This window comes from Ahaetulla prasina, chromosome 8, assembly GCF_028640845.1.
Source record: "Ahaetulla prasina isolate Xishuangbanna chromosome 8, ASM2864084v1, whole genome shotgun sequence".
In the NCBI taxonomy this organism is placed as follows: domain Eukaryota; kingdom Metazoa; phylum Chordata; class Lepidosauria; order Squamata; family Colubridae; genus Ahaetulla; species Ahaetulla prasina.
Window position 1 is genome coordinate 10062922 of NC_080546.1, and position 144179 is coordinate 10207100.

At 44.8% G+C, this 144179-nt stretch overlaps 1 protein-coding gene across 1 annotated transcript; it reads right to left on the bottom strand.

Annotated features, from left to right (window-relative positions):
* Positions 1–8133: 8133 nt before the first annotated feature.
* On the bottom strand, positions 8134–100607 carry CCDC158 (coiled-coil domain containing 158). Its single transcript, XM_058193471.1, is given in 25 exon segments — positions 8134–8276; positions 9848–9949; positions 20039–20062; positions 20782–20982; positions 24457–24524; positions 25258–25317; positions 27126–27164; positions 32604–32785; positions 36639–36755; positions 38040–38132; positions 43375–43533; positions 47374–47486; positions 49717–49869; positions 55383–55572; positions 58680–59162; positions 67079–67276; positions 74814–74933; positions 81904–82018; positions 84627–84737; positions 87940–88016; positions 90200–90527; positions 92952–93061; positions 96865–97106; positions 99897–100012; positions 100575–100607. Coding segments are annotated over 25 exon segments (3504 nt in total). The 5' UTR covers positions 100601–100607; the 3' UTR covers positions 8134–8199.
* Positions 100608–144179: the final 43572 nt, after the last annotated feature.

Genomic DNA, 144179 nt, shown 5'->3' on the forward strand with positions numbered 1-144179 from the left:
TTTTTACTTTTAAAAGCATGTTTCGGCTGAAGAAAAACTTTTAAAAGTAAAAAAAAAAAACCCTCTGCAGATGGTGCGGCTCAGCAGAGGCAGTGGGGGGGGGGCAGGACCAGGGATTTTTGCTACCGGTCCTCCGAACCAGCAGCTGCCATCGCTACCTAATCGGGCGAGCCGGTGCGACCCGGGAGCATTTCACCCCTGGCCCAGCCTTGTCTCTGTCTCTCTCTCTCTCTGCCAGCTCCATTCCCTTTTCCCCCTTGGAGCTCTCAGGTTGCCTTGATGCGGACCCTGACTCTCATGCCTCCTCCTCTGATTTGGCTGCTTGAGGGGCCGATGGCCAACAGGCCACAACATGAGGACAGTTAACCAAAGGAACAGCTTGCCTTCGGAAATCGTGGGGGCTCCATCCCAGGAGGTTTTTAAGAAGAAACTAGACAGCCACTTATCCGAAATGACCTCCAAGGTCCCTTCCAGCTCTATTCTGTTCTAATTCTAAACGCAGGTAGTCCTTGATTTGCAACCACAATCGATCCCGACATTTCCGTGGCTAAGTGAGACAGTTGCGAGACAGCCGTAAAGTGAGTTTTTCCCCCTTTTATGACCTTTCTTGCCATGGTGGCTAAGTAAATCCCTACGGGTTGTTAAGTGAATCTGGCTTCTCCATTGACTTTGGTTGTCAGAAGGTGACCCGGCAACCATCATAAATATGAACCGGTGTCTAGGCGTCTGAATTTTGATCACGTGACCCCGGGGATGCTGCAACGGTCATAAGTGTGAAAAACGCTCGCAAGGCACTTTTTCCAGCGCTGTTTGTAACTGTTGTGTCTGCGCCCCCCGAGCCGGCCCTGCTGCCAGAAAGTGACTTGGAAAGTGAGGGGGAAGGGCCGTCAGGACTTACCTCAGGAGCACCGGCTTCCCTGGCTCAGCTCCAGGAGCCAGAAGCAGGCCAGGTGGAAGAAATAATGAGGCCTCCATCCCCTGACTCTTTCCCTTCCCAGGCCATGCCTGCAGACCCAGCTGACAGCAATCAGGCTTGGTTGAACCCTAGGTTTCGTAGGCAGGAGAGGAGGGAACAACAGAAGCAGGGGTGGGGCACGCCCAGGAAGTGCTGAGTCATGGAGCCACACCCCACAGGATATAAATGGCAGCGAGAGCTGGTGTGTCTCTTTGTAACACGCAAATCCACTGATTGACTAGAGCTGAAGTTTGTGACTTACCAGCGTCGTGGAAGATAATGAGGGCTCCTGGCAGACGCTGGCTCTTTTGCCGCCAGAGCTGATAGTGCCAGCTAATTAAGCCATCATTCGGACGGAGGCGGCGGAGGACAGAACAGTAACTTCAAATGGTCACTAAATGAATGCTTGTTCATTGAAGACTACTTTTAGGGTTCATTTAGGATTACTTTATGGATAAAATAGACATTTGAAAAACAGAATCTGGAACTGATGGGCAGAAATTCTTTTCATTTGCCTTTCTCTACTAAAATAACCCAGCCCTTGCCATTAAACATCTGTCTGCAACATAGAAAGAATACTTAAATCGCTTAGAGAGATATTATAATCAGATCCATGCTGACGGAGCCTTTCCAATCTGGATGGCCTATTTTCGGCATGAGTCATCGGAAATTTAAATAGCACTGCTTAGTTCGGTTTCATGATGGGAAGCAGGTTACGGGTTTCCCTAGATGGAGGGAGGAATGCACCCATTTTATTTGATCTCATGGTGTTCAATTATTTGGCAGGAGGAACTGGAGTAAAATAGGCCTAAGGCAAACGGTGACTTTCGTTTGGGGCATGCCGTAGCTTGCTTTGAAACATTTGCAGTTGTAAATTGTTATTCATCCTGCTTTCATCTCACCAAGCGATGAACTAATGCTCAGGATAAGTTGGTTCCAATATTGCAAAGGGGAATACTGAACATTTTAAGCAGAAGAACAGAAGAGTTGGGAAGGGACCTTGTAGGTCTTCTAGTCCAGCCCCCTTGTTCAAGCAGGAAACATTACACAGTTTCAGACAAATGGTTATCTAACATCTTCTTAAAAACCTCTACTGATGGAGCACCAGCAACCTCTGGAAGGAAACTGTTCCACTGGTTAATTGTTTTCACCACTAGGAAATTTCTCTTTAGTTCTAGGTTGCTTGTCTCCTTGCTTAATTTCCATCCGTTGCTTCTCATCCCGACTTCGGGTGTTTCAGAAAATAGGTTGATCCCCCTCTTCTTTGTGGCAGCCCCTCAAATATTGGAACACTGCTATTGTGTCACCCCTAATCCTTCTTTCAATTAGACTAGTCACTAGACAAAACCCAATTCCCGCAACTGTTCTTCATATATCTTAGCCTCCTTACGATTTATATTGATGTTGATTGTTTCCTGATTGCTTATTTGTACCCTATGACTATCATTAAGTGATGTACCTTAGAATTCTTGATGAACGTATCTTTTTTTTTATGTACACTGAGAGCTTATGCACCAAAGACAACTTCCTTGTGTGTCCAATCACACTTGGCCAATAGAAAATTCTATTCTATTCTATTCTATTCTATTCTATTCTATTCTATTCTATTCTATTCTATTCTATCTTCCATCTCCCATTCCCATTCTATTCTATTCTATTCTATTTTCCATCTTCCATCTTCTATTCAATTCAATTCAATTCAATTCTATTCTATTCTATTTTCCATCTTCTATTTTCCATCTTCTATTTTCCATCTTCTATTTCTATTCTATTCTATTCTATTCTATTCTATTCTATTTCCCATCTTCTATTTTCCATCTTCTATTCTATTCTATTCTATTCTATTCTATTCTATTCTATTCTATTCTATTCTATTCTATTCTATTCCATCTCCCATCTCCTATTCCCATTCCCAGTCCCATTCTATTCTATTCTATTCTATTCTATTCTATTCTATTCTATTCTATTCTATTCTATTCTATTCTATTCCATCTTCCATTCCCATTCCCATTCTATTCTATTCTATTCTATTCTATTCTATTCTATTCTATTCTATTCTATTCTATTCTATTCTATTCTATTCTACAGTCCCCTAATCGTTTTTGTTGCTCCTTTGTGTCCTCTTTCTCGAGCAGGGGTATCAAACTCGATTTTATTGAGGGCCACATCAGGGTTGTGTTTGTCCTCGGGGTGGGGGACCCTGGCCAGGGTCGTCGTGGCCAGCTTAACATCACTCCTGCCGAGGGCACCTGTGGGGGACCGAGTGCTGTGCCAGCAAAAACGGAACCCCGCATGGGCCTCCCGAGTTCCATTTTCGCTGGCAGAGGCACCGCAGGCCGGTCCTTCGCTGTTTCCAGGGCATCACCCGCGGGGTCGGATCACCCCTGTTCTAGAGTGTCAACATCTTATTTATTTGGTGGCAACCGAAACCGAATGCAATATTTGAACCACACATAAAAAACAGCAGAGACAGATGTCTGCAGGAGAGGCGTGCAGATACTATATCGGACGTGCTAAACATTTTTTGGGACTTATATTTAAACGACTGATGCAAAGTTTCCTCCACTGGTGTTTGAACAGATGGCTGGCCTTTCATTAGTCCGCGTTTGCATGACAAGCCAATCACAAAAATTGTGTGTATGTGTGTGTGTGTGTGGGGGGGGGAAAGGCCTGAATTGAAAACTTATAATATCCCATTGAATACTACTTCAGCGTCAGTCGCAACAATACACGAGCACACAATAGATTTAAACTTAAAGTGAACCGCTCCAATCTTGATTGTAGAAAATATGACTTCAGTAACAGAGTTGTTAATGCCTGGAATGCACTACCTGACTCCGTTGTCTCTTCCCAAAATCCACAAAGCTTTAACCAAAGACTATCTACTATTGACCTCACCCCATTCCTAAGAGGTCTGTAAGGGGTGTGCATAAGAGCACCAGCATGCCTACCGTTCCTGTCCTAATGTTCCCTTTGATTGTATCCAATTCGTATAGTTATTACATACTTATACCTATATATACTGTTATGATAGATAAATAAATAAACAAACAAACAAACAAATAAATAAATATAAATAAAAATAATATAAAACCAGGGGTGGGTTGCTGGGGGTTCGGGAGAACCTCTAGCTAAGATTCTGTGCAGTTTAGAGAACCCCCAAATCCAATTCCTGGCTGGCCCCACCCACCCTGCCCCTCCCGTCCCAAGAGTCCCAACGCAGCCCGTTTTGGTTGCAGGTAAGTGCGGGGCTTGTGTGGAGGCTCGGGAAGGGCGAAAAACAGGCCTACCGGAAGTTCAGGAAGGCCGGAAATGGGCCCGTTTCCAGCCTCCAGAGGGCCTCCAGAGCTTGGGGAGGCTGTTTTTGCCCTCCCGGAGGCTCGAGAAAAGCCTCTGGAGTCTGGGGAGGGCAAAAATGCACCCCCTGCTGTGGTGCAGGAGGCCGACTAGGCCACGCCCACCATGGCCACAGCCACCCAGCAACCAGGCACGGAACCCCTCGCTAACGTTTTTGAAGCCCACCCCTGTATAAAACTATGATTATTGCAAAGGAAACTAGGATGGACGTTGTTCTCCTGGCCTGAAACTGAACTAACAGGTGAGGCTCTGGCCCCTTATCCGCTAAAAAAAGGACACTGTTTACCTTAGGTGAGGTTTATAAAAGCACAGAGAAAACTAACTAAGAGTCCAAAGTCTGAATAAGTACTGAGCTGTGCCTATGTATAGCAAGGAGGTATTTCACAATGGAGAGAATAAAAAAAAAAAACCTAGATCAAATGTAAACTTGAGTGAGTGAAGCAAGAAAGAATATTCCCAATCAGAGGTAAGGAAGCTGCAGCTTAGATCAGGGCTCTCCAACCTTGGCAACTTTAAGACTTGTGGACTTCAACTCCCAGAATTCCTCAGCCAGCTGGGAGTTGAAGTCCACAAGTCTTAAAGTTATTAAAGCAGAACCCATCTGCTCTAGCTGGCTGAGGAATTCTGGGAGTTGAAGTCCACAAGTCTGAAAGTTGTCAAGGCAGACCCATCCGCTCTGGCTGGCTGAGGAATTCTGGGAGTTGAAGTCCACAAGTCTGAAAGTTGCCAAGCTTGGAGATCCCTGACACAGAATCAAAAACAGGATTCGCACTCATGGGACCACCAGATCTGGCTCCTTTCTTGAAATGGGCAATTTTCAAGTTAGTGCTCCACATCTTAACCGCAAGGAAGAGCAGAACTAAGACCCTGAATGTAAAAGCTGCTAATCATTAATCATCCAATGAGCACCGAGAAAATACCAGCAATGAACTTGAAGTAACAGCTGGATGATGCTCCGAAGAAGCTTTCATTTTAATAGAAGTTGCAGATTTTGAAGGTATATCTGAAATTCTCCCTGTGCAACTTTCTCCCTTCAAAATTTGGAAAGAAACAAAATCCTTTGGCATCAAGGAAATGCCTACAAAATTATCCCAAACAGAAGCTGGGGCGGCCGCTAGAAGCAGCTTCTAAACAAAATGTTTCTGGTTCAGGTTCTGACCAGTTCTGGAGAACCGGTAGCGGAAATTTTGAGTAGTTCGGAGAACCGGTAGTAAAAATTCTGACTGGCTGCGCCCCCATCTATTCTCTGCCTCCCGAGTCCCAGCTGATCGGGAGGAAATGGGGATTTTACAGTATCCTTCCCCTGCCACGCCTACCATGCCACGCCCACCAAGCCATGCCACGCCCACCAAGCCACACCCACAGAACCGGTAGTAAAAAAAATTGAAACCCATCACTGGCTTGGACCACCTGTTGCTGAACTCCCCCATCAGATCTAGCTGGTGTGACCAACTATGAGGGACGTTGGGAACTGCAATCCAACAACTATGAACGGGACCCATAAATGGCTATTAATCTTGCTTTCGTCTTACCAAGTGATTAACTAATTCTTAGAAGGTTCCAATATTGCAAAGGGGAATACTGAACATTTTAAGCAGAATAATAGAATTATCAGAGTTGGAAGCAGTGGTGGAATTCAACATTTTTAACAACTGGTTCAGTGAGTGTGTGTTTCGCGCTGAAAAATAGAGCCTTTAGAAGTCAGCAACGGTAAGGAGAACAGCGAGGTGGAGGGGAATCAGCTGTGCCGCTCAGTTGAGATAAGCTAGAAAGCAGGAAATAGAGGACAGGGTAGGGCGGGTGGGCGGGGCCAGCTGATCGTCGGAGCTACTGGTTCGCCCGAACTGGTTCAAACCGGCTGAATACCAGCTCTGGTTGGAAGGGACCTTGGAGATCTTCAAGTCCAGCCCCGCTGCTCAGACAGGAAACCGTATACCATTTCAGGCAAATGGTTGTTCAATCTTTTCTTGAAAACCTCCAGTGTTGGCGCACCCACAACTTCTGAAGGCAAGTTTGTACCACTGATTAATTGTTCTCAGTGTCAGGAATTTTTTCCTTAGTTCTAAGTTGATTCTCACCCATTGACCCATTACTTCTGCCCTCAGGTGCTTTGGAGCAGGGGATCTCCAACCTTGGTCCCTTTAAGACTTGTGGACTTCAACTCCCAGAGTTCCTCAGCCAGCTTTGTTGGCTGAGGGACTCTGGGAATTGAAGTCCACAAGGCTTAAAGGAACCAAGGTTGGAGACCCCTGCTTTGGAGAATAGATCAACCCGTCTTCTCTGTGATAGCCCTCAAATCAGAGGTGGGTTTCAGCAGGTTCTGACCAGTTCTGGAGAACCGGTAGCGGAAATTTTGAGTAGTTCGGAGAACCGGTAGTAAAAATTCTGACTGGCCCGCCCCCATCTATTCTCTGTCTCCCAAATCCCAGCTGATTGGGAGGAAATGGAGATTTTGCAGTATCCTTCCCCTGGATTAGAGAGGGAATGGAGATTTTTACAGTATCCTTCCCCTGCCACGCCCACAAGCCACGCCCACCAATTCATGCCATGCCCACCAAGCCACACCCACAGAACCAGTAGTAAAAAAATTTGAAACCCACCACTGCCTGAAATATTGGAAGACGTCTTTGTTAGACTAGACATTCCTGCAACCGTTCTTCGTATGTTTTAACCTGCAGTCCCCTAATCACCTTTGTTGCTCTTCTCTGCACTCTTTCTTGGGCCCCAACGTCTTTGCCGTATTGTGCAAGCGGTGCTATCCCTTCACGAGATTTTGAAAACATCCCTCTGCTAATGTAACCTAGGACTGCAGAGTTGTATCACACCGGTTGGGTCTATGTAGAGAGTGAGTTGCACCACAGCGAAGTAAAGAGCTGTGCCATTATTTCATTAGCCCTGTAGGAAGTTAGCACCCACCCAGCTCCTAGGAAAATATTTTAGGAAATATTAAAAGGGCAGAATATTTCCCCTAAAGGGGAGGCAGAAACTCAGCAACGCCACCTTTCTCAATGGGTCAAGGCCTGGGCCAGTCTATAACATAACATAACATAACAAAGATCCAACTCCTTCAAGCAGAGCCATAATAGGAATTGCCCAAAGCCCCTTCATTACATCATCACCCAGCAAGAGTCAACCAAGCCTGGGACATAGACAACCTACAAAGTTACCCTTGCATGGTCCCATGGGAGTCGGACAACCAATCAGAACACAAACTCAAATTCAAAGCCCAACAGAAGGTATAAATCTCTCTCTCTCTCTCTCTCTCTCTCTCTCTCTCTCTCTCTCTCCCATGTGTCTTTTTGCCCAGGATCTCAAACCATGCGGTTCTGTCCACCATTAAAGACCATCTTTCCAAACAGCTACCATGTTTCCAATGTCTTTCTTCCCTACTTGGAACTGAACCCAAAATGATATTTCTTCCAACAGCACTGTATCTGGCTCCTCAAAGGCAGTTTGTGGTGCCATTTTGCTTTCCTGAACGGCAGTTGGTGATATTGCAAACCCACAAGGGATAACCCAGAGTATCTGCTCTTCACCGCACGTGGCATTCCGCTAAACCGGATCACTGCACTTAGCTCGAATTTGGCCGCTGATCAGCTCCTGCCTTTCAGAGCTGATTCTTTTGAGCCAAACTGGAAATTCCTAAAAATAATAAAAGTGCATTAATGGCGCAGGATGAATTCTCTCAGGGCCTTTGGGCTGTTTCCAGGTCATGGAGAAGCTAACAGCCTTGGTCTGTTTGTTTGTTTTTTCCCCTAAACCAAAGGACAGATTACAAAACTATGTCAACTTTTATTATTAACAAGAACTGAAGGCTTAAATACATTCTACTCGGCGAGATACAACCTGGATACCTCTTTGAGGGACTGAAAACTGGGCCCGTGTGTTTATTTGGAGAGCTTCTTCTCTTTTTCCTTGGCTTGCTCTATTTTCTTTTCCTGACATCTGATCATGGTGGACATTGCTAGAAGGAAAGAGATGGTTGTTAATACCACATGGGTCAGTTTTGGAAGGCAATTTTCTTTTTTGCTTATTAACTGCCACATATTTTAGCTGGGGAAGTTGGGAGGGGGTTGTTGTTGGAGCGATAGAAAGTTAGTCATAACAACATTCCGTATTCAAGGACATCCTGCGTCTGATGGAGACTGCTTGAAGATTGTATCCAATTGAGTGTGAAGAGTTGATTGGACAATGTGATGAACTTGTGGGTGTGGGGCAGGGCTGTGAATGTCAACTGGGTGTGGAAAACCTGGAAGCTTTCAGTTTCAGGTTTTCCCAGCTGTGTCAACATGACATCTCTAATAAATTGGAACTCTGAGGAACTTCAAGCCTCAGACTTTATTTCGTTGGGGATGTTCCTTGGAACCCTGACATTATGGGTCTGGAAGAAAACAGCATCTCTCTCGTGTCACAGATTCTGTAAAAATGGCTCTTGGGGTGGTTAAGGAACTAGGTTACAAACCAGGAGATTGGGGATTCTAGTCCCGCCTTTGGCATGAAAGCTGGCTGGGTGACTTTGGGCCAATCACCAGGAGACCGTGAGTTCTAGTCTCGCTTTAGGCATGAAAGCCGGCTGGGTGACTTTCGGCCAATCACCAGGAGACGATGAGTTCTAGTTCTAGTGACTTTGAGCCAATTTCCAGAAGATTGTGCGTTCTAGTCTCACCTTAGGTATGAAAGCCAGCTGAGTGACTTTGGCCCAATCACTAGGAGACTGGGGATTCTAGTTCCACCTTAGGCATGAAAGCTGGCTGGGTGACTGTCGGCCAATCACCAGGAGATTGTGAGTTCTAGTGCCACCTTTGGCATGAAAGCTGGCTGGGTGACTTTATGTCAATCCCCAGGTGATGATGAATTCTAGTCCTGCCTTAGGCATGAAAGCCAATTGAGTGACTTTGAGCCAATCACCAGGAGACAATGAGTTCTAGTCTTGCCTTAGGCATGAAAGCCAATTGAGTGACTTTGGGCCAATTTCCAGAAGATTGTGAGTTCTTGTCCCGCCTTAGGCATGAAAGCTAGCTGTGTGACTTTGGGCCAATCACTAGGAGACTGGGAATTCTAGTCCCACCTTCGGCATGAAAGCCGGCTGGATGACTTTGGGCCAGTTTCTTTCTCTTAGCCCTACTCATTTCACAGTTGTTGTTGCAAAAATAGGTGGAAAAAAGAAGTATTATGTATGTTCACCACCTTGAGTTATTTGTAAAAATAAAAATAAAAGGCGAGCGCCCTCTGCCAGAGCAGGGGTCTCCAACCTTGTCAACTTTAAGACTTGTGGACTTCAACTCCCAGAATTCCTCAGCCAGCAAAAAACAAAAACCTCTAATGATCGCGCGGCTTAGCTGGGCATGGGGGGGGGCAGGAATTTTTGCTACTGGTTCTTTCTCCAAACCCCCCGCTGCCATTGCTACCGGATTGGGCAATCCGGTCCGAACCGGGAGCATTTCACCCCTGCCTCAAGGTGATTTCCTGCATCACAATACCAAAAGGACCTTACAACATTGTAAATGTGTGAGGACAAAGCCCAAGTTCCCCTACCTTGGTTTTTTAATTGCATTGTCTCCACGAGGTTTTGTAGATTCTCCATCTTATTCTGTAATTTCCTGCAAGTATTTTCTCTGGATTCCCCCGTCTGAATCGCTAGGGATAAAACAGCTAAGTCATGTAAACTATCAGAGATAAAAAAACGCATACATCCAGAGGCAGGACTGCCAGCGATAAAGGAAAAGGCGCCAATCAGCTCATACAGTTCAGTTCAGGAGCAACACATTATTAACTCTGCTCGATGGTAGTTGTGTTGATCTACAACAGGGGTGTCAAATTGGATTACTTTGAGGGCTGGATCAGCATTGTAGTTCTTTTCCAAGGGCCAGCCAGGGGTGGCAGTGGGCAGTGGTAAAATGTAAAATTTGTTACTACCGCTTCTGGGGGCATGGCTTGGTCGGGGGGTGGGGATAATGTGACTGGGTGGGCGTGACCAACTTTTTTTTCTTTTTACTTTTAAAATAATTTTTTTCTACAACCTCTTTGGGTGAAGAGGTTGTTTTAAAAAATGCTTTTAAAAGGTTCTGACTATCAGGCAACTCAGCTGGGATCCTCAGAACCGGTTAAAAGCATTTTTTACAACCTTTTCAGCCGAAGAGAAAAAATGCTTTTAAAAGGCTCTGACGATCCCAGCTGAGCCGCGCGATCATCAGAGGCTTATTTTTTTTTACTTTTAAAAGCATTTTTTCGGCCGAAGAAAAAATGCTTTTAAAAGTAAAAAACAAAAACAAAAAACTCTGATGATCACACGGCTTAGCTGGGCATGGTGGGTGGGGAGGCAGGGATTTTTGCTACCGGTTCTCTGAACTACCCGCCACCATCGCTACTGGATTGGGCGATCCAGTCTGAACCGGAAGCATTTCACCCCTGCAGTGGTGAGACGGGACAGACACCTCCTGCAGCACCCTGTCAGCCAAAACGGGGCGCGGGGGGGGCTGCGCCCCATTTTCAGCCTCTATGGCCCTCTCAGCATTCTGCTGGCTGAAAACAAGCTAGGGGGATGGGTGGGGTGTACGAGATCCTCCCACAGTCCATTTTCCGCCGGCAGAATGCTTCAGGAGGCTATGGAGGCCAAAAACAGGCTGTGGGGGCTGCATATGGTCCCCCCCCATGCCCCGTTTTGGCCGCCAGAGGCACCATGAACCATTTCTGATTGTTTCAGAGCCAAACTAAATTGCTGGGATTGGCAGAGCTGCTCAGGTTTCTCCCCCATGGAAACAAAGTTCATGGATTTCGGAATTCCCCTACTTATGACCGCAATAGAGATCAGAATTTCCACTGCTAAACAAGGCGGTTGTTAAGTGAGCCACACCTAATTTTTTTTTTTTTTTTTGTTCAAAAAGTTTTTATTAGTCAAAAAAGGTTTATACAAATACATATCAGGTATGGTAAATTTTCATTTTTCTTATCTAAAATAAGAATTTTACTCAAATTTTTTAACACATACAACAGCCATAAGGCAAGCAGGTGACACGAAGTAGCAAAGTTTGCAAATTTTAAATACGTAATAAAGAAGAGTCAAGAATAAACAGAATATCGTACAAAAGAGAATAAGGAAAACCAACACAATCCCAAATATCTTTATCACTTCCTAGTTTTGGATCTCAGAACTCTGGGTTCAGCCTGACCCAACTCCAGGGCGCAACAGCGGCAGCCGCTCAGCCCCATGATCTATAACCTCCCTTCTTCAATTCCTGGGTCATCTGATTCCAGGAAGGCTTTGTGTTCCTCCACATAGGCCGTAGCCTCCGCAATTGTACTGATTTTTTCGTAATGCCCTCCCGGAAAATCATCAATCCTCTGGCATCAGCCATCTGAAGCCCACTCCTTCTGGTACAATTTGCTTGACAAAAAATAATATTTCTTTCTTTTTTCACGTACCTGTCTGGGAATCTGCCTCAGAATGGCTATCTCCCTGCCCCTGTAAATCAGTGCCCCACTCCTATGTTTTCTAAGAATTTCATCTCTCGTCTCTCTTCTCACAAATTTGACATGAACCTCTCTGGGAACTGCATGCGTGCGTGCATATTGCGAATTAACTCTATAAACTCGATCCACATCCCAATTCATGAAATCAACACTTCTCCCAAGAAATTCTCCCAACAATTTAGTCACAACATCTCTCAAGTCTTCTTGGTCCACTTCTTCCAAATTTTGAAACCTAAGGAAATAAGACATTTTATCCATCTGTAGTCCAAGCACAGCATTGCCTGTCGTCTCCTCTCTTTTCTGCACTGCCCGCATTTCACCCTCCAGACCTTCCACTTTCTGCTTGTTTTCTGCTGAGACTTGTTGAGTATCCTTTAAATCCTTTTGGATAGTCACAATTTCTTCTCTTATTTCCGTTTGGCCTCTTTGCAAATCATCCAGTTTCTTGTCCATATTGGATAACTTTTCCAGAATTCTCTCCATCTCTCCAGCAGTTGGTCTCTGACCTTTTGCCATTTGAAAAAAAAAAGAATCAAAATCCTCAGGCAAGCACAGTATCCTTGTAATTTCCTCCGGATCCACCAGGGGGCACTCACAGGAGCAACGAGTCCAGAGTACAGTTAGTAAGCCACACCTAATTTTAAACCACCCCCTTTTTTTTTTTTTGCCAAAGTTGTTGTGAACTGTTAAGCGAATAAGTGTTAAGTGAATCACTGCAGGCGTGAAGTGAATTGCACAGTCCTTAAGCAAATCTGGCTTCCTCCATTGACTTTGCTCGTCAAAAGCCGGCTGGGAAAGTTGCAAATAGAGATCGCGGGACTCCTGGATGCCGCAACCATCATAAATACACGCTGGTTGCCAAGGCACCTGAATTTTGACCCTGGAAGACCAACCCTAAATGATTTTTTTCCCCAGTGCCATTCTAATTTTGAAAGATCTCTAAACGGGTGGTTGTAAACAGGACTATCTATATGCATTGCTCCTTCTGTGAAAAAGAAGTGTGAATATTTCCACTGCCCCTTTAAGGACAGTGGTGGGATTCAGTCGGTTCGGGCCGGTTCGGGCGAACCGGTAGTTAAATTGCTGCCTGGCCCCTCCCCTCCCCTTCCAGGAGTCCCCACATGCCCCATTTTGGCTCCCAGATAAGTGCAGGGAGGCCTACTAGGCCCAAAAACGGGCGCGGGGGATGCGATGCGCCCGCCCATGGCCTGTTTTTGCTCCCAGGAGGCTTCAGGGAGGCCTAGGCCCAAAATGGGGCCCGCTGGGGTGACGCCCCACCCCTGCAACCCGTTTTTGCTCCCGGAGGGGCGGGGGGTAGGAGGCCAAGTGCTGCCTGTCACACCCCCTGGCCACGCCCACCATGGCCACGCCCACCCCACTGGACATTAGGGCAGAGAACCGGTTGTTAAATTATTTCAATCCCACCACTGTTGAAGGACGGAGGCGGCTTCATGTTATCTGCTAAGGGAGAAGAAGGCAACATAAGCTGTGATGTTTGTCTCTGTCCATCTGCCCTTCGTTGTGGATGCTTCATTCCTGGAGGTTTTTAAGAAGCTGGACAGCCACTTGTCTGAAATGGCATAGGGTCTCCTGCTTGAGCAGAGGGTTGGATTAGAAGACCTCCAAGGTCCCTTCCAGCTCTATTCTGGTTCTTTTTCTGTAAACCAGTGTTTCTCAACCTTGGCCGCTTGAAGATGGGTGGACTTCAATTCCCAGAATTCTCAGCATGGCCAGCTGGGGAATTCTGGGAGTTGAAGTCCACCTATCTTCATGCGGCCAAGGTTGAGAGAAACAGTGGTGTAGGCAGAATCTGTATCAATGGTGTAGCTGGAGCTCCCTTATCATGTGTACTTTGGCCTCAAATTTGCATTGGTTGTTTTTTTAATCAAAGAACATAGACAAAACAACTAGGTTTACATGAAGGTACACAAAATAGAGAAAGAGGAGACAATGGACATGTTAAAATTCCTTTCATTAAGTGAATAAATTGCATGACAAAACAACTAGACAGTTTTTCCCCCCATGCTGTCACTAAAGATTTTTTACCCAGGTAGAATAGAATAGAATAGAATTTTTTTATTGGCCAGGTGTTTTTGGACACACAAGGAATTTGTCTTGGTGCATATGCTCTCAGTGTACATAAAAGAAAAGATACGTTCAACAAGAATCATAAGGTACAACACTTAATGATAGTCATAGGGTACAAATAAGCAATCAGGAAACAATATCAATATAAATTGTAAGGACACAAGCAACAAAAGTACAGTCATAAGTGGAAGGAGATGGGTGATGGGAACGATGAGAAGATTAATATTAGTGTAGATTTAGTAAATAGTTTGACAGTGTTGAGGGAATTATTTGTTTAGCAGAGTGATGGCATTCGGGGAAAAACTGTCCTTGTGTCTAGTTGTTCTGGTGTGCAGTGCTCTATAGTGTCGTTTTGAGGGTAGGAGTCTGTTATTAACACAGCTGCTTGCAATTACTGCAAGTTCAAGTCCCACCAGGCCCAAGGTTGACTCAGCCTTCCATCCTTTATAAGGTAGGTAAAATGAGGACCCAGATTGTTGGGGGCAATAAAAGTTGACTTTGTATATAATATACAAATGGATGAGACTATTGCTTAACACAATGTAAGCCGCCCTGAGTCTTCGGAGAAGGGCGGGATATAAATTCAAATGAAAAACAAAAAACAAAAAACAGTTTATGTCCAGGATGTGAGGGGTCTGTAAATATTTTTGCAGTCCTCTGACTCGTAGCCTTCTCATCTTCTCTTTTCTCATCTTTCCTAATACCTTCACCTATTGTTATCTTATGATTTATCACTGGTTGTTTGTATCTTATGATTAAATCTATGATTTATGACCTATCACTTTGTTGCCTGTATGTACACTGAGAGTTTATGCACTGGAGACAAATTCCTTGGGTGTCTAATCACACTTGGCCAATAAAGAATTCTATTCTATTCTATTCTATTCTATTCTATTCTATTCTATTCTATTCTATTCTATTCTATTCTATTCTTAGTCTTCGAGTTATGACCACAACTAATCCCAAAATTTTTGCTGTTGAATGAGATAGTTGTTAACTGAATTTTGCCCTATTTTACCACCTTTCTTGCCACAGTTGTTATGTGAATCACTACAGTTGTTAAGTTAGCAATATGGTTGTTAAGTGATTCGGGCTTCACCATTGACTCAGGAGGTCGCAAAAGTGGATCACACGAGCCCGGAATACCACAACTGTCATAAATACGAGTCAATTGCCAAGCCTCTGAATTTTGACCACGTGACCATGGGGATGCTGCAACGGTCGTAAGTGTGGAAAATGGTCATAAGTCACTTTTTTTAGTGATGTTGCACCTTTGAACGGTTCAACAATGAACTGTTGTAAATCTAGGACTATCCTATCCTATCCTATCCTATCCTATCCTATCCCAAATGAAGGCCACCTTGGACTGACCTTTCCAGCAAGAACAGTGAAATGCAAATAGTCCTTGACTTACGACCAGATTGGGACCAGAATTTCTGTCGGTAAGCAAGGTGGTTGTTAAGTGAGCTGTACTCGTTGTTATGACCTTTTTGCCCCGGTTGTTAAGGGAATCACTGCAGTTGTTAAGTGAATCACACGCAAATCCAGCTTCTCCCCCCACCCATTTGATTTTGACTCCGTCAGCAAAGCTGGCTGGGAAGGTTGCAAATAGCCATTAGGTGATTCCAGCAGACTGCAACTGTTGTAAATGCAAGCCAGCTGCCACATGCTCAAATTTTGTTCATGCGACCGTCTTAAGTGCAAGGACTCACTGTAAGTCACTTTTTTCCATTGTGCTCTTAACTTCGAACGGAGATTAAACAAATGGTTGTAAGCAGTGGTGGGTTTCAAATTTTTTTACTACCAGTTCTGTGGGCGTGGCTTGGTGGGTGTGGCAGGGAAAGGATACTATAAAATCTCCATTCCCTCCCCACTCCAGGGGAAGGATACCGCAAAAATCTCCATTTCCTCCCAATCAGATGGGAATTGGGAGGCAGAGAATAGATGGGGGGTGGGGCCAGTCAGAATTTCCGCTACCGGTTCTCCAGAACTGGTCAGAACCTGCTGAAACCCACCTCTGGTTGTAAGTCCAGGGTAACCAGTTCTTGCCTCAGCCAATGCATTCCATAAAAGTGGCTTTAGTCATCATCCTCTTTTAACGACCCCATAATCCCTTGCTCAGTGGAGTCTGGTCAACTGAATAGAGCTGAGTATTTTAATGGTTAGATGCCCTTCCTGTCGCCAATGCTGAGTTTTGTTCATCCGATATATTCTCGTTGTGCCCAGAGAAATATCTGCCTCTACCTAGGATTGAACTCACAGCCTCCTGATTGTGAGGCGAGAGCTCCACCTCTAGGCCACCACGCCAGATAAAAGTGGCTATAGTCCTGTTTCTAAAATCTGTCTCTCATCATTAAATGAAAAAAATATTTACTCTAGTGACGTCAGGGATCTGTTTAACTGACGATCAAAACCTGATGATCCCCAGATCCATTAAAGCGCTATGAGGCCTGGTCAAGAGGAGAAATTGCTAGAGCGAAATGAATGTTAGAAGTGGAGTGAAACTGGATTTCAACTCACCGGACGGTTTCCCTTCCCTTTCAGCTTTTATCCTAATCCCTAATCTTTAGTAACAGAATAAAGATATCCGCTTATCTGTCAGGGATAATTGAGCCCAAATCCAGGAAATGTTTTATTTGTGGAGGAAAAATAAAAAGATGATGACGTTACCCATAAAGGACCCCTGTCATTGGAGAAGGGGGAATTGAATTTAAGAATGAGTTTACACTTAGTGGCCAGACAAGATATAGATTACAAGTAATCCTCAATTTACAACTATTTGTATAGTGACTGTTTTGAAGTTACAATGACACTGAAAAAAGTGACATGACCATTTTTCACACTTAGTGTTGTGTCTTGCCCACTCTCACAGCAGCCGGGGCCTTCTTATCTGCTCCCGAACACGAAGGAATGTATGCCTCCCGGCCCCAGTCCTGGCTCCATGCCCAGACAAGCTGAAGAGGAGGGGGCACCTCCCGGTCCCAGCCCTGGCTCCATGCCCAAGCAGGCTGCAGAGGAGGGAGCACCCCCCGGCCCCAGCCCTGGCTTCATGCCCAGGCAAACGGAGCAGCTAGACCCCTCCCCCTCCTCCACAGCATGTGAGCCTGAGGAAAGTTTATTTCCAACACCTGCTGATTGGAGTGACCCTCGCATCAGAAGACTGGATAGGCGGAGGCAACAGAAGGAAGGGAGGGGCAGGCCTTAATGAGTGCTGAGTCATGGAGCCACACCCCATGGCCTATATAAAGGATCTGCTTTCTGGCAGTCTCTGAGTCAGGCAAAGTCGAACTTATCTTGCTGAAGTCACTTACTGGTCTCCTGCCTGCTCTGAGGACTTTGCTAGGACTTTGGGCAGAGCTGCAGAGGCAAGCCTGATTCGGATTTCCCTGACCCGGCCGTCAGCGGAGGAGTGGGACACGACACTTATAAACAGTTATAGCAAAATCAAGGCGCTTAAATCCAGCCTGCGGTGCCTTTGGCAAGTAAAATGGGATGCGCGCGCCACCCCCGCGCCTCATTTTCATCCTCCATGGCCTCCTGCAGCACTCTGCCAGCTGAAAATGGGCTGAAAAATGGGCCCGAAAACGGTCAGCAGAATGCTGCAGAAGGCCATGGAGGGTGAAAAGTCACGCAGGGCGGCCGCGTGTGGACCCTCATGCCCAGGGGTGAGATCTAAAAATTTTCCCTACCTGTTCTGTGGGTGTGGCTTAAGTGGTGGGTGTGGCTTGGTGGTCAGGTGACTGGATGGGCATGGTCAATAATTCTCTTTGCTGATGATGTCAAACTTTTTAACACCACTGACAATACATCTACAATTTAAAAAGACCTCGATCATCTAACCGCTTGGTCTAAAATTTGGCAATTACGAATCTCAACCAGCAAATGCTCAGTCCTACATATTGGAAGAAAGAACCCAATCACTAAGTACATGCTTGATGGACATTACCTCACTGATGACCCCCACCCAGTTAAAGACCTTGGAGTTTTTATATCTAACGATCTAAGTGCCAAAGCCCACTGTAACTATATAGCTAAAAAGGCTCTAAAAGTTGTTAACTTAATTCTACGTAGCTTCTTTTCCAAAAACACCACGCTACTGACCAGAGCATATAAAACTTTTGCTAGGCCAATTCTTGATTACTGCTCGCCTGTCTGGAACCCATACCATATATCTGATATCAATACAGTTGAGCGTGTCCAAAGGTATTTTACGAGAAGAGTTCTTCACTCCTCCGAAACCAATAAAATACCTTATTCCACCAGACTTGATATCCTGGGTCTAGAAAACTTGGAACTTCGTCGCCTTCGACAGGACCTGGGTTTAGCTTATAGAATCATCCGTTGTAATGTCCTTCCTGCCAATGACTACTTCAGTTTCAACTATAATAACACAAGAGCTACCAACAGATTTAAACTTAATGTCAACCGCACCAGTTTAGATTGCAGAAAACACGATTTCTGTAACAGAATTATCTATGCTTGGAATGCATTACCTGACTTTGTGGTCTCTTCTCATAACCCCAAAAGTTTTATTAAAAATCTATCCACTGTTGACCTCATCACATTTCTAAGTGGACTCTAAGGGGCGTGCATAAGAGCACAAATGTGCCTACCGTTCCTGTCCTATTGTTTCTTCCCCATATGCTTATACTACTTTGTTTCTCCCCATATATATGTTTATATATTATATAATCTTTTGTGTTATGCTTGTTATCCTTGTGTATATTGTTATGACATATATATATACTGTATACTGCACGAATCAAGAAGAGGGCCGTGAAAATATTTGCAGATCCCTCGCATCCTGGACATAAACTGTTTCAACTCCTACCCTCAAAACGACGCTATAGAGCACTGCACACCAGAACAACTAGACACAAGAACAGTTTTTTCCCGAAGGCCATCACTCTGCTAAACAAATAATTCCTTCAACACTGTCAGACTATTTACTGAATCTGCACTACTATTAATCATTTCATAGTTCCCATCGCCAATCTCTTTCCACTTATGACTGTATGACTATAACTTGTTGCTGGCAATCCTTATGATTTATATTGATATATTGACCATCAATTGTGTTGTAAATGTTGTACCTTGATGAACGTATCTTTTCTTTTATGTACACTGAGAGCATATGCACCAAGACAAATTCCTTGTGTGTCCAATCACACTTGGCCAATAAAATTCTATTCTATTCTATTATGACAAAATTAAATAAATAAATAAATAAATAAAATAAAATAATAATAAATAATAAATAATAAAAATAACAAAGTATACAAAACTTGGGAGGCACCAGTCTACCTTCTTTAAAAATAGAGGCCCCAGTCTACTAGCTGCCTACAGCGCTGATCAGCTGTAGTGCGTCCCTTTGAAGCGCCGTGGTAGTCATTTAAGGCCGTTTGCAGCTATATCACCACCGAGAGCTTCAGGGACAGAGAAGAGGAACAGCGAGGTGTGGGCGGTAGGAGAGGGGGTAGGGATTTTTGCTACCGGTTCTCCGAACTATCTGTCCCCATCGCTACCGGATTGCGCGATCCGGTCCGAACCGGGAGCATTTCACCCCTGCCCATGCCCTGTTTTGGCTGGAGGCATCCATCCCACCCACCACCACCATTCCGCCACCCAGTGGAGGGGAACTACAATGCTGATCCGGCCCTCAAAGAAATCCAGTTTGACACCCCTGAATTACCGCATCCCTGCGATCAGGTGATCAAAATTCAGATGCTTGGCAACTGACTCATATTTATGACGGTTGCAGTGTCCCAGAGTCACGTGACCCTTTTTTGTGACCTTCTGACAAGCAAAGTCAAAAGGGGAAGCCAGATTGACTTAACAACCATGTTACTAACTTAACAGCTGCAGTGATTCAATAACTGTGGGAAGAAAGTATGTAAAACGGGGCAAAGCTCACTCAATAGCTGTCTTGCCTAGTGACAGAAATCGTGAGCTCAGTTGTAGTCGTAAGTCAAGGACTACCTGTATTTTGTTTGACTTTGTTGTGTTGTGCCAACCTAGACTATACAATATTTATTTTCTCATTATTTCTGTGCTTCGGGAAAGGAAAAAAATGCCCATTTTCAATACTGAAAAACTGAGCCAGAAACAGCTTTATCAGTCACCAGAAATGCAATGGGAAGTTGGGGAAAAAAATACAAATATACTTACAAGTAGAAGTGCTGAAAGAAACACCTGTTCGAAAACAAAAAACACGCCATGTGATGTTTCCATTGACAGGGGAAAAAACATATTCACAACACTAAAAACTGCTCCTTCATTCCTCTCGCTATGAATTCTTAAAGGTAAAGGTAAAGGTTCCCCTCACACATATGTGCTAGTCGTTCCTGACTTTAGGGGGTGGTGCTCATCTCCGGCATGACTCGATGCCAAAGGCGCATGGAACGCTGTTCCCTTCCCACCAAAGGTGGTCCCTATTTTTCTACTTGCATTTTTTACCTGCTTTCGAACTGCTAGGTTGGCAGAAGCTGGGACAAGCAGGTAACATGGGACAAGTAGGTAACACATGTGCAAATCAGCGGTGAGTTTCACATTATGTTACTACCAGTTCGCCACGCGGGCACATGTTCGCTTCATGAGCACACGCACCCGGTTCACATGCGCGCCTGCCTTCCGCACATGCGCCCATCCTCAAAACTAAGCCTAAATAGGATGGCATAGAGCCAGGGTGAGGGGGGCGGCGGTCCCACCTGCATTTCCCACTCGCAGTTCAGGCGAACCGGTCCAAAAAGGCTGAATGCCATCTCTGCTGCAAATCTAGACTTCCACAAAAACGTACTGCGGGCCACAATTTTGAACCCACTGCAGCTTCCGGATATTTTTCCTTAGGGTTTGCTTTGTTAGGAAGAGCCGGTTGTGTCCGTAAAGATCCTCGGTGATTACGTTCCACTTACTTCGATTGGTGGTCGTAGTTGTGGGTTCTGGGGGGGAGCAGTTCTTCTTCAGACTGGACCGTCGTTCGAAGGAAGGTGCAGGAGCCGCCTTAAGGTCATCCAAGGGAGCCGTTAGCAAGGAGTGCACAGGAGACCTATCTTTGAATCGGTCCTCAAAGGAGGGTTTTTTTGAACAGGTGTAGCGAGCGGAGAGTTGGGACACTACAGGGAGCAAAGAATATGGATGTTAAAAGTGAGTGTTTCAAGAGACCCCAAGGGGGTTGTTGGGGTTTTTTTGCCTTTTTTTTCCTCTTACAAACGTGAACCATCATTTCCCATGCTGGCGTTTGTACTTCCATAAGACAATGTCTGTGGAGATTCTCAATCATCCAGGTCATGGTTGTCCCAAAGGTGCTTTTTCAGGAGGCAACTGGACTTTTCTTGTTGTTTTTTGGAAGATGTTTCGCTTCTCATCCAAGAAGCTTCTTCAGCTCTGACTGGATGGCGAGGAACGGAAGGATTTATATTCCTTGCAGACAGCTGGGCATTTGCATCCTTTTAGAGGGTCGTTGAAGCACTTGGAGGTTTATCTGTGTCCTCAGGATCACCTGAGTGCTGCTCCTGGCGCTGCTCAGCAGGGATCACCAGGGGAGCTTTTTAAAAACATTTGAACAGCTGAAGGGGTTGTAAAAAATGCTTTTAAAAGCCTCTGATGATCCCAGCTGAGCCGTGCGATCATCAGAGGCTTTTTTTTACTTTTAAAAGCATTTTTTTTGGCCGAAGAAAAAATGCTTTTAAAATTAAAAAACAACAACAACTCTGATGATCGCGTGGCTCAGCTGGGCATGGGCGGGGGTGGGGGGTGGCAGGGATTTTTGCTACCGGTTCTCCGAACCACCCACCACCATCGTTACCAAATCGGCCAATCCGGTCCAAACCGGGAGCATTTCACCCCTGTACTAATTGCCTCTCTTATCAAGGGTTAGTGTCTTCCACTTGGCCGCATAAGATGCTGAGGCTTGGCCCAATATGTATTTGGCTTCTTTCACTAGGACTTTCTCCATCAGAAGCTGTCTTACCTGACGAAGGGAGAGCAGAAATGTTCCTTGGTCAAAAAATTCCCGTTTGATTCTTCAGGCTGATCATTATATGATTACATGATACAGCAGGATGAAAGACGAAAACCTGAATTTGGCATCATTCATTTTCGATGGTAAATCACTGTGTTATTTGGCCACGCCATCTTGAGTGCTGAAGGGAAACCTCTAACAGACATATGGCTGAGCTCGTATAATGCCGTAGTTCATACAGTAGTGGCCAAAATTGTGGAAACCTTTTGGGGAAAGTGTATTTTCTAAAACTAGCTAATAAAACCACTTTTTTTGTAGTAGTGCCATCAAATTATATATCAATGGAAAGATGATTTAATCAAGAATATAATACAATAACATTTATGAAGGATCTGCTATTAGAATAGCAATTACAGTATAAAAAAGAAAAGTGAAACACGTAGAAAAAACGAGATATACAAAAATGACCACCGGGTCAGTTAAATATATAGTTGGGTAACCTTTAGCATGAATTACGGCCTTACGACATCTTCCCATGGAGTGAACCAAGTCTTTGAGTTCTGCAGCTGTTCTAATGTGAAACCAAAATTGAAGGATTGCTTCTCTTAACTGGGTTTTATTGCTGGGTTGCTTCTGACTAACAAGTTTCTTTAGTTGGCTCCATAGATTTTCCATTGGGTTAAGGTCTGGGCTATTCCCAGGCCATTCCAGCAGTGGAATATCTTGAAACTCCCCCCCCAAAAAAGTGGTGTTATTAGTCATCAAACCTCAAAAATACACTTTTCCCAAAAGGTTTCCACAATTTTGGCCACTACTGTATAAAGCCATTGTCAACCAAACTTTCAATTAATCAGTGGACAGACTGGCCTGCAAAAGTTGTCGGTGCTCCAACACTGGAGGTTTTTAAGAAGAGACTGGACAGCCACTTGGCTGAAATGGGGTGGGGTCTCCTACTTGAGCAGGGCATTAGTCTAGAAGACCTCCAAGGCGCCTTCCAATTCGGTTATTCTATTATTTTGAATGAAGCATCTTAGGGGCTTATGTGAGTGGAGCCCTTGCCTCACAATCAGGAGGCTGAAGTCTTAAAGTTGCCAAAGTTGGAGACCCCTGCTCTAGAACAGGTGCTGGCTGGGGAATTCTGGGAGGTGAAGTCCACCAAGTTGCCAAGGTTGGATACCCTTGCTTTAGAATCTCTCCGTTTTTGGCTGTTGGTGGGGAACCACTCAAAGTTTTCCTAAATGAGATCAAACCTGACTGATACCGAAGCTCAAATACTTTCGCCACCCAATGGGAAGAGAGGACTCCTTGGAGAAGACCCTGATGTTGGGAAAGATGGAAGGCAAAAATAAAGAGGATGGCAGAAGATGAGATGGTCAGATAGTGTCATCCATGCAATGAAAAATGAATTTTGGGCAAACTGGGGGAGACAGTGGAGGATGGGGGGCAGGGGGGGGGGGGGGCTGGCGTGCTGTGGTCGATGGGGCAGTGAAAAGTTGAGCACTAATTAGTGACCGAAAAATCAAATAGAAATCGGAATCAGAGGGACGGAAAACAAAACAGCTGATTCCAGAGAAGGATGCTTAAGTTAGCCCAGGGTTGAAGAAGAATAGAAGAATAGAATAGAGCTGGAAGGGACCATGGAGATCTTGTAGTCCAGCCCTCTCTGCTCAAGCAGGAGGTCCTGTACCATTCCAGACAAGTGGCTGTCCAGTCTCTTCTAAAAGCCTCCAGCGATGAAGCACCCACAACTTCTGGTGGCAAGCTGTTCCGCTGGTTGAATGTCCTCAGTGTTAGGAAATTTCTCCTCGTTTCCAGATTGCTGCTCTCCTCGATTACTTTCCACCCATGGTTTCTTATCCTGCCTTCTGGTGCTTTAAACGGTCAAGTAAATGGGAGCTCTGGTTTCAAGGATCCACATTTCTCCTGCCAGATCTGCATTAATATTATCACACGTAAGTTTTATTAAGGGGGTGTTGTGACTCATCCTCCCTCCTCTCCCATCTCCAACCGAGCCTGTTATCAGACTCCAAGTCTGATAATGAAGAGGAACGGCCTGTCCTGCCTCCAGCCCTGGCCCTGGCCCCATGCCCGGAGACGATTCCAGGAGTGAAAGGAGTAGTCCAATAAATCTCATTCATACAGCGTGTGTTCCTTTGGCTCAGCTGTCAGAGCAGGAAGCCAGCCAGGTATTGGAATTGCTCGGGCCTACTCCTTCTGACCCCTCCCTTTCCCAGACAGCAGATCCAGCTGAAGACAATTCAAAGTGGGAGGATTTTTGCTTCCGGAGATCTGAGAGGCGACACCAGCAGAAGGAAGGGAGGGGCAGGCCTGGAGTCATGGAGCCACACCCCACAGCCTATATAAAGGACCTGCTTTTGGCATTCCAACCTTGAGTCAAGCAAAGTCTTATTGAGTTTGCTGATACCGGACCCTATCGCTGAGGTCACAACTTGGACTCCTGCCTGCCCTGATAAACCTCGGAGGACCTTGGCAAGCTGCAGAGGCTTCGTTGCCAAGTTGGTTACGGACTTCCTTGACTCGTTCGTCGGAGTGGGAGTGGGACACGACAGGGGGATTATGTATTACAACAGACGTTCCCTTGCTTAATGTCCAAGAAGAAGCTCACCACTGGATGTATAAGGGAAAGTCGATTCTTGATCTTCAAGATCTGTAGTATGTAAACTTAATGCATCCCTGTGAATAAAGCAGAAAAGGAAACCAAGTTGCCTCACCGTTATTCAAGAGCCACGTGCAAGATGAGGAATATACGGCCCAACATTATAAACAAAAGAAATAATTACAGGTAGTCCTTGACTTACAACCATTTGTTTAGTAACCATTCGAAGTTACAGAGGCACTTAAAAAAAGGTGACTTGTGACCATTTTTCACCCAACCAAGCATCACTTCTCACTGTTGCGGTCGCCAGCAGCCTGCGGAGCTGGCAATGGAGTCGGACAGCGATGAGGCTGAGGTGAGGCCAGGGCCATCGGGAAGTGAGGTGCGGACTCCAGAGCCTCCAGAGACTGATAGTAGTGAGGCAGAGGAACAGGAGGAGCCTGTTCCTAATGCACGCATGAGAAGAGCTGCCAGAAGGCAAGAGCAGCTCAAGCAAAGAGGACAACTCGGGAGTAGGGCTCACATAAGGCTTAAAAGACCAGCAACGGCATTTGAGCTCTCTGCTGGAAAACAACGTTGATACCTTCGTCTTCTTGCATTTATTTTGTATCGTTGTCTTCTGAACTTTTGCCAAGAAAGGCCTTTGGCAGTTTGCCAGGACTGAGGGATTTGTGTTGGGAGGAATTTGCTTTAATTTGAGTTGAACGACGCTGGGAATGAAGTAATTCTCAGCTGTTCGAATAAAGTTTGTTTGCTTTTTCACGGACTGAGTTTCCTACTACCTACTTGGGCCTGGGTCACAACACTCACCTGCTAAATGCTTCTTGCCCCCTGGTCACCTCTGCAGGTAAGTCTCTGACCGCGGCTTCCCTGTATCGAGAGACAGAACTCTGTGAAAGCCATCAAAGGAGGTTGATTATTGATGAAACAAATGTATGACAAACGACGACAAAGCAATCGAAGCAGCTCCTTGGAGAAAAAGGAGGACGTTCATGGAATCCCAGGGCTGCTCCAGTCTCCTGGGTGTAAATATATATATATATATCTGAGGTTTTCGCGGGGGTTTGTATGTAGGTCTTTGGTTATTCGGGTTTTCTCCCACATAAAATTGGAAGTGTCTTGGCGACGTTTCGACGAAGTCTCATTCGTCATCTTCAGGATTCAACTTCGTGCTTCTGGGAGCAATGTGTGAGAAACAGCTGCAATCACACATTGCTCCCAGAAGCACGAAGCTGAAGCCTGAAGATGACGAATGAGACTTCGTCGAAACGTCGCCAAGACACTTCCAATTTTACGCGGGAGAAAACCCGAATAACCAAAGACCTACATACATATATGAACCAAACCAAACCAATTTCTGGAAGAACCTTGCTTAGGATATCCTTAACCAAGGCAGTTTTGATGCCTTAATTATTTCAGGGGTCCAGATGCTAAAAGCCCTGCACAAGAAGATGTTGCTTCCAACCCATCAGTTCCAGTTACTGAAACAAGGATTTCTGAATTTTCCATTTTAGAATACCATGCAAAGGTGCTACTCAGCCGGTTCGCACCGGTTTGCCTGAACCGCTAGTGGAAATCACAGGTGGCCCCGCTTGCCCACCCCGGCTGTATGCCATCCTATTTAGGCATGTGTGGAAAGCTGGGCGCATTCGTGGACGGGCGCTCACATTTGTGAACGGGTAGGGAATACCACCCCTGATACAATAGACTTGGTGGAACATTTTAGAGGTTTTTTTTTTTTTAATGTTCGTCTGGGGAATGATGCTTCCCTAAAATGGAACATTTGGGGGCACATTTCTGGAACAAGCTTTGCTTTCATTGCGGGAGAAGTTCTACTACTTTAGAAAGAATGTAAGGTGTATCTGTAACTGCTAAAAAAGAGCATTTGAAGCTCAAGGTTGAACTGTGGGGTCCTAGGTGCTCTCTGAACTTGGTGGCTTTCTTGCAAGACGTTTCCTTACCCAACTAGGTAACATCATCAGGGCGAGTTGAGTTTGGTAATGAAATGTCTGCAAGAAAACCCACATGCTCAGAGAGCACCAACAACACCACAGTATCTGTAAATGTGACTTTAATGCAGGACAAGTGAAGGCTAAAAAGAATATTTTTTTAATTGTCTCCATAACTGCATTCTGGATAGGCCATTAATGTTCAAAGAGGTTTGATACCCCATAAAAGGTAAAGGTAAATGTTCCCCTCGCACATATGTGCTAGTCATTCCCGACTCTAGGGGGCGGTGCTCATCTCTGTTTCAAAGCCAAAGAGCCAGCGCTGTCCGAAGACGTCTCCGTGGTCATGTGGTCGGCATGACTCAACACCAAAGGCGCACGGAACGCTGTGACCTTCCCACCAAAGGTGGTCCCTATTTTTTCTACTTGCATTTTTTACCTGCTTTCGAACTGCTAGGTTGGCAGAAGCTGGGACAAGTAAGGGGAGCTCACCCCATTTCGCGGCACTAGGGATTCGAACCGCCGAGCTGCCGACCTTTCGATCGACGAGCTCAGTGTCTTAGCCGCCGCGCCGCCGCGTCCCTTGATACCCCATAACAGTACATTAAAAAATACGCAGTGCTAGAAATGCAAAAAAGAAGAAGAAGAAAAAGAAGAAAAGACACATTGTCTTCCATCTGGCTCAATTAGAATATTTTGATCTTCCCGGTCAAAATTTCAGCGCCTCACCTGCAGGGGTCATGTGATCTTCTGCCAATGTTTTCTCTGCTAGGAAAGTTTCTGAATGGGAGGGAGGGGGTAAAAATGCAAACAACCACGTAATACATCATATTATTTACACAGTTTTGGGTAGTCGTTAACTGTCTTTTACAAAATGGGTTCCTGATTGGGAAAAGAGACATAGCTGAGTGGCAGCTTCATTAGAGCAGGGGTGTGCAAACTTGGCTTTTTTAAGACTTGTGGACTTCAACTCCCAGCAAAGCTGGCTGAGGAACTCTGGGAGTTGAAGTCCACAAGTCTTAAAAGAGCCAAGTTTGCACACCCCTGTATTAGAGTGTAGTGTATCGATATGTAGGTTAGGAGAAAACGAAACCAGCATAAACGGTGCTGCCTCAGTGGCCAAGCCGTAATCTGCTCTGAAACAAGGCTGGCTTGTGGTCCTATTCTTATTAGAACTGCAGAAAAAATAATTGCTACCAACTTGCCTTCCATTGAGGACCTGTATACTGCACGAATCAAGAAGAGGGCCGTGAAAATATTTGCAGATCCCACGCATCCTGGACATAAACTGTTTCAACTCCTACCCTCAAAACGACGCTATAGAGCACTGCACACCAGAACAACTAGACACAAGAACAGCTTTTCCCCGAAGGCCATCACTCTGCTAAACAAATAATTCCCTCAACACTGTCAGACTATTTACTGAACTTGCACTACTATTAATCGTTTCATAGTTCCCATCACCAATCTCTTTCCACTTATGACTGTATGACTATAACTTGTTGCTGGCAATCCTTATGATTTATATTGATATATTGACCATCAATTGTGTTGTAAGTGTTGTACCTTGATGAACGTATCTTTTCTTTTATGTACACTGAGAGCATATGCACCAAGACAAATTCCTTGTGTGTCCAATCACACTTGGCCAATAAAATTCTATTCTATTATGGTATTAAAGCGGGAGAAGTGAAGGAAAGCGATTGGTGGACTCCATTGGCTTTGTTTTCCCTTCCCACCAAACCCCAAAGTGGGCGGCTGGGGGGTTCGCAGGGTTCGGGAGAACCTCTAGCTAAGATTCTGTGCAGTTCAGAGAACCCTCAAATCCCACTCCTGGCTGGCCCCGCCCACCCTGCCCCTCCCATCCCCTCCCCGGAGTCTCCAAGCGGCCTGTTTTGGATCCAAATAAGTGCAGGGCACGCACGGAGGCTCGGGGAGGGTGAAAAATGGGCCTACCGAAAGTTCGGGAAGAGGGCCTCCAGAGCCTGGGGAGGCTGTTTTCACTCTCCCGGAGGCCCAAGGAAAGCCTCCGGAGCCCAGGGAGGGCAAAACCGGCCCACTCCCGCCGTGGTGCAGGAGGCCGACTAGGCCACGCCCACCATGGCCACGCCCACCCAGCAACCGGGCAGAGAACTCCTTGCTAAAATTTCTGAAGCCGACCCCTGGACAAAACCCATCAGCCAATTACTGTATTCTCCTTTGCATGGCCTAGAGATGGGCAAGGACAGACACGTGCGTTGAGCAACAGGCTTAGCCGCCTCTCAAATTGTCCAACGAGATAGTGGCAGATGGGGAGGCGATCAATGCCCATCAAGTGACAGCGTTCTTCTTTTTCTAACGTTATGAACCAGTGGAACAGCTTTGCCTTCAGTAATCGTGGGCGCGCCATCACTGGAGGATTTTTAAGAAGAGACTGGACAGTCACTTGTCTGAGATGGTACAAGTTTTCCTGCTTGAGAAGGGAACTGGACTTGAAGACCACCAAGGTCCCTTCCAGCTCATATTCTGTTCTGTTCTGTTCTGTTCTATACTCGAGGTGGGGGGGGGGAAATGAAACTTACCAATTAGATAGGTTTGTCGTTATAGAAATGGCTAATTTATATTATTATGTAAAAGTAAAAAGTTGAGGTTTGCTGTTATTATCATATTCTACTGCACCAAAAAGGGTTGGAAGTCAATGCCTTTTCTTTGTTTTTCCCCTCTTTTCTACATTTTTCCCTTTCCTTTCCCTTCCTCTATTTTTCCCTATTATTTTCATTTGGAATCTTGTATTTTCTATTATAAATTAATAAAAAGATCCTTCCTCAATTATTGCTGCAAGAGAAAAAATAAGTGAATAGCAAGCAACAGTAGCATCTGGAAGTAGGCCACAGACTAAACCAGGGGTCAGCAACCTGAAGCTCCGGAGCCGCATGCAGCTCTTTGGGCCCTCTGCTGTGGCTCCCTGTCAGGTGATCCCGTCATTGGCTGGCCCCGCCCCTCGCCCTCCCCACCCAATCACGCCTTTCCTCACCTGAGAAGGCAAGGGCGACGGTGGGGGTCAGGGCAGAGACAGAGAGATACAGAGAGAGGGGGAGAGAGAGAGAGAGAGAGACATCGAGAGAAAAGGGAGGGGAGAGAGGGAGGGAGGGAGGGGAGAGAGAGATATGTATAAAAGGATTTTGTGGTTCCTGGTGTTTTTTAACAACTGGTTCTCTGCCCTAATAACCAGCTGGGTAGGTGTGGCTAGGACGGTCATGTGACTAATGGAAGTGAGTGACATCAAGTTGGCCACGCCCACCCAGCGTTTGTGGCTCCCGGTGTTTTCTTTTCTCTGGGAAAAGGAGCCAAATGGCTCTTTGAGTATTTAAAGTTGCCGACCCCTGGACTAGACCAAAGGCAAATAATAGGTGAAATGACCTCCCACAGCTATAAAAATAGAAACACAAAACTCCTTGTGAACAGGAGTAGAACACCTGTAATATATGCACAGGTAGCAGAATTGGCCTCTTTTCTCGGTTTAGCTTGACCTTCTGTGTGGTGTAGGTGCTTTGTCTGAATTCAGTGCTATGGCTTCCGGCAAGAGATAATGGAAAATGTAAATTCAACCACGTACCCTATTCTTGGCAGCTTGTGGGCTTCATCCCCTAGAACAGTGTTGGTGAACTGTTTCGACACCGAGTGCCAAAACAGAAGCACACGCGTGTTTACGGGATCTGGCACGCCGGCCAGCTGGTCTTCATGTGTGTGGGAGCACTAAAAACTGGAAGAGCAGCCACCCGGTGCGCATGGGCGCGCCAGGAAGATGATCTTCCGGTTTCCGGCGCATGCATGCGCACTGGCCAGCTGGTCTTTGCATGCGCATGAGCGCCAGAAACTGGAAGACAAGGTGGTTGGTGTGTATGTGCGCGATGGAAACCGGAAAAGCAGCTGCCCAGCGTGTGCATATGCATCGGGCGGCTGCTCTTCCAGTTTTCAGCGCTCCCACGGACAGGAAGATCAGCTGGCTGGCGTGCCGGATCCCATAAGCAGGTGTGTGCTTCTGTTTTGCAACGGGCAACAGCTTGTGTGCCCGGAGAGATGGTTCTGTGTGCCACTTCCGGCCTTAGAATTCCCCATCCAGCATGGAAATTCTGGGAGTTGACATCCACAGGTCTTAAAGTTGCCGAGGTTGGATAATCCTGCCCTATTCCATGGTCTGCTACTATTCATCAGAGAGGTTTAAATAACTGTTCCATGATACCACCCTTATCATCCATATGATAATACGAATTTCTCCTCTATTGGATCACACCATGTCTTCACCTAGCCAAATTTCTGTTCCATGGGAAAATAGAACTCAGTTTTGAGTTTCCCAGCACTGATACCAAAATTCCTTCAAAGGGAGATCTCGGTTGTTATTAAACCTTATGTGTGTGCTTGTGAATATACAGTACCTCCCTCCCTCCCTCCCTCCCTCTCTCTTTCTCCATCCATGCATCCTTCCATGCATCCATCCTTCCATGCATCCATCCATGCATCCATCCATGCATCCATCCATGCATCCATCCATGCATCCTTCCATCCATCCATCCATGCATCCTTCCATGCATCCTTCCATCCATCCATCCATCCATGCATCCATCCATGCATCCATTCATCCATGCATCCATCCATGCATCCATCCATCCATGCATCCATCCATGCATCCATCCATGCATCCATCCATCCATGCATCCATCCATGCATCCATCCATGCATCCATCCATCCATCCATGCATCAATGCATCCTTCCATGCATCCTTCCATGCATCCATGCATCCATCCTTCCATGCATCCATCCATCCTGCCATCCATCCTTCCATGCATCCTTCCATGCATCCATGCATCCATCCTTCCATGCATCCTTCCATGCATCCATGCATCCATGCATCCATGCATCCATCCATGCATCCATCCATGCATCCATCCATGCATCCTTCCATGCATCCATCCTTCCATGCATCCATCCATGCATCCATCCATGCATCCTTCCATGCATCCTTCCATCCATCCATCCTTCCATGCATCCTTCCATCCATGCATCCATGCATCCATCCTTCCATGCATCCATGCATCCATCCATGCATCCATCCATGCATCCATCCATGCACCCATCCTTCCATGCATCCATCCATCCATCCATCCATCCATCCTTCCATCCATGCATCCATGCATCCATCCATGCATCCATCCATCCATCCTTCCATCCATCCATACATCCTGCTAGGATGCAACATCTAGCTATCTTGATAGATCTCAAAAAGTTATGCAAGCTTGGATGGGGTTAATACAGGCAGTCCTCGACTTACGATCACAATGGAGCCCCGAATTTCTCTTGCTAAGTGAGTCATTTGTTAAGTGACTTTTGCCCCATTTTATGACCCTTTTTTGGGTCATATTTGTTAAGAGAATCACTGCAGTTGTTACGTTAATAACACAGCGGTTCAGCAAATCTGGCTTCCCTGTTGACATTGCTTGTCGGAAGGTTGTAAAACGTGATCGCATGGCTCTGGGATCCTGCAACCATCATCAATATGAGTTGCCAAGCCCCTGAATTTTGATCACATGACTGTAGGCATGCTGCAACGGTCATACGTATGAAAAAATGGTTACAAGTCACTTTTTTCAGTGCCGTAACTTCAAATGGTCACTAAAGGAACTGTTGCAAGTCGAGGACTACCTGTCCTTGGCTGAAAGACCCATGAAAAATACCAGGGCATAGCAAAAACATCCCAGGAGAAGACCATGGCAAATCATCTTTCAGCTGTTGCCAAGAAGAACAACAACATGGGTGTGTCCAGAAAGCAAAGACAGACTGAGCTCAATTTGGAAAATTTAATGGATCCACACAAACTCAGCATAGGTAAGACGTCTATTGATGTCTGTGATTATCCTTGGCAAAGTCGCCTTTGCCTATAGATCATTCATTTCCAAAATGAAAATCCTAAAACACAGAAGTTACCAATATTTTTGCATATCCTTACAGCGTACTGCTCAAGTCAAGATCGCTGTCACTTTCTGTTTTGGGGAGAATCGTAGAAGGTATTTCATCAATCGTATTTCGTAATTCTTGAAGGAGTTGCTTTAAGTCTCAATGGATCCACACAAACTCAGCATAGGTAAGACGTCTATTGATGTCTGTGATTATCCTTGGCAAAGTCGCCTTTGCCCATTGTTCATTCATTTCCAAAAAGAAAATCCTAAAACACAGAAGTTACCAATATTTTTGCATATCCTTACAGCGTACTGCTCAAGTCAAGATCGCTGTCACTTTCTGTTTTGGGGAGAATCGTAGAAGGTATTTCATCAATCGTATTTCGTAATTCTTGAAGGAGTTGCTTTAAGTCTCGCAATGGATCCTCCTTGATGTAATTAAGCTTGGAGGGCATCTAAATGGAAAGATGGATTTTGAAAAGAGGATTTGATTAGTGAAACACACACGCACCAAGACCCTCTTCCCTAAAGCAGAGGTCTTCAAACTTGGCAGCTTTAAGACTTGTGGACTTCAACTCCCAGAACTCCAGCTGGCTGGAGAATTCTGGGAGTTGAAGTCCACAAGTCTTAAAGCTGCCAAGTTTGAAGACCTCTGCCCTAAAGCACTATTTCCATTGATCCAGTGGTGGGATTTGAATTAACAACATGTGACTGGGTGGGTGACGTCACCCATCACACCCAGCCCCACCACTCACCTCAAAGGCAGAGGTAGGATTCAGCCGGTTGGGGCTAATCCAGGGGTGAAATCCAAATTTCTTTACTACCGGTTCTGTGGCCGTGGCTTGGTGGGCGTGGTATGGCTTGGTGGGTGTGGCTTGGTGGGTATGGCAGGGGAAGGATACTGCAAAATCCCCATTCCCTCCCCACTCCTGGGGGAAGGATATTGCAAAACCTCCATTCCCACCCCACTCTGGGGCCAGACAGAGGTGGTATTTACCAGTTCTCCGAACCACTCAAAATTTCTGCTACCGGTTCTCCAGAACCTGTCAGAACTAGCTGGATTTCATCCCTGGGCTAATCCCATCACTAGCTGGCCCCGCCCTTGCCCATTTTTCGGCCTCTTTTCAGGCTGTTTTTATGCCACATTTGGCCAAAAAACCAGTGGGGGCAGGGCCAGCCAGTGGTGGGATTTGCCAGTTCGCTGAACCGCACAGAATCTTAATGACCGGTTTGCCTGAACCTGTGTGAACCAGCAGAGCCCGCCTCTGATAGTGACAAGAAACAGTTTAATGCAGGGGTGTCAAACTCAAGGCCCGGGTTCTGGATCTGGCCCACAGGGTACTTAGATCTGGCCCACGGGGCTGCCCTGGAAACAGCGAAGGACCGACCCGCGGTGCCTCTGCCAGCAAAAACGGAGCTCGGGAGGGATGTGAGTGGCCCTCCCGAGCTCCCTTTTCACTGACAAAGGGTTGCAGGAGGTCATCACAGCCGAAAACGGAGCTTGCAATCCCGTTTTCGGTGGCAAAGCACTCGGGCCACCATAGCCCCCCCAAAATGAGTGATGTCAAGCTGGCCACACCCACCCTGGCCACACCCCTCCAGCCCCCCCAAAGTCAAACACAACCCTGATGTGGCCCTCAATGAAATTGAGTTTGACACCCCTGGTTTAGTGTTTCATCATATATTTTGTAAAAGAATCTGGAACTCCGACCAATGGCTAGATATTACTATGTAGTTGCATACTATTCATCCCCCTCAGAACTCCTAGCGAAAACTATAAAATATAGCCAAAATAATAAAAGTTGGGGAATTATAAAGGCTAAAGACAGAAGTAAGGGTATGCAGAAGGTTGAACATCCTTCTCAACCGGTGAAGAAGAACCTGCAGTGACCCAAAGCAGCATGTTGACTTTAGCCCTTTAAGGACCCCCCAGTGAGGAGAGTTCAGTCTTGGTTCGCGGAACCCCGCTCCCTACGACTGTGTCGCAGCGATGCCAAACCGGAAGTCAACTGACATGTACTTATGATGGTTGCAGCGTCCCCGGGATCACATGATCCCCTTTTGCAACTTTCTGACAAGCAAAGTCAATGGGGTGACTCTGGGGAAGCCAGAGTCACTTTTTTTTTTTTTTTTACATTTATACCCCGCCCTTCTCCGAAGACTCAGGGCGGCTTACAGTGTATAAGACAATAGTCTCATTCTATTTGTATATTTTTACAAAGTCAACTTATTGCCCCCCCAACAATCTGGGTCCTCATTTTACCTACCTTATAAAGGATGGAAGGCTGAGTCAACCTTGGGCCGGGCTCGAACCTGCAGTAATTGCAGGCTACTGTGTTCTTAATAACAGGCTTTACCAGCGTGAGCTAAACCGGCCCTTAACCACCATGTTACAGGTAGTCCTCAACTTATAACCACAACTGAGACATTTCGGTTGCTAAAGTGAGAAATTTGTTAAGTGAGTTTTGTCCCATTTTACAGTTAAATTAATAACACGGTTGCTAAGTGAATCCGGGCTTCCCCATTGTCTTTCCTCGTCAGAAGGTCACAAAAGGGATCGCATGACTCCAGGATGGTGTAAACCGTTGTAAATATGAATCAGTTGCCCAACATTGGCCACATGAATTTTGATCACATGACTGTAGGGATGCGGCCATGGTCGTAAGTGTGAAAAACGGTCACAAGCAGGGGTGAAATGCTCCCGGTTCTGACTGGATCTCGTGATCGAGTAGCAATCATGGTGATCCAGTAGCGATAGCCGAACCACCGGCGATACCTGCCGCCCAGGTGTTGTTACTTCCTGGTTTTAACCAGGAAGTCATGTATTTTTTACCTTCTGCGCATGTGCAGAAGGTTTTGTGCATGCGCAGGTCTGCATGTGCATGAGGCATATGCGCACGTGCTCGCTTCACTTGCGCGCATGGCATGTGGACTTCCGAGCCGGTAAGGTAGGTAAGTCGATTTCGCCCCTGGTCACAAGTCACTTTTTTCCGTTCCGTTGTAACTTTGAACGGTCACTACATAAACTGTTGTAAGTCGATGACTACTTGTACTGACTTAACCTCTGCAGTGACTCACTTAACAACTGTAGCAAGAAAGGTAATTAAACGGGGCAAAATTTGCATAGCAAATTCTTCGCTTAATATAATAATATAACAACAGAGTTGGAAGGGACCTTGGAGGCCTTCTAGTCCAACCCCCTGCCCAGGCAGGAAACCCTACACCATCTCAGACAGATCGTTATCCAACATTTTCTTAAAAATTTCCAGTGTTGGAGCATTCACAACTTCTGCAGGCAAGTTGTTCCACTTATTAATTGTTCTAACTGTCAGGAAATTTCTCCTTAGTTCTAAGTTGCTTCTCTCGTTGATCAGTTTCCACCCATTGCTTCTTGTTCTACCCTCAGGTGCTTTGGAGAACAGCCCGACTCCCTCTTCTTTGTGGCAACCCCTGAGATATTGAAACACAGCTATCATGTCTCCCCTAGTCCTTCTTTTTATTAAACTAGATATACCGAGTTCCTGCCACCGTTCTTCATATGTTTTAGCCTCCAGTCCCCTAATCCTCTTTGTTGCTCTTCTCTGCACTCTTTCTAGAGTCTCAACATCTTTTTTACATCGTGGCGACCAAAACTGGATGCAATATTCCAAGTGTGGCCTTACCAAGGCATTATAAAGTGGCACTAACACTTCACGTGATCTTGATTCTATCCTCTGTTTATGCAGCCCAGAACTGCATAACAGAGTATGCATAACTTATCAACAGAAAGGGTAGTTTCCTAAGAAGGAGGGAGCACATTCCAGAAAGAGAAAGGTGGGGGGAGAACAGGGGTGGAATTCAGCCGGTTCGCTAATTTTACATCTGGTTCACCAGACTGGTAGTTGCAAGGACTGGCTGGCCCCTCCCCTCCCCCCTCCCCTCCCAGGAGTCTCTACGCGGCCTATTTTGGATGCCAGGTAAGTGCAGGGCCAGCACGGAAGCTCTGGGAGGGCAAAAATGGGCTTCCCGGAAGTTCCAGAAGTCTGGAAACAGGCCAGTTTTCTCCCTCCCGGAGGCTCAAGAAAAGCCTCCAGAGCTAGGGGAGGGCGAAAACTCCCCGTCATGGTGCAGGAGGCTGAATAGGCCACGCCCACCATGGCCACGCCCACACACAGCAACCGGGCAGAGAACAGGTTGGTAAAATTTTTGAATCCCACCCCTGAGGGAGAGACAAGAGGCAGCCCAGACTAGAGCTGGATAGGAAATGGAGGAATAGAGTTAAGACAGCTGCCATAATGTTTCATGTTCCAGAGCAGACACAGTACTTACATGAGAGATGTGGCCTGCAAACGTTTGACATGACGGTGCGCTGGACGAGTGAGGCAAGCTTGAATAGCGCTGCTTCAGTGAGGAGGAACCCACAGTGTGTCCTGGTCCCTGCAGCTCCTGGGGAAGGAGATATTTATGAATAGCAATAGCACCTAGACCCGTGATGGCGAACCTATGGTACGCGTGCCACAGGTGGCACCATAGCCAGTGGGCACACGAGCTCAGCTCCAGCGCTCATGTGAGTGCCGGCCAGCTGATTTTTCGGCTTTCTGGGCCCACCAGAAGTAGGGGAACAAGCTGTTTCCTGCCTCTGGAGGGTCTGGAGGGTGATGGAAAAGGCCCATTTTTCTCTCTCACCTGGCTCCTGAGCTTTTCTATGAGTCTGGGGAGGGCAAAAATGGCCTTTCCCACCCACCCTGGAGGCTCTCCGGAGGCCAGAAACGGCCCATTTCCCAACTTCTGGTTGGATAGAAAGTGGTTTTTTGCTAGGAGTCCCTGGAGGCTGGGTACAGCAAAAAAGTCACTTCCTGTCCAACCGGAAGTTGGGAAACGAGCCATTTCTGGCCTTTGGAGGGCCTCCGGGGTGGGTGGGAAAGGCCATTTTCGCCCTCCCCAGACTCATAGAGAGGCTCTGGAGCCGGTTCGTACCAGTTCAGGTGAACTGGTAGCGGAGATTGCGGGTAGGCCCACCCACCCCGCCCCGCCACTATGCCCTCCTATTTAGGCATGTTTTTGAGGCCGGGCACGGAAGGCACCACGAGAAAAGCATATGCACAGAAGGCCGGGCGCATGCGTGGAAGGTGCATGTGTGCACGAAGCGAGCGTGTGCGCGGGCGGGCGGCGAATCGGTGGTAACAAAATGTGAACCCCCACTGCTGATGGAAGGCTGAGTCAACCTTGAGCCGGCCAGGATCAAACTCCTGGCAATGGGCAGAGTCAGCCTGCAATACTGCATTCTAACCACTGCGGCACTATGCAATATTGAATAAGTGCAATATTACTACCACATTTGTGTCGGGAGCACCAAAGCACTTCTGGGTTGGAAGGAAGGATTAGCCAGTGACACCACTGTTGCCCAGGGGACGCCCAACCGGATGCTCCTTTCGTCTCCCTGTTAAGTTGCCTTCTGAAGTGGTACTCATCTATCTACTTGCGGTCACCCACTTTTGAATTGCTAGGTTGGCAGGAGCCGGAGTGAGCTGACAAGCATCTGAATTTTGATCACATGATCACGGGGATGCTGCCGGGGGGGGGGCGCATAAGTGTGAAAAACGGTCCTAGGTCGCTTTTTTTCAGTGCTGCTGTAACTCCGAAATGTCACTAAATGAACTGTTGTAAGTCGAGGCCTGCCTGTAATGGTTCTGACATATTTTGAAAGTGTCAGTGAAGCAGAAGACTTACTTTCACGTCTAAAGTGTGCTGGAGCTTGTAGCGCATGACTTCTTGTTCCTGCCGCTGAATGACGCACTGACACTCTGCAAACTGTAGAGACGCCTGGATAAAATCAGGAGTGAGTTATTTACTATTTGGGACGTGACTTATATCCAGTATTATCAGTCGCATTTAAGGCACGGCGAACAGCTTCCGGTTATCTCGAACAGTTTTTGAGAAAACAATAGAATAGAATAATTCTTTATTGGCCAAATGTGATTGGACACACAAGGAATTTGTCTTCGGTGCATAAGCTCTCAGTGTACATAAACAATACATTCATCATGACTCGTAGGATACAACACATAGTCATAGGATATTAAATAAGCAATCAAAATCATGCTAGGAAACTAAGTAAAACAATATGATCGTAAAGATACAAGCAACAAGGTTATAGTCATAAGTAGAAGGAGATAGGAAATAGGAAGGGTGAGAAGAAGAATAGTAATACAGTTAAGTAAATAGTTTGACAGTGTTCTGGGAATTAGTTGTTTTAGCAGAGTGAAGGAAGGAACTCTATTTGGGAGTTCAGCCTTCTATGGTTCCTCTTTCCCTCAAACAAAAGATAAATTCAATCCCATTTATTTAAACATACCAATTCCGCAACATCGCTAGTGGTTTATTTTAATATTAGAATATGGTGCACAACTGAAGATATTTCAGCTCTCTTTTTTCCCTTTATGGATGTCTGCCGCATCCAACCATCCAGTGGTGGGTTTCAAATTTTTTTACTACCGGTTCTGTGGGCATGGCTTGGTGGGCGTGGCAGGGGAAGGATACTGTAAAATCTCCATTCCGTCCCCAATCCAGGGGAAGGTTACTGCAAAATCCCCATTTCCTCCTGATCAGCTGGGACTTGGGAGGCAGAGAATAGATGAGGGGCTAGGCCAGACAGAATTTTTACTACCGGTTCTCCGAACGACTCAAAATTTCTGCTACCGGTTCTCCAGAACTGCTCGGAACCTGCTGAAACCCACCTCTGTAACCATCCCAACTATACCAGATAAAATTGTTAGTGAAGAACTCCAACACCAAACTTGACATGTACCACAATGTTTCTCAACCTTGGCCCATGCTGGCTGGGGAATTCTGGGAGTTGACGCCCGCCTGTCTTCAAGTCGCCAAGGTTTAGAAACAGTAACCTACAATGTTTGATTGATGCTATTAAAATTCTGAGGCCACCCTGCAGGATGGTGAAGATGCAAAAGATTCAACATTATATTCGGAAAAGTGTTTAGCTTGGGAAAAAGCAAGAACTGAAGGATCAGAGTCCATCGGAAAACTCAGGGCTTCCCATTTCTAAATCCTTCTAGAGCCATACGGCACGCCGGCCACAGGAGGCAAGCGAAGTCCTCTTTGCGGACACACAAGCCATCACCCTGGCTCAGCTCCATCGTGCCTGCGCGAACCCCTCCGGCTAGCCAGCTGGTTTTTAGGTTTCTGCCATGCATACATGCGGCGGGGTGCATGAGGGAGATGTGCGCGCATGCACAGGACCCCTGGCCTGCATGGGGGGTCACACGCATGCACGGGGGTTGCATGAGCATGCGTGGGGGGTGGGGAGCGTGGGGGTCATGCACACATGCATGGGGGGCAGGGAAAGTGTGAGGGGGTCATGCACACATGCGCGGGGTGCACGTGCATTGCATTATGAGTGCATGCGTACAGCTTTTGGCATGTGATGACAAAAAGGTTAGCCATCACTGTTCTAGAGAGAAGGAAGCCATACTCAACTTCCACACCATATTAGATTCGATTCTTAATGACCAAGTTTGGGGCATCAGGAGTAGGGTAAACCCCCTGGAAATAGATAGATAGATAGATAGATAGATAGATAGATAGATAGATAGATAGATAGATAGATAGATAGATAGATAGATAGATGATAGATACTGTAGATAGATACATACTGTAGCTAGCTAGCTAGCTAGATGATAGATAGCAGATAGATGAGAGAGAGAGAGAGAGATATGATAGATAGATAGATAGATAGATAGATAGATAGATAGATAGATAGATAGATAGATAGATAGATGATAGATACTGTAGATAGATACATACTGTAGCTAGCTAGCTAGCTAGATGATAGATAGCAGATAGATGAGAGAGAGAGAGAGAGATATGATAGATAGATAGATAGATAGATAGATAGATAGATAGATAGATAGATAGATAGATAGATAGATAGATAGATGATAGATACCGTAGATAGATACATACTGTAGTAGCTAGCTAGCTAGATGATAGATAGATAGATGAGAGAGAGAGAGAGAGAGAGAGATGATAGATAGATAGATAGATAGATAGATAGATAGATAGATAGATAGATAGATAGATAGATAGATGCTAGATGGTAGATAGATAGATAGATGATAGATAGATAGATAGATAGATAGATAGAGAGAGAGAGAGAGAGAGAGAGATGATAGATTGATGATAGATAGATAGATAGATGATAGATAGATAGATAGGTAGATAGATAGATAGATAGATAGATAGAGAGAGAGAGAGATGATAGATTGATGATAGATAGATAGATAGATAGATAGATAGATAGATAGATAGATATAAATAGAGAGAAGATACAGAGAGAGAGAAGATAGATAGATAGATAGATAGATAGATGATAGATAGATAGAGAGAGAGAGAGAGAGAGAGAGAGATGATAGATTGATGATAGATAGATAGATAGATAGAGAGAGAGAGAGAGAGAGAGAGAGATGATAGATTGATGATAGATAGATAGATAGATAGAGAGAGAGATGATAGATTGATGATAGATAGATAGATAGATAGATAGATAGATAGATAGATAGATAGATAGATAGATGATAGATAGATAGATAGAGAGAGAGAGAGAGAGAGAGAGAGAGATGATAGATTGATGATAGATAGATAGATAGATAGGTAATAGATAGAGAGAGAGAGAGAGAGAGAGAGATGATAGATTGATGATAGATAGATAGATGATAGATAGATAGATAGATAGATGATAGATAGATAGATAGGTAGATAGATAGATAGAGAAAGAGAGAGAGAGAGAGATTGATGATAGATAGATAGATAGATAGATAGATAGATAGATAGATAGATAGATAGATAGATAGATGTCAGTGCTCATCCGGACCAGATTTTTATATATCTAAAAACCCCGACAAATGCATTTATTTCTGTCAATCTCAGAGATGTCTGAGGCAGGATGAGGTCCCAAAACTCAAGATGGCGGCCATGACTCTGGGATCAAAGTCCCGCCTTTGATGCGTTGAAAAGGGGCGGGGCTTTGATCACACAGTCGGGCCCTCCATCGTGACTGTTTTTTATTTCATTTGCAGATGCTCCCAGTTCTTCTACGGGAAACTGTTTGGTTTTAAACACCTCACACACACACACACACACACACACACACACACACACACACACACGCACATGCACACACACACACACACACAGACACACACGTGTTAATCCTGACTTCTCTTAGACAAGTCCCGGGATGAAGAATTACATCTAATCCTCGACTTTGTGGCCAAATTCTCTCTTGCTAGGTGAGACAGTCATTAAGTGAGTTTTGTTTTGCCCTGTTTTACGACCGTCTTTGACACAGCTGTTAAACGAATCATGGCCGCTGTTAAGTGAGTAAAAAGGTTGTTAATTGAATTTGGCTTCCCCATTGACTTTGCTTGTCAGAAGGCCGCAAAAGGTGGATCACATGACCCCAGGACACTGCCACCGTCATAAATATGAGTCAGTTGCCAAGCATCTGAATTTTGATCAGGTGACCACGGGGAAGCTGCAATGGTCGTAGGTGTGAAAAATGGCCTTTTAAAATAATTTTTATTTTTATTTAGAAATCTTTTTTTTTTCCACGGCCGTTGTTAACTTCAAACGGTCACTAAATGAATGGTTGTAAGTCGAAAACTATGCGCAGGTGGGTTAAGGAAACTTACTTTATCAAGAGCAGCTTCCATCGTCACCAGTTTGTCTTTCAAACGCTTATCCTGGGACTTCAGGATTTCCAGTTCTCCAGCCAATTTGTTGTTTAAAGAAGCCATGCAGCTCAGCTCTTGACTTAATCGGTTTCTCTCTTCTTTCAAATAATGTTTTTCCTGTATGGGCAAGATAGTAGGGGGGAGGACACACACAAAACCAGGTTGCAAAATGGTGTAGGGTTTCCTGCCTAAGCAGGGGGTTGGACTAGAAGACCTCCAAGATCCCTTCCAACTCTGTTCCAGAGGTCTTCAAACTTGGCAGATTTAAGACTCCAACTATGCTGGCTGGAGAATTCTGGGAGTTGAAGTCCACAAGTCTTAAAGCTGCCAAGTTTGAACACCTCTGTTCTATTCTATTCTATTCTATTCTATTCTATTCTATTCTATTCTATTCTATTCTATTCTATTCTATTCTATTCTATTCTATTCTATCACTTAACTTCTATTCTATTCTATTCTATTCTATTCTATTCTATTTTATTCCATCCATCACTTAACTCCTATTCTATTCTATTCTATTCTATCCATCACTTAACTCCTATTCTATTCTATTCTATTCTATTCTATTCTATTCTATTCTACTCTATTCTATTCTATTCTATTCTATTCTATTCCATCCATCACTTAACTCCTATTCTATTCTATTCTATTCTATTCTATTCTATCCATCACTTAACTCCTATTCTATTCTATTCTATCCTATTCTATTCTATCTATCACTTAACTTCTATTCTATTCTATTCTATTCCATTCTATTCTATTCTGTTCTATTCCATTCTATTCTATCCATCACTTAACCCTATTCTATTCTATCCTATTCTATTCTATCTATCACTTAACTTCTATTCTATTCTATTCTATTCTATTCTATTCTATTCTATTCTATTCTATTCTATTCTATTCTATCCATCACTTAACTCCTATTCTATTCTATCCTATTCTATTCTATCTATCACTTAACTTCTATTCTATTCTATTCTATTCTATTCTATTCTATTCTATTCTATTCTATTCTATTCTATTCCATCCATCACTTAACTCCTATTCTATTCTATTCTATTCTATTCTATTCTATTCTATTCTATTCTATTCTATTCTATTCTATTCTATTCTATTCTACTCTACTCTATTCTATTCTATTCCATCCATCACTTAACTCCTATTCTATTCTATTCTATTCTATTCTATTGTATTCTATTCTATTCTGATGTGTGTGGTGCCAATTTTTTTTTCCACGGCCGTTGTTAACTTCAAACGGTCACTAAATGAATGGTTGTAAGTCGAAAACTATGCGCAGGTGGGTTAAGGAAACTTACTTTATCAAGAGCAGCTTCCATCGTCACCAGTTTGTCTTTCAAACGCTTATCCTGGGACTTCAGGATTTCCAGTTCTCCGGCCAATTTGTTGTTTAAAGAAGCCATGCAGCTCAGCTCTTGACTTAATCGGTTTCTCTCTTCTTTCAAATAATGTTTTTCCTGTATGGGCAAGATTGTAGGGGGGGGGACACACACAAAACCAGGTTGCAAAATGGTGTAGGGTTTCCTGCCTAAGCAGGGGGTTGGACTAGAAGACCTCCAAGATCCCTTCCAACTCTGTTCCAGAGGTCTTCAAACTTGGCAGATTTAAGACTCCAACTATGCTGGCTGGAGAATTCTGGGAGTTGAAGTCCACAAGTCTTAAAGCTGCCAAGTTTGAACACCTCTGTTCTATTCTATTCTATTCTATTCTATTCTATTCTATTCTATTCTATTCTATTCTATTCTATTCTATTCTATTCTATTCTATTCTATCACTTAACTTCTATTCTATTCTATTCTATTCTATTCTATTCTATTTTATTCCATCCATCACTTAACTCCTATTCTATTCTGTTCTATTCTATCTATCACTTAACTCCTATTCTATTCTATTCTATTCTATTCTATTCTATTCTATTCTATTCTACTCTATTCTATTCTATTCTATTCTATTCTATTCCATCCATCACTTAACTCCTATTCTATTCTATTCTATTCTATTCTATTCTATCCATCACTTAACTCCTATTCTATTCTATTCTATCCTATTCTATTCTATCTATCACTTAACTTCTATTCTATTCTATTCTATTCTATTCTATTCTACTCTATTCTATTCTATTCTATTCTATCCATCACTTAACTCCTATTCTATTCTATCCTATTCTATTCTATCTATCACTTAACTTCTATTCTATTCTATTCTATTCTATTCTATTCTATTCTATTCTATTCTATTCTATTCTATCCATCACTTAACTCCTATTCTATTCTATCCTATTCTATTCCATCCATCACTTAACTACTAGTCTATTCTGTTCTATTCTATTCTATTCTATTCTATTCCATTCTATTCTTCTATTCTATTCTATTCCATCCATCACTTAACCCTATTCTATTCTATTCTATTCTATTCTATTCTATTCTATTCTATTCTATTCTATTCTATTCTATTCTATTCTATTCTACTCTACTCTACTCTATTCTATTCTATTCCATCCATCACTTAACTCCTATTCTATTCTATTCTATTCTATTCTATTGTATTCTATTCTATTCTGATGTGTGTGGTGCCAATTTTTTTTTTAACGATACCTTGCAAATATTCCCAATCGTGAACCGTTTAGATTAAGCTGTGATGAAATGGGCACTTGACTTTTGCTATGTGGTAATTCGGAGAAACTGTTTTGTGTTTTGTGTAGACCGTGTCTAGTCCAAAGTCACCCCCACTGGCTTTCATGCCTAAGGCGGGACTAGAACTCACAGTCTCCTGGTGATTGGCCCAAAGTCACCCAGTCAGCTGGCTTTCAAGCCTATGATAGAACTAGAACTAACTCTCTCTCCTGGTGATTGGCCCAAAGTCACCGAGCTGGTTTTTATGCCTAAAGTGGGACTAGAACTCACCATCTCCTGGTGGATTGGCCCAAAATCCCCCAGGAGACTTTCATGCCAAAGACGGGACTAGAACTTACAGTCTCCTGGTGATTGGTTCAAAGTCACCCTGCCAGCTTTCCTGCCTAAAGTAGGACTAGAACTCACAGTCTCCTGGTGATTGATCCAAAGTCATCCAGCCGGCTTTCATGCCTAAGGTGGGACTAGAACTCACAGTATCTTGGTTTCTAGCCTGCTGCCTTAACCACTAGACCAAACCGACTATCTAATATGCTAGATATGATATGCCCAAATTATCTCAGTTTAAGAACCATTGTATTCAGGGATCAAGACTGATTTAGCAAAGGTACAAAAAAAAACCTAAATAAAGGAAAAATATATATATAAGGGAATCTGTTAGATAGAAATATGCCCATTCAACCTACTCCACAAGGCAGTTGTGAAACAGCTTCTCAGTGAAAGTTGCAAGGATAAGTGGTAAAAAATTTGTGCATAGGCACACAACTTTCTCCTTAATTGATGTGGTTCAAAAGCTTTAATTAATGTTTGTGATTCACCCTAGTGTAGCATTACACCTTAATCTTAAACTACATCTTAATTATGGATAGCGAAAATTAATCCACTCCATCAGCTATTGAAATTGCTTTGTTTCTACTAAATGTGATTAAAATTAACTTTTTCATCTATTTTTGCCACTCCAATTGGAAATCTATTTATCCCAGCCTAAACGTCATAAATTGACAAGCTAAATCAGTGTTTCACAATCTTGACAATTGTACAGTGTCTGAACTTCGACTCCCAGAATTCCCATGGCTGGCTAGAGAATTCTGGGAATTGAAGTCCAAATACCTTAAAGTGGCCAAGGTTGAGAAACACTGTGATAAATTAATAAGGTGTGCTTAATTTAAAATGAGGGGACACTCCTCTCCGTAACACTATGCTTAGCCCTAGCTCTTCTATGGCTCATTAATTTTGGAAATATTTGTTCAATTTTAGAAGAAGTAACTTCGCAATTAGGTCAATGTTGTGCTTTAAATCTTCAGTTAAGTCTTGGGGGTCCGTGGCCATAATCACAAAAGGTATTTAAAGGGGTTCCATGGTAAAGAAAAGGTTAAGGTCTTTCGGGAAAAGCTTTATGGGTAAAGGTAAAGGTTTCCCTCGCACATATGTGCTAGTCGTTCCCAACTTAAGGGGGCGGTGCTCATCTCCGTTCCAAAGCCAAAGAGCCAGTGCTGTCTGAAGACGTCTCCGTGGTCATGTGACTGGCATGCCTTATGCACGGTCACTCACGCTCTGGTTGCTTCTCGTTTGGATTATTGCAATGCTCTCTACATGGGGCTGCCCTTGAGGTGCACCCGGAGGCTGCAGTTAGTCCAGAATGCGGCTGCGCGAGTAGTAACGGGAGCCATTCGTTGCTCCCACGTAACACCACTGCTACACAGTCTGCACTGGCTTCCTGTAGTCTTTCGGGTGCGCTTCAAGATTTTGGTTACCACCTTTAAAGCGCTTCATGGCTTAGGACCCGGGTACTTACGGGACTGCCTGCTGTTACTTTATCCCTCCCACCGACCCGTACGCTCACACAGAGAGGGTCTTCTCAGGGTGCCGTCCGCCAAACAATGTCGGCTGGCGGCCCCCAGGGGCAGGGCCTTCTCTGTTGGAGCTCCTACGCTCTGGAACGAACTTCCCCCTGGCCTACGCCAACTTCCTGATCTTCGGACCTTTCGCCGTGAGCTAAAAACATACTTATTTATTCAAGCGGGACTGGCTTAATAGTTTTATTAATTTTAATTGGGGTTTTATTGTGTTAGGGTTTTTAAATTTTTAAATTTTTTAAATTTTTAAATTTTTAATGTCGGCCTTTTTCTAATATGCTCTGTTTTAAATTTTTTGTTTTAATTGTATATATTCTGAGTTTTTATCTTTTTGGCTGAGTCCTTCGGGAGAAGGGCGGTATAAAAATCTAATAAATAAATAAATAAATAAATAAATAAAATGACTAAACGCCAAAGACTAAACGCCAAAGGCGCATAGAACACTGTTCCCTTCCCACCAAAGGTGATCCCTATTTTTCTACTTGTATTTTTTACATGCTTTCAAACTGCTAGGTTGGCAGAAACTGGGACAAGTAATAGGGATTCGAACTGCTGAACTGCCGACCTTTTGATCAACAAGCTCAGTGTCTTAGCCACTGAGCCACCACATCCCTTATTAAATTAAATTAAATGTGTAATTAAATGTATAAGGGCTGTGATAAAGGCTCATGGCAACTAACTAGCGCTCGATATGTTTCATTCTTTCAATCATATTGTAGGCAGATTTGCCCCCATAATAATCTTTCAACGTTTGGCCTGTGGATTGGGCTGGGCTACTTTTATCACAGTTCAATAATTCAGCAATTTGGACCTTTGTTGCATTCGTCATTGCTTCCTCCAAGAACTTGATCTTGCTCTGCAAAGCATCGATCTGTCCTCGTTTGGCTGTAATTTGCTTCTGCATCCCCATCGCGACTTTCATGGCTGTCAAAGAGAAGATGTCCAAGATGGCATTAGTGGAAGTTTAACCATTCTTGGCACAAGAATTTTTCACGAATGAAGGCGAATGTATGCGCCACGGGATAATGTTATTTATCCATTGGTGTCTATGTTGTTAAGTGAGACATTTGTTAGGTGAGCTTTGCCCCAGGGGAAGTAGTAGAGAAGATGAGAAGGATACTAGTAATACAGGTAATCCTTGACTTACGACCACAATTTATGTTGTTAAGTGAGACATTTGTTAGGTGAGCTTTGCCCCAGGGGAAGTAGTAGAGAAGATGAGAAGGATACTAGTAATACAGGTAATCCTTGACTTACGACCACAATTTATGTTGTTAAGTGAGACATTTGTTAGGTGAGCTTTGCCCCAGGGGAAGTAGTAGAGAAGATGAGAAGGATACTAGTAATACAGGTAATCCTTGACTTATGACCACAATTTATGTTGTTAAGTGAGACATTTGTTAGGTGAGCTTTGCCCCAGGGGAAGTAGTAGAGAAGATGAGAAGGATACCAGTAATTCAGGTAGTCCTTGACTTACAACCACAATTTTTGTTGCTAAGGGAGACATTTGTTAAGTGAGTTTTACCCCATTTTACCACCTTTCTTGCCTCAGTTGTTAAGTGAATCACTGCAGTTGATAAGTTAGTAACCTGGTTGTTAATTCTGGCCACTCTAATGGCTTTGCTTGTCAGAAGGTCGCGAAAAGAGATCACACGACCTTAGGACACAGCGACGGTCATAAATGCGAACCAGTTGCCAAGTGTCTGAATTTTGATCACATGATCACGAGGATGCTGCCAAGGTCATAACTGTGAAAAACGGTCCTAAGTCAGTGCTGTTCTAACTTTGAACGGTCACTAAATGAACTGTTATAAATTGAGGATTACCTGTACAGCCTTACCATATGGATGAATATCCTTAGAGAAAAATCAGTGCTGTGGGAATTAGGTGTTCAGCAGAGTGATGGCATGAGGGGGGGAAACCGTCTCTGTATTTAAATACTGTGTTTCCCCAAAAATAAGATCCTGTCTTATATTTTTTGAACCGTGAAACAAGCGCTTGGCCTTATTGCCATGCTGTTGTGACTCCAGCCCCCGAACCTGGCCCCATGCCCAAAAGTGACTCAGAAAGTGAGGGGGAAGGGCCGGTAAGGCTTACCTCGGGAGCACCGATTCCTTTGGCCTGGCTCCAGGAGCCAGAACCAGACCAGTCGGAGGACGTAATGAGGCCGTCATCCCCTGATTCCTCCCTTCCCCAGGCTACGCCTTCAGATCCAGCTGATAATAATAATCAAGCTTGGCTTGACCCGTGCTTCAGAATATTAGAGAGGCAGCGTCATCAAAAGGAAGGGTGGGGCAGGAGCCCCACCCCACAGGATATATAAGGAGCTTTGGGACTGCTCTCACTCCACGGGAAGCAAAAGTTTAGCTGAACCGTTTCAAAAAGAGCTGAAAGTCTTGCTAAGTGAGTCATTTGTTTGAACTTTGGCAGGCAGCTGCGATTTCTCTGCCAGGACTGATAAGAGCCGTGAATCCACTGGCTGAAGGCCGGCTCGTGGGCCTGAAGTGGGGAAGGAGACAGAACACATGCGCTCAAAAGCCCAATTGGGCTTATTATCAGGGGATGTCCTATTTTGAGGGAAACAGGGTATATAAATCCTTCCATTCCAGCGGTGAAATGCTATCGGTTCGGGTGAACCAGTAGTAAAAAAAAAAAGCTACCGGTTCATCCGAACTGGTATTTCCGACGATCAGCTGTGCGGCGTGATTTAAAATCGCTAGAAAAGCAGGAAATCTTGCTTTCTAGGGAATCTAAATCGCGCGGCACAGCTGTTCCCCTCCCTCGCTGTTCTACTTAGCTTCCCAAGCCTCCTTTTCCCGCTCGAAGCATGCGTTTGGTGCGTACCGCGCATGTGTGTGCACTCAGCGTGCATTTGGTGTGCACTGCTTATGTGGGCACAGCGAAGTGGTGGCAAACTGGGGAGGATTTCACCACTGTTCCATTCCCTACCATCGAGTCAGAGCTGAAGAAGCTTCTTGGGGGAGAAGTGAAATGTTTTCAAAGAAAAAAAATCAAAGAAAGTCCAGTTGGCTCTTGAAACAACATCTTTGGGACAACCATGACCTGGATGACTGAGAATCTCCATAGACCTGACCTGAGAATCTTCTGCACCAAAAAGACAAATAATTCTATCCAAGGAAAGTAATACCGTTACCATGGCCATCCGAGCCCTCCATGGTCTTCAAAGTGGCCCTGGTTTGCTCCAGTTCAATCTGAGCGGACTTCAGCTGTATTTTCAGTTTGCTCACGATGGCTTCCATGTCTTCATTTTTCTCTCGGTAGTCATTCCTGATGATTTCTGCTTCCTCTGCAGTGAAGGAAAAGCAAACCGAATCAAATCACGCTGTGTTTGTGATATGCTGCATCCGTGGGAAATAAAAACCCAACACAAATTCAGTTCAGGAGCAGAGAGACTGGCTGGGAAGTCAGCAGTTAGATGAAGGTTTAGAGACAATTAGACGTATTGTATGAATGGAATGGAATGGAATGGAATGGAATAGAATGGAAAGGAAAGGAAAATATGGAGTGGAATATAACGGAACGGAATGGAATGGAACAGAACAGAATAGAGAATGGAATGGAATAGAATAGAGAATGGAATAGAATGGAATGGAACAGAATGGAATAGAATGGAATGGAATGGAATAGAATAGAATAGAATTAGGAAAGAATGAATAGAACAGAACAGGGGGGTGTTTGTGTTCCATCGGCTGAGGGTGGTGCTATTTCCACGGTAAGGGGGAGGGGCAGATATGGCGGAAGTGGGGGCTCATATCGTGTTATGGGGACGCGTGCTCGATGTTTGCAGGCGATCGCGCGTCCCGAGCCCTCAAACTTCTCCCGTTCCCCGGATGGTCAGGACCCTCAGAGCCCTGGTCTTCGGCTGATGTTGTGCAACGCACGGTCCGTGGTCAATAAGGCCCCCCTGATTTACGATCTTATCCAGGGGGGTGCCGCGGACCTTATGGGCGTTACAGAGACCTGGTTGGGCACAGAAGGGGGCGTGCCCCTTGTTCAAATGTGCCCGCCGGGTTTCCGGGCATTCCATCAGCCGAGGGGCCAGGGTAGGGGTGGTGGGGTGGCGGTTGTGATTAGAGAGAGTCTGGAGCCGAGGGAGACCACTGTACCTCAGATTGCCGGGTGTGAATCCCTCTTTGTGAGATGGGGTCATAGATGTCAGATGGGCTTGCTGGTCGCGTACCTGGCTCCTTGCTGCGTGGCAGCTGCCCTGCCCGAGCTCCTGGAGGTGCTTGCTGGGTGGTAGTTGAGACCCCCAGACTTTTAGTCATGGGGGACTTTAACTTGCCATCTTCCGGCTCGTCATCGACGGCAGCTCGGGAGTTCATGGCTTCCATGACGGCCTTGGACCTGACCCAAGTAGTTGATGGCCCTACTCACATTGGGGGTGGCACTCTGGACCTAATATTTCTCTGGTCAGTGGTTGAGAGATCTGGACTTAAAGGAAATAGTCACTGAACCTTTGTCATGGTCAGATCACTCTCTTCTTCGCCTGGACTTTCTGACCGCCATTCACCACCGCAGGGAGACGGAGCCGATACGTTGGTTCCGTCCCAGGCGCCTGATGGACCCAGATGGGTTCCGGACGGAGCTTGGGCCATTTCCTGAGGGTCTGGCTCACGGCTCGGTTGAGGAACTTGTTGCGGCCTGGGAACGGGCCGCGGCGGGGGCCTTAGACCGTGTCGTGCCTTTGCGGCCTCTGACCCGGCGCAGGTCCCAACCGGCTCCTTGGTTCTCCGAGGAGCTGAGAGGGATGAAGCGCCGGAGAAGACACCTAGAGAGTTCCTGGAGGTCTAGCTGCTCGAAGCTGATCGGACACTAGTGAAGTCCTATACTAGGACTTACCTAGTGGCATTGAGGAAGCGAGGCGTAGCTACGCCTCCTCCCTCATTGCATCGGCAGATAACCGCCCAGCCGCCCTGTTCCGGGTGACTCGCTCCCTCCTACATCAGGGGGAGCGGGATGACCCGTTGCAGGGACGTGCTGAGGAGTTTAACGGTTATCTATACGATAAAATCGTTCAGCTTCGGGATGGTCTGGGCCAAGATTGCGGTGACGCGGGTGAGATGTTCGAGGGTGGTCTTGGCGATATTGTTTGGGATGAGTTTGACCCTGTGGCTCCCGAGGACATGGACAGGTTGTTGGGTAGGCTGAATGCCACCACGTGTTTACTGGACCCGTGCCCCTCCTGGCTGGTGCTGGCCACTCGGGAGGTGACACGAGGCTGGCTCCAGGCGATTACGATCGCTTCTTTGGTGGAGGGCGTCTTCCCGGCCGCCTTGAAAGAGGCGGTGGTGAGGCCCCTCCTTAAGAAGCCTTCCCTGGACCCGGCTGTTTTAGGTAATTATCGTCCGGTCTCCAACCTTCGCTTCGCGGCGAAGGTTGTAGAGAGTATGGTGGCATATCAGTTTCCCTTACACCTGGATGAAACTGTCTATCTAGACCCGTTCCAGTCCGGTTTCCGGCCCGGTTACAGCACGGAGACGGCTTTGGTCGCGTTGGTGGATGATCTCTGGAGGGCCAGGGATAGGGGTTGTTCCTCTGCCCTGGTCCTATTAGACCTCTCAGCGGCTTTCGATACCATCGACCATGGTATCCTGCTGCGCCGGTTGGAGGGATTGGGAGTGGGAGGCACCGTTTATCGGTGGTTCTCCTCCTATCTCTCCGACCGGTCGCAGTCGGTGTTGACAGGGGGGCAGAGGTCGGCCCCGAGGCGCCTCACTTGTGGGGTGCCGCAGGGGTCGATCCTCTCGCCCCTACTGTTTAACATCTACATGAAGCCGCTGGGTGAGATCATCAGTGGTTTCGGTGTGAAGTACCAGCTGTATGCGGATGACACCCAGCTGTACTTTTCTACACCGGACCACCCCAACGGTTATCAAAGTGCTGTCCCGGTGTCTGGAGGCCGTACGGGTCTGGATGGGGAGAAACAGGCTCAAGCTCAATCCCGCCAAGACAGAGTGGCTGTGGATGCCGGCATCCCGGTACAGTCAGCTAAATCCGCGGCTGACCATCGGTGGCGAGTCAGTGGCCCCGATGGAGAGGGTTCGCAACTTAGGCGTCCTCCTGGATGAACGGCTGTCTCTAGAAGATCATTTGACGGCCGTCTCCAGGAGAGCGTTCTACCAGGTTCGCCTGGTACGCCAGTTGCGCCCCTTTCTGGACCGGGATGCCCTATGCACGGTCACCCACGCACTCGTGACGTCTCGCCTGGATTACTGCAATGCTCTCTACATGGGGCTCCCCTTGAAGGGCATCCGGAGGCTGCAGTTAGTCCAGAATGCGGCTGCGCGGGTGATAGATGGAGCCCCTCGTGGCTCCCGTATAACACCCATCCTGCGCAGACTGCACTGGCTGCCTGTGGCCTTCCGGGTGCGCTTCAAGGTTTTGGTGACCACCTTTAAAGCGCTCCATGGCATAGGGCCGGGTTATCTGGGACCGCCTGCTGCTACCGAATACCTCTCACCGACCCGTGCGCTCTCACAGAGGGACTCCTCAGGGTGCCGTCAGCGAGGCAATGTCGTCTGGCGGCGCCCAGGGAAGGGCCTTCTCTGTGGGGCTCCCACCCTCTGGAATGAACTGCCCCCAGGACTTCGTCAGCTTTCGGACCTTCGGACCTTCCGCCGCGAGCTTAAAACATATCTATTTAACTGCGCAGGACTGAGTTAGATTTTAGTTTGTGGTTTTTATCTTGGGTTTTAATTTTAATTTTAATATTTTTAATTAAGGCTTTTGAATAAGTTTTTTAATTGTTTTTAGAATTGTATTTATTGTATTTTTTGTTTTTTAAATGCCTGTAAACCGCCCTGAGTCCTTTGGGAGATAGGGCGGTATATAAATATAAACAATAAATAAATAAATAAATAAATAAACAGAACAGAATAGAAAATATGGAGTGGAGTGGAGTGGAGTGGAATGGAACGGAATGGAACAGGATAGAGAATGGAATGGAATGGAATGGAATAGAATAGAATAGAATAGAATAGAATAGAATAGAATAGAATAGAATAGAATAGAATAGAAAATATGGAGTGGAATGGAGTGGAGTGGAATGGAATGGAACGGAACGGAACAGGATAGAGAATGGAATGGAATGGAATGGAATGGAATGGAATAGAATAGAATAGTATAGAATAGAATAGAATAGAATAGAATAGAATAGAATAGAATAGAATAGAATAGAATAGAATGAAATTAGGAAAGAATGAAATTAAGAAAGAAAGAAAGAATAGAATAGAATAGAATAGAAAATATGGAGTTGAGTACAGTGAAATGGAATGGAATGGAATGGAATGGAATGGAAAAGAACAGAACAGAACAGAACAGAACCTTCCTAAATGTGAACCATTTGCCAAGCATCCAAATTTTGATCATATGACCATGGGAAGGACAGAGGGAAGATCCACCACCACCAAGGCAACAGTAGATAAATGAAAATTGAGTCCGGACCAAGAAAACAGTTTGCGAAAACACCTCAGACAGACCTCCCCCCCCCCAACTTCAATTCTCATGGAGTGGAAGTTGAGATTTGACAGTAACCTTCCTCTGGATGGGGTGGAATGGAGATTTTACAGTATCCTTCACTCTGGAGTGGGGTGGTAATGGAGATTTTACAGTAACCTTCACTCTGGAGTGGGGTGGGAATGGAGATTTTACAGTATCCTTCACTCTGGAGTGGAGTGGGAATGGAGATTTTACAGTATCCTTCACTCTGGAGTGGGGTGGGAATGGAGATTTTACAGTATCCTTCACTCTGGAGTGGGGTGGGAATGGAGATTTTACAGTATCCTTCACTCTGGAGTGGGGTGGGAATGGAGATTTTACAGTATTCTTCCCTGCCATGCCCACCAAGCCACACCACGCCCACCAAGCCACGCCCACAGAACCGGTAGTAAAAAAATTTGAATCCCACCATTGCTCTAGAGAGGTATTTCTCAACTCCTGCCAGTTTGCATGGACTTCAACTTCCAGAATTCCCACAGCTGGCTCATGAATTTTGGGGAGCAGGAGTCCACACATCTTTGAAACTTACCGAGGTTGATATACACGGGTACCTTAACAGTAACAGAGTCGGAAGGGACCTTGGAGGTCATCTAGTCCAACCCCCTGCTCACAAATCCCTAGGACCTGTACTAGGGATTCGAACCACCAAACTGCTGATCTTTCTGATTGACAAGCTCAGCGTTTTAGCCACTGAGCCACCTAGTCAGGCTTGGGAATCTGTGTTGTGTCCGCAGTCCCCCCTCCCGAGCCGGGGCCCCTGCCATAAAGTGACTTGGAAAGTGAGGGGGAAGGGCCGTCAGGACTTACCTTGGGAGCACGGGCTTCCCTGGCTCAGCTTCAGGAGCCAGAGGCAGGCCAGGTGGAGGAGATAACGAGGCCTCCGTCCCCTGACTCTTTCCTCCCCCAGGCCACGCCTCCAGACCCGGCTGATGGCAATCAGGCCTGGCTGGACCCTAGGTTTCGTAGGCAGGAGAGGTGGGAACAACAGAAGCAGGGGTGGGGCAGGCCTAGGAAATGCGGAGTCATGGAGCCACACCCCACAGGATATAAAACCAGCGAGGGATGCTATGCCTCTTCGTAGCAGGCAAATCAACTGCTTAGCTAGAGGTGAAGTACTGTTTGTTCCTGGGTGACTCATCGGCATCAAGGGAGATAACAGAGTCACTTGGCAGACGCTCGCTAGTTTGCTGCCAGAGCTGATAGTGCCGGCTAATTAAGCCATCGCTCGACGGAGACGAGGGGAGACAGAACAATCTGAGAGTAAAGACTCAAAGGAAGAACGACGAAACTGGCCAATACCTGCGAGTGCACTGAGCTCAATGCGGCTGGCTTTGATTTCATTCACAAGTTCTTCTCGCTCCAGTTTCATCTCTTTCAGTACCCGCAGCCTTTCCGAGCAAACGTTCATCAGTTTCACTTTTTCTAATTCCATGTCGCTCAGGGTGGCCTCCAGTTCACGAATCTGGCTATCCTTCTTGTCTTGCGAAATCTAGGTTTGGGGGTGGGAGTGGGGAACACGAAAGAACCAGGTCTTATTATTGGGACAAAACCAGGGGCGAAATGCTCCCGGTTCGGACCGGATCGCCCGATCTTGTCGCAATGGCAGCAGGTGGTTCACGGAACCGGTAGCAAAAATGCCTGCCCCCCCCCCAGCTGAGCCGCGCGATCATCAGAGGGTTTTTTTTTTACTTTTAAAAGCATTTTTTCTTCGGGCGAAAAAATGCTTTTAAAAGTTAAAAAAAAGCCTGTATTGATCGCGCTGCTCAGCAGGGCTTGTCAGAACCATTTAAAAGCATTTTTTCTACAACCCCTTCGGCCGAAGAGGTTGTTAAAAAAAAAAAGCTTTTAAAAGGTTCTGGCGATCAGGCAACTCAGCTGGGATCGTCAGAACCCTTTAAAACTTTTTTCCCTCTGGCGATCCCAGCTGAGTTGCCTGATCATCACAGGCTTTTAAAAGCATTTTTCGGCAGAAGAGGTTGTAGAAAAAATGCTTTTAAAAGTTAAAAAAAAAAAAGTTGGCCACGCCCACCCAGTCATATTACCCGCCCACCAAGCCATGCCCACAGAACTGGTAGTAACAAATTTTACATTTCACCCCTGGACAAATGTCTCACTTAACAACGTGAGTTTTGGGCTCAATTGTGGTCGTATGTCAAGAACTATCTGTACTGCTTTAGGACCACACAAAAGACAGAGCCATCAGCCAAGGAGTACTGATGGAGTTGCTTTTTCCAGGCCCAAGGGATACCCTGTGGTTTTCATATCTCAAAACCGGTGATAGTCTGGTACACGTTGTCCTCAACTTACAACAGTTCATTTAGTGACTATTCAAAGTTACAAAGCGCTGAAAAAAAGTGACTTACGACCGTTTTTTACCCTTATGACCATCGTAGCATCCCCATTGGTCATGTGATCAACATTTGGACACTTGGCAACTGATACATGTTTATGCAATATTTATGTATTTGCTCGCCGTGTTAGTAACTGCAGCTACTAACCGCAATGATATACTTAACAACTGCAGCAACAAAGGTGGTAAAATGGGGAAAAAACAGGAGTGAAATCCAGCAGGTTCTGACAGGTTCTGGAGAACCGGTAGCGGAAATTTTGAGTAGTTTGGAGAACCGGCAAATACCACCTCTGGCTGGCCCCAGACTGGGGTGGGATTGGAGATTTTGCAGTATCCTTCCCCCTGGAGTGGGGAGGGAATGGGGATTTTGCAGTATCCTTCCCCTGGAGTAGGGAGGGAGTGGAGATTTTGCAATATCCTTCCCCCTGGAGTGGGGAGGGAATGGGGATTTTGCAGTATCCTTCCCCTGGAGTGGGGTGGGAGTGGAGATTTTGCAATATCCTTCCCCCTGGAGTGGGGAGGGAATGGGGATTTTGCAGTATCCTTCTCCTGGAGTGGGGAGGGAATGGGGATTTTGCAGTATCCTTCCCCTGGAGTGGGGAGGGAATGGGGATTTTGCAGTATCCTTCCCCTTGGAGTGGGGAGGGAATGGGGATTTTGCAGTATCCTTCCCCTGCCATGCCCACCAAGCCATGCCCACCAAGCCACACCCACCAAGCCATGCCACGTCACGGCCACTAAGCCACTCCCACAGAACTGGTAGTAAAAAAATTTGGATTTCACCACTGGACAAAACTCGTTTAACAACAGAAACTTTGGGCTCAATTGTCGTCCTAAGTCAAGGACTACCTGCATTGCCTCCTGCTCATGTCAAGTTGGTAGGACCTATCGCAGCAGAAAGGCTAGCTTTAAGAAGCCAGGAATTGGATCCTGCACCCAAAGATTTAAAACCTCTGATATTTGCTAAAATCGAACCTTCCAACCTAGGTGGACAACATTAGCTTGGAAAACTTTGAATTAATCCTAATAGAGCTAGTCCTCAATTTACAACCATTCATTTAGTGACCGTTCGAAGTTACATCGGCCCTGAAAAAAGTGACTTTCTGAACATTTTCATTGCCGTGGTCATGTGATCAGAATTGGTGAACGCTTGGCCACCGGTTCATATTTACGATGGTTGCAGTCTTCCCTGGGTCATGTGATCCTCTTTTGCGACTTTCTGACAAGCCAAGTCAACGGGGAAGCCAGATTCCCTTAACAGCCTCACGGGGTGGGATTCAGCCGGTTCTGACTGGTTCGGACGTTCTGGTAGCTCCGACGATCAGCTGAGAGCGAAGCGGTTCACTCCGAGAATCAGATGGGCCTGTCTACCTGCCCCTGCGCTCTCTCTCTCTCTCTCTCTCTCTCTCTCTCTCTCTCTCTCTCTCTCATGTATCTATCTATCTATCTATCTATCTATCTATCTATCTATCTATCTATCTATCATGTATCTATCTATCTATCTCTATCTATCTACCATGTATCTATCTATCTATCTATCTATCTATCTATCTATCTATCTATCTATCTATCTATCTATCTATCTATCTATCTATCTATCTATCATGTATCTATCTATCTCTATCTATCTATCTATCTATCTATCTATCTATCTATCTATCTATCTATCTATCTATCTATCTATCTATCTATCATGTATCTATCATGTATCTATCTATCTCTATATATCAATCAATCAATCTATCTATCTATCTATCTATCTATCATGTATCTATCTATCATGTATCTATCTATCTCTATATCTATCTATCTATCTATCTATCTATCTATCTATCTATCTATCTATCTATCTATCTATCTATCTATCATATATCTATCTATCTATCTATCTATCTATCTATCTATCTATCTATCATCTATCTATCTATCTATCTATCTATCTATCTATCTATCTATCTATCTATCTATCTATCATGTATCTATCTATCTAAAGCATCTATCATCTATTTATCTATCATGAAGCGCACGCGCAGCAAACCGGTTGTTACAACCGGTGAATCCCACCACTGCAGCTGCAGCGATTCAGCCTCAAGAAAGATTGCAAAATGGGGCGACATTGATATAAAAACTGTCTCGTGGAGCAACAGAAGCACCGGGCTCGATTACGGTCATACATCGAGGACTACCTGGGATACAAAAAGAAAATGGCGTCTTTTGGAAGAGGCAAGGGAGTGAAAGTTAGGCACCTTCAGTTCTTGGAGTTCGGCTTTCTTCTCGCCGACTTCTTTGATGAGCTGAGACTTCTCCGTCTCCATGGACCCAGCTGTCCGGCTGTGTTGGCTTACGACCTCGGTCATGCTCTCGATTTGCTTCTGGAGGATCTCAATCACCTTCTCCTTCTCCGCCAGCTGCACCTTCAGGGACTCGCAATCGGCCTGCATGCCTCGCAAGAGCTCGCTATCGCTTTTCAGCTGCTGGAACTCCTGCCGTTTGCTGTCCACCCGTCCACGCAGCTTCTCGATCTCGCTGTTGGTGCGTTCGATGATTCTTTCTTTCTCCAGCTGGGAACATCTCAGGTCGGCGATGACTCTCTCTGCAGAATCCAGGCTTAATTTCCTTTCGTTCAGCTCTTGGGAAGTTTTATGGAGTTTTTCTTTGGTTGAATTCAGCTGGGCCAAGATTGAGGATTCCCTCTCCAGGCTGTCGTTCCTCTCTTTAATTGCAGACATCTGGAAAAGGAAAGATATACTGTTTTTTCCCATTGCTTTCACCGCATCGAAGGAACACTTCATTTCGGACATTAATACAATTGAGTGTGTCCAGAAATATTTTACAAGAAGAGTACTCCACTCCTCCGAATACAACAAAATACCTTATGCCACCAGACTTGAAATCCTAGGTTTAGAAAATTTAGAACATACGCTGCCTTCGGCATGACTTGAGTTTAACTCATAGAATCATCTATTACAATGCCCTTCCTGTTGAAGACTACTTCAGCTTCAATCGCAACAATACACGAGCACACAATAGATTTAAGCTTAATGTGAACCGTTTCAATCTTGATTGCAGAAAATATGACTTTTGTAACAGAGTTGTTAATGCTTGGAATGCACTATCTGACTCTGTGGTCTCTTCCCAAAATCCTCAAAGCTTTAACCAAAGACTATTGACCTCACCCCATTCCTAAGAGGTCTGTAAGGGGCGTGCATAAGAGCACCAGCGTGCCTACCGTCCCTGTCCTAATGTTCCCTTTGGTTGTATCCAATTCATATGGTTATTTCATGCTTATACTTATATATATTGTTGTGTTTGACAAATAAATAAATAAAATATAAATAAATAAATAAATAAACGTACCAAATGGAACGGAACGAGGAAGAGGAGCAGCTTAAGGTGAACCTAGTTTCTGCCCTACAACCCTTAGGAGGGTAGCAGTGTTCCAATATTTGAGGAGCTGCCACAGAGAGGAGGGAGTCAAGCTATTTTCCAAAGCACCCAAAGGCCAGACAAGGAATAATGCAGTGGTGAAATGTAAAATTTGTTACTACCAGTTCTGTTGGCGTGGCTTGGTGAGGGGAGGGATAATGTGACTGGGTGGGTGTGGCCAACTTTTTTTTTTTTTACTTTTAAAAGCCTTTTTTCTACAATCTCTTTGGCCGAAGAGGTTGTAAAAAAATGCTTTTAAAAGGCTCCTCGGATGATCCCAGCTGAGTTGCCTGATCGTCAGAGGCTTTTTTTTCTTTTAAAAGCATTTTTTTTTGCCTTTAAAAGAAAAAAAAAGCCTCTGACGATCAGGCAACTCAGCGGGCATCGTCAGAGGAGCCTCTTTTAAAAGCATTTTTTCTACAACATATTTGGCCGAAGGGGTTGTAAAAAAATGCTTTTAAAAGCATCTGACGATCCCAGCTGAGCTGCATGATCATCAGAGCAGTAAAAGGAAAAAAAATGAGAGAAAATATATTGATGAAAGCATGTAAGATGTGCTGGAAAAGAACTAAATTTGGTATGAACATGTATACCTGACCGATATTCTGATCGGAAAAGATGCATTGTATGTTGTTGTTTGTGTATATATAAAAAAAAACTTTACAAAAAAAAGAAAAGCATTTTTTCGGCTGAAGAAAATATGCTTTTAAAAGTAAAAAAAACCCAAAAACCTCTGATGATCATGCAGCTCAGCTGGGCATGGGGTGGGGGGCAGGGATTTTTGCTACCGGTTCTCCGAACCACCTGCCGCCATCACTACCAGATCAGGTGATCCGGTCCAAACCAGGAGCATTTCACCCCTGGAATAATGGATGGAAACTGATCAAGGAGAGAGATTCAACCTGGAAATGAGGAAGAACTTTCTGACAGTGAGAACAATCAATCAATGGAACAGAAGTAGCCTTCAGAAGTTGTGGGAGCTTCAACACTGGATGCTTTCAAGAAGAGACTGGACCGCCATCTGTCAGAAATGGTGTAGGGTCTCCTGCTTGGGCGGGAGGGGAGGTGGACTAGATGACCTGCAAGATCCCTTCCAACTCTTGTTAATCTGTATCTGTTTTCAACCATTCTCCTCCCCCAAAATAAGTGCAACAAGGTCGGCCAGGCTCAGAGATTGTCTCTGGATCATATTACCAAGGGAGCAGAGGTGAGTTTCAGCAGGTTCTGACCACTTCTGGAGAACCGGTAGCGGAAATTTTGAGTCGTTTGGGGAACCGGTAGTAAAAATTCTGACTGGCCTCACCCCCATCTATTCTCTGCCTCCCAAGTCCCATCTGATCAGAAGGAAATGGGGATTTTGCAGTATCCTTCCCTTGGAGTGGGGTGGGAATGGAGATTTTACAGTATTCTTCCCCTGCCACGCCCCCCAAGCCATGCCACACCCACAGAAGCGGTAGTAAAAAAATTTGAAACCCACCACTGCAAGGGAGCCTCATTTCTCCAATCCTACCACCACTTGTTAATGATTTCTCTACTTTAGATGAGGCTCTGCATTAAACCTTGTGTGTGTGTGTGTGTGTGTGAAATGACACCAATTGAAATTTGAAATCCTCCTTCAACTGGGGAATGTATCAAGGTCCTGCCACAATTCTTCCCCTCCAGCTACGTACATAATCAGCATTTTACTAATAACCAGGGGACTGGCACAGGGGTGAAATGCTCCTGGTTCGAACTGGATCGCCCGATCCAGCAGCGATGGAGGCGGGTGGTTTGGAGAACCAGTAGCAAAAATCTCTGCCCCCCCACACATGCCCAGCTGAGCCGCACGATCATCAGAGGGGTTTTTTTTTTACTTTTAAAAGCATTTTTTCGGCAGAAGAAAAAATGCTTTTAAAAGTTAAAAAAAAAACCTCTGATGATCGCGTGGCTCAGCTGGGATCATCAGTGGCTTTTAAAACCATTTTTTGTACAACCTCTTCAGCTGCAGAGGTTGTAAAAATGCTTTTAAAAGGCTCCTCTGACAATCCCAGCTGAGTTGCCTGATCGTCAGAGGCTTTTTTTTTCTTTTAAAGGCAAAAAAAAATGCTTTTAAAAGGAAAGAAAAGCCTCTGACGATCAGGCAAGTCAGCTGGGATCATCAGAGGAGTCTTTTAAAAGCCGAAAAGGTTGTAGAGAAAATGCTTTTAAAAGTAAAAAAAAAAAAGTTGGCCACGCCCACCCAGTCACATTACCCCCACCCCCAACCAAGCCACACCCACAGAACTGGTAGTAACAAATTTTACATTTCACCACCGGACTGGTAGCATCTTTTGCAACTCGCAAAAACTCACTGAGGTCTTTTAATGAACGTGGCAGCTAGCAAAAGTGCTGGCGGACTCTTCCTGAGTCTCCTAGCATGCCTCGACATATAACAGTTCATTTAGTGACCATTCAAAGTTACGACGACACCTAAAAAAGGGAGTGATGCCTGTTATTTCACACTTTACGGCCGTTGCAGCATCCCCGTGGTCACGTGATCAAACTTCAGGCGCGTTGGAAACTGGTTCAGATTTATGACGGTTGCAGTGTCCCTGGGGTCACGCGATCCCCTTTGGTGACCTTCCGGCATGCAAAATCAGTGGGGAATGGCAGATTCACTTAACAACGATGTTATTGACTTAAGAACTGGAATGATTCACTTAACAACCGTGGCAAGAAAGGTCATAAAATGGGGGCAAAACTCACTTAGCAAATCTTTCAGAAAGCCACATCAATGTTGGGCTTAATTGTCAGCCGACTACCTGTATTTTTGCTGTCGCTGTGGAGCGATGCTGCCCCCTGCAGGTCATCGAGGATACAAGCGCATGATACATAACATAACATAATAACACAGTTGGAAGGGACCTTGGAGGTCTTCTAGTCCAACCCCCTGCCCAGGCAGGAAACCCTACACCATTTCAGACAAATGACTATCCAACATTTTCTTAAAAATTTCCAGTGTTGGAGCATTCACAACTTCTGCAGGCAAGTTGTTCCACTTATTGATTGTTCTAACTGTCAGAAAAGTCCTCCTTAGTTCTAGGTTGCTTCTCTCCTTGATTAGTTTCCACCCATTGCTTCTTGTCCTGCCCTCAGGTGCTTTGGAGAATAGCTTGACTCCCTCTTCTTTGTGGCAGCCCCTGAGATATTGAAACACTGCTATCATGTTTCTCCTAGTCCTTCTTTTCATTAAACTAGACATACCCAGTTCCTGCAACTGTTCTTCATATGTTTTAGCCTCCAGTCCCCTAGTCATCTTTGCTGCTCTTCTCTGCACTCTTTCTAGAGTCTCCACATCTTTTTTACATCGTGGCGACCAAAACTGGATGCAGTATTCCAAGTGTGGCCTTACCAAGGCCTTATAAAGTGGTATTAACACTTCACGTGATCTTGACTCTATCCCTCTGTTTATGCAGCCCAGAACTGTGTTGGCTTTTTTAGCAGCTGCTGCACACGGCTGGCTCATATGTAAATGGTTGTCCACTAGGACTCCAAGATCCCTCTCACAGTTACTACTATTGAGCGTACTATATACGTTCCACCAAAGTGGAAGAGGCCCAATTCACTGCTTTTGCTTTGTCTTGTCTTGCTGGAAGTACCCTGTTTCCCCCAAAATAAGACATTCCCTGATAATAATAAGCCCAATCGGGCTTTTGAACACATGGCAATAAGGCCAAGCATCTTATTTTTGGAGAAACATGGTAGGATTCCCCCCAAAAATCCTATTTCTTTCCTTGGTTTACAAGGATGTTCATTCCAGGCACGAGGCCAAGACAAAGGAATCCTGGTTTTGAACAGCAGCAATATTTAATGATAAAAGGAAAACACATGAGGCAGTGTCCCAACGGTGCTTTTTTTTTTTCAAGAGGCAACTGGACTTTCAGGTTTTTCTTTGAAGACGTTTCGCTTCTCATCCAAGAGGTGTTCTGTCCCCACTTCGCCTCCGTCCAAGTGATGGCTTAATTAGCCGGCACTATCAGCTCTGGCAGCAGAATAGCGAGCGCCTGCCAAGTGACTCTGTTATCTCCCTCGACGCCAATGAGTCACCCAGGAACAAACTTCAGCACTTAGTTAATCAGTTGATTTGCCTGCTACGAAGAGGCACAGCAGCTCTTGCTGCCTTTATATCCTGTGGGGTGTGGCTCCATGACTCAGCACTTCCTAGGCCTGCCCCACCCGATTCTGTTGTTCCCGCCTCTCCTGCCTACGAAACCTAGGGTCCAGCCAGGCCTGATTGCCATCAGCTGGGTCTGGAAGCATGGCGGGGGGGGGGGAAGAGTCAGGGGACGGAGGCCTCGTTATCTCCTCCACCTGGCCTCCCTCTGGCTCCTGGACCTGAGCCAGGGAAGCCGGTGCTCCCGAGGTAAGTCCTGACGGCCCTTCCCCCTCACTTTCCAAGTCACTTTATGGCAGGAGATCCGGCTCCAAGTCACTTTATGGCAGGAGGTCCGGCTCCAAGTCACTTTATGGCAGGAGGCCCGGCTCGGGGGGCGCAGACACAACAAGAGGCTTCTTCAGCTCTGTCGATCTCCAATCTACAACACAACGATCTCCAATCTCCAGAGAGGCCATCTGTGTCAAAACTGAACAGCACTCTCTCGACAGAAGGGGAGAGATACGACATTATCCTCTATCTCCAGTCTGCAACACAGTCCTTTCAGCAGTTCCAAGAAGGCTCCACACCCATTTTCACTACTCAGGTGACCCTGAGGACACAGATAAACCTCCAGGTGATTGTTGAGGTCCACCAGCAGCCTGTGGAGCTGGCCGCGGAGTCGGACAGTGAGGAGGCTGGGGAGGACAATGAACCAGTCCTGGAGTCAGGGGAAGGCCTGGATGAGGGCTCTGTGTCAGAGGCAGAGTTGGGGCCAGGACCATCTGGGAGCGATGTGCGGACTCCAGAGCCTCCAGAGGCGGACAGCAGAGAGGCAGAGGAACAGGAGGTGCCTGTTCCTAGTGCACTCATGCGAAGAGCTGCCAGAAGGCAAGAGCAGCTGAAGCAAAAAGGATGACTCAGGAGTAAGGCCAGGAGATCATTGGCCCCTCCCATAAGGCTTAAAAGAGCAGCAACATCTCTTGGGCTCTTTGTAGGAAATAAATGTTGCTACATTGGTTTCTAGTCGGCGTCTCTTGTTTCTGAACTTCGTGGGGCTTTGCCAAGAAAAGTTTGTGTCCAGGCTGAAGGACTTTTTCTGAAGGATTTGTTTTGGAATTAATTTGGACTAAGCTGGGAATGAAGTAATTCCCAGCTGTTATAATAAAATAGGGTTGTTTAAGACTAATTGTGTCTTTTATGCCTAAGTGAGCCTAGGTCACAACAGTGATCTTAACAACTCTCTAAAAGAATGAAAATGACCAACTGTCTACAAGGAGTATAAATCCTTCCATTCCTCTCCATCCAGTCAGAGCTGAAGAAGCTTCTTGGAGGAGAAGCGAAACGTCTTCAAACAAAAACCCGAAAAACCAGTTGCCTCTTGTAAAAAAGCACCTTTGGGACAACCATGACCTGAATGACTGAGAATCTCCATAAACATAAGGCAGTGGCCTTCAATCTTTTGGGCACCAGGGACCAGTTCCATGGAGACAGCTTCTCAAATGGAGGTTTCAGAGATGTTTGCCTCCCACCGACCGGTGCGTTCTCACAGAGAGGGACTCCTTAGGGTGCCGTCAGCCAAGCAATGTCGGCTGGCGGCCCTCAGGGGAAGGGCCTTCTCTGTGGGGGCTCCCACCCTATGGAACGAACTTCCCCCTGGACTTCGACAACTTCCTGACCTTTGGACCTTTCGCCGCGAGCTTAAGACGTACCTATTTTTCCGCGCAGGACTGGCATAGAATTTTTAGATGTTTTTATGGTTTTTTTAATTTTTAATTAGTTTTTTAAGATTTTAAATGTATTTTAAATTTGGGCCAAATTTGAATAAGTTTTTTAGCTACTGTTTTTTTATTTTTATTTTTTATTTTATTAAATTTTTATACCGCCCTTCTCCTGAAGGACTCAGGGCGGTGTACAGCCAGAAATAAAATACAAGATATATACAGTTAAAACGAATTAAAATGTAGCAAAATTACAAAAACGGCTGATAGTTAAAATTAAATTTAAAAATTTAAAATATTAATAAAACCCCAATTTAAAATCAAACTATTATGCCAGTCCTGCTTGAATAAATAGATATGTTTTTAGCTCATGACGGAAGGTCCGAAGATCAGGCACTTGACGTAGGCCAGGGGGGAGTTCATTCCAGAGCGTCGATGCTCCCACAGAGAAGGCCCTACTCCTGGGGGCCGCCAGCCGACATTGTTTGGCGGACGGCACCCTGAGGAGACCCTCTCTGTGAGAGCGTACGGGTCGGTGGGAGGCATAGGGTAACAGCAGGCGGTCTCGTAAGTACCCGGGTCCTAAGCCATGGAGCGCTTTAAATCTTGAAGCGCACCCGAAAGACCACAGGAAGCCAGTGCAGACTACGGAGCAGTGGTGTTACGTGGGAGCCACGCGTGGCTCCCAGTACTATCTGTTTTATCTGTATTGTGTGTATTTGATTGTTGTTTTTATTTGGCTGTTCACCGCCCTGAGTCCTTCGGGAGAAGGGCGGTATACAAATTAAAATATTATTATTATTATTATTATTATTATTATTATTATTATTATTATTATTATTATTATTATTATTATTAAACAGAGCTTCAGAGGCTTTTTTTCTGAACTTCTGTTTTGGAGGCTTTCAGAGGCAGAAAAAAGTTTTTTCTAAAATGGAGTTTCAGAGGCAAAAAAAAAAAAACAACCCAAAAAGCAAGGCACAGAGCTCACAACCAAGGAACCTGTTGCTATAATTCACCTCTGGGAACAGCTGATTGGGGGTATTCCGGGAGGCCAATCCACCTGCCAATCAGCTTTTTTCTTATTTCCCTCCCCAAAAACTAAGGTGCGTCTTATACTGCGAAAAATACGGTAAGTTGCGGTCATAGGTCGAGGACCACCTGTATTACTAGCATCCTTCTCATCTTGTCTACTACCTCTTCTTATTGGTATCGTTATCATGATTATTAATACTCTTGTTGCTTCGCATGTACATACGGAGAAGGTCTGCACCAGAGACAACGTTCCTTGTGTGTCTAATCATGCTGGGCCAAATCAAGTATTCTAGAAGTTTGGGAAATGCTCAAGATCTGGTAGGGTTTGGTGGGACCTTCTGCCTTTCCTGACCTGACGCTGAACTTGTCCTTCACACTCCATCTGCAAGGACCGGACGATGGAGTCCAAGCGCTGCAGCTCCATGTTTTTGTTGTCCAGCTCTCTCCGCAGGTTGTCAATGGTGATGCTGCTCCCCGTATCTCGATCCCAGAGCCTCTTATTCTGCTCCTTTTCCAGGTTCAGTTCTACGTCTTTCTTGTGGAGTTCGGCCTACAAGGCAAGGCAACCCGTTAACCAAAGCTTCATCGTTTCTGAACGTGTGGAAAAATATAAAACCCTTAAAAATAAAGCCTGAAAGATGCACAGGTAGTCCTCGACTTACGACCTCGACTTGAGCCCCACATTTCAGTTGCTAAATGAGAGGTTTGTTAAGTGAGTTTTGTCCCATTTGACAACATTCCTTGCCACTGTTGTTAAGTGAATCTGCCGTTGTTAAATTAGTCACACGGTTGTTAAGTGAATCTGCTGTTGTTAAATTAGTCACACGGTTGTTAAGTGAATCTGCCGTTGTTAAATTAGTCACACGGTTGTTAAGTGAATCTGCCGTTGTTAAATTAGTCACACGGTTGTTAAGTGAATCTGCCGTTGTTAAATTAGTCACACGGTTGTTAAGTGAATCTGCCGTTGTTAAATTAGTCACACGGTTGTTAAGTGAATCTGTCGTTGTTAAATTAGTCACACGGTTGTTAAGTGAATCTGTCGTTGTTAAATTAGTCACACGGTTGTTAAGTGAATCTGCCGTTGTTAAATTAGTCACACGGTTGTTAAGTGAATCTGTCGTTGTTAAATTAGTCACACGGTTTTTAAGTGAATCTGCCGTTGTTAAATTAGTCACACAGTTGTTAAGTGAATCTGCCGTTGTTAAATTAGTCACACGGTTGTTAAGTGAATCTGCCGTTGTTAAATTAGTCACACGGTTGTTAAGTGAATCTGCCGTTGTTAAATTAGTCACACGGTTGTTAAGTGAATCTGTCGTTGTTAAATTAGTCACACGGTTCTTAAGTGAATCTGTCGTTGTTAAATTAGTCACACAGTTGTTAAGTGAATCTGCCGTTGTTAAATTAGTCACACGGTTGTTAAGTGAATCTGTCGTTGTTAAATTAGTCACACGGTTTTTAAGTGAATCTGCCGTTGTTAAATTAGTCACACAGTTGTTAAGTGAATCTGCCGTTGTTAAATTAGTCACACGGTTGTTAAGTGAATCTGTCATTGTTAAATTAGTCACACGGTTTTTAAGTGAATCTGCCGTTGTTAAATTAGTCACACGGTTGTTAAGGGAATCTGCCGTTGTTAAATTAGTCACATGGTTGTTAAGTGAATCTGCCGTTGTTAAATTAGTCACACGGTTGTTAAGTGAATCTGTCATTGTTAAATTAGTCACACGGTTGTTAAGTGAATCTGTCGTTGTTAAATTAGTCACACAGTTGTTAAGTGAATCTGCCGTTGTTAAATTAGTCACACGGTTGTTAAGTGAATCTGTCGTTGTTAAATTAGTCACACGGTTTTTAAGTGAATCTGCCGTTGTTAAATTAGTCACACAGTTGTTAAGTGAATCTGCCGTTGTTAAATTAGTCACACGGTTGTTAAGTGAATCTGCCGTTGTTAAATTAGTCACACAGTTGTTAATTTATTTATTTATTTATTTATTTTTTCAAATTTATATACCGCCCTATCTCCCTAAGGACTCAGGGCGGTTCACAGGCAGTTAAAATACATATAAATACAAATTAAAAAACAACAATTAAAAAACTTATTCTATTGCCTAATTTAAAAACAATATAAATAATAAAAAACCCCTTAAAACCAATAACTTTAAAATCTAATCCAGTCCCGCAGATGAATAAGTGCGTTTTAAGCTCATGACGAAAGGTTCGGAGGTCCGGAAGTTGACGAAGTCCTGGGGAGTTCGTTCCAGAGGTGGGAGCCCCACAGAAGGCCCTTCCCTGGGTGTCGCCAGACGGCACTGCCTAGCTGGCGGCACCCTGAGAGTCCTCTCTGTGGGAGCGCACGGGTCGGTGAGAGGTATTTGGAAGCAGTAGGCGGTCCCGTAAATAGCCCGGCCCTATGCCATGGGCGCTTTAAAGATTGTCACCAACACCTTGAAGCGCACCGGAAGGCCACAGGTAGCCAGTGCAGTCTGCGCAGGATAGGTGTAACACGGAGCCCCGAGGGCTCCTCTATCACCCGCGCAGCCGCGTTCTGGACCAACTGAAGCCTCCGGATGCCCCTCAAGGGAGCCCCATGTAGAGCATTGCAGTAATCCAGGCGAGGCGTCACGAGGCGTGGTGACCGTGCATAAGGCATCCCGGTCTAGAAAGGCGCAACTGGCGCACCAGGCGAACCTGGTGAAAAGCTCTCCTGGAGGCGGCCGTCAAATGGTCTTCAAAGACAGCCGTTCATCCAGGAGAACGCCCAGATTGCGCACCCTCTCCGCCGGGGCCAATGACTCGCCCCAACAGTCAGCCGAGGACTCAGCTGACTGTACCGGGATGCCGGCATCCACAGCCACTCAGTCTTGGAGGATTGAGCTTGAGCCTGTTTCTCCCCATCCAGACCCGTCGGCCTCCAAACACCGGGACAGCACTTGATAGCTTCATTGGGGTGGCCCGGTGTGGAAAAGTACAGCTGGGTGTCATCAGCGTACAGCTGGTACCTCACACGAAGCCACTGATGATCTCACCCAGCGGCTTCATATAGATGTTGAACAGAAGGCGAGAGAATCGGCCCTGCGGCACCCCACAAGTGAGGCGCCCGGGCCGACCTCTGCCCCTGTCAACACCGTCTGCGACGGTCGGAGAGATAGGAGGAGAACCACCGATAAACGGTGCCTCCACTCCCAATCCCCCAACCGCGCAGCAAGATACCATGGTCGATGGTATCGAAAGCCGCTGAGAGGTCTAATAGGACCAGGGCAGAGGAACAACCCCTATCCTGGCCCTCCAGAGATCATCCACCAACGCGACCAAAGCCGTCTCCGTGCTGTAACCGGGCCGGAAACCGGACTGGAGCAGGTCTAGATAGACAGTTTCATCCAGGTGCAGAGAAACTGATATGCCACCATACTCTCTACAACCTTCGCATGAGCGGGTTGGAGACCGGACGATAATTACCTAAGACAGCCGGGTCCAGGAGGGCTTCTTGAGGAGGGCCTCACCACCGCCTCTTTCAAGGCGGCGGAAGACTCCCTCCAACAAGGAGGCACTCGTAATCGCCTGGAGCCAGCCTCGTGTCACCTCCTGAGTGGCCAGCACCAGCCAGGAGGCACGGGTCCAGTAAACACGTGGTGGCATTCAGCCTACCCAACAACCTGTCCATGTCCTCGGAGCCACAGGGTCAAACTCATCCCAACAAATGTCACCAAGACCACCCTCAGGCGCCTCATCTGAATCGCGCAATTTTGGTCTAGACCGTCTCGGAGCTGAACGATTTTATCGTATAGATAACGTTAAACTCCTCAGCACGTCCCTGCAGCGGGTCATCCCGCTCCCCTGGTGAAGGAGGGAACGGGTCACCCGAAAAAAGGCGGCTGGGCGGTTATCTGCCGGCGCAATGAGGGAGGAGGCGAGCAACGCCGCTTCCTCAGTGCCACTAGGTAGGTCCTAGTATAGGACCTAACTAGTGTCGATCAACTTCTAAGCGGCTAGCCCTCCAGGAGCTCCCTAGGCGTCTTCTCCGGCGTTTCATCCCCCTCAGCTCCTCGGAGAACCAAGGAGCCGGTTGGGATCTGCGCCGGGTCAGAGGCCGCAGAGGCACGACACGGTCTAAAGCCCCAGTCGCAGCCCGTTGCCAGTGAATCTGCCGTTGTTAAATTTGTCACACGGTTGTTAAGTGAATCTGCCGTTGTTAAATTAGTCACACGGTTGTTAAGTGAATCTGCCATTGTTAAATTAGTCACACGGTTGTTAAGTGAATCTGCCGTTGTTAAATTAGTCACACAGTTGTTAAGTGAATCTGCCGTTGTTAAATTAGTCACACGGTTGTTAAGTGAATCTGTCATTGTTAAATTAGTCACACGGTTGTTAAGTGAATCTGCCGTTGTTAAATTAGTCACACAGTTGTTAAGTGAATCTGCCGTTGTTAAATTAGTCACACGGTTGTTAAGTGAATCTGCCGTTGTTAAATTAGTCACACAGTTGTTAAGTGAATCTGCCGTTGTTAAATTAGTCACACGGTTGTTAAGTGAATCTGCCGTTGTTAAATTAGTCACACGGTTGTTAAGTGAATCTGTCGTTGTTAAATTAGTCACACGGTTGTTAAGTGAATCTGCCGTTGTTAAATTAGTCACACGGTTGTTAAGTGAATCTGCCGTTGTTAAATTAGTCACACGGTTGTTAAGTGAATCTGCCGTTGTTAAATTAGTCACACGGTTGTTAAGTGAATCTGCCGTTGTTATGTCCCAAAGGTGCTTTTTTCCCAAGAGGCAACTGGACTTTCTGGTGTTTTCTTTGAAGGCTTTTCGCTGAAGAAGCTTCTTGGATGAGAAGTGAAACGTCTTCAAAGAAAACACCAGAAAGTCCAGTTGCCTCTTGAAAAAAAAAGCACCTTTGGGACAACCTGGAGGACTGAGAATCTCCACAGACATCTGCCGTTGTTAAATTAGCCACATGGTTGTTAAGTGAATCCGGCTTCCCTGTTGACTTTGCTTGTCAGAACGTCGCAAAAAAAAAACAAAAACCCTGATCACACTGCAACCGTCATAAATACGAATCTGTTGCCAAGCAGCTGAATTTTGTTCACGTGACCACAGTCGTAACTGTGAAAAACGGTCGTAAGTCATTTTTTTTAGCACCGTCGTAACTGCGAATGGTCGCTGAGTGAAATGTCGTAAGCGGAGGGCTACCTGTAATCCAGGAGCAGCCAAGCCTAAGCAAACTAAACATTTTTCACCCTCGAGTTAAGCTCGGTCAATGAAATAAAACTCGAAGGGAAATTTAGTAAGATTTGCAATCTTACTAATTTTTAAGCAAAATAGCCGACGGTTTGCCTAAATCTGGGAGGAGGAAATTGTTTAGCCCAGGGGTCTCCAACCTTGGCAACTTTAAGACTTGTGGACTTCAACTCCCAGAATTCCTCAGCCAGCTTTGCTGGCTGAGGAACTCTGGGAGTTGAAGTCCACAAGTCTTAAAGTTGCCAAGGTTAGAGACCCCCTGGTTTAGCCGGTAGCTCCAGAAACATGGTGGTCTCTTGGGACTAGATCCAGAATGTCTGTTTTCTCCCGAGGGTCCTCCTCTGATGTCCAAAATGGTGGTTCTGAAGCGATAAGCTCACTATGAGATGGGATTGAATGGCATCGCTTACATTTTTAGGCCTTTTTCCGTAGTGAAAATAACAATAAACAATGGTTAGCGGCAAAAAAAAAAAGTGAGAAAAGATGTTTTCAGCAGGAAAAATGCAAAACAGAAGTAAAGATAACAGATTCCTTTCTATTTTGCTGCTCATCTCTTTTACCATCTTCCTTTATCAGGTCCCAAACCGGACTTCTGCTTCAGATAGCTGGCTGACCATCCATCTATCTTTCTTTCTTTCTTTCTTTCTTTCTTTCTTTCTTTCTTTCTTTCTTTCTTTCTTTCTTTCTTTCTTTCTTTCTCTCGTTCTTTCTTTCCTTTTTTTTTTTACAGGTTAACAGAGTTGAAGGGATCTTGCAGGTCATCTAGTCCAATCCCTCCCTCCCTCCCTTTCTCTTCCATCCATATCTATCTATCTATCTATCTATCTATCTATCTATCTATCTATCTATCTATCTATCTATCTATCTATCTATCTATCTATCTATCTATCCATCCATCCATCCATCCATCCATCCATCCATCCATCCATCCATCTATATCTATTTATTATCTATCTATTTTCCTATTACATGAGTATCTGATGGATTGAATACAGCTATGTCCTTGTCCCAAAATCACTTTATAAACTTGAAATATTCCTGTGTGCAGGAAAATGATACACACACACACACACACGCACGCACACACACAAATACACATACACACACACAGGAGAGAGAGAGAGAGAAACACACACACACACACACACACATATATATATATATACATATACCGTATTTTTCGGAGTATAAGACTCTCCGGAGTATAAGACGCATATTAGTTTTTGGGGAGAAAAACAAGGGAAAAAAATTCTGCCTCTGCCTCCCAGCATCCATTGGTATTCATCTGACTAACGTCCTCGCAGCAGACAGCCTGGTCAACCTCAGCACGTTATCACAGCGTGATTCAGCAAGAGAAGCTGGTTGGCGATTAGATCAGACTCCCAGAATACCGCCAATCAGCTGTTCATGGCTGCAGCTGTTCAAAATGCGACGTGTGGAGGCAGCAATGGGTGTGGCCACACCCCATTGCTGTCTCAACGTGTCGCGTTTCGGCCTCCGTACACTCTGTTTTCCGTGCGGAGGCTGAAAACACAACACGCGGAGGAGGCAATCAGTGGCGATGTGCTGTGATGATCCCCGCAGCCTGGAACGGGCCTAAAATGGACCCTTCAGAGCTGAAAACGTGATGTGTGGAGGCTGAAAATCGCCAGCGGGTGGTGGCCGGCGGGTGGCCGGTGCTTTGGCAACATTGCTGTATAAGCCGCACAGACATTTCCATCCACTTTTTGGGGGGGACGGGAGTACGTCTTATACTCCGAAAAGTACAGTACATATAAAACATTGAACAACTAACACAAATAAGTTTTATTTAACAACAGCCTCTATAGCGATAAGTAAAGTACTTAACTAGCTACATCGTACCAAAGAGACACATGTAGAGTTGCCTTTGGTGAGATGGGCAGAATACAAGTTTGATAAATACCATATTTTTCGGAGTATAAGACGCACCTGAATATAAGACGAACCTTAGTTTTTGGGGAGGAAAATAAGAAAAAAGCTGATGGGCAGGTGGATGGGCCTCCCAGAATACACCCAACCAGCTGTTCCCAGAGGTGAATTTTAGCAACAGGTTCCTTGGTTGTGAGCTCTGTGCCTGCCTTTTTTTTTCCTGCCTCTGAAAATTCTGAAACTCTGTTTCAGAAAAAACTTTTTTCTGCCTCTGAAAGCCTTCGAAACAGCTTCAGAAAAAAAGCCTCTGAAGCTCTGTTTGGGGGCTTCTTTTCTGAAGCTCTGTTTGGAGGCTTTTTTTCTGAAGCTCTGTTTGGAGGCTTTTTTTCTGAAGCTCTGTTTGGGGGCTTCTTTTCTGGAGCTTCTTTTCTGATGCTTTTTTCAGCCTCTGAAACCTCCGTTTGAGAAGCTGGGTGGGGCTACATTTGGAGTATAAAACACACTTAGATTTTCACCCTCTTTTTTGGGGGGGGAAAGGTGCATCTTATACTCTGAAAAATACGGTAAATAAAAATAAAAGTATAATGAAGAACATGTCCTCCACGCACGAATGCCAGGGAAGAAAGGCAGAAGGAAGCAGCTCTAGATTCCTAATCTCTTAGACAACAAGCAATGTGACAAAGGAAGGGGTGGGGGGGTGGGATAAATTTGCAATTCTCTACTTACACCCGACTGAAGGGCTCAAGAGTCAAGGGCTGTGAGGGGCTGAAGAGTCAGTCCCAATGAAGTTGAAAGTTATGAACGCGTGGCATTATCACGAAGATGAGTTTGGTCTTCTACTGTAAGATCTAATGGCCTGAGCTCCTCATACAGTCATGGAATTTTGACCGACTTAGCTCGATTAGGAACCCCCGAGATCCGCAAAAGCCATTTTTTTAATCGAAGCTGTGCCCTGTGCCCGATTCCTACCAACAATTGCTGAACCTCATCATCTAAGTTTCCAGATTCTTGGCTGTATTGATCCCTTTCAATCTGAGCTTCAGTCATCTCAGAGTGAACCAGGTGCAGCTGCTTCTCCAGATCTTCTATCTAAAGTATTAATACAAAAACACACTCAGAAACGACCCTCGAAGGCGGCAAAGAATGCAGGTTGCTAAGAATCTCAGTGTTTTCGGGGAGGTTTCTTTACTTCGCTTTGTAGCCTAGCTCAAGAAGGTGGCAACGCTTAGCTGGGCTTTGTTGAGTTGCAAAACCTACGCCTGGCCAGATCTAGTTTAAGAGCTGGCTGAGAGACCACCAGGAAAAAATATCCTAGAAGGCAGCAGTGGCAAATTACTTCTGCATAGTTGTCCACATCCATGAAGACATCACAAATCAAGTAATCAATTAATCAATTAATCACGTGAAGTGTTAATACCCCTTTATAATGCCTTAGTAAGGCCACACTTGGAATATTGCATTCCGTTTTGGTCGCCACGATGTAAAAAGGATGTTGAGACTCTAGAAAGAGTGCAGAGAAGAGCAACGAAGATGATTAGGGGACTGGAGGCTAAAACATATGAAGAACAGTTGCAGGAAGTCGGTATGCCTAGTTTAATGAAAAGAAGGACTAGGGGAGACATGATAGCAGTGTTCCAATATCTCTGGGGCGGCCACAAAGAGGGAGTTGGGCTGTTCTCCAAAGCACCTGAGGATAGAACAAGAAGCAATGGGTGGAAACTAATCAAGGAGAGAAGCAACCTAGAAATAAGGAGAAATTTCCTGACAGTTAGAACAATTAATCAGTGGAACAACTTGCCTCTAGATGTTGTGAATGCTCCAACACTGGAAGTTTTTAAGAAAATTTTGGATAGCCATTTGTCTGAAATGGTGTAGGGTTTCCTGCCTGGGCAGGGGGTTGGACTAGAAGACCTCCAAGGTCCCTTCCAACTCTGATATTATTATTATTATTATTATAAGTACAACTTGGGAGTTTTTTTAACCTTCAACCTATAGTTTTCACAATGTGTGGAACAGTGATGAAATGTAAAATTTGTTACTATCGGTTCTGTGGTCGTGGCTTGGTGGGGGAGGGGGGGCAATGTGATTGGGTGGGCGTGGCCAACCTTTTTTTTTTTTACTTTTAAAAGCATTTTTTCCACAACCTGTTCGGACGAAGAGGTTTTAAAAAAGTGCTTTTTAAAGGTTCTGACGATCCCAGCTGAGTTGCCTGATCGTCAGAGGCTTTTAAAAGTATTTTTTACAATCTTTTCGTCCGAAGAGGTTGTCGAAAAAATGCTTTTAAAACCCTCTGACGATCCCAGCTGAACCATGCGATCATCAGAGGCTTTTTTTTTTTACTTTTAAAAGCATTTTTTCGGTCGAAGAAAAAATGCTTTTAAAAGTAAAATAAAAAACCTCTGATGATCATGCAGCTCAGCTGGGCATGGGCGGGGGGCAGGGGATTTTTGCTACCGATTCTCCGAACCACCCGCCGCCATCGCTACCGGATTGGGCGATCCGTTCCAAACCAGAAGCATTTCAACCCTGGTGTGGAATCATCTTCTTTTAACAACCCAATAATCCCTTGCGGGATAGAGTCTGGGCAACTGAATGGAGCTAGCTGAGTGTTTTAATGAACCGGATGCCCTTCCTGTCGCCAATGTGGAGTTTTAGTTCAGCAGAAATATTCTCATTGTGCCCAGAGAGAGAAATATCTGCCTCTACCTAGGATCGAACTCACAGCCTCCTGATTTTGAGGCAAGAGCTCCACCTCTAGGCCACCGCGCCACTGCTTTGTGCCTACCAAACTACTGGAATTCTAGAGTTTAACTTCATTCGTGATCTTTAACAACATTTATTCCTTCCCGCTACGCGGGTACAAGTAGACTTACGACCACAGTTAAGCCCAAAATTTCTGTCGCTAAGTGTGGCAGTTGCTAAGAGAATTCTGCCCCATTTTACGACCTTTCTTGCCACCGTTGTTAAGTCAGTCACTGCAGTTGTTAAGTTAGTCACACGGTTATTAAGTGAATCTGGCTTCCACATTGATTTTGCTTGTCGGAAGGTCGCAAAAGGGGAATCACATGACTCTGGGACACTGCAACCGTCATAAGTGTGAGCCGGCTGCCAAGCCTCCGTATTTTGATCATGTGACCATGCGGATGCTGTGAGTGGGAAAAAGCATCGTAAGTTGCTTTTTTTCAGTGGTATTGTAACTTCGAATGACCACTAAAGGAACTGTGGTAAATCGAGGACTATCTGTACTAGAAGTGTGCCAGCTTTGATTTTTCGAACTTCATTCATGATGTGGTAAATAATTCAATAATGCACCTCTGGACTAATCATCTTCTTTTAATGACCCCATAATCCCTTGCAGGGTGCAGTCTAAGCAACTGAATGGAGATAGCAGAGTGTTTACTGGCCGGATGCCCTTCCTGTCGCCAATGCGGAGTTATATTCAGCAGATACATTCTCATCGTGCCCAAAGAGAGAAATGATCCACTTCTACCTAGGATCGAACTCACAGCCTCCTGATTGTGAGGCGAGAGCTCCACCTCTAGGCCACCGCACCGCTCAAATGCACCTCTATACTGCGGTCAGAAATTCTAGGTATCCACAACTAACCAGTGGTGGGATTCTGGTGGCTCAGCAGACTAAGTCTGTCTGTTATTAACACAGCTGCTTGCAATTACTGCAGGTTCAAGTCCCACCAGGCCCAAGGTGGCCTCAGCCTTCCATCCTTTATAAGGTAGGTAAAATGAGGACCCAGATTGTTGGGGGCAATAAAAGTTGACTTTGTATATAATATACAAATGGATGAAGACTATTGCTTGACACAGTGTAAGCCGCCCTGAGTCTTCGGAGAAGGGCGGGATATAAATTCAAATAAAAAAATAATAATTTAACAACCGGTTCTCTGCCCTAATGATTTCTTCCAACAACTGGTTTGCCCAACTGCTCAGAAAGTTAACAGCCGGTTCTCACGAACTGGTGCGAACTGGCTGAATCCCAACACTGCAACTAACATTAACCATTCTACGTATTCTTTAATTGTGGGGACTCTTATGTAACTGAGTTGATCACAAGGGTTCCCACTGAAGATGGTGGCTGCAGTGGTTTGATGGAAGCTGTATCTGGTCACACATAAAAACCAGGTAGCGCTTCAATCACATTGCCACAGCTGCCATCTTGATTTTTTTTTTTCACCACAACCTGCAGATGCTTCTGTCTCAACATTTTTATTTTATTTGTTATTTTATTTATTAAATTTTTATACCGCCCTTCTCCCGAAGGACTCAGGGCGGTGTACAGCCAAAGATAAAACACAATATATATACAATTAAAACAACATTTAAAACATAGGAGATTATAAAAGGCTGATAATTTAAAAATTTAGATTTAAAATTTAAAATTTAAAATATTAACAGAACCCCAAATTTAAAATTCAACACTATTATGCCAGTCCCGCTTGAATAAATAAGTGTGTTTTAAGCTCACGACGGAAGGTGTGTTTTAAGCTCACGACGGAACATAAACCAGCTCACAAATAATTAGTAGATCAAAGGCCAATTAACAGAATTTTAATAGGATAACAGAGGTGGAAAGGGCCTTAGAGGTCTTCTAGTCCAACCCCCTGCTCAAGAAGGAAACCCTATATTAGGGGTCTCCAACCTTGGCAACTTTAAGACTTGAGGACTTCAACTCCCAGGATCCCTCAGCCAGCAAAGCTGGCTGAGGAATTCTGGGAGTTGAAGTCCACAAGTCTTAAAGTTGCCAAGGTTGGAGACCCCTGGCTTATACCATTTCAGACAAACGGTTATCCACTGTCTTGTTAAAAACCTCCAAACGAATACTAGTTAAAAACCTTTTAGACTAGTATTGTTCCCGGTCTCTCTGGGAATCATTCTATTTTCGAGAAAAATACAGAAAGGTTTCGCTTGCAATAGTACATCGTATTGGTAGTTAAGGTGAAATAAATACGACAACAAATTAAGCCACCATTCTGTGCAGGTCGGAAGTCTTGAAGAAAGCTTATTGAACTAATTAGGGATTATTTCTGAGGAGGCATAGACCAGTAACTGAAATTTCCTCCGTCCCGTGTATCCGTGTAGTAGCAGCAGGTATGGAAGCGGTAATAATTAACGATACTTATACTGAATCCAGTGTGAGTGAAGTTGACAATGCAGTGGTAAGTTTCCCTTATTTTAAAATTCATAATAGGCAGGGGTGGTATTTACTTACTTCCCCTACTGGTTTGGAAATGTGAGCGCGCATGCACCCTATCCACGCAGGCGCCCAGCCTTCTGCGCACGTGCTTTGCTGATGCGCGTGGCTTCTGCACATGCACCTCGCCCAGAGCTGGGTTTCAGCAGGTTCTGACCGTAGCGGAAATTTTGAGTAGTTCGGAGAACTGGTAGTAAAAATTCTGACTGGCCCCGCCCCCATCTATTCTCTGCCTCCCGAGTCCCAGCTGATCGGGAGGAAATGGGGATTTTGCAATAACCTTCCCCTGCCACGCCCACCAAGCCACGCCCACCAAGCTATGCCACACCCACCAAGCCACACCCACAGAACCGGTAGTAAAAAAATTTGAAACCCACCACTGACCTCATCTCAAAAACATGCCTAAATAGGATGGTGTAGACCCCAGGCCGCTACCAGTTCAGCTGAACCGGTCTGAACCGGCTGAATATGACCTCTGATAATAGGGTGACATATCGCTATAAAGTCTACCAGAAATGTCACAAAAGAAATGTATAAGATCTGGGTTCTCTGAAATAGGGACCTCAAACTTTTGGGGCACCAGGGACCGGTTCTGTGGAGACAGGTCTCTCTGCGGACCGGAGGGGGCGTGGTTTCATGCGCTGCCTGCATCCCGTGGATGGGGCTTCACTTGTTTATGCGGTCTGGTTTCTGGCATTTCTAGACCGCCCCCCTGCTCTAGAACTCTTCCACCTAGCTAAGCGACCAAAACGGTAAGAGAAATGGTGGCTGATGTTAAAAGTCGCAGAGTCTAGATTCAGCCTTTGGACTGGCAGGTCGAGAAGTAGAGCAGCTGTTAAAAGATTTCAGTTTACACTACTAAAGTGTGCCTCTCGGGGATGAACAGCTCATCTTCCATTTTTAGAAAACATTCGGTCCTGGATGTATCTGCGTTTTGATATGCTACATGCAAGCCAGTGGTGAAATCTAAATTTCTTTCCTACCGGTTCTGTGGGCCTGGCTTGGTGGTGGTGGTGGATCATGTGACTGGGTGGGCGTGGCTATATGACTGGGGGATCAAAAGACAGGGTTGGACTAGATGAGCTCCAGGTCCCTTCCAGCCCTTGAATATCCTCTGAAGCTGCATGTAGTGCCAGGTTTGTAGTCCTTCCTTCCTCTCCGTTTTCCTCCCTCCCTCCCTCCTTTCCTTCCTTCCTTCCTTCCTTCCTTCCTTCCTTCCTTCCTTCCTTCCTTCCTTCCTTCCTTCCTTCCTTCCTTCCTTCTCTTTCTCCTATTAATCTTCTCATAGTTCCCATCACCAATCTCTTTCCACTTATGACTGTATGACTGTAACTCTGTTGCTGGCAATCCTTATGATTTATATTGATATATTGACCATCAATTGTGTTGTAAGTGTTGTACCTTGATGAAGGTATCTTTTCTTTTATGTACACTGAGAGCATATGCACCAAGACAAATTCCTTGTGTGTCCAATCACACTTGGCCAATAAATTCTATTCTATTCTATTCTATTCTATTCTATTCTATTCTATTCTATTCTATTCTATTCTATTCTATTCTATTCTTCTCTTTCTCTTTCTCTCTCTTACTCTCTCTCTCTCTCTCACGAACCAACCATCCACCCATTTTTTGCCTAGCAGGCTTCAGCTTTTTTAACTTTTTAAAAAATGCTTTTAAAAGTAAAAAAAAAAAAGCCTCTGACATCAGGCACCTCAGCTGGGATCGTCAGAGACTTATTTTAACCTTTTAAAAGCATCTTTTTTACAACCTCTTCCGCCGAAGAGGTTATTTAAAAAATGGTTTTAAAAGTAAAAAAAAACCCAAAAACGATCACGTGGCTCAGCTGGGCATGGGGGGGGAGCAGGGATTTTTCTTACCGGTTCTCTGAACCACCCGCTGCCATTGCTACCGGATCAGCCGATCCGGTCCGAACCAGGAGCATTTCACCTCTGATACAAACCCCTTGAGAGGAAGAACGCAAGCAGAGGGACTCCGCACGGTTTTTGACAGGAGCGAAGCCGGAAATAACTTTACAAGATAGGAAGAGAGGTTCGGAAAGGAAAAAAAAAAAAAGAAAGACCAGCTACCAACAAAATGTCCACTTTGTTTTTGCAGGAAATTCAGAGCATCCTTGATACTCATGGGCTTCTGGAAGGCCGTTAAGAGCTGGCTTTTCTCCCAGGTGAACCCCAGGTAGATCCCTAGGAATTTCAGTGCAATTCGACTCAGAACATAGTTGGAAGGGACCTTGGAGGTCTTCTAGACCAACCCCCCTGCTCAAGCAGGAGAGACCCTTCTACCATTTCAAACAATTGTTAAGCGACGTGTCGTAACTTGAAGGCAACTTGCATTGATGATTTTTTTAATAGGGTCTCAGAATACAGGCAGTCCTCGACTTACGACCAGGCAACTGATCCTGACTTTTATGTCGCTAAGCGAGACAGCGGTTAAGTTAATTTTGTCCCACTTTACGTCCTTTCTTGCCCTGATTGTTAAATGAATCGCTGCGGCTGTTACGTTAGTCAAAAGCTTGTACGGGGAATCCGGCTTCCCCGTTGACTTTGCTTGCCGGAAGGTCACAAAAGGGGGAATGCTGCAACCGTCGTAAATATGAGTCAGTTGCCAAGCATCTGAATTTTGATCATGTGACCAACGGGGATGCTTGCAACGGTCCCAAGTGTGAAAAAACAGTCATAAGACACTTTTTTTCCCCAGAGTCGTCGTAACTTCGAACGGTCACTAAATCAATTGTTGTAAGTCGAGGACGATCTGTACTCAGGAAATGAACTGCATTTACAATCGCCAAGGTAAATTTCGCCCAAATTTCAAAGTTCACCAACACTCTTACACTCACCTTATCCTGGGACATCCTCATGGCTTCCCGTAGCTCAGAGCGCAATTGAGAAATTGTGCCTTCCAGCTGACTGATTTGGCGCAAATACAAAGATTTCTGATTTTTGGCTTGTTCTCTGAGAATAAAGAGAGGAAATTAAACCCAAATGAGAATCTAAAATATTCAGGAGAATATTCAATGCTCTCTACATGGGGCTGCCCTTGAGGTGCACCTGGAGGCTACAGTTAGTCCAGAATGCGGCTGCGCGAGTGGTAACGGGAGCCGCTCGTGGCTCCCACGTAACATCACTACTCCGTAGCCTGCACTGGCTTCCTGTGGTTTTCCGGGCGCGCTCCACCCGGATTTTGGTCACCACCTTTAAAGCGCTCCATGGCTTAGGACCCGGGTACTTACAAGACTGCCTGCTGTTACCTTATGCCTCCCACCGACCCGTACGCTCTCACAGAGAGGGTCTCCTCAGGGTGCCGTCCGCCAAACAGTGTCGGCTGGTGGCCCCCAGGAGCAGGGCCTTCTCTGTGGGAGCACCGATGCTCTGGAACGAACTTCCCCCTGGCTTACGTCAAGTGCCTGATCTTCGGACCTTCCGTCGTGAGCTCAAAACACACCTATTTATTCAAGCGGGACTGGCATAATAGTGTTAAATTTTAATTCGGGGTTTTATTAATATTTTTAAAATTTTAGAACTAAATTTTAATTATCAGCCTTTTTGTAATTTGCTAAGTTTTAAATGTTTTAAATTTGTATATATTTCGTGTTTTATCTTGGCTGTACACCGCCCTGAGTCCTTCGGGAGAAGGGCGGTATAAAAATTTAATAAAATAAAATAAATAAATAAATAAATAAATAAGACAGCGTAGTTATAAAAGTGAGAATGACGCTTGAAATCTGTTGTGGTCCGTCAGCAGCCTGCGGAGCTGGCAACGGAGTCGGACAGCGATGAGGCTGAGGTGAGGCCAGGGCCATCGGGAAGTGAGGTGCGGACTCCAGAGCCTCCAGAGACTGATAGTAGTGAGGAAGAGGAACTGGAGGAGCCTGTTCCTAATGCACGCATGAGAAGAGTTGCCAGAAGGCAAGAGCAGCTCAAGCAGAGAGGACGACTCGGGAGTAGGGCCAAGAGATGATTGGCCCCTCCCATAAGGCTTAAAACAGACCAGCACCGGTGTTTCAGTTTTGCTGGAAAACAACGTTGTAGCTGCGTCTTCTGCTCCGTCTTCTTCTTCATGTACGTCTTTGTTTTTGTGGCTTCTGGATGTTTGCCAGGAAGGGCCTTTGGCAGTTTGCCTAATTAGACTAAGGTTTGTTAGATAACTGAGGAATTTGTGTTGGGAGGCATTTGTTTTACTTTTGAGTTGAACGATGCTGGGAATGAAGTAATTCCCAGCTGTTCGAATAAAGTTTGTTTTTCTACGGACTAAGTTTATTACTACCTACTTGGGTCTGGGTCACAACAAAATCTAAGCAGACAATGAGACGTGACAAATCACTGCCAAAAGTGCAGTTTTGCAGTTATCATCATCATCATCTTTTAACGACCCCATAATCCCTTGGCGTGGCGGAGTCTGGGCCACTGAATGGAAATAGCAGAGCGTTTTACTGGCCGGATGCCCTTCCTGTCGCCAATGCAGAGTTTTTGTTCAGCAGATATGTTCTCAGTGTGCCCAGGGAGAGAAATATCTGCCTCTACCTAGGATCAAACTCGCACAGCCTCCTGATCGTGAGGCGAGAGTGCCTCCTCTGAGCCACCGCACCACTATTTGCAGTTACGGCAAATAAATATTAGATGTGCAATTTGAAGAGCCGGATAAATTTTTGGGAAGGGGGGCAAAACAGGTTTGTCCATTCGTACAGGTCATTGTGCATTGTGTCTTTTCTGCCTCCGAAGGCCAGGAGCATGGGACAAAGAACCAGAAGGAAGGTCACCGTGCTCTGCTTAAGGCTTTCTCTTTTAATCCTTTGGTGGGAATTCCTGTCCACCGGAAAGAGTTCCGATGGACAGACTGGATGTCTTACATTCTCAGGTCACGGTTGTCCCAAAGATGCTTTTTGGGAAAATAGCATCTGCAGTTTCTTGGGGGTTTTTTTTGCCTTTGAAAAAAAATGTTTGAAGGAGCTTCTTGGATGAGAAGCAAAAATGTTTTCAAATGAAAAAAAAAACAAAAAACCAAAAAGATAGTCCAATTGCCTTTGGGAAAAAGCACCTTTGGGGCATTTGCTTTAGATCAGGGATGGGCTTCAAAAATTGTAGCAAGGGGTTCTCTGCCTGGTTGCTGGGTGGGCGTGTCCATGGTGGCCGTGGCCTAGTCGGCCTCCTGTACCAGGGGTGGGGTTTGCCCTCCCCGGACTCTGGAGGCTTTTCTTGAGCCTCCGGGAGGGCGAAAAGGGCCTCCCCAAACTCCAGAGGCCCTCTGAAGGCCTTCCCGAACTTCCCCGTGCGCCCTGCACTTACCTGCATCCAAAATGGGCCATGTGGGGACTCCTGGGAGGGGTGGGACAGGGTGGGCGGGGCCAGCCAGGAGTGGGATTCGGGGGTTCTTCGAACTGCACAGAATCTTAGCTAGAGGTTCTCCTGAACCCCTGAGAACTCCCCAGCAGCCCATCCCTGTTTTAGATGTGCTGTCCGGGGAATTTGGGGAGTTGAAGTCACAGGTCTTAAAGCGGCCGGGTTTCATGAAACGCTGCTTGGGAACATTTGCTGGGACGCCCTTCGGAAGGGTATTACGTACTGAATGATTTCCATCTGGCTTTGAATATTGTTGGCGTGGCTGTGGGAAGCCTTCGCTGTCTCCCTCAGTACTTCCAAGTCCTGCTCATGTTCACTGATCAGCCTCTCAACACTGTTATTAAAAAAAAGAAACAAACCAATATAAAGTAATAGCGATGAGGCATACGTGGTCTAATGTGTCGGTTATCTCTCATCAAGGTTTAGCAGGATCAAGCTAGAAATCTAGGATAAAACACGGCAGATAGGAAAAGATTTTTGCCATGAGACTAATGCAGGTAGTCCTCGACTTACAACCGTTCGTTTCGTGACCGTTCAAAGATACAACGGCCCTAAAAAATGTGACTTATGACCATTTTTCATAGTTACAACCTTTGAGGCAATCAAGTGACCAAAATTCAGACACTGTTGTGTCTTGTCCGCTCTCACAGTAGCCGGGGCCTTCTTATCTGCTCCCGAACACGGAGGAATGTATGCGTCCCAGCCCCAGTCCTGGCTCCATGCCCAGACAAGCTGCAGAGGAGGGGGCACCTCCCGGTCCCAGCCCTGGCTCCATGCCCAAGCAGGCTGCAGAGGAGGGAGCATCCCCCGGCCCCAGCCCTGGCTCCATGCCCAGGCAAACGGAGCAGCTAGACCCCTCCCCCTCCTCCACAGCATGTGAGCCTGAGGAAAGTTTATTTCCAACAGCTGCTGATTGGAGTGACCCTCGCATCAGAAGACTGGATAGGCGGAGGCAACAGAAGGAAGGGAGGGGCAGGCCTTAATGAGTGCTGAGTCATGGAGCCACACCCCATGGCCTATATAAAGGATCTGCTTTCTGGCAGTCTCTGAGTCAGGCAAAGTCGAACTTATCTTGCTGAAGTCACTTACTGATCTCCTGCCTGCTCTGAGGACTTTGCTAGGACTTTGAGCAGAGCTGCAGAGGCAAGCCTGATTCGGATTTCCCTGACCCGGCCGTCAGCGGAGGAGTGGGACACGACAGACACTTTGCAACTGGTTCATATTTATGACCTTTGCTGTGTCCCGGGGTCATGCGATTCCCCTTTTGGGATCTTCTGACAAGCAAAATCAATAGGGAAGCCAGATTCACTTAACAACCAGGTTGCTAACTTATCAACTGCAGAGATCCAGTTAACGGCTGTGGCAAGAAAAGCCGTAAAACGGGGCAAACCTCACTTTAACAAATGTCTCACTTAACAGCAGAAAATGTTGGGCTCAACTGTGGTCGTAAGTCAAGGACTAATTGTACTTCCCATTCAATGTTCTTCTAACCTTATCCAACTTCCAACTTTGGCAGTTTTAAGACCTGTGGACTTGGCTGACCGGAGGAATTCTGGGAGTTGAAGTCCACAAGACTTAAAGCTGCCAAGATTGGACACCCTTGTTCTAAACTCTTCCTTCTTCCTTTCTCTTGGAACAGTGAATGGCCGATATACATGCCTTCACTAGAATAATTATTCAGAAGCACGTGGTGGCTCAGTGGCTAAGACGCCGAGCTTGTCGATCGAAAGGTCGGCAGTTCAGCGGTTCGAATCCCTAGTGCTGCATAACGGGGTGAGCTCCCGTTACTTGTCCCAGCTTCTACCAACCTGGCAGTTCGAAAGCACGTAAAAAATGCAAGTAGAAAAATAGGGACCACCTTTGGTGGGGAGGTAACAGCGTTCCGTGCGCCTTTGACGTTGAGTCATGCCGGCCACATGACCATGGAGACGTCTTTGGACAGCGCTGGCTCTTCGGCTTTGAAACGGAGATGAGCACCGCCCCCTAGAGTTGGGAACGACTAGGACGCATGTGCAGGGGAACCTTTACCTTTACCTTTAGTCTCTTTGGGGAAACCTGTGGCTCTTAATTTTATTAAGCAACTTAGGAACGGAGTATCTTTTACGACAGACTTCCACTGATACCCCCCATAATTTTCGATGAACTTCTTCATCTTTTACGGGAGTTAGACTGGCCTCTATGAGACCTTTCTCAGGAGCAATACTGAACTTTTTCAAGAGTTGTTCCTTCAGTCTTTTTTTCTAATAATCCTCCCACCAACAATTTAAAAAAAAAACACCAAAACATTTTAAATTTCATGCTGTTGCTAACAGTGGATTAAAACCTCTTCTAGCCATAAATCAACTTTCTGTGTTTCTGTTTTTCTCTGTTTTTGCAAAGCTTTAACTTTTTTGGTTTTATTCTGCTTTGACTTACTGCATCGGATTTCGTGTGTGTGTGTGTGTGCGTTTGTGTGTATAAAACATTTTAGTTCTCCTAATACAGGTCCTCAACTTACAACCGTTTACTTTAGTGACCCTTTGACGTTACAACGGCACTGAAAAAAACGGGATGAATGATCATGTGACCATGGCAGCATCCCCATGGTCATGTGATCAAAATTTGGACGCTCGGCAACTGGCACATATTTATGATGGCTGCACTCTCCCAGGGTCACATGATCTCTTTTTGTGACCTTCCCATCCAGCTTCTGACAAGCAGAGTCAATGGGAAAAATTAAGTTCGCTTAACGATAGTGTGACCAACTGCAGCGATTCACTTAACAACCGTGGGAGGGGGAAGATTACAAAATCAGGCACAGTGTGATGACCCGGGGCGTGGCACGAAGGCAACACAGCCAGAGAACTGGTATGAGTCCCTTTATTGGCACCAACTTTGCCCCCAACATCCTGTTTACCCTCCTGCCTGGAGAAAAGCTCTCCCACAAACCTGTAGCAGCTTTTGGCTGCAGCTACTCCAGTCCAAACACTCTAAGCAGAATGACTGCAAGACAATCACTCCAGCAGGGCAAGATAATGAGTCCCGAAACTAGATGAATTTAGCATTTGTTCCTGACAAACGGCCCGCCCAACTGCCTCTCCTTTAAACTCCATCCCCAGGTGTGCCTTGTGAAGGGAATCAGGGCCCTTTCCTTTCTCGTAAGCCACGCAACCAAAGTTGCTCTCTTCTGCGTTCTTCCCTGCGTGCCCTAGGACGAGGAAGGGGTGTGCCTTGGTCTTCATCTGAACCACCCCCTCCCCTTGTTCTACCTCTCCCCTGCTCTGCCCAGCCTGGCTTTGCCCTTCTCCAGTTTCTTTCACAGCCAACGAAGCCACTCTCCCGCTCTCTGTCAGCTGTTCGTCTTCTGTCTCAGATTCAGACTCCGATGGGGGGGCATGACACATAGATCATTTAAACTTTCTTGGAAATGGAACTTCTGCGCCCCATTGTGGTTGTAAGTCATGGGCTATCTGTCATCTGCTGTGGAAAATTTCTTGATGAGTGACCCGAAAATAATCTAAAATACATTTAAAATGAAGGAACCGGAAACGGCGTACCTGTCCTGATGTTGCTGAAGCAAAATTTCGGTTTTCGACTGTGATTCTCTTTGCATCATATCTATTTCCTCTTCCAGCTGATAAAATGTCACAAGTTATGGTTAATTAGAAAGTATTCTAATGCAAGGAACTATATAGTGTAAACGACAAAGAATTTTCCTCAGCAGTCAGAGAGCACTGTGGCCATTTATAAAACATGGTGCTAAGACAGATAAGAGGAATAGCCTCAAGTTTGTTGAGTCTCTATTTTTAGACTTACATTGACAGTAATCTTCATTCTGCGTCAGTTAATATTTACTTCATCCTACTGCCAGGACTGATAACATGTTTTTGAGGAATCCCATCTACATTTCCATAAGATAGCATAAGACAGTCCCTTACTCCTGTTTTCTCTGATCGGTCCTCGGCTTGCAGCACTTCATTTAGTGACCATTTGAAGTTACAACGGCACTGAAAAACGTAACTTAGGACCATTTTTCACACTTATGACCGTTGCAGCATCCCTATGGCCATGCGATCAAAATTCAGATGCTTGGAAACTGACTCGTATTTATGACCGTTGTAGTGACCCAGGCAATGGTGAAATGTAAAATTTGTTACTGCCGGTTCTGTGGGCGTGGCTTAGTGGTGGGTGGTGGGAGGTAATGTGACTGGGTGGGCGTGGCCAACTTTTTTTTTTAACTTTTAAAAGCATTTTTTCTACAACCGCTTCCGCCGAAGAGGTTGTAAAAAATGCTTTTTATTTATTTATTTATTTATTTATAATTTAATTTCTATACCGCCCTTCTCCCGAAGGACTCAGGGCGGTTTACAGCCATATTAAAAACACAGAATACAAACAACAAATTTAAAAACAGAATTAAAACCAAATATTTAATAGGCCAAATCGACTAAAACGGTCATAGACCGACATAAAACCCATTTAAAATTTCGATTTAAAATTTCACTTAGGCTAGTCCCACACGATGAAATAATAAGGTCTTAAGTTCACGTTTGAAGGTCCGGAGGTCGGGGAGTTGGCGCAACCCCGGAGGCAGCTCATTCCAAAGGGCCGGTGCCGCCACAGAGAAGGCTCTCCCCCTGGGGGCCGCCAACCGACATTGTTTGGTCGACAGCACCCTGAGAAGGCCCACCCTGTGGGAGTGCACAGGTCGCTGGGAGGCTATCGGTGGCAGAAGGCGGTCTTGTAAATAGCCCGGTCCTAAGCCATGGAGCGCTTTAAAGGTGATGACCAGCACCTTGAATTGCACCTGGAAGGCTACCGGCAGCCAGTGCAGGCCGCGCAGGATAGGTGTTATATGGGAGCAACGAGGTGCTCCCTCTATCACCCGCGCAGCCGCATTCTGGACTAGCTGGAGCCTCCTGGTGCTCTTCAAGGGGAGCCCCATGTAGAGAGCATTGCAATAGTCCAGACGGGAAGTAACGAGGGCGTGAGTGACCGTGCATAAGGAGTCCCGGTCTAGGAAGGGGCGCAACTGGCAAATCAGGTGAACCTGATAAAATGCTCCCCTGGCGACGGCCGTCAGATGTTCCTCTAAGGACAGCTGATCGTCCAGGAGAACGCCCAAGTTGTGCACCCTCCCCCTGGGGGCCAGTAATTCACCCCCAACAGTCAGCAATGGCGTAAGCCATCTTCGGCCGAAAAGGTTGTAGAAAAAATGCTTTTAAAAGCCACTGACGATCCCAACTGAGCTGTGCAATCATCAGAGGCTTTTTTTTTTACTTTTAAAAGCATTTCTTCGGCCGAAGAAAAAATGCTTTTAAAAGTAAAAAAAAAAAAGTCTGATGATCGCATGGCTCAGCTGGGCATGTGGGGGGGGGCAGGGATTTTTGCTACCGGTTCTCCAAACCACCCGCTGCCATCGCTACCGAGTCAGGCGATCCGGTCCGAACCAGGAGCATTTCACGCCTGTTCCCAGGGTTATATGGTCCCCTTTTGCGACCTTCTGACAAGCAAACTTACTGGGGAAGCCAGATTCATTTAATAACCGTGTTCCTAACTTAACAACTGCAAGTGGTAAGCAGAGCAAAATTCACTTAACAGCTGTCTTGCTTAGCGGCAGAAATGTTGGTGGCTGTACGCTGAGGGCAGTTTCCTCGGCAACAACGGTCGTAAAATGGGACAACTTCACTTAACAACTGTTTAGCACGGCAACATCTATGTTGGGCTCTGTTGTGGTCGTTAAGTCGAGTACTACCTGTACATTTCCAAATCTTGGGTGAAGATAAGCAACTTAAGAGGAAAAAAAAAATCACGTACCGGGACAAACTTGGATTTCAAACGCAGCACCTCTGCTTCGAAGTCCTGGAGAATCCTGGCAAAAGCAGTGGGCAGGTAGGAGACGCGGAGACTGGCAACGCTTTCATAGCCGTATGTCTTCTGGTCCGGACCTCCTTCATAGTGCAGGAGGAGACTGCGGAGCTGTTCGAACACGTCTTCGTGGCCCTGGACCAACTTTTTCAGATAGTCAATCTGGCTCCCGGATTCCTTCAGCATTTCCTCCTGAAGCAGGCTGGCCGTCTGCAACTCATCCACCGTGGCTCTCAGCCTGCTATTTTGACCATCTTGCGACTGAGATTCTTTTCGCCTATTGAGCAGGAAAGGAAGAATTCAACCCCCAAAAAGAGAAGAGCAGCTAAGATGATTAGAGGTTAAAATGTACAGAGGACGTTTGAAAGAATTGGGTATGTCCAGGGGTGGGATTCAAAAATTTTAGCAATCGGTTCTCTGCCCAGTTGCTGGGTGGGCGTGGCCATAGTGGGTGTGGCCTACTTGGCCTCCTGCACCACGGTGGGGGGGTGTTTTCGCCCTCCCCAAGCACTGGAGGCTTTCCTCAAGCCTTCAGGCGGGCAAAAACGGCCTCCCCCAGGCTCTGGAGGCTCAGAAATAGGCCCATTTCCGGAACTTCCGGGAAACCCATTTTTTACCTTCCCAGAGCCTCTGTGCAGGTGCTGCACTTACCTGCATCCAAAATGGGCCATGTAGGGACTCCTGGGAGGGGAGGGGAGGGATGGCGTGGGCGGGGCCAACCAGTCCTTGCAACTACCGGTTCGGTGAACCAGATGTAAAATTAGCATCTGGTTTGCCCGAACTTGCCCGAACCGGCTGAATCCCACCCCTGGATATGTTTAGTTGAATGAAAAGAAGGACTGGGGGAGACATGATAGCAGTGTTTCAGTATCTCAGGGGCTGCCCCAAAGAAGAGGGAGTCAAGCTATTCTCCAAAGCACCTGAAGGCGGGACAAGAAGCAATGGGTGGAAACTAATCAAGGAGAGAAGCAACCTGGAATTAAGGAGAAACTTCCTGACAATGAGAACAATTAATCAGTGGAATGACTTGCCTCCAGAAATTGTGGTTGCTCCATCACTGGAGGTTTTGAAGAAGAGACTGGATAACCATTTTTTTGGAATGACATAAATTTTCTGCTTGAGCAGGGGGGTTGGGTAGTAAACCTCCAAGGTCCCTTCCAACTCTGTTATAGCAATAGCACTCAGACTTACATATACCATTTCACGGTGTTTTATAGCCCTTTTACAGAGTCTGCATATTGCCCCCAACAATCTGGTTTCTCTTTTTACCCACCTTGGAAAGCTGGAAGGCTGAGTCAACCTTGAGCCTGGTGAGATTCGAACTATCAAATTGCAGGCAGCTGGCAGTAAGCAGAAGTAGCCTGCAGTACTGCACTCTAACCACTGCGCCACCATGCCAGCACTTAAGAGTTATATACCGCTCTACAGTGCTTTACAGAACTCTCTGACTGCTTTACAGCGTCAGCATATCGACCCCAACAATCTGGATCCTCATTTTATCGACCTTGGAAGGATGGAAGACTGAGTCAACCTTGAGCCCCATCAGGATCGAACTCCTGGCTGCGGGCAAAATTCGCCTGTAATACTGCATGCTAACCACTGCGCCAGCACGGCTCTGTTATTCTGCTATTCAATACAAGTTCAAGAGCTATAAGCGATTCCACAGAAAGCTCTCTACAACCTTCTCACAGAAAAAACTCACCGGTCGCCGCTGCCTTTGGGATATTACATATACCACAAGGATAAGGAGAAGCCATGCCAGTGTTTATTGTTCCCTGTCTGAGAAGGTGAGTATCAAGACTGACTCAAATTTTTCACCTATATTCTGCTTTGCTTGCAGCTTGACAAAGATGGTGGTGGATTTTGAATGCGAGGGTGGGGGGAATGGACTCCAAGCTTCATCGGTTTCCGTGAGACATTGCTGCCCTCTCAAGGACAACCCGAGCAGTTGTCCCAGCGTGGGCAGCCGGTTCCCATAACCAATTGAACTGAAGGGATTGGTGGATGTAATGGACTATGGGCAGTGGTGGGATGCGGCCGGTTCAACAACCGGTTCGGTGATCGCGCGCTGTGCGCAGTTATACAAATACTAACATTCTGTGTTAGCACTTGGGAGTAACACAGCTGAGGCGTGGCAATCCACTCTGCTGCTCCAATCGGATGAGAAGATAAAGATAAATAAAGCACAGGGGCGGTCCGACCTGATTGTCGGAGTGAACCGGTTCGCTCCCAACTGATTGTCGGAGCTACCGGTTTGCCCGAACCGGTTTGAACCGGCAGAATCCCACCCCTGACTACGGGTGGTCTGTGGGGAAAAGGGGGAATGAATGGAATGCTTGCTTTTGCATGGGAAACCCAGAACTGGTTTTGCTTTTTCTGGGCTAATGTGCTTTATTCAGTAAATTTTGTATTCTTGGTAAATTAATTTATTTGTAATTTGCCTTACACAATGTAAGCCGCCCTGAGTCTTCGGAGAAGGGCGGGATATAAATGTAAATTTTTTTTAAAAAATGTACCAGGAGTTTCTTTTTCTGGATTTGCCAACAGGACAGTTGACAGTGAGTTAGAAAGAAAGACTCAGCTGCCTTTGAAACCATTTCCCGCTTAAATCATTTTGGAGCCAACCCAGAAAAAGTAATCACCAAGAAAAATTGACCTGGGAATGGTGACTCTGTTCGGTTTGGGCTATGAGATGACTCACCTTAATTCATTAAGGGATTCTTTCTCTCTCATTGCATTTTCCAGACTCGTCTGCAGCTCAATAATTGATTGCCGTAAAGCAAATTTCTGTTGCTCGTGTTGTTCTGTACTCTACAGGAGATGAAACGAGACAATTAAATAAATGCTGGGGGAATGGGGCAAATCGCAGAGACAGAAGCAGTGGAAAGATTTTTCTGGAACACAGCATTGGAAAGGAAGAAAATTCCTTAGGAAACGAATTCACTTGGAAATTTTGGCAGTTTTCGGCCCTCGCATGCCCAGTTTTAGACCCGTTTTCCAGGCTGCGGGGATCACCACAGCACATCACAGCCGATCTCTGCCTCTGTGTGTCATGTTTTCGGCTTCCGTGCATCATGTTTTCGGCTTCCGCACACCCCGTTTTTGGCCACCGCATTGTGTTTTCAGCCCATTCCAGGCAGCAGGGATTGGCAGTGGCATTAGCCACCTGGAACAGGCCAAAAACACAACACACAGAGGCCAAAAATGGGGTGTGCGGAGGCCGAAAACACAATGTGCAGAGGCTGAAAACGCGACATGTGGAGGCAGCGATCGGCGGTGATGTGCTATGGCAATCCCGGCAGCCTGGAATGGGTCTAAAACGGGGCATGCAAAGGCCAAAAACATGGCATGCGGAGGCTGAAAACGCGACACACCGAGGCCAAAAACGAGACACGTGAAGGCGGCAATGTGCTATGGCAATCCCCACAGCATGGAACAGCTGATTGGCGGTATTCCGGCAGGCCAATCCAACCGCCAATCAGCTGCTCATGCTGAATCAGGCTGCGATAACATGCTGACTCTCGTCAGGCTGTTTGCTGTTTGCTGCAAGGATGCTAGCCAGATGAATACTGATGGATGCTGGTAGGCAGAGGCAGATATTTTTTTTCTTGTTTTCCTCCCAAAAAACTAATGTGTGTCTTATACTCCAGAACGTCTATAGTTTGAAAAATACGGCAAATCTCTAAATAGAAATGATTCTTGGCTCCATTTATTTAGAAAGGTATAATGTATTAGAGATCATGTGCATTGCAATATTGCAAAGCCAAAACTGACAATCGTGCAGCCAGATCCCTAAGTTCTACTTTTCCCTCCCTTAACTATCTCTCCTTGACCACCTTAGTTTCATCAATCAGGTCCCGGCAAGATGTTTTCATAACGGTCAGTCCGAGGACAGTCTGCTATGCGGCCCCATTCTGTTGTGTCCTCCTCGCCTCCGTCCGAACGATGGCTTAATTAGCCGGCTCTTATTAGCTCTGGCAGCAAAAGAATCAGCGTCTGCCAAGAGCCCTCGATAGCTGCCAAGACGCTGGTGAGTCACAACCTTCAGCTCTAGTCAATCCGTGGATTTGCCTGATACAAAGAGACACACCAGCTCTTGCTGTCTTTTATATCCTGTGGGGTGTGGCTCCATGACTCAGCACTTCCTAGGCCTGCCCCTCCCCTGTTTCTGTCGTTCCCTTCTCTCCTACCTACGAAACCTGGGATTGAGCCAAGCCTGATTGCTGTCAGCTGGGTCTGCAGGCGTGGCCTGGGGGGAGAAAGAGTCAGGAGAAGGAGGCCTCGTTATCTCTTTCACTTGGCCTGCTTCTGGCTCCTGGAGCTGATCCAGGGAGGCCGGTGCTTCCGAGGTAAGTCCTGATGGCCTTTCTCCCTCACTGTCCAAATCACTTTCTGGCAGCAGGCCCGGCTCTGAGTCACTTTCTGGCAGCAGGCCCGGCTCCAAGGCACTTTCGGGCATGGGGCCAGGTTCGGGGGCGGGAGCCACAACACATTCCTTCTCCCAGCCAGGTGACCTTGAGGCAACATCTTGAGAAGATACAGCCCTTACTTTCATTTCCCCAAGCATTCCCCACTTCTTTTCCCTTCTCCACATTTCACGGCAGTCTGTCACAACATGGCAGCCAAGCCCAGGCAAACATAAAGTAGCAGCTGACATGACCATTTTTTACACTTACGGGTTTTTTTTTAAACCACCAAAAAAAAAATCTATCAAGAGGGAAAGAAACTTTTTGCTTTAATTGGCAGATTGCAAAGCTCTGAGCTGCAGTTTTTCTCCACAATAGCAGAAACAAAACAAAGAAGGGAAATTAAACATACATATGGTCTAATCCAGGGATAGTCAATCTTTTTATACCTACCGCCCACTTTTGTATCTCTGTTAGTAGTAAAATTTTCTAACCGCCCACCGGTTCCACAGTAATACGCCGTGTATCGTCTGTGCATGCCTCTCGCGCATTGTGGATTGGGTTTGAGGGGGGGCGCTGGCTACCAGCTCTGCTTGTCTGTTACACCTGGGTGATGTTGGGGGAGATGCGTGAGCTATTCTGGGACGAGGCTCTTTTGTTTGCAGTCGCACTATAGCGCCATTTAGTTTCACTTAGGTAACGTGGATTAAATTTATGCGTGGGCGATACAAATAGTATATTTTCAGAAATTTAAACTGTCACAGGGAATTTTATGAAAACCTAATGAAAATGTTTTTAAATAATGTATGAAAATTTTTTAAAAAGTCAATTAAATGAAAAAAAAAAAGGAAAGTGCTTCAGTATCGGACAAAACCCCTACCGCCCACCATAAAAGCTGGAACGCCCACTAGTGGGCGGTAGGGACCAGGTTGACTACCACTGGCGTAATCTATATGCAGCAGAATTCAGCTTTTCTTGGCACAGATGTTAAACTGCAGTCACATTTCTGTTTTTCCTGGGTTTCCTCCCCCACTTTTTTTATAACATACAATAGTCCCAGCCTGGACAGTAACATCTTCAAGGTATTGGTTACCATCTTTAAAGCGCTCCATGGCTTAGGACCGGGCTACTTACGGGACCGTCTACTGCCGGCCTCTATCTCCCAGCGTCCGGTGCGTTCCCACAGAGAGGGATTCCTCAGGGTGCCGTCAGCCAAACAATGTCGACTGGCGGCCCCCAGGGGGAGGGCCTTCTCTGTGGGGGCTCCTACCCTGTGGAACAAGCTTCCCCCCCGGGTTTCGACAACTACCTGACCTTGGGACCTTTCGCCGCGAACTTAAAACCTATTTATTCCGTTTGGCTGGATTGGCCTGATTTTATATCCTAAATTTTAAATTTTAATTGTGGGTTTTAAATTTCTGTAATTTTTATGGGGTGTAATGTTGTTTTAAATTTTCTGGCAAATTTGAATCCGTTTTTTAAGGGTTGTTTTAATTATGGTGTATGTTTCTGTTTGTATTTTATTTGCCTGTTCACCGCCCTGAGTCCTTTGGGAGAAGGGCAGTATACAAATTAAAACATTATTATTATTATTATTATTATTATTATTATTATTATTATTATTATTATTATTATTATTATTATTATTATTATTATTATTATTATCTGTTCTCTCTAGTTGCCTGAGACTATTCAGGTACAGGTAGTCCTCGACCTGTGACCACAATTGAGCCCAACGTTTCTATCCCTAAAAAGCAAGACAGTGGTTAAGTGAATTTTGCCCCGTTTTATGACCTTCCTTGCTGCAGTTACGTGAATCACTGAAGTTTTTTAGTTAGTAACACGATTTGCTAAGTGAATCTGGCTTCCCCATCGACGTTGCTTGTCACAAGAGGTTACAAATGGAGATCACATGACCCCACGGCACTGCAACCATTGTAAATACATGTCAGTTGCCAAGCGTCTGAATTTTGATCACGGGGCCCCTGAGGATGTTGCGACGGTCGTAAGTGTGAAAGCAGGTCCCCAGTGCCATGCTTTTCAGTGCCACTGTAACGCCAAACGGTCACTAAATGAACGGTTGCAAATCGAGGACTTCCGTGCAGGTAATGGTACAGAGTCGCCCCAAAGATGGGCAGTCTATAAATTTAATAAACATATAAAATTCAAAAAAAATCAAATAACATTCGGGACAAACTTGATGCTTACTTCACTTAGCTTCTTCTGCAAGTCCCTCACTTGCTCTGCATATTCTTCCAGGATGGTCTCCACCTGCTCTTTTCCAGAAAAGCTAACTGATTTTTTGGGGCTCCCGCTTTCCAGTTTGGAAGAAAGGGTCTTTGAAGGACTACTGTGTGAACTAGGAATATTGTACGAGGTGCTGTCCAGGACCGTACTGCTGTGCTTGGTTGAACTCGACGATGGTTTTGGGCTGGTCATCATGTGAACCCCTAAAACACACACGTGGACCAAGAATTTGACAGTAATTGAAGAAAACACAGAATAATATAATGGTGTGGGTGGGGAGGGAATGCGAATCTCTGTTAAATTCTTATTAACTGTTTTTATATTTTATTTTTTTAATTATTATTCTGTATGCCGCTCAGAGTCGCTCCAACAGTCAGATAGTGTTCTGTCCCCCTCGCCTCAGTCCGAGTGATGATTTAATTAGCCGGCACTATCAGCTCTGGCAGCAAACTAGCCAGCGTCTGCCAAGTGTCTCTGTTATCTCCCTTGATGCTGATGAGTCAACAAATAGTACTTCAGCTCTAGTCAAGCAGTTGATTTGCCTGCTACGAAGAGGAAAAGCAGCCCTTGCAGCTTTTATATCCTGTGGGGTGTGGCTTCATGACTCAGCACTTCCTAGGCTTACCCCACCCCTACTTCTGTTGTTCCCGCCTCTCCTGCCTACAAAACCTAGGGTCCAGCCAGACCTGATTGCCATCAGCTGGGTCTGGAGGCATGGCCTGGGGGGGGGAAGAGTCAGGGGATGGAGGCCTTGTTATCTCCTCCACCTGGCCTGCCTCTGGCTCCTGGAGCTGAGCCAGGGAAGCTGGTGCTCCCGAGGTAAGTCCTGATGGCCTTTCCCCCTCACTTTCCAAGTCGCTTTCTGGCAGGGGGCCCGGCTCGGGGGGCGCAGACACAACAGATAGGCAGCATATAAATTTAAAAAAGAAATGAAAAATAAAAGTGATTTGCTTACTTCTCTAATCAGTAGTCACAACCATGACAACTGATAAGAGAGGACCGTGATGGTGAACCTATGGCACATGTGCCCAGTGGTGGGTTTCAAAAATTTTTACTACCAGTTCTACAGGCGTGGCTTGGTGGACGTGGCGGGGGAAGGGTACTGCAAAATTTCCATTCCCACCCCACTCCAGGGAAAGGTTGCTGCAAAATCCCCATTTCCTCCCAATCAGCTGGGACTCAGGAGGCAGAGAATAGATGGGAGCGGGGCCAGTCAGAATTTTTACAACCGGTTCTCCGAATTACTCAAAATTTCTGCAACCGGTTCTCCAGAACTGGTCAGAACCTGCTGAAACCCACCTCTGCGTGTGCCACAGGTGGCATGTAAAGCCATATCTGTGGGCACGCAAGCGTTGCCCTAGCTCAGCTCTAGTGCGCATGCGGGCATCAGCCAGCTGATTTTCGGGCCTTCCGGGCCCAACAGAAATCGGGAAACGGGTCGTTTCCGGCTACCGGAGGGCCTTCGGGGGGCTGGGGAAGGCTGTTTTCACCCTTCCCAGGCTCCAAGAAAGCCTCTGGAGCCTGGGGAGGTGTTGTGCCTCGTCCGCTTTCCCCGCAGCCGGGCCCATCTTATCTGCTTCCGAACGCTGAGGAATGTCCTAGCATGCCTCCCAGCCCCAGCCCTGGCTCCATGCCCAGACAGGCAGAAGAAGAAGTGCCTCCAGCCCCAGCCCTGGCTCCATGCCCAGGCAAGCCGAAGAAGAAGAAGTGCCTCCAGCCCCCAGCCCTGGCTCCATGCCCAGGCAAGCCGAAGAAGAAATGCCTCCAGCCCCCAGCCCTGGCTCCATGCCCAGGCAAGCCGAAGAAGAAGAAGTGCCTCCAGCCCCCAGCCCTGGCTCCATGCCCAGGCAAGCCGAAGAAGAAATGCCTCCAGCCCCCAGCCCTGGCTCCATGCCCAGGCAAACGGAGCAACTAGACCCCTCCCCCTCCCCCACAGCATGTGAGCCTGAGGAAGGTCAATTACCAACAGCTGCAGACTGGAGTGACCCTCGCTTCAGGAGAATTGATAGGCGGTGTCAACAGAAGGAAGGGAGGGGCAGGCCTGGTTAAGTGCTGAGTCATGGAGCCACACCCCATGGCCTATATAAAGGATCTGCTTTCTGGCATTCTCTGAGTCAGGCAAAGTCTACCTTATCTTGCTGAAGTCACTTTCTGGTCTCCTGCCTGCCTTGAGAACTTTGCTAGTACTTTGGCAGAGCTGCAGAGGCACGCCTGATTCGGATTTCCCTGACCCGGCCATCAGCGGAGGAGTGGGACACGACAGGAGGGTGTAAGATGGGCCTACTGGGCCCACCGGGCCATCGCCTGCCGAAAGCAGGGGGAGTGCGAGGGGTAGTGGGTGCATGCACGGGGGGCAGGGTGCATTGAATTATGGGTGTGGACACATGGACAGACAACCCCCTTGTGCTGCCCCCACTTTTGGCATGCAATGGCAAAAAGATTAGCCGCCACTGAGATAGGGGATAACAGCTCATAACAGGTTCCCTGCACACACACACACACACACACACACACACACACGTCAAGATTTTTGCCTTTTTGCCATGATGAGGAATTAATACTTCTCAATGAGGGTCTCAGAACGATAACCCGTAACAACTAAGAAAGCAGTAGAAAACTGCATTGTACAGCAACATTGTTCCATTAAAGTAATTTACAGGTAGTCCTTGTTTAGGGACCACCATTGGGAAGCGGTCGCCAAGTAGGAAATTACCTGACCGCAGTTGTATTTCCCTTTTCCTCACTCCTCTGCTCTTGAGAACGCTAGCTACCGGTATTGCTCAGGACTGCTCAGCAAAATACCAAAACTTTGCTAGCAGTCCAGTATATACTGTATGCATGCGAATAAAATAATGTTGTACCTTCAAAACAATGTGGTTGCTTTAAGTGATCCGGGTTTAGGCCTCGCAAATTTAGGCAATCTCAAAATATTTTGTGTCCATCTGCAGAAAAAAAGGCCAAGTATGATTTGCCTGTGTGCTAATTAAACATACCTATGACACTGGAAGGAGAGAACCTTCCTTCTCGACGTGCAGTGGATTCTGAAGAGAACTTGGTTGCTTCTTCCTGGAGCTTCAAGGTTTCTTGTGTTTTTCTCTGTAAGGCTTGCCTGTAAAATTAAGTGGTAGATCGTAAATGGAATCGGTACTGGATCCTAGCACTGTGCATTCTTCAGAACTGATTTAAAGGAGCTACTTTGCAGTCATACTGTCACAGCATCTCTTTGCTCCTTATTAAAGAACCTGTGTCTTTTTTTCCAAACTTCTGCATAAGACTGGAAAAAAGAATTGTGACTGTTTTGTGTTAAAAGACGCAGGTGCTTTAATGGTTTGACTTATTAAAGCAACTACATCTTTTAAAAAAAACACATGGAAGTCTAAGAATGAACGTGGCTGCTTTAATCATCAGCAAAGAGGTGCTATGTTCATGGAAATTCCAATTCTGAATGAATCCTTCTGAATAATTTCCAAAACGGGCACAGCCCTACTATATTGTTAATACATTTCCTAAATGTAAAGTGAAAAGCATCAAGACCTTTTACACTTAAAACATGTCCAGAGGTTGCGTGTTGTTCCGAGAAATGCTAATAACACTTATTCAGAGACAATATTTTATTATAATAATAATATCCCAAATGAAATGTCTGTAATAATATAAAAGCAGGTAACTACCTTAGCTCATTAATATTCTTACTCATTCTTGTAAAACCTGCAAAAAATAACAGTTATTTTATTGCAACATTACAAATCAAGTGCATAAATGTTTTGACAAATCATGTCAGTAGAAAGACATTACAAAGCTTGTCGCGTATATTAGATTGTTTGGGGCAATAGGCTGACTCTGTAAAACCGCTTAGAGATGACTGTAAAGCACTATAAAGCGGTATATAAGTCTAAGTGCTATTGCTATTAACTAACGTCTCACTTAGCAACATAAATGTTGAGCTCAATTGTGGTCGTAAGTCGAGGATTACCTGTATAAGGAAATAGACAAGGGCTTCCCGGAAGAAGCCTAATCCTAACCCAGGAACTAAGATCTGACACAAAAAATTAACCTGACTTAATTATAATTGGGTTTTTGGTCCCTTCTGGTGTGCAGATGGAAGCATACAGACTAAACCAGGGGTCTCCAATCTTGGCAACTTTAAGACCTGTGGACTTCAATTCCCAGAATTCTGGGGATTGAAGTCCACAGGTCTTAAAATTGTCAAGGTTGGAGACCCCAGGACTAAACAACAGTTCTGCTCACTGAAAACTAGCATCTTGAAGAAAAGAAAAGCTAGAACAATGTTTTTCAACCTTGGCAATTTTAAGATGTGTGGACTTCAACTCCCAGAATTCTCCAGCTGGCCATGCTGGCTGAAAAATAGAATAGAATAGAATAGGATTTTTTTTATTGGCCAAGTGTGATTGGACACACAAGGAATTTGTCTTGGTGCATATGCTCTCAGTGTACATAAAAGAAAAGATACCTTCATCAAGAATCATAAAGTACAACACTTAATGATAGTCATAGGGTACAAATAAGCAATCAGGAAACAATCAATATCAATATAAATCAGAAGGATACAAGCAACAAAGTTACAGTCATAGAGTCATAAGTGGAAGGAGATGGGTGATGGGAACGATGAGAAGATTAATAGTAGTGCAGATTTAGTAATAGTTTGACAGTGTTGAGGGAATTATTTGTTTAACAGAGTGATAGCCTTCGGGGAAAAAACTGTTCTTGTGTCTAGTTGTTCTGGTGTGCAGTGCTCTATAGCGTCATTTTGAGGGTAGGAGCTGAAACAGTTTCTGTCCAGGATGCGAGGGGTCTGTAAATATTTTCACAGCCCTCTTTTTGACTCGTGCAGTATACAGGTCCTCATTGGAAGGCAGGTTGGTAGCCATTGTTTTTTCTGCAGTTCTAATTATCCTCTGAAGTCTGTGTCTGACTTGTTGGGTTGCAGAACCAAACCAGACAATTATAGAGGTGCAGATGACAGACTCAATAATTCCTCTGTATTCTGAATTCTGGGAGTTGAAGTCCACCAGACTTAAAGTTGCCAAGGCTGGAGACCCCTAGACTAAACCATATGAAGAATGGTTGAAGGATTTGAGTATGGCTGGTCTAGAGAAAATAAATACTAGGGGTGACATGATAGCAGCGTTCTAATATCTGAGGGGCTGTCCCGAAGAAGAGGGAGTCAAGCTATTTGCCAAAGCACCAGAACACAAGACAAGAAACAATGGATGGACACTAATGAAGGAGAGAGGCAACCTGGCATTAAGGAGAAACTTCCTAATAGTGAGAACAATTAACCAGTGGAACAGCTTGTCTCCTGTGGCTGCTTCATCACTGTAGGTTTTTAGAAGAGACTGGACAGTCAGTTGTCTGAAATAGTATAGTATAGAAATAGTATAGGGTCTCCTGCTTGAGCAGAGGGTTTTTTTTTTAATTTACATTTATATCCCGCCCTTCTCCGAAGACTCAGGGCGGCTTACACTGTGTTAGCAATAGTCTTCATCCATTTGTATGTTATACACAAAGTCAACTTTATTCCCCCCAACAATCTGGGTCCTCATTTTACCTACCTTATAAAGGATGGAAGGCTGAGTCAACCTTGGGCCGGGCTTGAACCTGCAGTAATTGCAGGCTGCTGTGTTCTAATAACAGGCTTCTTACCAGCCTGAGCTACCATGGCCCTTATTTGTCGGTTGGATTAGAAGACCTTCAAGGTCCCTTCCAGCTCTATTCTGATTGATTGAAGCAAACTCGGTTTATTGATTGATTGATTGATTGATTGATTGATTGTTTAAATTTCTATACCGCCCTTCACCCAAAGGACTCAGGGCGGTTTACAGCCAGAATAAAACAATTGATACAAAAATTAAAACCAGTTTAAAAAGAGAAAATTCAAAGTTGGCTGGACACTATAAAACCCAATAAAAACCCCATTTAAAAAACCCATTAGGCCAGTCCTGCGCGATGAAACAGAAATGTTTTCAGCTCGCGGCAAAAGGTCCGGAGATCAGGGAGTTGGCGGACACCTGGTGGTAGCTCGTTCCAGAGGGTTGGAGCCCCCACAGAGAAGGCCCTCCCCCTGGGTGTCGCCGGCCGACACTGTCTGGCCGACGGCACCCTGAGGAGACCCTCCCTATGGGAGAGCACTGGTCGATGGGAGGTCGTCGATAGCAGCAGACAGTCCCGTAAATAACCCGGTCCTATTTATTTATTTATTTATTTTATTTATTATTTAGATTTTTATACCGCCCTTCTCCCGAAGGACTCAGGGCGGTGTACAGCCAGATTAAAAAACAGTACAATATGCAAATTAAAACAAAATTAAAATAACATATTCTATAAATGGCCGAAAATTTAAAACCGTCAAATTTGACCCATAAAATGGAGCATGCTATGGAGCACTTTAAAGGTGGTAACCAACACCTTGAATTGCACCCGAAAGACCACCGGAAGCCAGTGCAGCCTGCGCAGTGGGGAAGCCAGATTGGCTTAACAACCATGTTACTAGCTTAACAGCTGCAGTGATTTCCTTAACAACTGCGGCAAGACAGGTCATAAAATGAGGCGAAATTCACTAAAGGACTGTTTCACTTAGCAGCAGAAATTTGGGTCTCAATTGCAGTCGTAAGTCGAGGACTACCTGTATTAGTAAAGCAGGATAAATAGATAGGATTTGGTTTTCTAAGACTGTACTCTCCAAAATATACAAGACATACAGATAGTCCTCAACTTACAACAGTTCATTTAGAGACCGTTCGAAGTTACAACAGCACGGAAAAAGTGACTTATGACCATTTTTCACACTGGGTCCCATGATCAAAATTCAGACACATAGTAATCGACTCCTATTTATGACGGTTGAAGTGTCCCGGGAGGAGGGGTTTATGTGATCCTCTTTTGCAACCTTCTGACAAGCAAAGTCCATGGGGAAACTAGATTCACTTAACAATTCGTAACTAATTTAAGAACTGCAGGGATTCACTTAACAAACGTGGCAAGAAAAGTCGTCACATTGGGCAAAGCTCACTTAACAAATTTCCCGCTTAGCAACCTAAACGTTGGGCTCAGTTGTGGTCATAAGTCGAGGATTGCCTGTATAACAAGCATACAAGCAACAAATGGCAAATATTCAGAACACTGCTACCCTATTGCCTAGATACAACCGTGGCTGTTTTAACAGATGAAGGAGATGTAAATGGCTAAATAAGAACAGATCACCAAAAGCTATTTAATCAGCTCTTGATACAAGGGCAGACTCAAATTCCTTATTTGTATTCATTACAGCGCTATCCAAGTTAATTCTATGAAGCTGACGACAAGTACAGTCCAATTCAAGGGGAACAAATCAAATCATTTTGAGGGTGGTAAGAACCTCAAACATCTTCAGCGCTATGATCTGTGTAATTATATTATATTGTACAGTAGTTTAAGTATTCCAAGAACACACATTAGCTAAGAGTCTCTGATGTGGCTCTATCCTGCAGCTTGGCTGGCTGCTTCAATCAAGAGCAATCACTTATTATTATGTAAGGGAGGTAAATGTATAAAGATGAGCCTTTTTGTCTTGGAGAAAGAATGCAGAGAAGAGCAACAAAGACGATTAGTGGCAGTGATGAAATCTAATTTTTTTTTTACTACCTGCTCTGTGGGCGTGGTTTGGTGGGCGTGGCAGGGGAAGGATACTGCAAAATCTCCATTCCCACCCCACTCCAGAGGAAGGATACTGCAAAATCCCCATTCCCTCCCCTCTCCTGGGGGAAGGATTTTGCAAAATCTCCATTCCCACCCACTCTGGGGTCAGCCAGAGGTGGTATTTGCCAGTTCTCCAAACTACTCAAAATTTCTGCTACCGATCAGAACCTGCTGGATTTCACCCCAGATTAGGGGACTGGAGGCTAAAATTTATGAAGAACGGTTGCAGGAACTGGGTATGTCTAGTTTGATGAAAAGAAGGACTAGGGGAGACATGATAGCAGTGCTCCAATATTTGAGGGGCTGCCACAAAGAAGAGGGAGTCAAGCTATTCTCCAAAGCACCTGAGGGCAGGAGAAGAAGCAATGGGTGGAAACTAGGGTGGGAATGGAGATTTTGCAATATCCTTCCCCCAAAGAGTGGGGAGGGAATGGGGATTTTGCAGTATCCTTTCCCTGCCATGCCCACCAAGCTACACCCACCAAGCCACACCACGCCCACCAAGCCGCGCCCACAGAACCAGTAGTAAAAAAATTTGGATTTCACCATTGCCATAATCCCTTGCAGGGTGGAATCTGGGCAACTGAATGGAGGTAGCAGTGTTTTAATGGCCGGATGCCCTTCCTGTTGCCAGTCCAGAGTTTTGTTCAGCAGATGTATTCTCTGTGTCCCTAGAGAGAGAATATCCACCTCTATCTAGGATCGAACTAACAGCCTCTATCTAGGGTCAAACTCACAGCCTTATGAGGCGAGAACGCCACCTCTAGAGGTGAGTTTCTAGAGTTTCTAGAAGTGAGTTTCAGCAGGTTCACTTCTGGTGAACTGGTAGCAGAAAAGGTTGTAGAAACACTACCTGACTCTGTGGTCTCTTCCCAAAATCCCCAAAGCTCCAACCAAAAACTGTCTACTACTATATACCCCATTCCTAAGAGGACCATAAGGGGCGTGCATAAGCGCACAAATGTATTTAAAACCAATATAAATTTAAAATCTAATCCAGTCCTGCGCAGATGAATAAATGTGTTTTAAGCTCGCGACGGAAGGTTCGGAGGTCCGGAAGTTGACGAAGTCCTGGGGGGAGATCGTTCCAGAGGGTGGGAGCCCCCACAGAGAAGGCCCTTCCCCTGGGTGTCGCCAGACGACACTGCCTAGCTGACGGCACCCTGAGGAGTCCCTCTCTGTGAGAGCGCACGGGTCGGTGAGAGGTATTCGGTAGCAGTAGGCGGTCCCGTAAGTAACCCGGCCCTATGCCATGGAGAGCTTTAAAGATGGTTACCAAAACCTTGAAGCGCACCCGGAAGGCCACAGGTAGCCAGTGCAGTCTGCGCATATATATAGTATATATGTTTATATACTATATAATCTTTTGTATGATTCCTACATATATTGTTGTGACAAAATAAATAAATAAATAAATAAATAAATATATATATATATATATATGCTTATACCTCCTAATATTTACTCATATATATGTTTATATACTATATAACCTTTCTGTATGATACTTACATATATTGTTGTGACAAAATAAATAAATAAATAAATAAATAAATAAATAAATAAATTTTGAGTAGTTCAGAGAACCGGTAGTAAAAATTCTGACTGGCCCCGCCCCCATTTATTCTCTACCTCCCGAGTCCCAGCTGATCGGGAGGAAATGGGGATTTTGCAATAATCTTCCCCTGGATTGGGGTGGGAAGGGAGATTTTACAGTATCCTTCCCCTGCCACGCCCACCAAGCCATGCCCCGCCCACCATGCCACACCCACAGAACCGGTAGTAAAAAAAATTGAAACCCCCCCACTGGCACCACTCCTAAAAAGACAATGTAAATGCCTTAATTAAATAATAATGCTAAAGAAACATGCTAATCATCATCTGAGTTTTCAGCGAGTTGCAATCTTTTTGCTCTCTGAAGCATAATGAAGCAAATTGGCACGATAAAACAAGGTATGCCTGTAATCCAAAGGCATCATTGGAAATTTACAAGAATTCCTTACACTTTTAAGCATCTCTGTGTTAGAGCAGAACAATCATTAACCATTAAACTTTCAAGCAATCTTTTAATCATTAATACTGGCAGCTTGCAATGGAAAGCCGCTGTGTTGGCTGTCTTTTCCTAGCTTATGCCCACTTATATATATAAATATTCATATCATTGCCTAGGGTTAGGTAGCGCTTGACTTACAACAGTTCATTTAGTGACCATTCCAAGTTACAATGGCACTTGAAAAAAATGACTTATGATCGATTTGCACGCTTACGACCGTTGCCGCACCCTCCTGGTCACGTGATTCAGAAATTCAGAAGCTTGGCAACTGTCTCATATTTATGACGGTTGCAGTGTCCCAGAGTCACGTGAGCGACCTTCTGACCAGCAAAGTCAATGGATTCACTTAAGGACCGTGTCATTAACTTAATAAGTGTAGTGATTCACTTTACAATTGCGGCAAGAAAGATTGTAAAATGGGACAAATTCATTTAACCACGGTCTCGCTTAGCAACAGAAACATTGGGCTCCATTGTGGTCCTAAGTCGAGGACTACCTGTACGTATCCTTCCTTCTTATAAAAGCCAGGAGATAAGAAACAAGAAAGAAGTGGCAGAGTTTTTTTGTTGTATTTGTAAGTGCCCAGAATCTACGGGAGTGGAGGCTATAATAAATTTAAATAAATCAATGACAACAACAACAACAATAATAATAGTTGAAAATAATAATTGAACAATAGGAGGTGGATGTTGAAAGTGGTTAGTTAAAGAGTGGAAAAGTGACCCAGGAGTTCATCAGAGGTATCAGAAGTGGCTGAGTTTTTGACCAACTTGTTAGCTGCTATCTGGATGTATGAACAGGTTAGTCTATTCATCTGAAGGCAGTTTCTAATTTTAGAAAGTCAGTTTTCAAGGCATCACCTATTAGCAACAAATAGGTGCACCCGTTTCGAGGTGGTTTGTCTTGGTGTTGGATACTAGAAGGAAGGCTGGCAATGATTCTGGATTCCCCTTTGTGTTTGTTTGTTTGTTTGTTTGTTTGTTTGTTTGTTTGTTTGTTTGTTATGTCGTTATTCTCCCCATAAGGTGACTCTGGGCAGCTATTGTACCTCACAATTTTAATCTCATGGTACACTTACTTTTGGTCTGCTCAATTCTTTAGCTTCGCACAACAGACCGAATTGTCAGTTAACCTCGTAAGCTGGGATCCAAACTCAACTACTCCAAAACGACACCGACTTATTTGTGAACCAGTCAAAGCCTCATTGAGTTATTCATAACAGGAGCTTAGAGCTTAGATAAAGAGAACTAAGGGGAAAAGAAACTGATTCTGATGTTAAGAATATTCTTATTTGTGCGTTTTTCATCCATCAGCGTGGTTATCCAATCTTTTGGCTTGCCTGGGCTGCACTGGGCCCCATCTAAAATATAGCTGGTGTATATAAATAGCAAACTTCCTTCCTTTATTTATTTTATACGATCATATGGGGACATACTACTGTTCAGGGCCAAATGTACCCCATGGGCTGTAGGTTGGACACACCTGCTTTAAGAAGGTCTTATTATTCTAAAAAAAGAGACATTGGAGCAATATTTAGATTAAGGGATCAATTCAGGATCTAAAGATTCATTGAAGGATATAATTATACCTTCGGTTTTTTTCCCCTCTTTTCCCTAGGTATGTTTTCTCCTTCATGATCTCCTTCTGCTCATCACTGTAATGAATATCAATTTAAAAAACAAACAAACAACTGTACCATCTGCGATATATGAATTTTGCTTCGCTAATCCGAACGTACTTGTTTATTTAATAGGGAAAAAAACAAGGATCTCAGTACAAAATCCCGACTTACGGAAGGGGCGATCGGTCGGATTCCCTGGTGTCCCCCTTTCAAACCCCAGTCAGGAGCCCTTCGGGGCTTCCCCTGCTAAGACGGCTGGGCGCTTGGGAAGCTTCACCCATCTGCTGGAGCGGTCTGCCAGGCCTGGGTGGCACCGTGGGGGGGTCCGTCCAACCCCTTCGAAGGTCTCAATCGGTCTCTGATCCTGGGGGTTGGCTTGGGCTACCCATGACGTACAGGTGAGGCTGGGTTGCCCCACCTTGAAAGCATCCCCCCTTCAACACAGCCAGAGGTTTGGCAGCCTCGAAAGCACCAAGGGTAGGAGGGGGGGACGCTGGGGAGAACCTGCTCCCCCAAGGCCCAAGGTGTGTCCCACCTGCTGCAGGTTGCCCCGCCCCCTGGCAACTCACCTGAGAAGGACCAGTGGGCTGAGAAATAGACTGGATAGATGGCCAGGGGCCTGCGGAACCACAGTGGCCTCTGCTGTTGGGAGGTGGGACTGCAAGGGCTGGCTTGAAGGCCAAGAAGAACCTGGAGAAACTGCACGAAAAGGTTCGTTTCGACGAAATATGTTTTTGATCCAGGAAAAAAGGGAAAGGCTCAGGAAAAGATTTTTCCCCTCCCTGACGTATAAGCATAAGGGGGAGGGAAAGGAAAGCCTAATTAGGCTTGCAAGGTGTATTCGAGCCTAGCTCACTACAGCTAGTTCAGTGTTTCTCAACACTGGCAGCTTTAATTTATTTATATAAATTCTTCCTTCCTTCCTTTCTTTCTTCCTTCCTTCCTTTCTTTTTTCTTTTCTTTCTTTCCTTCCTTCCTTCCTTCCTTCCTTCCTTCCGTATATTGTATTATTATGATATGTAAATAAATACATTATTTTTAATGTATTTATTTCTAAGGTAAAGGTAAAGGTTCCCTTCTCACATATGTGCTAGTCGTTCCCGACTCTAGGGGGCGGTGCTCATCTCCGTTTCAAAGCTGAAGAGCCAGCGCTGTCCAAAGACGTCTCTGTGGTCATGTGGCCGGCATAACTCAACGCAGAAGGTGCACGGAACGCTGTTACCTTCCCACCAAAGGTGGTCCCTATTTTTTCTACTTGCATTTTTTACCTGCTTTCGAACTGCTAGGTTGGCAGAAGCTGGGGCAAGTAACCTGTTGCTCACCCTGTTATGCGGCACTAGGGATTCGAACTGCTGAACTGCCGACCTTTCGATCGACAAGCTCAGCATCTTAGCCACTGAGCCACCACTTCCCTCCCATTTTATTTATTAATTATATAACATCTTTATTATTTTTAGAAATGACTCATGCTGTACTCCTTCCTCTTCCTATTTTCCCCACAACAACAACCCTGTGAGGTGGGGTGGGCTGAAAGAGGGAGTGACCCAAAGTCACAAAGCTGGCTTTCATGTCTAAGACGGGACTAGAACTCACCCTCTCTTGGTGATTGGCTCAGCGACACCTAACCAGTTTTCATGCTTAAGGTGGGACTAGAACTCACTGACTCCTGGTGATTGGCCCAAAATTACCCAGCCACCTTTCATGCCTAAAGTGGAACTAGTAGAACTCATCGACTCCTGGTTTCTAGCCTATGCCATAAACACTAGAGCAAATTGGCTGTGTGAACTTCCAGAATGCCGCAGCTAGCATTCCCTAGCCAGCATTCCCCATGGCTAGCTGAGGGATTCTGGGAGTTGAAGTCCACAAGTGGCCAAGATTGAGAAATATTGAGCTACTCTTTGTGGGGAGTCTGTTTCCCTATCTGGTCAAGCTCAGAGGGTGTATAAGGGGATACTGGCTCCAAGACCTAGCAATTTCCAATTGTTTTGGATGACCATTCCTAACATCCTCAGCATGGAAGGCCTCCAGAAGAAAAATGATGCCTTCCTTCATGATGTTAAGCCCGATTGTTGTTGTTTGAAGTAGGCTTAGTTAATTAGGTGGGACTTGTGGCTTATTGGTTAAGATGCAGTGGTTTGAATGCAATATTGCAGGCTTATTCTGCCGACTGTCAACAGTTCGATTGTCCCTGGCTCAAGGTTGACTCAGCCTTCTATCCTTCCGAGGTCGGTAAAATGAAGACCCAGATTGTAATAGGCTGACTCAGAATAGAATAGAATAGAATAGAATAGAATAGAATAGAATAGAATAGAATAGAATAGAATAGAATAGAAGTAGAGTAGGATAGGATAGGATAGGATAGGATAGGATAGGATAGGATAGGACAGGATAGGATAGAATAGATTTTTTTATTGGCCAAGTGTGATTGGACACACAAGGAATTTGTCTTGGTGGATATGCTCTCAGTGTACATAAAAGAAAAGATACATTAATCAAGAATTCTAAGGTACAACACTTAATGATAGTCATAGGGTACAAATAAGCAATCAGGAACCAATCAATATCGATATAAATCGTAAGGATACAAGCCACAAAGTTACAGTCACACAGTCATAAGTGGAAGGAGATGGGTGATGGGAACGATGCGAAGATTAATAGTAGTGCAGATTTAGTAAATAGTTTGACATTGTTGAGGGAATTATTTGTTTAGCAGAGTGATGGCATTCGGGAGAAAACCTATTCTTGTGTCTAGTTGTTCTGGTGTGCAGTGCTCTTAAATTGCTTAGAGAGGGTTGCAAAGCACTGTGAAGTGGTATATAATTTTGAGTGCTATTGCTATTCAACAAATTATGGTGAAGCAAATTATAATTGCTGAATTCAGGCAAATGGTCTCCTGTTTTCACGAAGGCAGATTTTTTTTTTTTTGAATTTATATCCCGCCCTTCTCCGAAGACTCAGGGCGGCTTACATTGTGTTAAGCAATAGTCTCATCCATTTGTATATTATATACAAAGTCAAATTTTATTGCCCCCCAACAATCTGGGTCATCATTTTACCTACCTTATAAAGGATGGAAGGCTGAGTCAACCTTGGGCCTGGTGGGACTTGAACTTGCAGTAATTGCAAGCAGCTGTGTTAATAACGGACTGCATTAGTCTGTAAAGCCACCAGAGGCCATACAGCTCCATCCAATTTTTATGGGCATTGTGGTCACCATCTTGACATTTTAATCACTCCTCTGGAATGCAATTTTCTCTTATGAAAGTTACATTCTTCTTCTTTTTTTTTTGAAATCCATCTTGACTTTGGGCCAATCATCAGGAGACAGTGAGTTCTAGTTCTGTTTTAGGCATGAAAGCCAGCTGGGTGACTTTGAGCCAGTCACTCTCTCTTAGCCCAACTCACCTCACAGGGTTGTTGTTGTGGAAAAATAGGAGGAGGAAGATGTGTGGGATACCTTCACTGCTTTGAGTTACGGTATTTGTAAAAAATAATGAAAGCGGGATACAAACAGAGGTGGGATTCAGCCGGTACTGTCCGGTTTGGGCGAATTGGTAGTGGCGACTGCAGGAGGCTCCACCTACCCACCCGGATGTAATACACGAATACTGAGCATGCGCGGAAGATTGTGCACATGCGCAGAGGTTGCATGCGTGAGCGAAACACCCGCATGCTCACATTTGCAAACTGGTAGTGAAGGTAAGTGAATCTGACCTCTGGATACAAATAAATAAAATAAATTTACACCGTAATTTCATCTGTTGATTCTATCCGCATGCATTTGCGTATCAGGTTGCAAAGTGGCTGCTTATAGGTTGTGTCGGTTTTCATCACATCCTAATCCCTGCATACTTACCTGCTAAAATATTACAACTGTTTATATCCTGTCCCTCCGAATCTCTCTGCCTAACAGTCCCAATTGCCCTGAAGTTTTAAATCTAAGCACAGCGTTCTCTCCTGTAAAATTCAGCGATGCCACAGCCCTGTTTCCGCCAAATTGGCTAAAGAAGAGAGCAGGTTTTCCACCATAAAATAATTATGCGTGAGAAAGCGCAGGGAGAGGTCATTCTGAATTAGAATCTGGGGGTTCCCCAAAATTTGAACAAAGCCAGACATTGTGAAGCAAAAACAAAAAACAAAAACCACACAGCCTGTCCTCCGCAATGAGACACCTACCTCTGACGCGCCTCTGACGAAATTCTGTGGTTTTTTTTTTGTCGTACTTTGCAAATATAAGCGCTTCTTGTGCCAGTTCTGGTCAGGAATTGGCTCGTGCAGTGACCTTGCTTTGTGCATCCAAGGGGAGAAGGGGACTTTGACGGGTGCCCTGGGGTTCATGCTTCACTCTTCTTTATGCACATGGCACATTGGGAAGCACTGAACGCCAAAGAGAGCTGGTGAGGTGCAAAACCGCGGGATCAGTAGCAGCCAGTGTCCTGCCTTTGTCTGGTGGGATCACCTAGGCAACAAACTCCACCTCTGATAAGAGCTATGTGCTTGTGTGGGAACCACACTCAACAACTTCGGGTGTCCGGTTTCGCTAGCAAAGTGGGCCTGTTCAACTGCTGTAGAAAAAGAGTATTAAAACCTGCTAGACAATCTGGACTGAGACCTCAACCTGCCGCTCCCCCACCACCCTTGATAATCCAAGGTGAAACGCACTACGAGATCAAGAAAATCCTTAACTCTAGACTATACAGAGGTCAATTACAATATTTAGTACACCGGAAGGGATATCCATTATCTGAATCTACTTGGGTCAAAATTTGGAAAGTAAATGCTGACAATTTGATTAAACAATTTCACGACACTTTCCCTGACAAACCTAAAAAACCTCTTGGAGGGGGGAGAGGGGGGTAGAAGGGAAGTGTGGACCACCGACACTCTTCTTTATTAATTCTTTGTTTTCTTTCCTAGGATATAGCTTCTTTTCCAAGGGGGGACGCCTGTCAGGCCTGGAAACCATACTAGACTTTAGGGTTCCAGACGCTGCCACATTTTTCCCCTGAGGGGAAGAAGGGGGGTTGAGGGGTATGGTAACATTCTTCAAGCGGTCAAGGTCGGATGGTGTTCACATCTGTAGGAGGAGTGGCGGGAAGATATTCGAATGAACTGGGAGAACGTGGGACCATGTGACCAGCAAAGGGGTTAGCGGGGTGGGACTCTGGGGGTTTGTATAACTGGGAAAAGAATCCGGAAGTTCAGTTTTGGAATTTCACTCATCGTGTGCCAGTTTCCTTATGCTAGTAAAGAACTCTGAAAAAGACAATGGCTTCTGAGTTTTTTTTATGCAGAAGAGGTTTTTCTGGAACCATGACACCCGTCTTTGCTCTTTGTCACAGTTCACAAGCTATGCCACAAACCTTGTAGATTAGAGGTGCCCAACCTTGGCAGCTCTTTAAGACCTGTGGACTTCAACTCCCAGAATTCCCCAGCTCTTTAAAATCTGTGGATTTCAATTCCCAGTATTCCCAGCTCTTTAAGACCTGTGGACTTCAACCCCCAGAATTCCCCAGCTTTTAAAGACCTGTGGACTTCAACTCCCAGTATTCCCCAGTTCTTTAAGACCTGTGGACTTCAACCCCCAGAATACCCCAGCTTTTAAAGACCTGTGGACTTCAACTCCCAGAATTCCCCAGCTCTTTAAAATCTGTGGACTTCAATTCCCAGAATTCCCCAGTTCTTTAAGACCTGTGGACTTCAACCCCCAGAATTCCCCAGTTTTTAAAGACCTGTGGACTTCAACTCCCAGTATTCCCCAGCTCTTTAAGACCTGTGGACTTCAACCCCCAGAATACCCCAGCTTTTAAAGACCTGTGGACTTCAACTCCCAGAATTCCCCAGCTCTTTAAAATCTGTGGACTTCAACTCCCAGTATTCCCCAGTTCTTTAAGACCTGTGGACTTTAACTCCCAGAATTCCCCAGCTCCAAATCTGGGAGGTGAAGTCTACAGATGTTAAAGCTGCCAAGGTTTGGTTTACCTTGTTGTAAAATGATCTTCCCCACTGGTGAGTCTGAATCTAGAAGTTCGTAAGAAAAAGTGGGGGGGGGGGAATCATCCACATAATAGGATTCGCCTCAGGAATCCCAGCTCAAAATACTGTAATGCTGTATTCCTCGATAACCTCACTAACCTTTTTTGTAAAACAGGTACTCCTCCACTTACAACAGTTCATTTAGTGACCATTTGAAATTTCACCAGCACTGAAAAAAAGTGATATGACCGTTGCAGCATCCCCATGGTTCAATGACCAAAATTCAGATGCTTGGCAACCAATTCATATTTATGACATTTTCAGTGTCTCAGGGTCATGTAATCCCCTTTTCAACCTTCTGTGAAGCATAGACAATGGGGAAACCAGATTCATTTAATGACCACATTACTAACATAAGAACTGCAGTGATTCACTTAACAACTGTAACAAGAAGGTCATAAAATGCGAGAAAATTCACTTACTAACCATCTCACTGAGCCACAGAATTGCTGGGCTCAGTTGTGGTCGAGGACTGCCTGTATAGTTTCCTTCTTATAAATTTGGCAAAACTGGACCTGCTATCACCAGATGGATTGAGATGAACTAAGAATCTAGTGAAGAGAAGGACCAGGGGAAACATGATAGCAGTCTTCCAATATTTGAGGAACTGCCACAGAGAGGAGGAAAGGGGTCAAGCTGTTTTCCAAAGCACCTGAAGGCCAGACAAGGAATAATGGATGGAAACTGAACAAGGAGAGATTCAACCTGGAAATAAGGAGAAATTTTCTGACAGTGAGAGCAATCAACCCATGGAACAGAAGTTGCCTTCAGAAGTTGTGGGAGCTTCAACACTGGAAGCTTTCAAGAAGAGATTGGACTGCCATCTGTCAGAAATGGTGTAGGGTATCCTGCTTGGGCGGGAGCGGGGGTGTGGACTAATGACCTACAAGTTCCCTTCCAACTCTGTTATTCTGTTATCTGTTTTTGTTTTGTTTTTTAATTTGAATTTATATCCCGCCCTTCTCCGAAGACTCAGGGCGGCTTACACTGTGTTAAGCAATAGTCTTCATCCATTTGTATATTATATACAAAGTCAACTTATTGCCCCCAACAATCTGGGTCCTCATTTTACCTACCTTATAAAGGATGGAAGGCTGAGTCAATCTTGGGCCTGGTGGGACTTGAACTTGCAGTAATTGCAAGCAGCTGTGTTAATAACAGACTGCTTAGACTGCTGAGCCACCAGAGGCCCATCTGTTAAAGATATAATGAAACTATTACTTTCCATAATATGGGATTAGATTGTAGAATGAAATTGCATTTCCTTTTTTAGCCACCCTCATGACTCAACATTTCTCATATTTGGGTTGTGATCAGCTACGATTCCAAGATACTTTACAAGTGTAACATTACCAAAACTACGTACCATTTATCCTGTAACTGTCCACTTGATCTCATTCTTGCTTGTGAAGAACCTTATTTTTATTAAATTTCATTCCATTTATCTTTGTAACTGTGCGTTTGATCTCTCTTTCGCCGATGGAGAAACCTAATTTGTTTTTATTAAATGTCATTCTGTTATTTTCTGCAAGCTGTCAGATTACATTGAATTTTGTTCCTGCCTTTCAGAGCATTGTTATTTTTATCCTGATAAAAGACCATTTTAAATTTTAAGAAGCTCCCCTCAGAAAATTCATCCTGGACAAAGCCTGTCTAAGGAGCCTCGAAATGTCAGCAATAACCTGACAACAGTTAATCCATCAATCCTCAGAAAATGAACAATAAGGGGGAAAAAATGGATTGAGTTGAACCAAAGAGAAAAAGTGACAGAGCCAGGAAAAATCAGACAGTAAGAAAAGCCCTCTTTGGGCATAACAAAAAAAAAGATTTAACATTTCCACCTATATCCTCTGTGTGTGTGTGTGTGTGTGTGTGTGTGTGTGTGTGTGTGTGTGTGTATGCACATGTATATGTGTGCGCAGCTTCTACCCTGTTTCCCTGAAAATAAGACCCTGTCTTATTTTTTTTTTGAACTCTGAAATAAGCGCTTGGCTTTATTGCCATGTGCTCAAAAGCCCGATCGGGCTTATTATCAGGGGATGTCTTATTTTGGGGGAACAGGGTAATAAAAATGAAATAAAAAGCAGAATATTTGTGGAAGAACTGTGTACAGGTAAGATATCTGTATGTGAGAGTAGTTTGTGTGAGACAAAAGTCAGCATATTGAGATATAAGAATAATTTTATTAATGGGGTGCCTTATTTAATTTTAATTTGTAAGTCTTTCCTTACTTCCTCCCTCCCTCCCTCCTTTCCTCTTCCTTCCTTCCTTCCTTCCTTCCTTCCTTCCTTCCTTCCTTCCTTCCTTCCTTCAATGAGAGTTGTGTGTACACCCCCACACAAATATCACATACATCTTTTCAATGGCATCTTTTATCCTCATCAGGAATAAGAAAACTCCCAAACCTGGCCTGGAAATTATTGTGGAAACTTCTTGTTACGCCTGCCATCTTCTTCCTGTTCTTTTAACTATTTGCTGATCCCGAAGAAGACCTGTAAGAAAAAGATGCATTGACTTTTCCCTTCAGATTATGGATTTTTTTAAATAGCAATCATCACTTTGTAGAAAAGAATTTTAAGTCATCCTGACATAATGGACTTTTGTTAACTGATCCAGCTCAAACTGGTAATCAGTTCAGAGAATAATGGACCCGCCCAGTGCATTCTAAGATCTCTCAAACAGATATTATTGATTAAAACATTTCACAGAATCTGGTTTTCTGTTGACCCCTAGAGGTTTTTACTTTTAATTACATAAAAGAAGCTGGGCTGCACTTAAAATACAGTTTTCCTCAGTAGATCTAATAAATACTTAACATATCAGCAGACACATTGTACAATATATTTTGATTTCAGAAGGAATTTATCTTATTTCGAGGGCTGTTTTGATCTTCCATTTGTTTATCTCTCTTTTCTTTGAAAACGTTGGATATTTGGTAGCTGGGCTGGCTTATAAATTAAGAACCTGGAATCTGTAAGTATGAAATGTAATGCAGTTGAGAGTTCTTGGTATGTTTTCACTTTTGCACTTTGAAAAAGCTTATGCTGAAGGAGGTTGAAAAAAACAGAGATAGGTTGCTTATCTTTGATTTGGTGCAATAAGCAAATCTTTTCACAATGTTCTACAAATGATAAAGACGACTTCTTTCCATGCAGGCATCCACCTATCATGATATGAAGTCAGACAAACATAACATTAAGGTTTAAAGCAGGGGTGGGCTTTAAAATTTTTAGCAAGGGGTTCTCTGCCCGGTTACTGGGTGGGTGTGGCCATGGGGGGCGTGGCCTAGTCAGCCTCCTGTACCAAGGTGAAGGGGGGACGTTTTTGCCACCCCCCCGGCTCTGGAGGCTTTCCTCGAGCCTCTGGGAGGGTGAAAACAACCTCCCCCAGGCTCTGGAGGCCCTCTCCGAACATCGTGTAGGCCCGTTTTTTGGCTCTCTGAGCCTCCATACATGCCCTGCACTTAAGGTAAAGGTAAAGGTTCCCCTCGCACATACGTGCTAGTCGTTGCCGACTCTAGGGAGCGGTGCTCATCTCCGTTTCAAAGCCGAAGAGCCAGCACTGTCCGAAGACGTCTCCGTGGTCATGTGGCCGGCATGACTCAATGCCAAAGGTGCACAGAACGCTGTTACCTTCCCACCAAAGGTGGTCCCTATTTTTTCTACTTGCATTTTTACGTGCTTTCGAAACTGCTAGGTTGGCAGAAGCTGGGACAAGTAACGGGAGCTCACCCCGTTATATGGCAGCGCTAGGGATTCGAACTGCTGAACTGCCGACCTTTCGATCGACAAGCTCAACGTCCTAGCCCCTGAGCCACCCCGTCCCTGCACTTACCTGCATCCAAAACAGGCCGTTTGGGGACTCCAGGGAGGGGTGGGGCAGTGTAAGTGGGGCCAGCCAAGGGTGGAATTTGTGGGTTCTCTGAACTGCACAGAATCTTAGCTAGAGGTTCTCCCAAACCCCTGCGAACCCCCAGCAGCCCACCCCAGATTTTAAGTCCAGCAGTTCTGACAAATTCTGGAGAATCGGTAGCGGAAATTTTGAGTAGTTTGGAGAACCAGCAAATACCACCTCTAGGCTGTCCCCAGAGTGGGGTGGGAATGGGGATTTTGCAGTATCCTTCCCCTGCCACGTCCACCAAACCACACCCACCAAGCCATGTTCACAGAACAGATAGTAAAAAAAATTGGATTTCACCACTGGTCTGTTCTATGTGTTGGCCTACAGTTCTCTTAATTGAACCACAGTGGCTGGGAATAATGGAATCTGTAGTCTCATATATTTAACAGAGTTGGAAGGGACCTTGGAGGTCTTCTAGTCCAACCCCCTGCTCAAGCAGGGGACCCTATACCATTCCAGACAAATGGCTGTCCAATGTCTTCTTAAAAATCTCCAGTGATGGAACACCCACAACTTCTGGAGACAAGTTGTTCCACTTATTGATTGTTCTGTCAGGAAATTTCTCTTTAGTTCTAGGTTGCTTCTCTCCTCGATTAGTTTCCATTCATTGTTTCTTGTCTTGCCTTCTGGTACTTTGGAAAATAGGTTGACCCCACCCACCCCCGCCTTCTTTGTGGCAGCCCCTCAAGTATTGGAACGCTGCTATCGTGTCATCTCTAGTGGCCATCAAACTATTTTGGAGGCCCTCAAAGTCTCGAAATTTGTAGAGTTTCATTTCCAGCACAGCCGTTTTGTGTAAACGACCCGCTATCAACTTTATATTGCGTGCACTTTTAATCAATTGTAGCTAGCAGCTTCGGGGAAATCCTTAACAAATCACTCCACTGTCTGTCTCTCTTTGGCTGTTGGTGCCTCTCCGGGCTGAACACTCTCTTTCAACAACAGAAGGCTTGAGAACAGAGGCAGCGGAGTGGGAAAAGCTGAAAAGAGCTAAGCTATCTCCTTCACATTTTGCAAGGGATTAATTTCACCTGCCTTTCCTGTTTTCCTGGCACGGTCTCATTCCCCCTTTATAAATTCAACTGGGCAAGTCGTTTGACAAGTGCAAGCTCTGCAGAGCAAGTGGGAAAGAAAAGGAAAGGAAAGGAAAGGAAGGAAGGAAGAGAAAGAAAGAGAGAGAAAAAGAAAGAAAGAAAAAAGAGAAGAGAAAGAGAAAGAGAAAAAAGAAAAAAAAGTCTGGGTTTTGCTCCCCTCCACCCTCCTTTTCTGTCCCTGCTACTTCTGACAAGCCACAAAACAGTGAAGTTAGCAGAAAAGCCTGTTGAAGAACAGGAGATGAAGATGCTTTCATTCTTCAGATGCAATGAACTGAGGAAAAAACAGCCATTGTAATGGTAAATTGCCGAGGGACTGGGAGAAAGGGCCAATCATCCATCAAAGACGAAGCACTGGGAGCTCATTTAAAAAAGTTTGCTCCCCAACAGATTGAAATGTCTTACTTTCTCTCTCTCTCCTTGGTCCTTTTCTTTCTTTCTTTTGCTTTCTTCCTGGTCCTGACGCTGTGAAGAAGAAGAAGAAGAAGAAGGCCCAGCTTGGGCAATGTTCACGGAAAGAGATTTTCAGAGAGAGAAAGGTTTTGCAGAGGGAGGAGAAATGTGTCGCGTTGAAAACATCTCATGGTGAAGTTGGAGTGGTTTCGACTAAGGTGGCCCTCCTGAAGAGTTCTCTGCCTACCACCGTGGACTTCTTGTAGCCACCAGGAAAATGGACTTGTCCTTCTTGGTGATCCTCGTAGCCTATGATCTGGCAGAGGGTGAAATAATTCATCACAAATGTGGAGTTTTTTCATCTTCAATGCTCACGTTCCCAGACTCTTCGGGTTACTGAGGGTGTGTTCAGAGGGCACTTGGAAGGACAATGTTATGAGGTTCATGATGTTGGACAATGTAAACAGAGGTGTCATTTCTCCTTCAGAAGCTAACTCAACCCATAAAGGGAGATACCTTTACTTGGAAGTATTGCTCCAAGGAGGAGCTCCATGGGGATTTACGCTGAAAGGCGGACTGGAGCATAAAGAACCATTAATCATCTCCAAGGTAACCCTGTTTATTTGATTTAAATAAGAGTTTAACAGGAATTTAAAGCAAATTGAACAGCTAGAATTCCTTGCAAGAGTACCTGCTGAAGCAAAGCATTGATTCCAGGAAAGAATGAGGAAGGAGTTAGTCTTTGTCTCGTGATTTGTAGGTTGTTCAACATTTTAGGCCACTATAAAGCCAAAAGGAAAAAACAGCAACAACAACACATATTTGGCACAGACCATAGGTCCTGTTTTATATAGATCCTTCGAAAGAGCAAAATTCAAAGATATGGAGACTATCTACATTAATGGCTTAAACCATTTTTCTCTACTCAAGGTGGATCCTGTTAACTTCTGAGCTAATTTGTAACCAATAACAATTGAGATGCTTGGATTTAACATGATTTAGTCTCATTCGTTTCAGGAGGATTAAAGTTATTTACTCCTCCTAATTAAGGTTATTTAAGTCGATTGGGTGCTTAGAATTACATATTTGAACTAAAACATTTAATAAGGCTCCTGTAAGGGTTGCAAAAAAAAAAAAAAAAGACCCAATCATCTATATATTTTGGTCCTTTTAGTTAATATGTTCTGTATTTTTTTTAAAATGTAAATGTTTTATTTGCATTAAATGTTAGTTGCAAATATAGAATGTGCTAGACTTGTGCTAGCTACATAAACATTTTATGTGAATCAGCATGAATCAACTGACAAGCATATATAAGCCATCAGGTTTCATTGAACGTTTTGCAAAAGGGATAAAGAGTTTCCCAAGTACAAAAACGTTTATACTTTTTGCACCATTCAAAGTCTAAAATAAAAAAAAAATCTTAATATGTTGGCTAAAAGGGGGATTTGTTGCTTTCTGAACCTTTCATTTCAGAGTAGAAGATTTCTTTCCACAATGTGCTCCATAATTTTTCCTTAATGATTTGTTAGCTAAGCCACTATTCGATTTACACATTAAACCATAGCTAAATACCACACATTGCGTGTGTGTGAAATTATTTTTAGAATCTTTTTGGCATTTTTTAAAGCTAAACAAAAGCAAATCCCTTTTCAAATGAGTGTGGTCTGATATGCCTCTTGAACAGGAAAAAATTATTAAGTGGGGAACGCGGTAAATTATTGTTTGTACTAATTTATCTCCCCAAAAAAGTTAGCTTTCGAGACTCAAGCTTTGAGGTCTGTAGTTCAGTTCCTTAGACTGATAGTATGAACTTTTAGTTATGACCCTTTTTTGTTCTAAATTATTTTAATTACCAAAGAAGTAAAGATATTCAAAAAATTAACAAAAGATTTCTAACATACCAGCTATCTAGTAATTTCCCTTTTTCTTTCGGGATATTGTAAAGGGGAAAGCCCAAAGAAAAAAATTGGGTTAGGTTTAAACTAGTTGTTTTTAGCTTACTTGGGAAATTGGGTGCCAGACCAACAGTTGTAGAAGCTTCTCAAAACTGAGCTATTTCTCAGTAAATAGAGATTGAGGTATATACTTACTCTGTAATATTCGCCTCGGATTTCATTTCACTGTCTTCATTTAAGGAAGTGAAAAATACTAAAAGAGAAGCATTTAAAATGTGTTTGTTTCAAACAGTAGTAGAACATATATACAGGTAAGCCTCGACTTACAACAGTCCATTTAGGGACTGAAATTACAACAGCGCTGAAAAAAGTGACTTTCAACCGTTTTTCACACTTACAACCATTGCAGCATCCCCGTGGGCATGTGATCAAAATTTGGACGCTTCGCAACTGGCTCATATTGATAATAATTGCAGTGGTAGCTCAGGCTGTAAGAAGCCTGTTATTAAAACACAGCAGCCTGCAATTACTGCAGGTTCAAGCCCGGCCCAAGGTTGACTCAGCCTTCCATCCTTTATAAGGTAGGTAAAATGAGGACCCAGATTGTTGGGGGGGCAATAAGTTGACTTTGTAAATATACAAATAGAATGAGACTATTGCCTTACACACTGTAAGCCGCCCTGAGTCTTCGGAGAAGGGCGGGATATAAATGTAAATTAAAAAATAAAAAATAAAAAGTGTCCAGGGGTCAAGTGATCACCTTTTGCGACCTTCGGACAAGCAAAGTAAATGGGGAAACGAGATTCACTTAACAACTGTGTTACTGACTAAATAACTGCAGTGATTCACTCAACAACTGTGGCAAGGAAGGTCGTAACATGGGGTAAAACTCGCTTAACAACTGTCTCGCTTAGTAACGGAAATTTAAGGTTCAGTTGTGGCTGTAAGTTGATGTCGTGTCCCACTCCTCCGCTGACGGCCGGGTCAGGGAAATCCGAATCAGGCGTGCCTCTGCAGCTCTGCCAAAGTCCTAGCAAAGTTCTCAAGGCAGGCAGGAGATCAGAAAGTGACTTCAGCAAGATATGTTTAGACTTTGCCTGACTCAGAGACTGCCAGAAAGCAGATCCTTTATATAGGCCATGGGGTGTGGCTCCATGACTCAGCACTTATCCAGGCCTGCCCCTCCCTTCCTTCTGTTGCCTCCGCCTATCAAGTCTTCTGATGCGAGGGTCACTCCAGTCAGCAGCTGTTGGCAATAGACCTCCCTCAGGCTCACATGCTGTGGAGGAGGGGGAGGGGTCTAGTTGCTCCGTTTGCCTGGGCATGGAGCCAGAGCTGGGGGCTGAAGATATTTCCTCCTCTTCAGCCTGTCTGGGCATGGAGCCAGGGTTGGGGCCGGGAGGCATACTAGAACATTCCTCCGTGTTCGGAAGCAGATAAGCAGGCCCCGGCTGTGGTGAGATTGGGCGAGACACAACAGTTGAGGGCAAAATGCAGTGTAGCAAAAGGCCATGTTGGTGTCAAATTACGCACAATAGCAATAGCTCTTAGATTATATACCGCTTCACAGTGCTTTACAGCCCTCTCTAAGCGGTTTATAGAATCAGCCTCTTGCCCCCAACAATCTGGGTCCTCATTTTACTCACCTCAGGTTGATGGAAGGCTGAGTCAACCCTGAGCCTGGTGAGATTCGAACTGCCAAACTGCAGGCAGCCGGGAGTCAGCAGAAATAGCCTGCGGTACTGCTCTCTAACCACTGCGCCACTGTGGCTCATACTGTAGCTTGACATATGAGGGTCCTCTATCATATATAATCTGCTCCTGTTTTTCTTCTATTTCTTCAGATCGTTTTATTTTTAATCCCAAATTAATTAAGACATTATTTCACCATGCGGGACTGGCCTAAGCGAAATTTTTAAATGAAAATTTTAATGGGTTTTATGTCGGTTTTGAACGTTTTAGTCTGATTCGGCCTATTGTAATTTGGTTTTTAATTTTGCTTTTAAATGTGTATTTGTATTTTGTGTCGGTTTTAATATGGCTGTAAACCGCCCTGAGTCCTTCGGGAGAAGGGCGGTATAAAAATTAAATTATAAATAAAATAAAAAATAAATAAATAAGGAAGGACATGTGGAATAATTGCTCATGTGTTTTGACTGACAGCTCAAGGAGCTGTCGTCTTCTGGAAGCAGCCTTCGTAACTATTATGTGAAGATTAGAATCTTCTTTGCATATTTCTCTTTTGAAGCCAGTTTGGTCTATATATTGAGGATAATCCTGGCACGTAGAAGATTCGGCAACGTTTGGATTTTATTGGAATGAGATCGTTCAGAATGTGCGGGAATACCACTGCAGCACCTTTTATGAGCCATTAAAGCCTCCGTATCTTGAAATTGCAGCTGCTTTAATGAGTTCTACTCCTGCAGTCCTGCAAATTCCTAAGCGCCTTTTTCTAAGCAAATGAGAAACAGACATTGAAGTTCCTTCCGACATTTTCCAAAATACTTCTCCTGAATCTTCAACACATAGAACCGCAGGAGTATATGTATAATATCTGGGTGTATTTTTTTAAACTATTTGGCTATGAAGGTAGTCCTCAACTTACAACCATTTGTTTAGTGACTGTTTGAAGTTACAACAGCACTGGAAAAAAATGACTTTTGACCGCTTTTCACATTTACAACCACTGCAGCATCCCAGTGCTCATGTGATCAGAATCTGGACGCTTGGCAACTGGTTCATATTTATAACAGTTGCCGTGTCAACAGGGTCATGTGATCTAAGCTTGGTGGTTTTCTTGTAGACGTTTCATGACCCAACTAGGTAACATCATCAGTGCTAGCGTCAACAATGATCTTGCCTGGTTTGGTTATGAAACGTCTGCAAGAAACCCATCAAGCTCAAAGAGCACCAAGGGACCCAAAACAAGAAATAAAGAATATCCAAGTCACTGCTTATGATTGGAAGCAACCTAGAACTGAGGAGAAATTTCCTGACAGTGAGAACAATTAACCAGTGGAACGGCTTGCCTCCAGAAGTTGTAGGTGCTTCATCACTGGAGGTTTTCAAGAATAGACTGGATAGCCACTTGTCTGAAAAGTTATAAGGTGCTCTGCTTGCGCAGGGGGTTGGACTAGAAGACCTCCAAGGTCCCTTCCAATTCTCTTATGCTATTAAAGCTCAATCCCTCCAAGACGGAGTGGCTGTGGATGCCGGCACCCCGATACAGTCAGCTGCAGCCACGGCTGACTGTTGGGGGCGAGTTATTGGCCCCAAGGGAAGGAGTGCGCAACTTGGGTGTTCTCCTGGATGCACGGCTGTCGTTTGAAGATCATTTGACGGCCGTCTCCAGGAGAGCCTTTCACCAGGTTCGCCTGGTTCGCCAGTTGCGCCCCTTCCTTGATCGGGATGCCTTATGCACAGTCACTCATGCTCTCGTTACCTCTCGCCTGGATTATTGCAATGCTCTCTACATGGGGCTCCCCTTGAGATGCACTCGGAGGCTTCAGTTGGTCCAGAATGCAGCTGCGTGGGTGATAGAGGGAGTTCCACGTAACTCCCATGTAACACCTCTCCTGCGCAGACTGCACTGGCTACCTGTTGCCTTTCGGGTGCATTTCAAGGTTCTGGTTATCACCTTAAAAGCGCTCCATGGCTTGGGGCCTGGGTACTTACGGGACCGCCTGCTGTTACCTCATGCCTCCCACCGACCCGTACGCTCGCACAGAGAGGGACTTCTCAGGGTGCCGTCCACCAAACAATGTCGGCTGGCGGCCCCCAGGGGAAGATCCTTCTCTGTGGGGGCTCCTACTCTCTGGTATGAACTTCCCCCTGGTTTACGCCAAATATCTGACCTTCAGACCTTTCGCCGCGAATTGAAAACATACTTGTTTGTTCGCGCGGGACTTTCTTAGACTGTTTAGATTTTGAATTTAAATTTTATTTAAGTTTTAAATTGGGGTTTTTTAGATTTTAAATATTTTAATTTTTCGGCCAAATTGTATAATAAGTTTTTTAATTTAATTTTTAATTGTACATTGTTTATTTTTATCTTGGCTGTACACCGCCCTGAGTCCTTCGGGAGAAGGGCGGTCTAGAAATCTAATAAAATGAAAAAAATGAAATAAATGTATGAGATTACAGATTCTAGCTGCCCTAGGAAGGAGTAGAAGAAGGAAACAAAAGGATTATGGACCCACCCCTTATTCTTCTTGCTTTAATTGCTGGCTACATAAAAAAAACCCACACACACAGAATTGAGTACCTGAACTGCAGTTTTCTATGGGAGATTTTTGCCAGGAAGTATAAGTAAACTCTGATTCCAGAAAAAAAAAACTATAGTAAATTGCAGTCATGTGACTTCCAGAAGATGCCAATCGCCATAAATAGAGACCAGTTTCCGAGCTCCCAAAATTAGATCATGTGACCAGAGGGAGGGCTGGCCATTGGAACTTTGAATCTAGGTTGTAAGTATCTTTTTCAAAGTCCATCACAACTTCAGGTAGTTGCTAAGTGACCAATCGCAAGTGGAGGGCGATTCTGTTGGTGAACTTAAGCCAAAGAGATATTGACTGCTCTTCCATAAAGCAATACAAAATGTATTGACTGCTCTTCCATAAAGCAATACAAAATGTATTTATTTGTTTGTTTTTAATCACCTTAATGGACCCTGGACAGGATACAACAGGATTTTTAAAATGGCATTAAAAACTCCCTACATAAATAATGGAAATCAACCATAACACAATCTGCAAGGAAAACCAGGGACAATGCCAAACACAGCAAGATATTCCATGACTTTGAAGAGGAACGTTTACCGGCATACAGTAATAAACTTCAAGGACTAAAAACCGTTTACAAGGGAGGAAACCACATTTTGCCTTTAAAAATAAAAGGCTTATTACAGCTAATACAGCTCATTCAAGCAACAACAATGGGACTGTGGGGTTTGGTTTCTACAACAACCAATTCCCTTAATGTCAGACATGCTTGAAGTGTGTTTTACATCATCATCATGAGTTCAGTTTCTGGCTTTTTTGGGGGGGGGGCTTTTTTTAGCCAATTCTGCAGTATTATTTCAAGAACACCTAGAATATCGTATGCCTGCTATTTAAAGCACTTTATTTTTTGAAACACTTTTTTTTCTCCTATTTTATTTATTTTATTTTTATTTTGTCGAATACATATTAGATAATATATATAAGTATAAGCATGAATTGAATACATAAAATGAATACAATTAAAGGGAACATTAGGACAGGAACGGTAGGCACGCTGGTGCTCTTATGCACGCCCCTTACAGACCTCTTAGGAATGGGGTGAGGTCAACAGTAGACAGTCTTAGGTTAAAGTTTTGGGGATTTTGGGAAGATACCACAGAGTCCGGTAGTGCATTCCAGGCATTAACAACTCTGTTACTGAAGTCATATTTTCTGTAATCGAGATTGGAGCAGTTCACTTTAAGTTTGAATCTATTGTGTGCTCGTGTATTGTTGTGGTTGAAGCTGAAGTAGTCATTGACAGGAAGGACATTGTAGCAGATGATTTTATGAGCTATGCTCAGGTCATACCAAAGGCGGTGTAGTTCTAAATTTTCTAAACCCAGAATTTCAAGTCTGATGGCATACGGTATTTTGTTGCGAGCAGAGGAGTGGAGGACTCTCCTTGTGAAATATTTCTGGACGCGCTCAATTGTATTAATGAAACGCTTTATTCCTCATTGGATCAGGATCGGTGCCAAGCTATGGGGGTTTTTTACACGTCACATCACACCCTATGTGCGGTAACAGAGTCAAAACTGTGGCTCCGGGATGCTGCCTAAATTCATCCATACAGATAGTCCTTGATTTCCGACCCTTCATTTAATAACACTGGAAATTTTAAAGAAAATGTTGGATAGCCATTTGTCTGAAATGGTGTAGGGTTTCCTGCCTTGGCCGGGGGTTGGACTAGAAGACCTCCAAGGTCCCTTCCAACTCTGTTATTATGTTATGTTACGAACTTCCCCCGGGTTTACGCCAAATACCTGACCTTCGGACCTTCCGCCACGAATTGAAAACACATCTATTTATTCGCGCCGGGTTGGCTTAAATTTTATTGGTTTTAAATTTTCTATTATTAATTTTAAGGGGTTTTTTAGTTTTATATATTTTAAAGTTTTTAGGCCAATTATATAATAAGTTTTTTAATCTGTATTTTAATTGTATATTGTACCGTTTGTTTTATCTTGGCTGTACACCGCCCTGAGTCCTTCGGGAGAAGGGCGGTATAAAAATCGAATAAATAATAATAATAATAATGTTATGTTATGTTATGTTATGTTATGTTATGTTATGTTATGTTATGTTATGTTATGTTATTTAGTGACTATTCAAAGCTGCAACGGCACTGGAAAAAATTTCCCATTTACTCTCTTACATTTCCCCATAATAATGGTACAATAAGTTTTTTTAAAGGCCCCGAGCCTTAAAATAATTTGCTGAATCAAATCAAGTCTGTAACTCTATATTTCTATAGATATTGAATAAGTTAAATTGCACGTGGTGCTAATGATTCGGCGCTTTTCTAGGTCCGACAGCATGTTAGTGCCGAAGGATATCTCAGATGGAGGGACTCATTGCATTGAATACATTGGGAAGTGACTCTAAATTCAGTTTATTATACACCTCAGCGAGAAATATTAAATCCCGCAAGAGGAAGAGTGTGAGAATTTCAGAGAGAAACGTGTTAAAATATTTAATTTAGTAGCTGGAACAGTAAAAGGTATAACGGGCCAGATCACACAGTTGTAGCTGATTGGTTGGAGAGTGTGGGCTCATGCAGATGAGGCAATCTGCGCTGTGATTGGTTGCTGCGGATGTAAAGGGGGCGTTTCCCTTTTTTCCCGCCTTTTTCTTCTGTGTGCTCTGTAGGCTGTCTGAATTTTTACCTCATGAATGTTTCTATGCGCCTGATTATCTCGACTGCTGTAAATACAAATGCGAAATATATTTATTTATGTAAAACGACACATTTGTGTCAGTCTGTCCGACCTTCACTTGGACAGCTGCTGCCCAATTCCTCGACAGAACAACTGCGTGGTTGATATTCTGTATAACTGAAGAAGCCACGGGGAACATTTCAGAGGGGCCGGCGAGGAGATTTGCTACAAAATCCTATTAAGAAATCACAGGATTTATACACATTCCTGCCATCTCCTTCGCTTTTCGCCTTGGAAACTTGTCCTGTCGGACTGGCTACATTGTCAATCCAGCGCAGTGTCATTTCGGTCTTATGATCATCCCTTGGCAATCCGTTGGCCCAAAAACCCACTTCCAGTTTCCAGCAGAAATACAGCCCTGCCGCCAAGGCACCCATAAGACAAACTTCATGTTGGCATCTTTGTTTAAAAAAAAAAAACGCAAGCAAAAAAAAAAAAGCAGGACTTTGTGTTTTTAAAATAGATAATGCGGTATAAAGTTAAGCAATTTGCAAATTAGGCGTAACGATTTGTCCAACTGTATTAAGAGGTGTCTGCCTTGAGCTTTAGATCTCAACGAATTGCTCTTTACAAAAAATGTTTTTGTAGATAGATTTAGAAGTGGACTCCAGGACTGTCTGTCTAATGTCTGTCTTTCTGTCTGTCTGTCTGTCTGTCTGTCTGTCTGTCTGTCTGTCTGTCTGTCTGTCTATCTATCTATCTATCTATCTATCTATCTATCTATCTATCTATCTATCTATCTATCTATCTAACTATCTGGTTATCATCTATCTATCATCTATCTATCCAATGTTTAACTAGTATCTGTCTGTCTCTGCCTGTCTCTTTGTCTATCTATCTATCCATCTATCCAATGTCTGTCTATCATCTATCTATATCTATCTATGTATCATCTCTCTGTCTGTTTGTCCATCCATCCATCATTTGTCTGTCTGTCCGTCCATCCATCCCTCCATCCCTCCCTCCCTCCCTCCATCCATCCATCCATCCATCCATCCATCTATCCATTGTGTGTGTGGGTGTGTGCGCGTGTCTGTCTGTCTGTCTGTCTGTCTGTCTGTCTGTCTGTCTATCTATCTATCTATCTATCTATCTATCTATCTATCTATCTATCTGGTTATCATCTATCTATCATCTATCTATCCAATGTTTAACTAGTATCTGTCTGTTTCTGTCTGTCTCTCTGTCTATCTATCTATCCATCTATCCACTGTCTGTCTGTCTATCATCTATCTATATCTATCTATGTATCATCTGTCTGTCTGTTTGTCCATCCATCCATCATCTGTCTGTCTGTCCGTCCATCCATCCATTCATCCCTCCATCCATCATCTGTCTGTCTGTCCATCCGTCTGTCCATCCACCCATCCATCCATCTATCCATCCTTCTATCCATTGTGTGTGTGTGTGTGTGTGTGTGTGTGTGTCTGTCTGTCTGTCTGTCTGTCTGTCTGTCTGTCTGTCTGTCTATCTATCTATCTATCTATCTATCTATCTATCTATCTATCTATCATCATCACCATCTAGCTATCCATTCACATACACACTAATACATACATATATTACATACATTATAATTGCAGAACAGTGTGTTCTGCAATTATAATCCCACTGGTCCAGGTTGATAATGTGCCAATGTTACAAACTCCAAAAACTGTTTGAATGCTGAAACTGGCTGACAGAATAGTTAAAATAAAGCAACAGGTAGAGGTTAGAAACAGGATAAATTTATCTACGTTTTTATATTCATTTATACATAGGAAATATTGGGCTAGCGGTTAAAGCACCAGGCTAGAAAGTGGGAGATGGTGAGTGCTAATCTTGTCTTAGTCGTGAAAAACCAATTGGGTGACTTTAAGCCAATTATCAGGAGACAGTGAGTTCTAGTCCCGTTTTAGGCATGAAAGCCAGCTGGGTGACTTTGGGCCAGTCACTCTCTCTGTCCAACTCACTTCATAGGGTGGCCGTTCTGGGGGAAAATAGAAATATGACATGTTTACTGCTTTGGGGTATTTGTAAAAATAACAAAGGTGGTTATACAAATAAATAATAACCTGGAATCTATCAAAGGGTCTTCTTCAATCCTGCCCTTGGAGATGCTCTGGCATGGAAGCCATGTCTTCTACCCGCTGGCTACAGTGCCTCTTGCTCTGAACTTTGGCTCTTTGATGTCATTTTGGGATGTTGGCATGAAACCAGGTGACCCGCTCATCAGATGGGAACTCCATATGAGCTGCTGATGGATTGTCCCTAATCCAGCCATCATGCATGTCAGGAACAATACTAGAACTCATGTCACTCAGCCCAAAGAGGATTGTTGGCATCCCACTTCATCAGTTTATCAGTTTAATTTCTGTTTAATTCAAGGGTGTCCAACCTTGTCGATTTCAAGCATTGTGGACTTCATCTCCCAGAATTCCTCAGCTAGCCATGCGAGCCGATCAGTTGGGAGGCTTCTTGGCTTCTCAATTTAAAGGGACAGTGTCTTGGTTTTTTTTTTCTCTTCTTCGACAAGTGAGTCTTGATTTTTTCCTTCTAGCTGATCAGCTGGGAGTCGGGAGGCAGCAATAGATTGGGGGCGGGACCAGGCAAAATTTTTACTACCGGTTTTTTTTCAAATGAACCTCTTTAGTAACTGCTTAAAAGAATTGCAGTGCTATGGGGCAGCCCCTCTTAATATTGAACCTGAAGCATTGCACCCCTTAAGAAATAACAAATGTAAATTAACATACAGTCAAGTTGTTTAGCGATTTCTATACCTTTATTCATCTGAGAATTCAAGAATGCCATAGCTTGGGGGTACAGAGTATTGAGGGGATGTGTGGGGATGGTCATGAAGCCAGCTAGACTGCCATGATCTCCAGGAGGAATGTCCACCCTTCAGAAGTTTCAGACTTGTGGACTTCAACTCCCAGAATCCCTCAGCCTACATGGCTAGCCAGGGGAATTCTGGGAATTGAAGTCCACAAGGTTTTAAAGTTGCCAACGTTGCACTCCGCTGCTCTAGAAAATGTGGTTTCTGGGTTAAATTTGCAAGAAAAGGATGGCTCTAGACAGCAATTCAGCCGGGGAGAACCAGCTGTCATTTTCTTGATTCCAAGAATACCATTCCTGCTGTGTTCTAAAAATAGCCTTCTTCTAATGGGCAAAGAGCCTATAAAGCTATTTAGCAACTGGGGGGACTCAATTAGAGATCCTGCAGTGACCAAAATAAAAGATCTGCATCATGCTAATTAGCTAAAGAGTGAATGCTATTTTCCGGCTCCCTTGATAACTCTCCAAGAGGGTTCTGCTGGGAATTGTAGTTCAGTCGCATTTCTGAAGGAAAGGTGGGAGGCTGAGTTGACTAGCTTTTAGAAAATGCAGTAATTGCATGCTACGTGGAATACAGGTAGTCCTTGATTTGCAACCACAATGGAGCCCAAAATTTCCATTGTTCAGCACAGCAGTTATTTAAAAATTTTCCTCCATTTTACGCCCTTTTGTACCACAGTTTTTAAGCGAATCACTAAAGTTGTTAAATGAATCATGCGGTCATTAGGTGAATTTGGATATCCCTTTGCTCCAGAGTCTTATGGGGTTGGTTGGCTTTCTAAAATTGATAAATAAATAGACAATGTCCTTCCTGTTGAAGACTACTTCAGCTTCAATCGCAGCAATACACGAGCACACAATAGATTTAAGCTCAACGTGAACCGCTCCAATCTTGATTGTAGAAAATATGACTTCAGTAACAGAATTGTTAATGCCTGGAATGCACTACCTGACTCTCTGGTCTCTTCCCAAAATCCCCAAAGGTTTAACCAAAGACTATCTACTATTGACCTCACCCCATTCCTAAGATGTCTGTAAGGGGCGTGCATAGGAGCACCAATGTGCCTACCGTTCCGGTCCTAATGTTCCTCTTGATCATATCCAACTCGTATAATTATTTCATGCTTATATATATGCTTATATATCATATAGTTATTATGAAGAACGGTTGAAGGAACTGGGTATGTCTAGTTTAATAAAAAGAAGGACTAGGGGAGACATGATAGCAGTGTTCCAATATCTATAACTATGCTATAAAGAAGAGGGAGTCGGGCTGTTCTCCAAAGCACCTGGGGGTAGAACAAGAAGCAATGGGTGGAAACTGATCAAGGAAAGAAGCAACTTAGAACTAAGGAGAAATTTCCTGACAGAACAATTAATAAGTGGAACGACTTGCCTGCAGAAGTTGTGAATGCTCCAACACTGGAAATTTTTAAGAAAACGTTGGATAACCGTCTGTCTGAGATGGTGTAGAGTTTCTTGCCTGGGCAGGGGGTTGGACTAGAAGGCCTCCAAGGTCCCTTCCAACTCTGTTGTTGTTATTATTATTATTATTATATACCGTTGTGACAAAATAAATAAAGAAAATAAAGAAAAATAACAAATAAAGAAATGCAAACTGTAGAAAAGGAGATGCTTTCTCATTTATATGCTCATTTTCAGTATGAAATTACCATCCTGGGATAGGATAGGTAGCTCTTGACTTTCAGCCATTTCTTAAGTCGGGGGTCTCCAACCTTGGCAACTTTAAGACTTGTGGATTTCAACTCCCAGAATTCCTCAGCCAGCAAAGCTGACTGACTGACTGAGGAATTCTGGGAGTTGAAGTCCACAAGTTGCCAAGGTTGGAGACCCCTGATATAGATTGCAGAGTGTTTCTAAAAGCAACACAAGTAATTAGTTGGATTAAGTACTAACAAGAGTTCTTAAACTCGACATAAGGGGGCAGCCAAGTTCTGCATCACAGATGCTTAATAATGTCTGGTGCTGGGCTAAAGCTTTTATAGTGGGCAAGATTTTCCTTTTGTCCTACCCCTTGAACACTCCTGCCTCTGTGGTTTGAAAATCATACTTCCCAAAAATTCCCCTTCCTGTGCTTTTTCAAACCTTTGGGGGGGAAAAACAAGGGTATTTTTCACAGGTTTGTAGATCATTGTTTATAGAATAGAATAGAATAGAATAGAACAGAACAGAACAGAATAGAATTTTTATTGGCCAAGTGTGATTGGACACACAAGGAATTTGTCTTGGTGCATATGCTCTCAGTGTACATAAAAGAAAAGATACCTTCATCAAGAATCATAAAGTACAACACTTAATGATAGTCATAGGGTACAAATAAGCAATCGGGAAACAATATCAGTATAAATCGTAAGGATACAAGCAACAAAGTTACAGTCATAAGTGGGAGGAGATGGGTGATGGGAACGATGAGAAGTTTAATAGTAGTGCAGATTTAGTAAATAGTTTGACAGTGTTGAGGGAATTATTTGTTTAGCAGCGCGATGGCGTTCGGGGAAAAACTGTTCTTGTGTCTAGTTGTTCTGGTGTGCAGTGCTCTGTAGCGTCGTTTTGAGGGTAGGAGTTGAAACAGTTTATGTCCAGGATGTGAGGGATCTGTAAATATTTTCACAGCCCTCTTCTTGATTCGTGCAGTATACAGGTCCTCAATGGAAGGCAGGTTGGTAGCAATTGTTTTTTCTGCAGTTCTAACTATCCTCTGAAGTCTGTGTCTGTCTTGTTGGGTTGCAGAACTGAACCAGACAGTTATAGAGGTGCAGATGGCAGACTCAATAATTCCTCTGTAGAACTGGATCAGCAGCTCCTTGGACAGTTTGAGCTTTCTGAGTTGGCACAGAAAGAACATGTCTTAGAATATGGGCAACACCAGCCAATGGTGAATCATGCAATGCTACTTGCTTAGGCGAAGCAAGGCTTAGAGCAGGGGATGTCCAAACCTTGACAACTTTAAGATCTATGGACTTCAACTCCCAGAATTCCCCAGCCAGCAATGAATGAGGTATGAATTCATCAGTGTTTCTTCGCAACTTTTTCCAAATGTAATTCTAGGAAGAGGGCAGAGAAGAGAAATAAAGATGATTAGGGGACTGGAGGCTAAAACATATGTACAAAGGTTGCAGGACATCATAGGTCGAGGACTATAGGCAGTCCTCAACTCACATCAGTTCATTTAGTGACCGTTCAAAGTTACAACAGCACTGAAAAAAGGGTCTTATGCAGAGGTGTCATTGTGACTTTGAACGGTCACTAAATGAACTGGACTAGAAGACCTCCAAGGTCCCTTCCAACTGAACAACATCAAGATAGTAGCATAGTTGACATAGTATCTGACAAATTTCAAGTACCATTGTGTTTCCCTTGAAAATTTAAAATATTCCATAGCTTCCTAGGACATCATGGGACATGATTTGGGACATGCAATTAGGGGTGGGCTTCAAAAATATTAGCAAGGAGTTCTCTGCCCGTGTTGTGACTCGTCCTCCCTCCTCTCCTCAGCCGGGCCCCTCCCGTCTCCAACCGGGCCTGTTATCAGACTCCGAGTCTGATAATGAAGATGAACGGCCTGTCATACCTCCAGCCCCCGGCCCTGGCCCCATGCCCGGAGAGGATTCCAGGAGTGAATGGACAAGCCCGATAAACTTCACTCCTACAGCGTGTGAGCAGGAAGGCAGCCAGGTGCTGGAATTAGTGACAGCAGATCCAGCTGAAGACAATTCAAAGTAGGTGGACCCTCACTTCCGGAGATCTGAGAGGTGACACCAGCAGAAGGAGGGGTGGGGCAGGCCTGGATAAGTGCTGAGTCATGGAGCCACACCCTACAGCCTATATAAAGGACCTGCTTTTGGCATTCCAACCTTGAGTCAAGCAAAGTCTTATCGAGTTTGCTGATACCGGACCCTATCGCTGAAGTCACAACTTGGACTCCTGCCTGCCCTGATAAACCTCGAAGGGACTTCAGTTGGAAGGGCAAGCTGCAGAGGCTTCGTTGCCAAGTTTGCCATGGACTCCCTTGACTCGTGCGTTGGAGTGGGGGGTGGGACACGACAGCCCGGTTGCTGGGTGGGCGTTGCCATGGTGGGCATAGCATAGTCGGCCTCCTGCACTAGGTTTGCCCTCCCTGGGCTCCGGAGGCTTTCCATGATCCTCCAGGTGGGCGAAAACGGCCTCCCCAGGCTCTGGAGGCCCTATGGAAGCCCGTTTCCAGTAGGCCTGTTTTTCGCCCTCCCCGAGCCTCCACACACGCCCTGCACTTACCTGCATCCAAAACGGGCCACATGGCAACTCCTGGGAGGGGAAGGGAGGGGTGAGCGTGGCCAGTGGGATTTGGGGGTTCTCCAAACTGCACAGAATCTTAGCTAGAGAACCCCCAGCAGTCCATCCCTGGACATGCTGCATGGACATGCTGGAACCTCCTGGACCTGTTTCATAAAAGTGATTAGAGCAATTACTATTTTGCTTTTATAATTTAGCAAGGAAGCGCAGGTTAACGAGTAATGCCTATTCTTTGCATGCAAACATTTCTGAGTGCCGATGGGATTTGGCATTTGTCATTAGATGGGAAAATTCTCTGCCTCGGACAGCTGCTGCCAGTCCCAGGACAGCTATACAATAGTGTGACAATAATAAAAACTAGTTTTCTCGTGCACTAATACGAAAACAAATCCTGCAGGACCAAATGGAGGTCGACACGTCCTCCATTAGTGTCTGCTTGTTTCAGACTTTCTGCTGTTGGAAGTTTTGTGTTTCACCATCTGGAAATTAAGATGTTTGGTAAATGAAGCAGAGAACAATCAGAGATGCTTCACTGTTATGTTTGCATTGTCTAAACTTTCTGCTATCTAGTTTGACAGCTGGACTGAATGGCGCATGCACTCTTGACCTCCCGATGTGGCTGGGGCTGCTGGGCTAAAATGCTATGCACGGACACTTTCCTGGGTTTATTGGATGCATTTTAGGCTTTTGTTTTATTTTTCTGTCTGTTTCTGAATAAAGGGAGAAAGGAAGAAAGAAAGGAAGGAAGGAAGGAAGGAAGGAAGGAAGAAAGGAAGGAAGAAAGAAAGAAAGAAAGAAAGAAAGAAAGAAAGAAAGAAAGAAAGAAAGAAAGAAAGAAAGAAAGAAAGAAAGAAAGAAAGAAAGGAGGGAGGGAGGGAGGGAGGGACGGGAAAGGAGGGAGAGAGGGAGGGAAGGAAAGGAAGGAAGGACAGAAAAAAGGAAGGAAGGTTGTATGAGAAAAAAGAAGGGAAGGAAGGAAGGTTCTTTGGGAAGGAAGGTTGAGAAAGAAGGAAGGAATGAAAGAAGGAAGGAAGGTAGGTAGGTTGTAAAGGAAGGAAGGTTGAGAAAAAAGGAAGGAAGGAAGGAAGGAAGGAAGGTTGAGAAAAAAGAAGGAAGGAAGAAAGGTTGCATGAGAAAAAAGAGGGAAGGAAGGTTGTATGGGAAGGAAGGTTGAGAAAAAAGGAAGAAAGGAAGAAAAGTTGTATGAGAAAAAAGACGGAAGGAAGAAAGGTTGTATGAGAAAAAAGAGGGAAGGAAGGAAGGAAAAAAGGAAGATAGAAAGGTTGTATGAGAAAAAAGAGGGAGGGAAGGAAGGAAGGAAAAAAGGAAGATAGAAAGGTTGTATGAGAAAAAAGAGGAAAGGAGGAAGGAAGGAAGGAAGATATAAACATTGTACGCAACAACTTCAATAACCAGTGGCCACATTTCACTGCGATCTCCTGCATAAACAGCTCATTGCATTTCCTGAAGACATCTCTACCGCTTCGTACGGCCACACGCCTCCCCCCCCCACCCCCGGTTTCATGCCGTGGGACTTTCCATTCTTAGGCCCTAAGAGGAGACCTGCATCATGGCTCATAAAAAGCAAATCCTCAAACAAGCAACAACGGTACCAGCAGCCCCCGCCTCCCGGGCTCCCCTTTGGGCTGAGATGGCCAGGCGTGACCTCTGCCATCCAGCAGCTTTTACTGGGTTGTTGATCTCCATTGGCTGCCCTGTTTTCTCAATGGGGGCACTTGTACTTCACGTCTTTTGTTGGCCCCTGGACTGTTTTTTTTTTTTAAAAAAAACGGTCCCTTGTCTCAGCTAGAAGTGAGTCAGTTCTCCAAAGGCAGCTCTTTAAAGGCAGCCTATATATATATATAGGGTGGTGATTTGCAACCCGGGGCTACGCATTCTCGCTTCACTGGATCATAGAATTCTAGGGCTAGAAGGGAGCTTGGAGGTCTTCTAGTCTAGGGGTGTCAAACTCAATTTCATTGAGGGCCGCATCAGAGTTGTGTTTGACCTTGGAGGGCCAGGGGTGGGGGGCGTGGGAGGCGTGGCCACGGGTGGGCGTGGCCAGGGTTGGGCATGGTCATGGTGGGTGTACCCAGGACTTGTGTGGGGGCCACCTATAGTGGCCAAGTTCTAAGGCAGGACTTCCCGGAGACCCTCCGTCCCTCTCATTATAATCTCCCTCCTTCCTTCCTTCCTTCCTTCCTTCCTTCTGTCAAGGTTCCAGAAATACCTCTTCTGCGTAAAAGAGACTCGGAGGCATTTCTTTTCCAGAGTTCTTTACTAGCATGAGGAGACTGGCACACGATGAGTGCAATTCCAAAACTGAAGTTCCGGATTCTTTTCCCAGTTATACAAACCCCAAGAGTCCCACCCCCCTGACCCCTTTGATGGTCACATGGTCCCACGTTCTCCCAGTTCATTCGAATATCTTCTTGCCACTCTTCCTGCAGATGTGAACACCATCCGACCTTGACCGCTTGAAGAATGTTACCATACCCCTCAACCCCCCTCCTCCCCTCAGGGGAAAAATGTGGCAGCGTCTGGAACCCTAAAGTCTAATATGGTTTCCAGGCCTGACACCTTCCTTCCTTCCTTCCTTCCTTCCTTCCTTCCTTCCTTCCTTCCTTCCTTCCTTCCTTCCTTCCTTCCTTGCTCTCTTCCCTTCTTTTTCTTAACAAGCATCTTACTTAACAACGGAAATTCTTTTTCTCCGTTGTGGTCGTAAGTCAAGGAAAGCCGTTACATTTAACCCAAACAGACATCTCAAAAGACCAATTGTACTTTCTGGACTTTGGGATTTTCCCAGGCGTGGTCCTCAGACAGGCCTCCCACGTAGAGCAGGTGAAGTTTATCTCTCAGAGGTGAGGGGGGAGAAAAAACTCTTCCCCTTACTCCTGATTCTTTCAGATCAGGTTTTGCAGCCCGGTGATGCATGAAAACTGAAGTTGGCCGTTTGGCACAGAGTGGCAGAAGAAGCAAAGCGTTCCTCATGGCAGCAAGAACGGCGTGACAATCAATGAGACGATTAACCATTTGCCGCCGTTGCTCGGATGAAGGGATGAAAAATCTCCTCATGACTTCACGAAGGCCTTCATCTTGGTTTCCCAACAACAAAGCAGGAATTGTTTTCGATTTGTCAACCTCTGAGATATTCTTTTGGATTTTCCCAGTCCGTTTTACAACCCCGGGATTCTCTAGCCCAGGGGTCTCCAACCTTGGCAATTTTAAGACTCGCGGACTTCAACGCCCAGAATTCCTCAGCCAGCAGGGCTAGCTGAGGAACTCTGGGAGTTGAAGTCCACAAGGCTTAACGTTGCCAAGGTTGGAGACCCCTGCTCTAGCAGGCTCCGTTCCAAGTTCTAGCTATGTAATTTTCAATATGCGACAATACTTTCATAATGTTATTGCCTAATAGGGTACATTGAGATGAAAAATACACATAGCCCTCAACTTACGACCACAATGGAGCCCACAATTTCCTTCCTTCTTCCCTCCCTCCCTCTTCTTTTTTTCTCACACGTTTCTTTCTTTCTTTCCTTCTTTCTTTCTTTCTTTCCTTCTTTCTTTCTTTCTTTCTTTCTTTCTTTCTTTCTTTCTTTCTTTCTTTCTTTCTCTCTCTCTCTCTCTCTTTCCTTCCTTCCTTCCTCCCTTTCTATTTATTTATTTATTTATTTATTTATTTATTTATTTATTTATTTATTTATTTATTTATTTATTTATTTATTTATTAGATTTCTAGACCGCCCTTCTCCCGAAGGACTCAGGGCGGTGTACAGCCTTATTAAAACACATAGGAACACAATAAATTTAAAATACATTTAAAATGAAATATTTAACCGGCCAATTTAAAACTAAAACGGTCAAACGACTGATATTCTTTCTTTTCTTTTTTTTTCTATATTTCTTTTTCTTTCTTTTTTCTTTCTTTCTCTCTGGCTCTCTTTTCTTTCTTTCTTTTTTCTTCCTTCGTTTATCTCTGTCTTCTTTCTTTCTTTCTTTTTTCTTTCTTTCTCTATGTCTCTCCTTTCTTTCTTTCTTTTTCTTTCTTTCTTTTTTCTGTCTCTTCTTATTTTTCTTCTTTCCTTCCAAAATTTGGGTTGCTAAGTGAAACGCTTGTTAAGTGAATTTTGCCCGATTCTATGCCTTTTCTTGCCACCTTTGTTAAGTGAATCAGTGCAGTTATTAAGTTAGTAACCCAGTTGTTGAGTGAATCTGGCTTCCCGCATTGACTTTGCTTGTCAGAAGGTCACAGAAGGCGATCACATGATGGTGGACACGAATCAGTTGCCAGGCCTCTTAATTTTGATCACGCGCCCATGGAGATGCTGCAGTGAGCCTAAGCGTGAATAACGGCCATAAGTCCCTGGTTCCAGTGCCGTTAAGTTAGTAACACGGTTGTTAAGTGAATCTGGTTCCCCCTCCCGTTGACTTTGCTCGTCAGAAGCGGATCACATGACCCCAAGGAACTGCAACCGTCATAGCTATGAGTCAGTTGCCAAGCCTCTGAATTTTGATCACATGACCAGGGAGGTGCGGCAACGGTCAAAAGTGCGAGAAATGGTCATAAGTCACTTTTTCCAGTCCTGTTGGAACGTCGAATGGCCGCTGACTGAACTGTTGCAAGTCAAGGATTACCCGTATCTGTGCTACGACTCAAATGTGCTTCTTGAGAAATGGAAACATTGCCAAATGTGATTTGAATGGCAGTCAGTCCGATCAAAAGTACAGCCAGGCCAGATCTATGATCAGGTAAAAAGATCTGATTATGCTGCCTTTGGTTGTTTGCAGAATGTAACTCCTGGGTCACTTATGGGCCTATTGTAAAGGCGATGAAAACCCAGGGCAGGCCTCGGTGTTTGCTCCTCAAACACAGCGGAAAATAACGTCCATATCTTTCGCTTTCTTTGTTGAAGGGTTCAAGGAAACAGAAATATAATCGGGCTCAAATATCAGGCAGCCTTTCAGTCTTCAATGCCTTGGACTGGGCAGGGCCCTCGACACCGAAAATAAAAGTTCACAAGGGCCAAAAACAGGGGTGTTTGCAGAGGGTTGTGGAGGTCAAAACATGAGGATGGCAAATGGGCCCGTGTAATTAAAACCCTACTCAATTGTAACAATGGCGAATATCTGTAGCTCGGGTATAGGATGAGAATAAAGGTTTGTTCTCTGAGTTTGTGGGTTGGTTTCCGAACGTTTTGTTACCAAGTTAGGTAACATCTTCAGGGGAGTTTAGGGGACGTGAGTGTCGGTGTTCTGTTACAAGACCCTCACTTGTCACACTCACACCTGAAGCCCGTGGATTCACTTACCTTCCCAACCAGTTTGCAAATGTGAGCACACGCACGTGTGCACTAGCTTCACTCGCATACACCACCTCTTCGCATGTGCACAGCCTTCTGCGCAGGCGCAGTAGTTACACATTACATCCGGGCGGGTGGACGGAGCCTCCCACAGTTTCTGCTACCGGTTCGTGCGAATCGGACAGTACCAGTTGAATCCCACCATTCTGTGCCTTATACACAGAAGAACACCGATACTTTCATCCCCTAAACTTTGCTGAAGATGTTATCTAGAATGGTAACGAAACATTCGGAAACCAATCCATAAGCTCAGAGAACAAACCTTTGCCCCCATCCTTCTCGATCGTTATTCACAGCCCATAACTCACATATCCATAGGATGCTTGTAAAAATAGGTACGGTTAAGGCCAGTAGAGACAAGGGGGTGGCCACAATGGTGTGATGGAAGCCCTACCAGATTGTTGTGGCCTCTTGGCCGCCGGCCCCTCCAGCAACCGAATCAGAGGAGGAGGAGGCGTGGGAGTCAAGGTCAGCATCAAGGCAACCTGAGAGCTCCGAGGGGGAAGAGAGAATGGAGCTGGTAGAGAGAGAGAGTCAGAGGTGGAGCCTGGGCCGCCCGTCAGTCCTCAAATGGAGAGTCAACAGCCCCCAGGTCTTCAGGTGGCTGATGACGAAGAGGAGGAACAGCTGGGTCCAGTGCCTGATGCACGGATGCGCAGAAGGCAGAGGAGAGGAGAGGAGAGCAGTGGAAACCTATGGGCTGATCCTTGGGACGGAAGAGCCACCGCTGCTGGCAAAGTCCCACCCTAGTGCTGGGGGATAAAAGGCAGGGGACGGAGATAAATAGATGTGGCAGACAACTATTCATCTCCTTGCCGGACAGACTTGTTAGCCGGTGTTGAGAGAGAAACTTTTTGCCGGGGTTGCTGATGCTCCTAATCAAGGAATCTCTGAGTTAATTTCAGAGGGTTTGTTGTGTTTGGAGAGCTGGGTCACAACACAGTTTTTTACGTGTGTCGTATGTGTGACACAACCTAAAAACCAGGTGGAGCTTTGATCTCCAAAAAATGCCATCTTGAATTTTGCGCGGCCAAAGCGCACATGCGGAAGGCGCGCATCTATATTTTTGGTGCTGGGTGAACCGGTTGTTAATTCACGTGCCGCCCCCATCTGAGGTAATCCTTAACCTACGACCACAACTGAGCCCAAAATTTATGTTGTTAAGTGATCAATTTGTTAAGTGAGTCTTGCCCCACTTTATGACTTTTCTTGCCACCGTTGTTAAGTGAACCACGGCAGTTGTTAAGTTAGTCACACGGCTGTTAAGAGAATCTGGCTTCCCCATTGACTTTGCTTGTCAGAAGGTCGCAGAAGGGGATCACATGACCCCGGGAGACACGGCGACCGTCATAAATGTGAATCAGTTGTCAAGCTGTCAAATGTAAGTCATCCCCGACCATGGGGATGTTGCAACGGTTAGAAGTGTAAAAATCGGTCATGAGTCACCTTTTTCAGTGCCGTTGTAACTTCGAACGGTCACTAAGCAGACTGTTGTTAAGGCGAGGACTACCTGCATCTTACAACATCTCAGGTTGCCATGAAAGCTGCTTATTTCTCGATTTTACTACTCCGCTCCCCTATCTTTAGAAACAGACACGTAAAATATTTGTCTTTCTGTCATTTTATTGGCCGATGACAATGCGTTTCATACAGGATTCTGGTTTCTCCTCTCCTTTATTGGATTCCTACCACACCTGAAATGCAAATATTTCATCCAGGTGCCTTTACAACAACACATGCATTTATTTAAACACACACACACACACACACACACACACACACACACACACACACACACACACACACACACACACACACACAGAATGCTGGATGAATAGACCAACATGGCCTGGTCTAATTAACCCTGTAAAATTCTTTAGAAATTCTCTTGGAAATAATAGCTGGGGCTTTAATTTCCTGCCCTCCTTATAGATAAAAATAGCTAATAATAGCTAATTCCTCCACGTCAATGGGATATGATGCATTGAGTATACACCTCCTTTATTTAAACACACAGACTTTCCCAAGTTCTTCTTTTTCTTCTTTCTCTTCCTCACGGTTCTTCTTCTTCTTTTTTTTTTTCCCAGAGGAATTTCATTTCTTCAACTTCTTCATTTGAATAACGAACCATTGAAATGGGGTGTGTGTGTGTTAGTGTAAGCCCTTATGTAAATAACTAGAATTATGCAAAGCAGTTCAGGCCCAACTGTAAGTTGAAACGGACCAAAATCTGACAACTGAAACTTAATAACAGTAACAGAGTTGGAAGGGACCTTGGAAGTCATCTAGTCCAAGCTCCCCTGTTCAGGCAGGAGAGGTGATCTACACTCGGGATTCGAACTGCCGAACTGCCGTCCTTTCTGATCGACAGGCTGAGCGCCTCAGCCACTGAGCCACCTAGCCAATGCTAACTTACTTCACCATTCGTTCTCCATCGTACCTAAACAGCAAATTTTGGTAGCCAGAACATTTATTTTATTTATTTATTTATTTATTTTGTCACAACATCATACAAAAAGATTATATAGTATATAAACATATATATGAGTAAATATTAGGAGGTATAAGCATATATATATATAGGAAGAAGAAAAGAAAAACAATAGGACAGGAACGGTAGGCACATTTGTGCGCTTATGCACGCCCCTTATGGTCCTCTTAGGAATGGGGTGAGGTCAATAGTAGAAAGTTTTTGGTTAAAGCTTTTAGGATTATGGAAAGAGACCACAGAGTCAGGTAAAGTATTCCAAGCACTGATGATTCCATTACAGAAGTCGTATTTTCTGCAACCTAGATTAAAGCGGTTGACATTAAGTTTAAATCTATTGGTTGCTCTTGTATTATTGCAATTAAAGCTGAAGTAGTCTTTGACAGGAAGGACATTACAATAGATGATTCTATGAGTTAAACTTAGGTCTTGTCGAAGGCGACGGAGTTCCAAGTTTTCTAAACCTAGGATTTCAAGTCTGGTGGGATAAGGTATTTTGTTGTTTTCAGAGGAATGGAGAACTTTTCTTGTAAAATATTTCTGGACACGTTCAATTGTATTGATGTCAGAGATGTGGTGAGGGTTCCAAACAGCCAAGCTGTATTCTAGAATCTAGTCTGTATTCTAGAATCTAGTCCAACCTCCCCTGTTC